At 45.5% G+C, this 144,179-nt stretch overlaps 1 protein-coding gene across 1 annotated transcript; it reads left to right on the top strand.

Moving 5' to 3' along the window:
• Positions 1 to 53,407: 53,407 nt before the first annotated feature.
• Positions 53,408 to 108,764, top strand: PRR15L (proline rich 15 like). Its single transcript, XM_085609441.1, is given in 4 exon segments — positions 53,408 to 54,021; positions 106,050 to 106,205; positions 106,208 to 106,309; positions 106,312 to 108,764. Coding segments are annotated over 3 exon segments (312 nt in total). The 5' UTR covers positions 53,408 to 54,021; positions 106,050 to 106,099; the 3' UTR covers positions 106,416 to 108,764.
• The last annotated feature ends 35,415 nt before the right edge of the window (positions 108,765 to 144,179 follow it).

Raw genomic sequence — 144,179 nt, 5'->3', positions numbered from 1 at the left:
CCAAAATGAATTTGTTCTTGTGTGATGTAACCAATGCTCATGTAAAGCACTCCAATACCTGACAAGTCTGCACTATATAACACTGCAAAAACACAAAATAATAAGTGTTTTGCACACTTCTGTCATTGGGCTATATTTGGGCTACATCTGGTTGATTTTGGGCTACATTTGGGCTCTTTTGTCTCCGGTGGCCATCTTGGGAGATTTATTTGTTATGAAGTTTCCTAATTTCCTCATGTACTGCAGTCTCCTCAGTAGGAAATGCTTTCAGTTTTTTACTTTGATTCCATCATGAAGGTATTCAGATATGTCACACATTTGCCATAAATTCTGAATGTTAGCACTCTAGTTGCTCATTAGATCACTGTAGTAAAACTACTCCACCATGGAAGTCTGCTCCTGGTATTAAAAGTGCATGTTTCAGTCTGCATGTCAGAATTTTTTAATGAAATAGAAGAGGATTTGAGAAGTCACTCAAAATGTGCCCTCATTTTCTTTCTTCAGTATTAATCATAATTTCTATGGCAAAATGAACCTCCTCATTGTGTTCCTTTTTAAATTAAATGTTTTAAGTGTTACCAGTTTATTCCAATCAAGATGGCTTCAGGTGTGCCATACTTTTGTCATAATGAAGACAGTAAGCGCTCTAGTTGTTTTTAAGAACATTCTGGGACATTCTGTCATTGGGCTATACTTGGGCTACATCTGGGTGATATTTGGGCTACATTTGGGCTCTTTTGTCTCTGGTGGCCATCTTGGGAGACTTATTTGTTATGAAGTTTCCTAATTTCCTCATTTACTGCAGTCTCCTCAGTAGGAAATACTTTCAGTTTTTTACTTTGATTCCATCAAGAAGGCATTCAGATGTGTCACACATTTGCCATAAATTCAGAATGTTAGCACTCTTTTTGCTCATTAGATCACTGTAGTAAAGCTACTGCTCACCAGGGAAAACTGCTGCTGGTATTGAAAGTGCATGTTTCAGTCTGCATATCAGAATTTTTTAATGAAATAGAAGAGGATTTGTGAAGTCACTCAAAATGTGCCCTAATTTTTCTTTCTGCAGCACTAATCATACTTTTTATGGAAAAATGAACCCCCTCATTTTGTTCCTTTTTAAATTAAATGTTTTAAGAGTTACCACTTTAATCCAAGCAAGATGGCTTCAGGTGTGCCATACGTTTATCATAAGTAGGACTGTTAGCGCTCTAGTAGTTCTTTGGAACACTCTGGGAAGCTGCAGTAGAACACAAAGGAATCAACTGACAGTCTCTGCCCTTGTTGGATGTACATGTTTTACTGAGAATATCAGACTTCATTCTCACATGACTGAGAAAGATAATGTGAATTTACAGAAAATAAGCTCTCAGTTTAGCCTATAGATCACCTTCCAAACCTCTGTGGTAAAAGCATGAGAAAATATTTTTCTCTCAATCATGATATCCCAGAAGAAGGCTTTTTCACATGGTGAAATCACCTTAGAACATACCACAATTCCTAAAATGAGTATGGTACCATCAACAAATGATTTATAATGTAACTAAAGTCTTAAAACCTTCTATTAACTGCAATGCTTTTTAATGAGGTGCTATCATGTATATTTGTCCCAAGATGGCTGCCAACACTTCTTGGATGAAGTGCTGACAGCCAATCAGATCTCAGGATGAGATGTGTGGTTAGGCTCCGCCCACATATATATATGCTTTTAAATGCTATTTACTCAGGAAATACTGAACAGATTTACACCAGACCTACAAAAGGCACTTCCTTGACCTTATGGCTACCTCTCTGCCAAATTTCTAGTAATTCTGTTCAGCCGTTCGGGCTGTAGCTCGTTCTAAAGGTCCTATGGTAAAATGCATGGGAAAAACGCGTTTTGGGACCCCCCTTTTATCTCAGCCCCCGCTTGACGAATCCCCCCGAGACTTTCAGGGTAGGAGCGGAGCGTAGCGCCCCACCTATTTTGAGAAATTCGCGAGGATTCATCGACCGGCGCCAAAGTTATTCAAAATAGAATGTTGCGGATTTCCTATGGAAAAGGGGTCCTAACTATAACTACCTACTGGCGACCGCCAGTAGGTAATATATACACACATACACATATATAAATGCATATTCATATATATATGTGCATATGTGTGCGTGTAGAGAGAGGTAGAGAGAGGTGTAGAGGTAGAGAGGGAGAGGTAGAGAGGTAGAGGTAGAGAGAGGTAGAGAGTGAATAATAGAGAGTAGGGAGTGAGTAGTAGAGAGTGGTAGAGAGAGTGGTAGAGAGAGTAGTAGAGAGAGTGGTAGAGAGAGTGGTAGAGAGAGTGGTAGAGAGAGTGGTAGAGAGAGAGTGGTAGTGAGTGAGTAGTATAGTAGTAGAGAGTGAGTAGAAGAGAGTGAGTAGAAGAGAGTGAGTAGTAGAGAGTGAGTAGTAGAGAGTGAGTAGTAGAGAGTGAGTAGTAGAGTAGTAGAGAGTAGTAGAGAGTGAGTAGTAGAGAGTGAGTAGTAGAGTAGTAGAGAGTAGTCAATCAGTGTCAGTCAGTGTCAGTTAATCAGTGTCAATCAGTGTCAGTCAGTCAGTCAGTGTCAGTCAGTTAGTGTCAGTCAGTGTCAGTCAGTCAGTGTCAGTCAGTTAGTGTCAGCTAGAGCAGCTCTGCTGACCAGGTTCTCTGGCTCTAAAGCAGCTCTGCGGAACTGGTTCTCTGGCTCTACAGCAGGTCTGCTGACCTGGTTTCTCTGGCTCTAGAGCAGCTCTGCTGACCTAGTTCTTAGTCTACAGAGCAGCTCTGCTGACCTGGTTCTCTGGCTCTAAAGCAGCTCTGCTGACCCGGTTCTATGGCTCTAAAGCAGTTCTGCTGACATGGTTCTCTGGCTCTAGAGCAGCTCTGCTGACATGGTTCTCTCCCTCTAGAGCAGCTCTGCTGACCTGGTTCTCCCCCTCTAGAGCAGCTCTGCTGACCTGGTTCTCTCCCTCTAAAGCAGATCTACTGACCTGGTTTCTCTGGCTCTACAGCAGCTTTGATGACCTGGTTCTCTGGCTCTAGAGCAGCTCTGCTGATCTGGTCCTTAGGCTCTTGAGCAGCTCTGCTGTCCTGGTTCTCTGGCTCTAAAGCAGCTCTGCTGGCCTGGTTCTCTCCCTCTAAAGCAGCTCTGCTGACCTGGTTCTCTGGCTCTAAAGCAGCTCTGCTGACCTGGTTCTATGGCTCTAGAGCAGCTCTGCTGACCTGGTTCTATGGCTCTAGAGCAGCTCTGCTGACCTGGTTCTCTGGCTCTAGAGCAACTCTGCTGACCTGGTTCTCTCCCTCTAAAGAGCTCTGCTGACCTGGTTCTCTGGCTCTAAAGCAGTTCTGCTGACCTGGTTTTCTGCCTCTAGAGCAGCTCTGCTGACCTGGTTCTCTCCCTCTAAAGCACCTCTGCTGACCTGGTTTCTCTGGCTCTACAGCAGATCTGCTGACCTGGTTCTCGGCCTCTAGAGCAGCTCTGCTGACCTGGGTCTCTGGCTCTAGAGCAGCTCTGCTGACCTGCTTCTTAGGCTCTAGAGCAGCTCTGGAGACCTGGTTCTCTGGCTCTACAACGGCTCTACTGACCTGGTTCTCTGCGCTCACGATGCACGCACCCGACTTCACGAAAATATATTTAAAAATAATATAAGTTTATTATAAGTACAAATATATTATTTTTATGAATATCTTAGATAATCTCTTGCCCTAATATGTATATTAAAAGACACATACATATCATTTTGGAACAATTTTTTTTTGCCGGTGTCGCTCCCCCAGCGCGCCCCAGCACGTATATGAGGTCACGCGGGACCCGCCACTGCGCAAGCATCTCGTACCGTAATGCGCATGTGTCGCGAATGCGCGGGAGCAGGAGTCGCGGACTGGTCGCATACCAATCGCGCACATCACGTAATATTAAATGTATATGATGTAACTGAAAAACAACCGTACGCGGATCCTTCACGACCTTTCTAAAATGGCGGCTAGAATCCGCGCACCCACCTTGATGTGTACGCTTTGAGTGCGCGACTCCGAAAAAAATGTGGATTTTTTTAAAAGAAAATATAAATATATTAAAATAAAAGATGAAAACAAAAAAAATCATCAATATTTCAGTTTGCATATTCTTTACATTTTTTTTGTGCATTTTTCTGAAAAATATATGTTATTTAATAAATAAAATATTTATCAATAAACAGTTAAAAAACTGTAGAAAATCAGCACAAAAAAATAGGTATAACTACTATCACACTTAAAAATTGGCATTTAAAAAACCTTTGAAATTCACTGAAAAAAAACATAGGTTTCAGAGACGTTATAGTTAGAAATTAGCTTTTAAAAAAGCTTTGAAATTCACTGAAAAAAAACATAGGTTTCAGGGGTGTTATAGTTAGCTGGCCATTTCACTTGTACAAAACCATAGAAATCCCTCCGTTATAGTTAGTTCTGCTAACTATAACTCGCGTGCCCGCTAAGCACTGCTGATGATATCACATATTGCATCATTCATGACATGGTCAGTGACATCACTCATGACATCTCAAATGACATCACTGATGACATAACTATAACATAATTTTTGGCTCTTGGTTTGGTTTAAACCGACCACAACACTGAGCCGTAATATCATCAAGGGCTGTATAAAGCGTGATGATTTTTTAAAAATCCCATGGTTTATTTAAGAAACATTTGTTCAGACTTGGGGAGGTCTAATATGTTTACACACCCATGGACTATACAATGTAAGGCTAAGACCTGGGTAAAGAAGGAACCTGAATTGTGCTATTTGTCGAATAGAGGATATCAGGAGTTTACTAAATCCTCACGGTAGTCTTACTTGCTGTTAAAAACAAGATCCTAATGCAAGAGTTTGGCAGACGGGTTGCTCCATCATAATATGAAGGATATCTTGTCCGCCTTATTATAAATTCAAAAGGCTATAATCCACACGAAATAAGACGGATGGGATCTGTCATGTTTGTGACAGAGTAACTTATTCTCCAAACTCTAAATCAGGACTAAAACTTGGATTGGAGCCCTCGTTGACAACATTTTCTACTTCCTACGATCGATTACTGTTAACCAAGTTGAGAGTGGGCTCCATAGAATTCTTGCTGTCATATGCTACAGTTTGGAAACAAATTAATAATACCAATGAAAATATCGGTCCAAAAAATGCATTTCCTATTTCTTTGTACATTTTACAAATTTATTTGAGTAAAATATGTGGATCCTTAATAAAAAATCATGTGTTTACAAGGTGTAGATCAGTGTTTTTACCTCACAACAACTAGAACATCACTTTGTTATGTTGTGAGCTGCTTTTTAGCTGTTGCTTTTGTTACATTCCAAAAGAAGTCCAGAGGTAGCCATGAAGTAGGTTGTAGGTAAAAGGTTTATTAAGCTTAGTAACAGGATGGTAAGTAGGATAATAGGTTGAGCAGTTTAGCCCCACCAGGAGGAGCATCCTTGCTGCCCAGCCCACACACTCCAACTGTCTCTCTCTCAACCTCACCAGGCACCACAGCATTCCACTCCCTCATCAGACACTCTAACATTCACACACATCACATTCATACTGGCTGAGCAGCGGGGAACAGGTAGCTAAGGGAAATGATGCAAAGCAACAATACACGTTACAACAGCTTTTAAGCAAAAGAAGTTAATGTCTGCAAAGTGTGGCTATTTGTAATGTTTGTAGTTTATCCAGTTTTTTTTATTTGTTTTATAGTTATTTTTAACCAAATAAACGTATTTCTGATTGAGTAACTGCTGTTATTGGTTTGATTGAGCTCTGAGTCTCCACCCTGAGTCACCTGCCGGTGTAAGCCTGGGACACCTCTACCTTGCTACCCTAAGGGACATGTGCTACCGGATTGTACTTACTGCTCTGTTTGGGGCCAAAAGCATTGTTAGCCCGAGGACACAAGAAGTAAAAAAGGCTTTTCCTGTTCCGATTTGAAACCAGTAACTCCATAAAGTTCCCACATGGGGCATTTCTAAAATCACTCTTAGCAAGGAATGGTGTCACCCTTTTCAAGTGTGTAAATTTCATTGAAAGGAAGACGTTTATTTTTTCTCTCCACACTAATGGTTGAATAACAGTAAATGTATTGTTTTATTATACGTTTCTAAACGTTATTGTAGGCTTATATTTCACTGAGCAGTATTTGTCAGGAACCACCAAAAATTAAAATTGTACAGATTTATCTCTGCTTTAAAAATCGTTTAGTCTGTATTGTCTCCAGCTGGCCGGATATAGGGGCATATCAACAACAACCGGCGATAATTATCGTTAGGCGCACTTAGCGCTAGGATAATTATCGCCGGCTAGCGTGGATTTTTATCGCTGAGATAGCGTGCTATTAGCAACGCTCATCTCAAAAGCGATAAAAATCCTAGCGCTAACTGCCTAACGTGAGATTATCGCTGGAAACCCAGCGATAATCTCACGAAATGTGGCGTTAGCTTGTTGATAGGGACTCACAAACTTAGCCATGATATCCTCCTTCCATAGGATATCATGGCTAAGTCAGTCCTGGAGCAGGTGTAAGGAAAGTAGTGATTACAGGGGTTATCGCTACTTTTCATGCCGCTATGCTTCATAGCGTGGGGCTTGATGATAGGAGAAATGTCGCTTAGCGACATTTCTCCTGTCATGTCAGGTCAGGAACGCCCACTTTGCATCTCATTAGAGATGCAACGCTGGTGCCTACAGGGGAACAAGTAGCCGAGCTGGGGGACATCTCTGAGCTGACCCATTGGCAGCAAGAAGGGGGTCCCACCAGGGAGGAATTCTGCAAGGAGCAGAAAGAGTGCCCTACTCTGGAGGGTCTGCGGTGGCAGGCTGCAGACCAGGCAGCTGGTGATCAGTCCTGGTCACATCTGATCTACTGGGAGAATGGTCTCCTGTATAGTGAGCCTAAGGTTGCTGAGCCTGGGTCAGCCCATGTGCTGGTGGTACCCCAGCGCTTCAGGACCTTCCTATAGGGTCTGGCTCATCACATGCCTTTGGCAGGACATTTGGGGCGGGACAAGACCTTTGACAGGCTTGTCACCCACTTCTTCTGGCCTCAAATGCGAAGGCAATCAGATGGACACTGCAGGTCTTGCCAAACTTGCCAGGCAAGTGGCAAGAGTGGGAGGAAGGTCAAAGCTCCTCTCCAACCTTTTCCAGTTGTTGGAACACCCTTTGAAAGGGTAGGGATGGACATTGTGGGGCCACTGGATCCCAAGACAGCCATGGGCAACAGGTACATCCTGGTCTTGGTGGACCATGCCACCTGATACCCTGAGGCAATCCCCCTCAGGACAACGATAGCGCCAGTGGAGGGCCAGGCGTTAATGAGGATCTTTTCCAGTGTGGGGTTCCCAGAGAGGTGGTTTCTGACAGGGAGACCAATTTCATATCCAAGTATATGACATCCCTGTGGAAGGAGTGTGGTGTAACCTACAAGTTCACCTCTCATTATCACCCACAAGGTAACGGTCTGGTGGAGAGATTCCACAAGACCTTGAAGGGCATGATTAAGGGTCTAACAGAACTCATGAGGCGTAAGAGGGACGTCCTCTTGCCATGCCTTCTCTTTGCATACAAGGAGGTGCATCAGAAGTCTCTTGGGTTCAGTCCCTTTGAGCTCCTGTATGGCCACCCTGTCAGAGGACCTCTGAGTTTGGTGAAGGAAGGCTGGGAGGTAGCTCCCAGGAAAACTCCCCATGTTGTGTTTAATTACATGCTGGCCTTCAGAAACCAAACTGCCCGCTTCAGGAAACTCGCTCAGGCGAACCTAGAAGCAAGCCAGGAAGAAATGAAGAAGTGGTATGACCAGAATGCCACTCTGGTCAAATTTCAACCTGGGCAAAAAGTGTGGGTAATGGCCCTAGTGGGACCTTGTGCCTTGCAGGACAAGTGGACTGGTCCATTTGAGGTGGTGGAGCACAAAAGTGACGTCACCTATCTGGTGGATTTGCGGACTCCAAGGAACCCTTTGAGGGTCCTCCATGTGAATCGCCTTAAGCCCCACTTCGAGAGGTCCGAAGTAAGCATGCTCTTGGCGACTGACTGAAGTATTTGTAGAGCGCACGAATGCCGCGGCGTCTTGGCGCTAACAGATCCATAAAAGAGAGAGGCAGAGGAGCAGGTTGATCTAGACAAAGAGCCAGGTTTTTAGATCTTTTCTGAAGCGCGTTTTAGATTTTTGGGCACGAAGAGCTGGGGGTAGCGAGTTCCAGATTTTTGCCGCTTGGTATGAGAAGGACTTTCCCCCCCACCGGGCTTTATTTATTCTGGGTTGGCAGACGAGGTCAATGGTGGATGACCTCAGTACGCTCGGGGGGATGTATCGGGGCAGTAGGTTATTGAAGTCGTCGGGTCCCTTGCCGTGGAGAGATCTGTGGACCAGGCAGAGAGCTTTGAAATGGATGCAGCGCCTGACTGGGAGCCAGTGTAGCTCTCGAATAGCCTTGGATGTGGGGTGGCGTCTGGGAATGTTTAGTAGGGCTCTGGCTGCCGCGTTTTGGATTGCCTGAAGTTTAGACAGCTGTTTTTCTCCTGCTCCCAAATAGAGGGAGTTACAGTAGTCAATGCGGGATAAGACCAGGGCTCCCATTACCGTTTTCCTAAGGGTGTCTGGGATGTAGGGAAGAACTTTCCTGATCAGCTTGATGTTATGAAAGCAAGCTGAGGTCACCTGGTTCACCTGGGCTTTGCAGGAGAGTTCTTTGTCAAATAAGAAGCCAAGGTTTCTGACCTTGTCTACGGGAAGAGGGCAAGTTCCTGCTTCGGGGGGCCACCATAGGTCGTTCCAGATGGAAGTTTTATGGCCGAACTCGATGACTTCGGTTTTATCCGTATTCAGTCTTAGGAAGTTGTTGCACATCCAGTTCTTAACCTGAGAGAGGCAGTTCCTGAATCGTTCTGCAGTGGCGTCGATAGATTGGGAGATGGACACTATGATTTGTGTGTCGTCGGCGTAAGACACCAATTGTAGGCCGTGGGATCTGATCAGGGCAGCTAGGGGAGTCACGTAAAGGTTAAAAAGGGTTGGAGACAGTGCTGAGCCTTGGGGGACTCCGCCCGGAAGAGAGAATTCAGCGGATTGCAATCCATTCCAGATCAGTTGATTAGTACGATTGGTTAGGAAGGAGGCAATAAGGGCCAGTGCGGAACCGGTGAAGCCGAGTGACGTGTGTCTTTTTAATAGGACGGCGTGATTCACAGTGTCGAAGGCCGCTGTGAGGTCTAAAAGTATCAGGGCCGATCGCCCACCTTCATCCATGGTTTTGCGAATTTTTTCAGTGGCCATAATGAGGGCTGATTCTGTGGAGTGTAGGGGTCTGAAGCCGTGTTGAGACGGATCAAGTCGCTTTTTTTCCTCCACATGACGCATTATTTCCTGATTTATAGCTTTTTCCAAGATTTTTGAAGGTAGGGGCAGGCAGGAAATGGGCCGGTAGTGTTTGGGTTCAAAAGGATCAAGGGATTCTTTCTTGAGGATAGGTCTAATGCAGGCCATTTTCCAGTTTTTTGGAAATTCTCCTTGGGAGATGATTTTATTGAGCAGGGGAGTCAGGGTGTTTGCGATGGTCTCGGGAATTTGATGAAGCACATAGGGGGGCATGGATCTGGGGTGGAAGAGGAGATTGAGCCTCTCCACAACCTGTCTACCAAGGAGCACGATGGGTCAGTGGAAGGTGTGGTCCTCTCCCCTACACTGACCCCAGAGCAGCAGGGGGACTGTCTCCAGTTGTTCTCTCTGACCCCAGGTATTACTCACTGGTGTACCCATGACGTGGACACTGGTGACAGCCCTCCTGTGAAGCACAAAATTTACAGGTTAACTGACGGGGTCAGGGCCAGCATCAAGGAGGTCTCTAAGATGTTGGCGTTAGGGGTGATTGAGTCCTCCAACAGTCCTTGGGCCAGACCAGTGGTCTTGGTCCCAAAGGCTGCTGCACCCGGTGCTACTCCAGAACTACGGTTTTGTGTGGACTACTGTGGGCTCAATGCTATCACCAGGACTGACGCGCACCCCATCCCCAGAGTTGATGAGCTCATTGATTGTTTGGGAGCTGCCCGGTTCTTCAGCACATTTGATTTAACCTCTGAGTACTAGCAGATTGCCTTAACCGATGGGGCCAAGGAGAGGTCAGCATTCTCAACCCCAGAAGGTCATTACCAGTTCCGGGTGATGCCCTTTGGGTTGAAGAATGCTCCTGCCACCTTTCAGAGGTTGGTCAACCAGGTGTTGGCTGGACTGGAGGATTTTAGTGCCGCCTACCTGGACGACATTGCTGTGTTTAGTTCCAGCTGGGAAGAACACTTCCAGCACCTCGGTAAAGTATTGAGGGCTCTGCAAGGGGCAGGCTTCACGATCAAGGCCAGTAAGTGCCAGATCGGGCAGAGTTCTGTGGTGTACTTGGGACACCAGGTAGGAAGAGGCCAGGTGGCGCCACTACAACCCAAGATTGACACCATTCTGGCTTGGGAGCCCCCCAAGACCCAAATAGAGGTGAGGGCCTTTGTAGGAAGGTGGAATCTGACTACATGGTTGCCCCCACGTTTTCTCTAGTGTTTTGATGGTTTTTGACTAGTCTGGCTGGGATCTTGCTATCCAGGACCCCAGCCTATCTGCTTACTCCCTTAAACGATATGGTGTGCACATTAGGTGCACTAGTGATTGGATACTGTGGTCCCTTGTGAGCCCCTAGTATATGGTACCTTAGGTACCAATGGCATAGGTACTTCACAGGCCTACCAGGGGCTGAAGCATGTATTATGCCACCCCTGGAAGCAGACTAAATCTGACACCACAGGCCTGCTACTGCAGCCTGGGTGAGGTAGTGTTAGCACTCCTCACTGAGATATAGGTTCACTATATCTCTCCCTACACACACATTTTTTTCTTTTTTTTGTTGCATATGTATATAGCGCGAACTCGACCCGAAGGTACTGGAGAGCTTTACATAGCACCGTATTTACATTACACATTCAGGCACGGGGAGATTAAGTGATTTGCCCAGAATCACAGGATATGGACGTGACCTCGAGGCTCGAACTCTGGTTTCCAGCACCAAAGTCGGCAGCGTAGCCGACGTACCACATCCTCTCCCCAATTTAAACCTATCAGTCACCCTTAAGGCAGGAGCTATCAATCCTGAGGGCAGGGTGCTTGGTTTCCATGTGAGGGGGTGCCTCTGCCTGAGCAGGGCCCCTCTGCAGCTCTCAGAGTCTATTCCCTGTGGCTGTTTGTGAATGCGGTCAAACCATATACTCTTAAGTGCATTATAACCTAGCGGTAAATGCTAACTCTGGAATGGCTGCATCAAAGCATGTTGTGTTTGGTGTCAAATGCTTTGGAATCATACCCCCACACCAGTAACTGCTGTGGGAGTATGATCCCACCCTTCTAGAGGGGACGACATGAACCCACTGTGGAAACACGGTAGAATCCTGAAGAGCCCTGGCATCACAAAATGGATGCCACCAGTCACAGCCACTGGGCTGCCCTCCTGCTGATGACCGAAACTCGCAGTGGAGGAGGGCCCAACAATAGGCATCCTGTCACAGGGAGGTGTGGTCACCTCCCAGGCAGGGTTTAGTGTATTGGGGCTGAGTGGGTGCACTCCTAGAGTGCTTTGAAGTCCTGCACTGGGGGAGCAGTAGGCTCCTCTGTGCATATGCCATCTCAAACCGGTGTAGGGGCTACCAGCCCCTGCTCTGGTGCGAAACTGGACAAAGGGAAGTGGGTGTAGCCACCCACTTCCCTGACCCTCCCATAGGTGGGGGTCATAGAGCTAGTCCCTCCCTTCCTTCTAGTATAAGTTAGGGAACCCTTGCCATTGCAAACTAGATATCCCTGGACGACGCTCTGAAGAAGAATCCCGGACCTTCGACGTTCCACTATCTCTGGAAGACTGAAGAATCTCCCTTGGAGTCGAGGAGTGACTCCCCTGCTTGGAAGGCACCAAACTTTGCAATCAACGGTCGCAAACTTTCCCGCTCCCACCGGAGTTCGAAGTCCCTGCATCCTAGGAAGAGGATTTCCTGACTTCTCCAAGGCCATTGTGAGTCCCCAGCGACGCTGAGGCAAGTAGACCCCACGAGTGACGAGGAACCGCAATCCCTGGGTACCGTGCACTATTTTCGAGTGCAACCCCTTCACAATGTTCTACGAACTTGTGCATTGGACCACGTGTGGTCCAGGCCTCCAGCAGGATTTCCACCGAAGACCGTGGGCCCCTGTTGAGTGAATCCTCCCGAGACGTCTTCGCAATCCCTTGCCGGTTGGCTTGTGGGTCCCCAGAAGACTTTTCTACAAAACCAAAGGGCTCCCCTGGTTGCTCCAGGCCTGCCCTGACTTACCCTCGCTGGGTGAGTCCCTCAGACCTTGCTGGTCTGCACCGCTGACTTTTTACACTTTCCACAAGACTTGCTGTTGCCAAGGCTTGTTGGCTCCAATCTGGTCACCGACACCGCAGTAAGCTGCAGACTTCGTGGAACACATCGAATCCAGCTCCTGGTCATTGTCAACGCCTCCTGGACCTCGTGGCTGAAGAGTCAAGACACCTGTGGATCACCTGAAATCACCCAGCTGTGGGCATCCATCTTCCTTGCCCCGGGTCACTGCCAAGTGACTTTGAACACTATCTTCTCTGCTTTCAGGTCTTCCTTCTTCTGAATCCAGGCTTGGATTCCACCGGACACTTCTCCTGTCTTCACAAGCAGCAAGTCTTCTTTGGCTCCCATTGAAAACGATGCCGCGACCCGACACCAAAAGACACCTATGCACCCGGCTTCCCTGGGTGAGGTAACTCCAGCACTACGGTGCTCCTGTAGGTGTGGGCTCTAGAACTACTTACCCTGTAAGTGACTTGCTTGTAGACTCTCCCGAAGTATCCTAAAACTCTAAATTTCCAATCGCAACTTGCTCCATTGAAGTCAATTGGGATCCGCGGCTGTGTTCTCACACCGCATGCATCTCCCGTGGGTCCTTTACTTACCTGCCTTGGGTGGATTAGTGAGGCCCCAGCACTTCTGAAAGCCCTAGGCCTTGTCCCCTTGCAAGTCGTTATCCCCAAGTCTCTTTTTTAGTATATGGTCTGGTACATCCCTAGGGCCCCAGCCATATTTGTGCTTAACTTGTTGTGAAATGTTGAATTGTGCATATGTCCTTGACTTCTAATCTCATAAAGAGATTAGTAGAGTGTGTCTAGTAATAAATACATATATATTTTACATATATACACCTGTGTGGTGTCCTTTAATTTAGTAATTCAAGAGATTATAAGGTAAAACAAGCTGCTTTACATTCCTCTAAAGAGTTAGCCTGAAGGCTGCTCTCCACAGCTACCACTAGGATAGCTTTCTTTAAAAGGTTGTCTTAAACCTACTACCATAAGAGTCGAATTGTTCTGGTGCAAGGTGTCCACTTTAACTAGTGAACAGCATACACCAGGCCAACTTCTCACAGCCTTCTTAGGTCTCACCGGGTATTATAGGAGGTTTGTTAAGGGCTACGGCACTATGGTTGCCCCCTTAACAGAGCCGACTTCCAGGAAGCAGCCCAACAAGGTGATCTGGACTGAGTCCTGCCACCAAGCTTTTGATGTCCTGAAGGCAACTATGTGCATGGCACCCATGCTCAAGGCACTCGACTTCTCCAAGGAATTTGTCGTGCAGACTAACGCTTCAGAGCATGGTGTGGGAGCGGTGCTCTCACAACTGAACGAAGAGGGCCTAGACCAGCCCGTAGTCTTGCTTAGCAGGAGACTACTCCCCAGGGAACAGAGGTGGAGTGCTATAGAAAGGGAAGCTTTTGCTGTGGTCTGGGCGCTGAAGAAGCAGAGACTATACCTGTTTGGGATTCAACTCCGGGTTCAGACAGAACACAGGCCCCTCAGATGGTTGATGCAAATGAGGGGTGAGAATCCAAAACTGCTGAGGTGGTCCATCTCCCTACTGGGAATGGACTTTACAGTGGAACACCGCCCTGGCACAGAACACGCCAACGCAGATAGTCTGTCCAGGTTCTTCAGCCTTAGTGAAGAGAACTCCCAGGAGGGTGGGTAGTTCTCCCTACTTTCAGCTGGAGGGGACATGTGTTAGACTTGGCATCTTTTGGTGTGTTTCCCCTGAGTTTTTGCTTTCTGACCTCCCGGTTTTGACTCTGTTTTTGCTGGTGGAATGATTCTGCGCACTTTCCTCACTGCTGATCAGTGGTAAAGTGCAAGTGCTCCTGTGGTAAAATGTGTTATGGATTGGCGTTTCCATGATTGGCCTATTTGATTTATGTGTCAGTAGTAAATTGCACTGCGAGTGCCAGGGCCCATAAATCAAATGCTGTTGGTGGGCTGCAGCACTGGATTGTGCCACCAACACAAAAAGCCCATAAAGTGTAACTGTGGCCTGCCATTGCAGAGCCTGTGTGCAGCCTGAGGCTTCCATGTCGACTTGGCAAGTACACCCACTTGCCAGTCCCTAAACCTTCCCTTTTCTACAGGTTAGTCACCCCTAAGGTAGGCCCAAGGTACCCCTGTGGGCAGGGGTCATTGTATGTGAAATGTAGGACATGTCCTGGTGTGTGTGTGGCATGTCCTGATGGTGAATTACAGCCTACTTCGGTTTTCACTATTGCAAGGCTACCTGTTCCACATATGCCAGAATGAGCAGTATGATTATAACATCCTATAATCCTAACTGACCCAGGGAACATGGTAGAAATTCGAGTTTAGTATGCCTGAACTCAGAATGATAAAATACATCCTTTAGTGAAGATGGTTTTACCATTCTGTGTTTGAAAATACCACTTTTAGAAAGTAGGTATTTTCTTACCTAACCATCCAGCTTGCCTCTGGTAGCTTTTGTATGGTCTGTCTGGTTTGTGACAGGGGCTGGAGGAGAATCCAGGAGACAGGGTGAGTCAGCACAGGGCTGAATAGACCTATCTGCATGTAGATGGGTGGGAGGAGTAGCACCTGGGTCTGAATAGGGCTGTGCCTGCCTTCCATAATGCTGGCTCCACCTCCTGTGGTGCGTCTGAGGACCCTGGACCACACTGACAAAGGAAGAAGGTGCACCCTGGCAGAATGCACCCCAAACTGGTTTGAACTAGGTACAGGACTCTCTGCCTTCAGAGGACAGAGGATTTGCTAGTATAAATATTGGGTCCCAGACCCCAAGATTTCAGAACTTTGTTGGATCAAGAAGACAGCCAAGAAGAAGAACTGGAGAAGCAGTGAGGAGGAACTACCACATTTCTGCATGCTTTGCTGTGTTGGCCTGCAGTGGCTTCTTCTGTCTTGGGGAGTGAAAGGACTGAACTGAACTTTCTGCAATCTACTTTTGTGAGTTTCTCCAAGGGCTTCAGGTAGAGCTTGCCCCCTGTTCAAGAAGTCTCAGTGACAGCAAAGACTTTAAGCTTGACGCCGTCTACGACGCCGCTGCCGACTCCGTGTCCTGAAGGCACCGCAGAGGGCACCGCCGCGACGCTGCACCGCGACCCTGGTCTCACTGACGATACCTGCTAACGCCACCACCGAGCCGCTGCTCGCACCACAGCCTCGCTTCACGACGACACCTTGGTATCCCCGACGCCACCGCTCCACGCCGCCGGAATCGACTCCGCTGCTTGCACCGTGGTTCGAGGGCACCGCTTGTAAATTTACATGTCGCACCGCCCTCATGCCGCACCGCCGCCTTGGCCTATCGGCGCCGGTGCCATCGACTCCAGTTCGTCAGCCGACGACAGAGCTTCAGCAACGACGCCGCTGCTTGCACCGTGACCTGCCAGCACTGTGATGAGCGCTGCCTTCATCTCACACCGCGACCCTGGTCTCACCGACGACACCGTCACCGAGCCGCTGCTCGCACCACGACCTGAGGGCACCACACGCCGCACTTTGCACCGCAGCACCAGACGCCTGCTGACGCAAGCTCTCCTGACTTCAGCAAAGAGGAGTTTGATCTGCAACGCGTGTGACTTCAAGGGCCCCGGACGACTCCTGCACCGACCTCCGGAACCGACGCCTGCAGACGCCGTGTGTTCGGAAGCTCAACGAGAGTTTATCGACTGCCTGCATTTCTGAAAGGTACTGTTTGCGGGTCTGCCCGACACCCAAGCTGGCCCGCGACGCCGCGGTCAGCCAGAACTGTTTGGGATTTGTTTGCTCACGACAGCGTGATAGCCCCGGACAGAGCTATCGACATCAAGGAACTGTTTTACAAGGTTATTTTGATAACTGAAGATTTTTATGTACTGTATTGTGGATTTTTATCGTTTTGGTCTTGTCTAAAGTAAATAAAAATATTGGATATTTTTTTAAACTGTTGTGGTGGACGTTTGTAGTGCTTACACTGTATTACTGTTGGTTATGTGCAAATGCTTTACACACTGCCTCTAAGATGAGCCTGACTGCTTGTGCCAAGCTACCAATGGGGTGAGCAGGGGATATTTTAGGAGTGTAACTCCCTTACCCTGACTAGGAAGAAGAGTCCCTATTTGGACAAAGGTGCAAGCCCTTGCCAACTAGAGACCCCCATTTCTAACAATTACCATTTTATTTTTCGCTGTATGGCAGCAAATGGAGTGCGAGGGCAGGGCAGGGCCAGTGCGTCACGGCTGCCAATGATTTACAGCAATGAGGAGTGGCCACTTAAGTTTGCATTGCACATGTTGGCTTGGCTGGCTACCTTCCTATGGCCAAACCGACATGTGCAATTGAAGCCTCTCCAACCCGGCAGAGTTGGAGAGCAGGCACAGATCTACAGTGCCCTTAGAAGCATAGAGCATTCCCGCTCCAGCCAATCAGGACACTTCACTTGTGCTGCTTAACAGCATGAGAACAGGGTCTTGATTGGATGAGAGAGCTGGCTGTGGACTTCGCTCCAAGGACGTGCTGCAGAACAACAAGGACCTGCTGCAGAACATCGAGCAGCAGTGTAAGGTAAGGTATTTTTTTGTGTATATTTATATTATGTGTATTTTGTTATGTGTTTTGTGCTTCTCCGATGTGATTTGCCACCAACCGCCACTGTCTAATAGGTCTAGTAGTAACAGTGGTAGTGAAGCCACATCATTATTGTTAGCAGTATGTTGAAGGCGTCCCATATAGATAGGACATCTGATTCTGTGCCTGTGCCTGCTCTGAATCCACACTGCTGATCCCACAAGAGTCTCATTTGTTTACCTCCATCTAAGTGCTGCCATTTTGGAGTGTAAGGTGCCTATGTAAGGTGTGTACTTAGCTGCCAGACTGCTCTACAGACGCCTATATTTGGTGCTATGGCTCACTTTGATACAAAAGGCACTCCACTGCTATGGGAAATCCTATTAAAAAATACATCAGCAAGTAATTATTGTGTCTTGCATACGAATGCAGGAACGGCATTTCGCCATCAGAAAACTAGTCTACTTTGTGATAAGTGTGTTCCACTTTTATTCTGTGCATACCAGTTATGCTTTTAAATGTATTTTCAATGTTAGGTTTACACTATTTTCACAAATTAGGGCCTCTGAAAGCCTCAATTTCCTTCACGAAGACTTCCTTCAGAAGAGCATTCCAACTTACATATTTTTATTCCCTGCTGCTTTGACAACCGTGTCTGTGAAATACCTGCTGCTTTGAGAACAGGGTTAGTGATGTAAACATGAATTTGCATAAATAGTGAAACAAAACTTTTTCATGCAAAGAGGGAATAATTTATTCCAAACTGTTTCAGATACTTTTAAGAAAGGGTTTTGTTTCCCGTTCCAGCAGCAGACCGATATCATACGGCCAGACTATCACAAGGATGTTAACCCCATCTGGGCAAAACTGTCTGCTCTTTCAATCAATCAATCAATCAATAATTTGTAAAGCGCACTACATACCCGTTAGGGTTTCAAGGCGCTGGGGGTGGGGGGCAGGGGGGATGCTGCTGCTATTGGTCGAAGACTCAGGTCTTGAGTTGTCTCCTGAGGGACAGCAAGTCTTTGGATTGTCACAGGTAGATGGGGAGGGTGTTCCAGGTCCTGGCAGCTTGGTGGGAGAAGGATCTGCCTCCGGACGTAGTTCTCCGGATGCGTGGGACCTTGGCCAGGACATGGTCAGCGGAGCGGAGTTTCCTGTTAGGTACGTAGAAGGAGAGCCGACTGTTGAGATAGGCTGGGCCGGTATTGTGGAGTGCCTTCTGTGCGTGGATCAGGAGCTTGAAGGAGATTCTTTTGTCGACTGGGAGCCAGTGCAGGTTCCTCAGGTGGGGGGTGATGTGGTTGCGGCGCGGGACGTCGAGGATCAGGCGTGCAGAGGCGTTCTGTATTCTCTGTAGTCTGTTGATGAGCTTGGACGAGGAAGAATCTTTGAATCCTAAAATCAGCAGCCAGCTACTCAGATGTGACCATCTAACACTTGTGAAGTGTCTGATGAATTATTGTACAGCATGCATCATTCTCGATGATCCAAGTAACCTAGAAAAAGTTTTTTGTTAAAGTTTGAAAATTATGCAGGACATGGTGGGTTATGTGGGAGATGTGGAAGATCCGATACATGCAGAAAACTCCTTTGTCAAAGAATCAGAGTGTCGTGGACTACAGGGGACTAAGACACAATAGAAGACAAAAGCACAATAGAGCAGCAAGCGACTACCAGGACAAGAGACACTGTAGGGGAATGAGACACAGAGTAAAGGTACACTATATTTAAAATAGACAGCACCAGGACAGAGTAGAGAATGTGACACTGTAGAAAAAAGAAGCACAATGGAGAAATAGATAAAAGAAACTCTGGGGCATATGTACAAACCCCTATCATTACCACAACGTCACCTATAATTCTCAGTTGACAAGTAGCGGTAAGAACAAGCATTGGCATAGCCAATAGGTCTCGCTTTTGGGACCTTATAAGTGTTTAGCCATGCAACAGTTGCATAACTAAATACTTATAAGTTACTAAAAGCGAGACCTATTGGCTATGCCAATGCTTGTTTCTGTTTATTACTGCTCTGTAGTAGTGGCGGCGCACGGGTGCCACCATTACTACATAGAAGTAATAAACAGGAGAAAAAAAACCTGGCTCACGGAGAACATCAAAGCGAATGTGATCGCAATCGTGATCAAACATCAAAGCGGCCGTGCGGCCGCGAAAGTGAGGCGCGCGCGCCCGCGCACATGCACTGTAGCTCTATGCTACAGTGGTAGCACTTTTTTGATCCCTCACAATAAGTCTCGCAAGACCAGCGCATGCGCTGGGTCAGGCGAGACCTAAAAACTGCTGCGCTTTAACTCGGATGAAGGTTACTTAGTCTCTTAGCGCAGCAATGAAACCTGAATTAAACTACAAATCACATTGTTAAAGTTCTTGTTCTAGACCATGATCGAACTAAATGTTTGCCTTACACATCCATTGCTTCAGATGTTATGCCCTATGCCGTCCAGCATTAACAACGGGGAGAAGACCAATACCAGGCAGAACTCAAGCACTGTTTTTCTTACAACACATCTATTCAGAGATCCGGAAATATTGATTTGTACTTCACACTCTCAAATCCTGTAAATACAGACGATATACCCGTCTTTCTGCCTCTTCTTTGAAGTTCCAACCACGTATTCGGGAAAATGTGTCCTTCTATCTAAGTTCTTCCTTACGCTCTCTAGGAGCGTAGCTGTGATAATTTTAAGACTAGCATCACCATAAACAGTGTACAGTTACTGTAGACCAACGTATATAATATGTATGTTTATTCTGTTTTTATGGTCTTTGCTCTTCTTTTTCAAGTTTTATGCACAACTGACCCAAAACAATCTAGCGTATCAAATTGATAAGAAGGGTAAGTGCAAACGCTTCCCCCTGCATGTCACGCAACAGTGACTTGCCACCTTGGTCCTGAAGAAAGCCCCCCGACCCTGCAGGCACTGAAGGGGCTGAAACATGTCTACCACCTGACCAATCACCTTATTGATACAGGTGCTATAGAACAGTAGCCCTTCTATTCACGCACCACTTTCGTTTTTAAGCTTGCCCTATCCCTGAAAGAATAAATTCGAAACAGAGGATTGGAGGTAATTTTAATTCACATCACTCTCACCCTCACAATTTCTGATCACTTCTACGAATAACCAGGTGGTCTCCCTCCTGGTGGAGGAAACTAAAGCACAACTAAAGACCCAATGATGATGCTGTACACGTAACAGATCGAAGTGGACAACCAAGATATACCTCTCCCACAACTATCACGTGAATGAGGGTTTTTTAACACGGCCAGAACCCAAGACCCTGGTAATAACAGGACAAGTGATCCATTCCCCTCTGATTATTTGTACATAGGAGGCAGTGCCAAAATTAAGACCAGGTAAAAACTGGTCTTAAGATGACGAAACCAGGAGAATTGCATTATTTCTCCTCGTTTTTGCATTTTCCATGTGTGCTGCCTTGTGTAGCACACATGGAAAAAGCAAAATGTCATGGTTTGTTTATGTACAGGAAGGTGTCCCTAACTTTAAAAAATGCAATTTTGTCACTTTCATATGTGCTGCATGAAGCGGCACACATGAAAGTGACAGAATGGCATTTCCCCAGAAGCCGCAGCAACTGAATGAGGCAGTCCAAAGAGAGCAGAACACTGGGGCCTTATATATGTGAGGGTTAAATACTCAGCATAAAAGAAAGGGGCAGTCCTGGCTCATGCAAGCATGCAAAATGCCAATATGGACATACAAGATCTGCCAAATATTAGCCAATAGGAAAACATTCAAAACAAGGCATCATGTAACCAGAACGTCCCCCTTGAGTCGTGTTTTTGCCCAACCCCATAAGTCAATCAATGACAGCACCTATAGGTCAATCAGTAACGGCAGGACATGTTTGTGTGCTTCAAAGGACAACTTGCAAAATAGGATAATGCGGAGAAAGAATACTGAAGGCCAACAAATAGTTGGGAAAGGATTAGTCAGTATAGGCAGGGATATAGTCAGTCTGGCTAGTTCCTGGAATTGGCTTCACAACAAGGAAGGAAAGGGTATTTAACATGTGGCAGTACAAAGGGCAAAAACACTTGGTTTACCAAGCTGCCTGAGTGAGGGCAACAAAATGGCGACAGAATACAGAATGGAGTTAAAACTGAATTACCTCAGACCCTCCTTTTGCCATTACTCAGGCAAATCCTAATGCATTGCTAGGTGAGCATTTTCCATTCTACACATTTCATTTAAGCAGGTATATGTAAGCTATCAACAGGGATACAAAGAGAACAAAGCATCGAGTCATAATTAACATTCAGATAGCAGAAGAAAGTAATGACCATTATTACAAACAGGATTATCATTTTTTCACAACCCTAGGCAAAAGCAAATCCTAAAATTATTTAGCGAACCTTTTCAGGGCTCTTGTGCATTTCAGTGACTATTGTATACTCAGGTGAAACAGTGGCGATCCTTATCAATGCTCTCAGGTGAAATGGGGATACTCTTCAACAGAGGATAGACCTCATTCTGCTTTTACTAAACAGAATACTACTCTAAAACAATGCCAGCAAAACAATAAGAATTAGTCTCCTAACACCCATTCTATGCAATTGCATGGGAACCGCTTGTGCAACCATAACTATGCCAAAGTCCGTTCTAAGCCTCTCTGGTAGGCTTCTATCGTCCATCAAATCTGCTTCTGTTGTTTTCTTCCGCATTGGGCCTCTTCATTCAGGCCTTCCATGAAAATAGTGCTTCTCAGTATCCGTTGGAGTGCCCTCCTGGCAAACACTCACAGCTTACTCGAAAGTCTCAATGTCTCAAGGCAGTGCACCAATATATTTCCTCTGCAGCAGGCACTACAGATATTGTGCTCTTCGTTGGTCATGGGCACAGATCATCTCGTGCAGACCCAAGTACTATTAATCGGAAAGAGCAACAGACTTTCACGCTCAGCAACACTTTCAGGCTCCAACACTCGCTATTCAGTGTCAGAGGATGTTTGGGCTGCTCTTTCATTTAATTTTCCTTTCATCATGTAGTGCCTTAGATCCTCCGGTGCACTGCCCTTCCGTTGGAGCAAAGAAAAGAGAGGGGGCGGGGTGGCCAAAACTCAGGCCAAGGGGCTCAAGGGACTGCACACTGTCAGAGGTTACCAGCACATGACAGGTAGAAAACTGAAGCCTCAAACCAGCTCTGCCATCAACAACAGGGATCCTTCTCTTTCGCTCTTTTACACTGAAACTCTGGTTTTGTGATGTCCAACGCCGTCTGATGGAGCAAGTACGATGCTTTGGAGATACCATTGATGGCGCGCTGGCGATCGCTGTCCAGCCTTGCTACTTTCTGGGTGCTGGGACTGTAGGGCCAAGACGTCCGTCTTTCATCTGTAGCTGTCACTGATGGGAATTAGGCTTAAATCAGTGTTCTGCAGGTTATCATAACTTAATTCCTGCAGAATCTAGTGACGTAGGAAATGTGACACAGTTGTTAGTTTCCCTCAGTTTAGTATAAAAACAGTTCATTGCACCCTTGGGGGTGCCCAGGAGTGGACGCCTCACAGGGAAAGCCAGGATGGGTTCCACAGCGGTATTCGTACAAGCGCCTTGAGACCCTTGCGGGTGAGTAGTGCGCTATACAAGTATCAAGTATCAATTTACATTGTATTTAACAATGGGACTGCAGCAGGTGGCCTACAATCTGCAAGGCAGTGACCATACGCCATAGGACAACTCTGGTCTAGAATACACTGTCATTCTCAAAGGCAGTACTTCTAGTCTCTTCAATTTGGGTACCCTTCATTATCGTCTGCCATCTGAGGGTAGATAATTACATGGGAATTCTATCACATGGTGGCATTGCCTAATGGGGTAAACATTTCTTTTTTTTTTTTTTTCAATGATTACGTCTAGGTGTTCCTAAATTCCTTATCTAGAACACCTCGAAAGAGAAATCACATGATACAGATTATCAGGGACATGTAGATACCTCCCTTTAATAACTGTGCATCAGGTGCACTATGCAATACACAGGCTAATAATCAAATGTGGAAACAAAAGACAAGAACTAGAGAGTCCTGGTATTTCCATGATTTAGAACACATCTGATCCCACCGAAAATTAAAGAAGCAGGAACAAAAGGGTAAAAAACCAAATTAAAATAGTCATTGAAAATTTGTCATGTTCAAAAAAATAAATGTAAGGTATCTCCTATTGAGGTGGAAAACTTGTCTTACTATAGTATTGAGTCAGTTAACCAGTCCATCACTACCCTGACAGTCAGACTGGAAAACGTCGAAGTAGGCCTAAAGAAAATTTTTAATTCTTAAAAACCAGTCTGGTCATACAAAAAGGTAATTATACATAATATGGGGGTCCCTGGTACATTACTACAGTCTGGAAATGTGAACCTGAACAATACATCAATAATAATAAAAGGGCTGACTGGTGAAAGGAATTCGAAAAAGAGAAATGGGACTAGGACATAGCTAAAATCCCCAATAACTAGGCACAATGCAACATCAATCAGGGGAGAAGCGGCAAAAGAAAAATCTATAGGAAGAACGAAAAATTACTCGGGTGATAGTCAAGTTTGTGACACAATACCAAGAGTATGGGTGATACACAAAAGTCAAAATAGTACACAAATTTTAACTCTACCGCTGGCCCCTACACCATATACGGTAATCTCAGCTAATGTTCCAGTTCCTCACAACACCATGTCATTTACTTTATGCACTATGAACCTGCAGCCAAAAACCCAATATTCGGGCCTGCTTAATTTGTCAGGCTTAAAATGAAAATTACACTTTTTTACTTTCCTAACCCTCCGTTTGACAGCTGGTCACCAGTTAGTGGTGACCGGCTGTCAAATATAACTTACTGTGTCGCTTCTGACACACAGGACCAGCAGGAACAATTCATAGAAGGACAAAATGCAAAAACATGGAAAACACACAAACATTTTGTTTTATTTTCAAAGAAGTCATACAAAAAAAAAATCATCTTGTTTCAACCTACTGCTGATACTTCGCATAACACACAAAATATCAATTGTAACCAACCATCTTAAATTAAGGCAACTACATGGACAGTATTTTCAAAAGCAAAAATATGAATGTATCACCCCCTTTGAGGCCCTGCTTTGAGCGAGGCCGTGCAGGAATGCACTTCTCGACCTTGCACAGTCCTCCAAGAGCTAAGAATAACACCTAAGCAGAACTTTCTGGGCTGCCATCCAGCCTCTGCCAGCATTCCTGGTCCCCGCCACTTTTCAAGGTTCCTATAGTGTGCAAGCATTAATGTCTTCTTGTCAGAGAAATTTTTTCAAGCAATGGTTTCTCCATCTGTTTACACTCACTCCTAACTCCCACCTTACTGACCTCAAGGTCAAAATCTGCCTCGCGTTCTAAGCTCCTCAGCCCTGTCTTTCTCCTCACCCTGAAGCTTGTCACAGACAAAAAAACCTTCCTAACTCTTCCTAACCTGCAATAATTAACCCTTTTTAAAAACACATGTTATATATATTACTTCTTTAGGGGCTACAATTTATTTCTATTCTTAAATTATTAAAACATTTACTGTGAATAACTCACAGAACATAATAACATAACATACTAGCTTTAGAACAAATGTTTGTTACTACCCTATGCAACAGTACTTAGTTCATCAACCGTAAAAGGATGAAGGTCTCAGTAGGTCTAGCTAGAGTTAGAACCTTCAATCTTGATATTAAACCCAAACCTCTGCACTGGGCACATTGGCTCACTGAGACATTAAAAGCAACCCCAAATGGGAACAACCTGCAAATTTGTATTATACCTAAATATATGCATTTACTGAAGCCTAAGGCACTTTAAAGCTATTGCAAAGGGCAAGAATGCTGTTAAATAGTCTATTTTACCCAATTTCGACTTTGATATTTGGGGCATTTAAAAATAAATATCCTATAATTGTGCCACATATTAATCATCCTCAGAATGTTCTTTACAGATTGCAGATATTGGACATTAGACATATCTCTTGCAAATCCTTTAGAAAAATGAGTTTTTTTCTTCGCCACTTTTTTTTTTTTAACAGAACAATTATTTTAACATTAGAACCAAAAATATTCTTATAAAAATGCTTAAAGAGAGGAGACCCTTAATTGAAATGTCTTCCTGTAATACAAAATAATGAACCGTAGTTTTGGAACCTTTTTAAAACAACATTTTGAAATGCAAAGTTTCACCCGTGTTCAACTGAGGGCGAAGTCCTGGCTGAGTAAACATTCCTGTCTATTAGAGCTGCTTGCTTAGCGACAATAAAAGCTTGTCTCTCAGTGTTGTAACATGAGCACGGTGCCAGTCTTTTTCAAACTAAGACATTTCAATGCGTGTTGCGTTTGAGTTCAGCAAAAATTTACTTCAGCTGAAGTGTTTGCCTGTTAATATCTAATACAATGTATGTAAGTAAAAAATACTATAAGTGTTGCCGATACCACCAGTATGAACACCCAGCTCAATCCACAGGAGCGACGAGAAATCCCCACACTCCCAAAGCCCTTCTATGGGTGAGCCCGATGCAATGGAACACACACCCACAGGAGAACCCCCGGAGATGTGGGGCTGAAATGTGAAGGCAGCTACACTTCGGAACCCCCAGTTGGTTGTTTTCAGAAGGAACAGGATGGGCACAACCTACAGAGGAAATAAGGAAGAGAACGTTAGTTATCTCTGTCCCCCTCCCCTATTTAGTAGACACCCACACACCCAGTCAAATTACTAAATGCTGGCGTTATGTATGACACACAAACACAATGTCCTTTACCAACTGAACATCTCCTCAAGTCCTACGATGATCTGAATGACACAGCAGTGGAGCAAAGACTTGTGGACAGCAATATCTGGGGGACCAGGCCACAGCAAGTAAGGCCTTTAATTGTGTAACCAACGGAACAACCAGCGTATAACTGAACTCTAAGGTTACACTGACACAAGGTCTAAACCAAAGTATACCTCAGAACTAACTTGCTACCACATACAGCAGTGCATGAAGGACATGATACCCCTAATAAAGTCAGAGGAAATTGTTGCTGCTAACTACACACCAAAGGGGAAATAAGGGTATGAATTCGAACGACACTCTTGCAAGTCTGTAGGGCACGGGGGACTCGCTACAATGTTTCTCTCGCAGCGGATAAAGGAAACGGGGAACTCGCTACAATGTTTCTCTCGCAGCGGATAAAGGAAATGCGACCGCGTTTGAAGGAGTAGGATTAGGTCGCCGTTTCTCATCTAACCAAATACAATGAAAGCACACCGCTGCGCTACACAATTTGGGTCAGGGAGCGGGGGATGATGAAAGCCGAGGCACGGCCATGAGACAGGGAACACGGGTTACAGAAAAGCGGGGCAGCTGTCACAAGCGGTACTCAGGAATCACCAACCGCTACTGCACTGCTATCGCCGTAAACACTCGAAGCATCAAAACAACCAGGGAAAGCCTCACCGGCCTACTGCGAGCCTATACCAACGGGACCAAAAGAGTTAGGAGGTAGCACCAGGACAAACAACGCGTGTCGACCTCCGTCTTCTTCACGAAACCAGGAACACAAAACTTCACAGGAAGCAAAGGGGCGTGGACAAGGGTCGGAAATCCGAAAGCCAAGCACCGGCTTCTAGTCCAATCAGGGTTTATATGGAGGGAACGAATGAACTCCGCCTCCTTAAGGGACCGTCTTAAAATTGTGTATCATCACAAGGCCAGCAGCAGAATCTCTATTTCGCAGTCGACCCCCATGTAACAACTGCACAAGAGACCCTATCCCTAACAGTTCTCCCACCCAAAGGCCGATTGACAGGGCGAGGTTTAGTGGGGTGAAGGGCATGAAATCTCCGGACCAAGACAGGGGCGCGTACATTCTCAGCTGGTTCCCAAGAGCGGTCTTCAGGTGAATAGCCTACCCAGTCAGTCAGTCAGTCAGTGATAACTTTATTTCGGCCGTGAGACCATAAAAGTGCACATAGGTACATCAACAAACACAATAAGACAATAAATAAGCATAACAATTTTAAAAAGGAATTAAACAACAAGTTATCATGAAAGAGGAATAGGTACGAAAATTAATTTAAAAAAGTTTGTCTCCTTCGCCACATGCCATGCAAGTAGCGAGATACTGAAAAAACAATAGGGGGGTGAGTGTCGTATATTAAAGACCTAGCAGCCTGATTAAAATGACGAAATCCCAAATTCCTACAAATGGGAATCAGCCAACATTTTCTAATTACAGAGTAGGCAGGGCAGAAGAACAGCACGTGTGAAACAGTTTCCATTTTATAGTTACATGCAGGGCAAGTTTCCTGATTCTGCGTCTGCCACTTAGCTGAAAAGGATCTAACCGGTAGGGTACCGTGTCTTAACTGAATGTATAATTTTCGTGCAAGCGGGGGTTCAATTTGATCCATGAATTTCTCAAATTTTGAATCAGATTTAACTGAGAGGAACTCCGAAGTCAACCTGCCCTCTGTTGTGGAGCTCAAAAGTGTTTGAGAGTTCCTTGTACATATCAGTGAAGAAAGTTCTTTCTTAGTTAGCCTGGCACAGAGAAATTTTCTGGGGTTACCCAAAGTTCCGGGAGTCTTAGAGAGACACTAGCTGCTTTAATATGTTGGAGCCAAGGGATCTTTTTAGATTTGAGGAGAGGCCAGATTTCGACAAATTCAGCTCTATATGAGGCCAGTTCAGGAACCGACCACAACCTTTTCCAATAGAGGATTGGTCTGGCACTTACAATCTCCTCAATTGAGACTAAACCAAGATCAAGTCTCAGGGGAATCAAAGGCGTGCTAGAGGGGAGCCCCACGAGTATTCTTAAAAACGACTGCTCAACCTTAGTGAGGGTCTCTAATTGCTTATGTCCCCACAAATCTGCCCCATAAATTACAGCTGCTCTGGCCTGCCGACAAAAAATCTCCAAAGCAGGAGATACTGGTTTATAGCTCGATCTTTTAAAAACTTTATTTAGGCCCCCCGCCAACTGGGAAAGCTTAAGCGTCGACTTGGCTATCTGCTTATTCCAGATAAAATTCTCAGTTAGGATAAGGCCCAGGTAAACAAAAGTTTTAACCCTTTCAAGGGGGGTGCCAAATAAAGCTGGATTTGGGCGTACCCGTTTAGGGGGGTTGAAAATCATAAATTTTGTTTTCCCCAAATTGATTTCCAATCCCCGCTGCTCGCAAAAATTAACAAAGCCATCAAGTGTTTTTTGAATGCCCGATGATGTTCTAGACAACAACAAAGTGTCGTCCGCAAACATCAGAGCGGGCACTCGACCTGTTACCAATTTTGGAGCATCATTGTTTGCCACGCAATTCAGATTTTCCACAAGACCATTAATATAAAGACTGAAAAGTGTGGGAGCCAACACGCACCCTTGGCGAACACCTTTGTGGACAGGAAAACGATCAGTGAGATCACCATACTTGCCATATCTCACCTGGGCAAAATTGTTTTCATGAAGCCTACGTAGGACGGCTAGTAGATAATGTGGAAGACCCAAGTCTGCTAGGACCTGCCACAATTTGGCTCTTGGGACTAAATCAAAAGCTGCCCGCAGGTCCACAAACACAAGGTAGAGGCTGCCACCCTCGACCTTGGCTGTTTTCCAGTACAAGACCTGCAGGCGAAAAATCTGATCGACAGTAGAAATACCAGCCCTAAAGCCTGCCTGAAAAGTAGACAAAATTCCTTTCTCTTCAATCCACCCCAAGACCCTGTCCAACAGAATCCTCCCCATAAGTTTTTGAGAGGTATCAATTAGACTAATGGGCCTATAATTAGAGGGAGTCAAAGGGCAGCCCTTTTTTAGGATAGGCACAATTTTGGCTCCAAGCCAAGTTAGGGGCACATTGTCCCCCTGTAAGATACAGTTAAATAAAGTAACCAAATAGGGGGCCCATATCTTTGGTTGTGCCCTGAACAAATCACTGGGCAGTTTATCAAGGCCGGGAGCCTTGTTAGGGAGCATTTTTCCTATCGCTTTTTCTACCTCAATCAGAGTAAAAAGATCAGAAGGAGCACAGCATCCAAATGGTGGCAAAGGTTCAGGGGAGCCATCGATTAAGCCATCATGATCAGGCATACCATATAAGTCACCAAAGTGATTTTCCCAGATTGAGGAGGCAATATTAGGTACAGGAGCAAGGTGTTGCCCACCAACTCCAGTTGCTACAATGGACCAAAATGATTTGGCATCATTGTGACTAAGTGCAAACCCCAGCTCTTCCCACACTGCAGCCTCCCTTTCCTTCTTCTCATCGCTAATTGCTTTTTTGTACAGGGAGCGGTTTACTCTAATGACTTCTCTGTCGTTGGTTTTTATGGCCAGTAACAAAGCCTTTTTCGCCATGCGACAGGACATATTAAACCACCGTACAATTGTGGTCCGAGACTGGGTTACCTTTTTGGACGGAAACAAAATGTCCTTTAGGGCCATAACCAGTTGGCCGTGTATATCAGATGAGCTGTCCCTAGGGCCAATTCTCCCCATTTCTATAAGAAATGGTATGATAATTTTATAAAGTTCCGCAAGTTTGCTATCAGACATTATTAGTTGAGGCCATTTGACCCTCCTTCTACAATTTGTGAGAATCAATGGGCTAGTTACTTTGTTTATATCCGAGGAAGGATTTTCTAGGCCAAAGCTCCCCGGTTTAAGGGTCAGGACTAGAGCATTGTGGTCACTATCAAACCTCTCAATGACCACAAATTCATAAAGCCTGTCCCAATGCCTAGCTTCAATGAAGATATAATCAATAATTGAAGTATGGTTAGGTCTGTTAAATGTTGCCTTCCCCGGTCTGTCTGGTTTCACCCTGCCATTGCAGGCTCGTAGGGATACTGTTAGAGCAAGCGACTGCAATTGCAAAACAAAAGGGGTCCAGGCTTTGACCAACGGCGTCAGCGGGTCTGGAATATTCCAATATAGATCCACTTCATCTGCATCTCCTACATTTGGGTCCCAAAGAGGTTCAAAGTGGCAATTGAAGTCTCCACCCAGTATTATCACAGTGGACGGGTCAAGTGGCTGTATGAGTTTGGACAAGTCGGCAATGGTCTCAGATTCAAGGCCCCGCTTGTTTGGTCTTACATAGACATTTATCAAGGCAATATTTGGGCCATTTACTGGATCCAACAGGACGAGTTGTACATCCCGAGAATTTGTTTGGATTTCCATTGCCTTCACACCTAGACATGTACCAACCCAAATAGACAGGCCACCCGAGGGTCTGCCCCTGTCAATTAAGTACTGTAATTTACCCCTGTGTCTACGGGAATCTAGGACTCGTTTCACTTCATATTCTGTGTCCCCACCCACTGAGATAGGAGGCGGAGGCGGTTCAGGATTCAGAGAGGGTTTGCATTCTTTGAGTAAGGAGGTGTGGAAGATGGGATGAATCTGCATTTCTTCTGGTAATTCAAGTTTAAGTGACACAGGAGTGATAACTTTCATGATCTTATACGGACCCACATAACAAGGTTGTAATTTCTTTGGCCCGCTAATCTTAAATTCTTGGTGGACAACCAAACCTGATCGCCTTCTTGATAATCGGGAGCAGGTCTACGATGTTTGTCAGATTGAGTCTTCATGGCTTCCTTGGTCTTTTTTAATTCTCGGGTGGCTGTTTCCCATATCTCTAACAGGGTGGCATGATGTTGTTGGACAGCAGAAATATTGTCTAGGTGACTGGGCGCTGGGAAAGGAAGGAATCTAGGATGATGTGCATGAACAAAAAAGAAGGGAGATATCCCCGTAGAGGAATGTGTCGAATTGTTGTACGCAAATTCAGCTAAGGACAGAGCCTGTACCCAATTCAACGTGATAGAGGACAATAAACATCTAAGGAATTGTTCAAGGGACTGATTAGTCCTTTCGGTTTGTCCATCAGTCTGGGGATGATAGGCTGTCTACAATCTGTGATCTATTCCCAAAGTTGCACATAACCCTTGCCAGAAACGGGAAATGAATTGTACACCTCTATCCGTAATGATCACAGATGGAATGCCATGCAACTTAACTATGTGGTCGATAAACACTTGTGCTAATTCCTTAGATGATGGCAATTTCTTTAAAGGAATAAAGTGTGCCATTTTCGTGAACAAGTCTACCACCACTAAAATAGTGTTATAACCCTGCACGGGAGGCAAATCAGTAATGAAATCCATACTAAGAGTATGCCAGGGGACTGAAGGAATGTGTGTAGGATGTAACAATCCTGCAGGAGCAGTGAGCAACGATTTTTGTCTGGCACAAACAGGACAAGAGGAAACATAAGCCAGTACATCTTGATTTAAACCTTTCCACCAAAACCATCTCTGACACAGTTGTATGGTCTTTTCACCCCCCGGATGCCCTGTTAAGGAGTTATCATGACACCATTTGATGATTTGTTGTTGCAGATCTGTTAAAGGTACATATATCTTCCTATCATGAAGATACAAGCCATCTCTTATCGTGTGTTGTGGATCTTTCATCCATTCTATTGGTGATATGTCTTCATACGCTGTCATTAATTTATTTAAGAAGCAGGTGGTTGACGAATCCCTATCACTGACTCCCACAATCTTATGGCAAGGAATGAGAGGGGGAGGTTCGCAGTTTACAGTTCCTTTGTCAGCTCCCAAGGGAGACAGTGCATCCGCTTTTCCTTGTTGAGGTCCAGGACGATAGGTAATCACAAAATCATACTTACTAAAGAATAAAACCCATCTCATTTGTCTTGGTGTTAATGCCTTAGCGGATTTAAAGAATTGTAAGTTACGATGGTCTGTGTAGATTGTCACTGTAAATGGAGACCCCAATAAATAATGCCTCCACTCTTGAAAAGCAAGCTTTATGGCCAGGAGTTCCCTTTCTCCTATGGTATAATTCTGTTCTGCAGGGAGAAGGGTTTTAGAAAAATAGGCCACAGGATGTAATCTACCAGTTGTTGGATTTCTTTGTGATAAGACACCACCCACTGTATATTGAGACGCATCAGCCTCCACATAATATGGTTGTGTATTGTCAGCATGACTAATGATAGGCGCAGTAGTGAATCTATTCCTGAGCTGAGAAAAGGCTTTTTCTGCCTCAGCTGACCAATGAAAGGTAGCACCCTTGCGCAACAATCTAGTAATGGAAGCAATCAAATCCGAAAAATGATCGATAAAGCGTCTATAAAAGTTCGCAAATCCGATAAAGGATTGGACCTCCTTTACCGTAGAAGGACTAGGCCAATTGACTAACGCTTCTATCTTTTTTGGATCCATATGGATTCCTTCAGGGGAAATGACAAATCCTAGAAATTCTACTTTCTCTGTGTGGAAGGTGCTTTTGTCCAACTTCGCGAATAAATGATTCTCCTTCAATTTTAGCAATATCTTCTTCACATGTTCCACGTGTTCTTGTTCTGAATTGGAAAAAATCAGGATATCATCTATGTACACGATCACAAAGAGATCAAGATATTCACGCAATATGTCATTTATAAAAAATTGAAAGGCCGCGGGGGCATTGCAAAGACCAAATGGCATGACGCAGTATTCGAATAGACCGAATTTTGTACGAAAGGCGGTCTTCCATTCGTCCCCCTCCTTGACTCGTATCAAATGATACGCCCCTCTAAGATCGAGTTTGGTGAATATTTTGGCCCCTCGTACTTGATCCAGTAGGACCGAAATGAGTGGTAAAGGATATTTATTTTTTATGGTCACTTTGTTTAAGGCGCGATAATCCAGGCACGCCCGTAACCCTCCTTCACGTTTTGGAATGAAGAAGAGAGGGGAGGACACAGGAGAGGTGGAGTGTCTGATAAACCCCTTCTCTAACATCTCCGAGATGTATTGTTGGAGATATTCCGTCTCAGGTTCAGTCAATGCATATACTCGACTCACTGGCAAGTCAGCCCCAGGAATTAAATCAATCCTGCAATCATAACTCCTATGAGGAGGTAGGGCAGAAGCCTTTTCTACGTCAAAAACTTCACGGAATTCATGATACATGGTAGGGAGGGCCCTTTCAGCTGTTTCTATTGCACAACATAAAGGGGTTTCCCACTCCTGTGCTTCTTGATAACAATGTAGCATGCAATATGCTGATTTTAAGGTGATTTTCCTTGCATTCCAATCAATCTGTGGATTATGAGCCTGCAACCAAGGCACCCCAAGGATAGCCCCAAAATTGGGTGTATCGATTAAATCGAACATTATGTCCTCTGAATGCCCGTTGCTACAGACCATAGTCAAGGCAGGAGTATGGTAAGTTATTAACCCGGAGGACAACTCGGTTCCATCCACTGCTCGAATGGGTTCAGGTTTGGTCTTGGGAATAAAAGGTATTTTTAGTGTCTGGGCCAATTGTATGTCGAGAAAATTACCCGTCGCTCCTGAGTCTAGCAGAATGGGTAACGTCTTGCGACTCTGTACAGAGACTATCAGCGTAACGGATATGGTAAAATGTCGGGCTACAGGAGCATTAACACTGGCAACTTCCAAGGAGACCTTTGGTTGTGAACAACTTGAAGAAACGGTCTCTGTATTCTTCAAGTTCACTAGTTTCCCTTAGGGTACTCAGAGTCTTGACAGATTGCTGCCACCTTATTACTAGGGCTGGTTTTGGCAGGACAACTTCTGGCATAGTGGCCACCTTTGCCACAATATAAACAAAGGTTCTGCTTTCGTCGCCTCTCTTTTTTTTCAATAGTCAATGGGTTTCTCATACCACCGATTTGCATCGGTTCACTCGTATCTTTCTGATCTTTACCTTCCTTTTTCTCTCCTCTCACCACCCAAAAACGCGCTAGGGTTCCACGGGATCTTTCTCCTTTACGTTCTGATACCCTGTGATTAAGCTTAACCACTAAATCTATAAAAGCGTTACATTCTTCAGGGGGATCCACAATGTGAGAAAGAAGATCTTTTAAATCGTCATTTAACCCTCTATAGAATAAGGACGTACGTTTTTCTTCTGGCCATTGTGTTTCAATTATTAGTCTATTAAACTCTGTTACATAAGTGATAAGGTCTTTATTTCCTTGTTTCAAGCTAAGTAACTCGCTGTCGCTGGCTTGTACATAGGCATGACGAGCGAATAACCCTTTCAACTTATCTTTAAACAACGTAAAATTATACAAAAGGGGGTCATTGCTTTCCACTAAAGGGACGGCCCAATTTGCCGCATTACCTCCTAAATATGAAATTACAAAGGCCACTTTAGCAGCATCATCTGGGAAAGCAGAAGCCTTACAAAGAAAGTGGAGTTGGCATTGATTGAGGAAAACGCTAAATTTTGTGCTATCCCCATAAAACCTTTCAGGGACAGCTAATGGGACAGGATTCTGTGTCTGTACGGACACCTGAATAGCTTGTGGATTAATTGTACTCGTCAAGGGATTTTCTACCGAGGAAGAAGGAAGCGTAAAGCGAGCAGGTTGTATATATGTGCGCTTCTGTCTTGGTGGTGTTTCTCCTACCACAGAACTATCGCCTTGCCGATACCTTTCTAACTCTGTGTGGAGATGGAGATTCTCGCCTCTAAGTCTCCCTACTTCTCTTTGGAGATCTATAAGAGCTGCCCCCAATTCTTCTCCCGGGGGACTATGCAAAGGAGTCTCTGCTAAGGAAGCAGCACCTTCGAGATTCATCGTCGCTCGGGTGGACCTAATTCGTGGGCTTGGCTTTCTGTTGCCGATACCACCAGTATGAACACCCAGCTCAATCCACAGGAGCGACGAGAAATCCCCACACTCCCAAAGCCCTTCTATGGGTGAGCCCGATGCAATGGAACACACACCCACAGGAGAACCCCCGGAGATGTGGGGCTGAAATGTGAAGGCAGCTACACTTCGGAACCCCCAGTTGGTTGTTTTCAGAAGGAACAGGATGGGCACAACCTACAGAGGAAATAAGGAAGAGAACGTTAGTTATCTCTGTCCCCCTCCCCTATTTAGTAGACACCCACACACCCAGTCAAATTACTAAATGCTGGCGTTATGTATGACACACAATGTCCCTTACCAACTGAACATCTCCTCAAGTCCTACGACGATCTGAATGACACAGCAGTGGAGCAAAGACTTGTGGACAGCAATATCTGGGGGACCAGGCCACAGCAAGTAAGGCCTTTAATTGTGTAACCAACGGAACAACCAGCGTATAACTGAACTTTAAGGTTACACTGACACAAGGTCTAAACCAAAGTATACCTCAGAACTAACTTGCTACCACATACAGCAGTGCATGAAGGACATGATACCCCTAATAAAGTCAGAGGAAATTGTTGCTGCTAACTACACACCAAAGGGGAAATAAGGGTGTGAATTCTAACGACACTCTTGCGAGTCTGTAGGGCACGGGGGACTCGCTACAATGTTTCTCTCACAGCGGATAAAGGAAACGGGGAACTCGCTACAATGTTTCTCTCGCAGCGGATAAAGGAAATGCGACCGCGTTTGAAGGAGAAGGATTAGGTCGCCGTTTCTCATCTAACCAAATACAATGAAAGCACACCGCTGCGCTACACAATTTGGGTCAGGGAGCGGGGCATGATGAACGCCAAGGCACGGCCATGAGATAGGGAACACGGGTTACAGAAAGGCAGGGCAGCTGTCACAAGTGGTACTCAGGAATCACCAACCGCTACTGCACTGCTATCGCCGTAAACACCCGCAGCCTCAAAACAAACAGGGAAAGCCTCACCGGCCTACTGCGAGCCTATACCAACGGGACCAAAAGAGTTAGGAGGTAGCACCAGGACAAACAACGCGTGTCGACCTCCGTCTTCTTCACGAAACCAGGAACACAAAACTTCACAGGAAGCAAAGGGGCGTGGACAAGGGTCGGAAATCCGAAAGCCAAGCACCGGCTTCTAGTCCAATCAGGGTTTATATGGAGGGAACGAATGAACTCCGCCTCCTTAAGGGACCGTCTTAAAATTGTGTATCATCACAAGGCCAGCAGCAGAATCTCTATTTCGCAGTCGACCCCCATGTAACAACTGCACAAGAGACCCTACCCCTAACAATAAGTTTATTTTTCTACAAAACACACAATTTCGTTTTTGAGGCCATTGTATTCCTTGTGAATGTAAATTTTAATTTTATTTTTTTAAGCATTTAACAGTTTGTACATGTGCATAATTGCTTACTCTATAAATTAGATAGCAACATATAGCTATTTAGCATATCACATGGTTAATTTCTGGATTTTTATTTAATTTCTACTTAATATTAATTAACTGACATTTTGCTTAACAGACTGAACACATCAAGAAAAACCACAAACACACATTGAGCTCATTTCAGACATAAACAGAAAGGGGTCAAACACTTAGGACACATATATTTAACCCACAGAAACACACATTTAACCCACAGATCAACACTTAGGACAGAAACAAAGGACAGCCCACAGACTGTACTTAAACCAAACCATTTGTAAATACTAGTTGGAAGTCATATTTACAAGAAACGCTTCTTAATAGTGTTCCAAAAGACTGCAAAAAAAACAGCCCAACAGACTGCTATATGTCCAAGAAGCCAAAATACACTCCATTCATAAGATTGCGCAGAACAAAGGATCCTTGTATGTATTATGTCCATATTTTAATTCCCTGGGGATACAGAATCACCAAGGAAGAAATATGTTTTTATACCTAAACCTATTTAGGTATTCCCTCATGGGAGCCGGCTAATTTAATTCACATCTCACTAAGAAACAAAAAAGCAACACATTCTTCGATGTGAACTTGAAACAGGCATGCCAAAAAAATACTGCAGAATATGCAAGTATTTATAATCAAAGTAGTGCTTATGGTACTCTCCGTACGTTGCACCGTTCAAATTTTATACAAAGTAGAGAAAAATCTCCTCATGACCTGCCTACGCAAATTGCAATTTGCATATCAATCCAATACAAATCCAAAGTTGGCCAACACAAATTCATAACGACTCTTACCAATAAAAAGGTTGTCCAAATTCTAACTGCCAAGTTCTGAATGACCTAACGGTCTTTTTTTTAGAATACTCACGCCCCAAAAAAAGTTCTCAGTCAGGAGTGATATCATGTGGAGGATCAAAATCAGGAATATCAGAAATATACTGGGATGCAGATACAAAGAATCCCCAGAATCTCCGTGCACAGAGTACCTCCTTAGTAGAGTCCTGTCCTGTCCTTCTCAGTAGATTTCAGTCTCCTGACAAGATCGCTCCCTCAGATAACCACTCCTGATGATCCTCAGAGAGGGCACCAATTGAAGAAATTCAAAACTCCTTCTCAGGGTTAAACTAACAAAAAAAAGAAGTTGACACAGAAACTGAAATATAAAAGAACATCTTTATTAAACTCAAAATGAGTGTGACTACGTCACCCAGAAGCTGCAGCAACTGAATGAGGCAGTCCAAAGAGAGCAGAACACTGGGGCCTTATATATGTGAGGGTTACATACTCAGCATAAAAGAAAGGGGCAGTCCTGGCTCATGCAAGCATGCAAAATGCCAATATGACCATACAAGATCTGCCAAATATTAGCCAATAGGAAAACATTCAAAACAAGGCATCATGTAACCAGAATGTCCCCCTTGAGTCGTGTTTTTGCCCAACCCCATAAGTCAATCAATGACAGCACCTATAGGTCATACAGTAATGGCAGGACATGTTTGTGTGCTTCAAAGGACAACTTGCAAAATAGGATAATGCGGAGAAAGAATACTGAAGGCCAACAAATAGTTGGGACAAGGATTAGTCAGTATAGGCAGGGATTTAGTCAGTCTGGCTAGTTCCTGGAATTGGCTTCACAACAAGGAAGGGAAAGTTATTTGACACGTGGCAGTACAAAGGGCAAAAACACTCGGTTTACCAAGCTGCCTGAGTGATGGCAACAAAATGGCGACAGAATACAGAATGGAGTTAAAACTGAATTACCTCATTCCTACACATAAACAATCCTCCCCTGCACGCAGACACCCTTGCACTATTGTGCAAGGCTGCCTGCGTTGGCGCTAAGTTGCTAAACTTAGCGCAATCACAGGGGGAAATGCAAGGCTGCACCACATTCTTGTAAATATGGTGCAGCCTTGTGTTTCAAAAGTGGCGGAGAGAGGCGTTAAGCTAGGACAGCTAACGCCTCTCTCCTCCACTTCCTTGTACATATCCCCCTCTATGTCCTTCATTAAGAGAGACCTGGTAATTTCAGATATTATGGTAACACCTATTACTGCACATATCAGAATTATGAGTTTTGCGTTTTTTATCGCACCCAGTACTGACCGGGTACAATACAAACCATATCCCAGTTAAATTTCGGTAGGACAAATATGCCAACATTTTAAAACTTTGCACAGGGTGTATCATGACAAAGACAGACTGCATACAAAGGGTACAGAAGAGACCCCAATGTGTCTTCGGTACAAGAACGCCAAGGACTTCTTATATACAATATGGGGATGCCCCAATATCCAGGCATATTGGAAGGAAATTGTTGATGAACTTAGCGCAGTTCTGGAGGGGTCACTCCCAGTCGATCCAAAATTTGTCCTCTTGGGTCTCCCGAATTATGTGATCCCAAATCCTATTTAGTGCCCTAGGGCAAGTGGTTGCCAAACATGATGTGGCCAGGCGATGGGGAGTGGTAGACGCTCCCACTATTCAAGAAGGGAAAATAGGGATGACCCCAATATGGCTGCAGAAAATGTCACCTACGATAGTGGGGGCTGCCCTCGGAAGTTCCGCAAGGTTTGGGGTAATTACAAGAGGTATTAAGGGTTCCATCTTTTGGAGGACACCCTGGGCCCCCTCTCGGCGGCTGATTTAGGCCCTGGCACATCCTCTGGCCGTGATGTCCATCAGTATGTGTATGACTCATTGCTGCTATTGTGCCACTGACTGATATACGGGGAAGTGCAGAGATGTTTCTTTCTATTTGTATTATCTGTCCCATGTGGACTTACTGCTGTTTATATAGCGTTGTATTCTGTGACTGCTCTTCATGCAACCGTTGTTGTTGTTGCACTGACACTGTGTTTGTTATGATAACACAAAATAATGAAAAAACAAACAAAAAAAAACCCTACCAAGATTTAAAGGGAAAAAAAGGCCTGGAAAATACCAGAACATGTGGAAATTGGTGGGGAAAGCACCCAAGTCTGCATGCTATGCCCCATTTCGTGGGCAAAACGTCTAACAGGCTCTAATTATTGCAACCAATACATTCAGAACATCTTGGCATCGGGTTTGATCAATGCAGTATTTACCACATCAAAAACTGGGTCAATTGTAATGAATGACACTAGAGAAAAGAAAACTCTAATCTGTGTCCACGAATAAGAATATAGTGAAATTCCAGGCCGAGCTTTAAGGCAGACGGAATTACCGTGATCTGCATTGATTTACTGACATTACTAATAAACCCCTTGGAATTGAGAATAATTGTGCAAACCCGGAATCACAGGGTCGAATTTGGTGGGGTATTCCCTATTCTAGGCAGTTCAATCAATCAATGAATCAGGGGTTTGTAAAGCGCAACCAATCACCCATGAGGGTCTCAAGGTGGGAGGGGGGTGGCGGCAGCTCCTTAGGGTGCTGCGGTCATCTGGAAAGCCAGGTCTTGAGGTCCTTCCTGAACTGGGGCAGTTTAGGGCTTTGCCGGAGGTGGAGGGGGAGATCATTCCAGGTCTTGGCTACGAGGTAGGAGAGGAACTTTCCACTCATTCTGGTCTTGTAGATGCATGGGATGGTAGCCAGAGAGAGGTTGGCTGATTGGAGGTTTCTCTTGGGTGCGTAGAAGGAGAGGCGGTTATTTAGGTATGTGGAGGTCCTTGTATGCGTGTGTGAGGTGCTTGAAGGTTATTTTTTTTTCGATGGGGAGCCAGTGGATATCGCAGAGGTGTTGGGTGATGTGGTTGTGACAGGGATGACTAGGATCAGTCTGGCTGTGGCGTTCTGGAGCTTGCGAAGGAGTTTTTTGTTGATTCCGGCTTAGAGGGCATTGCCATAGTCCAGTCTGCTAGTGATGTGGGTGTGCGTCACCATTTTCCTGGATTCGGAGGGGATCCATGTCAACGTTTTTGGGAGTATGCGGAGGGTGTTGAAGCAGGCCGAGGATACAGCTTTGATCTGGTACTTCATAGTGAGTGATGAAATCAGTATGATGCCGAGGTTTTGTGCATGGTCTGTCGGTGAGGGGGGTTCCGAGGGCGTGGGACCACCAGGTGTCGAGCCATGCTGAGGGGGTGGAGCACAGGATGAGGACTTTTGTTTTCTCTGAGTTGAGGTTCAGGCAGCTCTTCTTCATCCAGGTGGTGACGGCTTTCATCCCTTCTTGGAAGTTGTGCCTGGTGATGTTGGGTTCCTTGGTGAGAGAGAGGATGAGCTGGGTGTCATCAGCGTAGGAGACGATGTTGAGCCGGTGGTTTCTGACGTGGTTTCTGAAGAGGGTGGGGCTGAGGGAGGATCCATGGGGTACTCCACATCTGGTCTCTGTCAGTTCTGAGAGGTACTTGGGAGTCTAATCGCTGAATTCTGCCTGTGAGAACTGAGCGTGTCCATTCGAGGGCTTTTACTCAGATGCCGGCGTCGTGGTGTCTGGTGGCTAGTGTTCGGTGGGAGACGGTGTCGAAGGCAGCTGAGAGGTCCAGGAGAATGAGGGCTGCCATTTGGCCCTGGTCGAGGAGGGCGTGGATGTCGTCGGTGGCGGTGAGTAGGGCGGTCTCGGTTCTGTGGTTGCTGCGGAATCCAGATTGGGAGATGTCCAGGACGTTGTTGGCTTCAATGAAGTTTGCTAGCTGGGTGTTGATGGCCTTTTAGGTGACCTTGGCTGCAAAAAGAAGCAGCGAGATGGACCTGAAGTTATTGAAGTCCGTCGTGTCTACGAAGGGTTTATTCAGGTGGGGGTTGACTTCGGCGTGTTTCCAGTCTCAAGGGAGCAGTTGAATGCACCAATCAAAGTGGTGTGCATCTTGCACAGCCCACCAAGTGGGGATGTCGCAGTTTTTGCCCCATCACAGCTGACAAGATCGTGCTTCACAACAAGCATTGGTAATGCCAATATGTCTCACCTATGCCAGAGCTATTGGCAATGTGTTTTAGCCAATATGTACATCAGTGTGGCTGCTGTTCAGTATGGCTAAAATGTTAGTGGCGTGGGGCAGATTGGAGAAGAGTGGAATGGGGTAGATTGGGGTAGAGTTGAATGGGGTAGTTCGGGTAGAATGGCAAAGAGTGGGGAAGATTGGGGTAGACCGGAGTGGGGTTGAGTTGGATAGACTGAATTAAAAAAAAAAAAAACTTTATTTTGATTTTTCAAGAGAAAACAACATGGTCACAAATGCATTCTTCTGGTATCAAAAGAAATGTCCACTCATTACATTTAAAGCATAATATACATTTGCGAATAACATCAAAGTTATAGAATGATGGAAGCATCGCGCCACCTCATCCGGAGCTCAACTTTACAGTGGTAGACTATTATTATTATTAAAAAATTTTATAGAGCGCGTAGTCACCCTGAGGTATCCCAGCGCTGGGGAACCCTACCTCTGTGGGTTGGGCGGCTGAGAGGGGGGGACGGCAGGAATCAGAAGGAGGAAAATTAAAATTGAGGGAACAGGTGAGCTTTGAGCCGTTTCCTGAAACGTAAGTAGTTGGGTTCTTTTCTCAGGTCTCGGGGGAGAGCGTTCCAGAGGCGAGCGGTGTGGACCGAGAAGCGTCTTCCACCCGAGCGGGCTTTCTTGAATCTAGGCATGATGATAAGGGACTCCTTATCCGATCGAAGGGATCTTGGTGCTTTGTAAGATTTTATAAATTTTCTAAGAATCGGAGGGCCTTGATTCTGCAGTAGCTTATGCGCCAGGCATAGGACTTTGAAAATCACTCGTTCCCTCACTGGGAGCCAGTGAAGGAGCTTCAGGGCAGGTTTAGCTGAAGCTCTGGCCGGGGTATTAGTGAGGATCCGGGCCGCCGCATTTTGGATTTTCTGAAGTTTATTAAGAGTTGCTTCAGGTGTGCCCAGGTAGATTGCATTACTATAGTCAAGCCTGGAAAGTATGAGGCCTTGGATGAGAAGTCGTTGGGAAGTGGGTGGAAGTAGGGGCAGGATCTTTCTCATAGATTTCAGTAGTCCGAAGCAGGTACCGGCTACTTTTTTGGCCTGCGTGGTGAACGAGAGATCAGCTTCGATCCATACTCCCAGGCTTTTTACTTCCTGTTTTGGGTCTGGGGGGGGACCCAGACAGGGTGGCCAGATATTCAAGGGAAAGGTAAGACCCTTCGGACCCAGAAGGAGAATGTCCGTCTTTGATCCATTCAGCTTTAAAGCTGAGTTGTTCATCCACCCTTGTATCTGCGTCAAGCAGTTGAATAAGTCTGCAGGTTGTTGACTGGGGTGGGATAGGGAGACGACTAATTGTGTGTCGTCCGCATAGCTGACGATGCTCACTCCGAACGGGGTGACAACCTCCTCCAATGGGGCCATGTATATGTTAAACAGTGTGGGGCTCAGGGATGAGCCCTGAGGCACCCCACATTGGAGGGGAATTTCGGAGGAGCGGGAGTTATTCTCCCAGATCTGAAAGGAACGTTGGGCCAGAAAGGAGGAAAGCCAGGATAGAGCAGTACCTTCTACTCCAACCTTCTTGAGCCGTTTGATCAGGAGTTGGTGGTTGACGGTGTCGAAGGCCGCGCTCAGGTCAAGGAGGATCACTGCCACTGATCCTCCTTCGTCTAAGAGTGCTCTGGCCTCCTCCACCGCCGCCAGGAGGGCGATGTCAGTGCCCTGTCCTGGACGAAAACCTGTCTGCGAGTTTTTTAGCAGATTATTAGATTCAAGAAACTGGGAAAGTTTCTTATTCACCAGTTTCTCGGCGATCTTGCTAGTCCCAGGGAGGAGAGATATTGGTCTATAATTAGCCAATTCCGCTGGATCCAAGGAGGGTTTCTTTAAGAGCGCTTTAACAACTGCCGCTTTCCAACTAAGGGGGACGGGTCCCTGTTGAAAAGACGCGTTAATCAGATGGGTGAGGGGGGGGATAATGATGGGAGCTACTTCCTTGAGGATCCGTAGCGGTGCGGGGTCCCTAGGAGATCCGCTTTTGATAGTTTTTAGCGTGTTCTCGACTTCTTCGATGGTTATTTGCCCCCAGGAAGTTAGGTTAGGGGAGATCGGAGTGTCGAGGGGATCGCCAAAGTCGCTCGGAATGGAGGGAGGGATGGAATTAAGGATTTTTTGAATTTTTTCATGGAAGAAGCTGGCTAGCTGATGCCATTTTTCCTGGTCCGCTTTGGGGTCTGGGGGGTTTCTCGGGACTGGATCGGGAACATTGAGAAGTTCTTTCAGGATGGTATAAGTTTCTTTACTAGAGCAGGCGGCTTTTTCAATTCTTTCCTGAAAGAATAGACTTTTTGTCTTACCAATATAAGATTTGTATACTGATAGGGAGGTGAGATAGGCATCCTTATTAGTGTTGGATTTCTCCATCCTCCAGGAGCGTTCAGCTCTTTTACAGTCCTGCCGAAGCGACTTGAGCTCAGGAGTATACCACGGGGCCGAAGGTATTCGTTTGGTATGTCTGAGGGTGGTGGTTTTAGGGAGAAGTATATCCAACGAGGATGTGATCCAGGAGCTAAATTGTTTGTCGGCCGTGATAGCATCGGGGGAAAGCGATGGAATAGAGTTAGAGAGAACGGAGGACCATTCAGATGGTACGAGTTTGTGCCAACGTCTGTTGGTGACTTTGATTTTCGCGGACTGGGTGGTAACAGTAGGAAACTCCCAGGAAATGGGGATTAACAAATGATCGGTCCATGGCAGTGGCAAAGAGGGACTCGTGGTGATATTGGCGTCATTAGTAAGGACGGGATCTAAGAGGTGTCCCTTGTCGTGGGTGGGCTCGTTATTCACTAAACGAATGTTGAGTGACAGGAGGTCTACTAGAGGGTCAGAGGCAGACCGGTCAGCGGGATCAGTAAAATGGAGGTTAAGATCACCTACAATAAGGAAGTTGGAAACAGAGGCGGCCAATTGAGAGGTCATTTCGGTGACTGCGTTAAGAAATTTCCCAAGGGTACCCGGGGGCCGGTAGATGAGCAGTCCCGAAAGGGAGTGCGTCCGGGAGGTTTGGAGGGAAAAGTGGCAGCTTTCGGCGTCATCAATATTGGCGTCATTGATTCTACAGCTGAGGTGATCGCGGTAGATTATAGCCAGCCCGCCTCCTCTTCCTCTGGGTCTATGGCGGGTTTGGATGAGGTAGCCTGGGGGAAGGGCGGTGACGATGTCCGCATCATTGCTGTCAGAAAGCCAAGTTTCTGTTAAAAACAATGTGTCTAGGCCTTGGTCTTGAATCAGCCCATTGATTTTGAGTGCGTGCCGGGGAGGGAGCGACAGTTGAGGAGACCAAGCTGTAGCCTGGAATTGGCTGGGGTCTGCGTGGCTGTGTAGCAGCGCGCGCAGTTTGTGAAGGGTTTACCTGCTTCGTGAATGTAGCGACAACCTTGGTTTTTTTCAGGTCGGAGGTCCAGAAGCATGTCTGCTGAATACATCAGGCGACTGGGGGATGGATCTGGCAGCATCCCTGGGCCTGGGTCCGTCCGGGCCAGGACGGGCCCAGACGGGCGTGCCTTAAGCGCGCCTTTGGCGCGCAAACGGCGCTCCCGCTGCGCTCTTCCGCTGCGCTTGCGTAGAAGGCACATCCGCTGCGCTTGCGTAGAAGGCACATTTTATAGGCGGGGGGTGTGGGCGTGGCCTGTCAGGTGGGCGTGGCCTCGCGTCTGCTGCGATGGCGGCCGTGAACAACAATGAGCCAAAACAGCGCTAGTTCCGCTGAGATGTGTTGAGCCTGCTTGGCGCTTTTGCCCAGAAAAGAGCTCAGGTGAGAATACAAGTTTAAAAATATGTGAACACAAATATCGACAGTTTTTAAAAAGGCGAGTATCTCCTCCGGCTTCCGCCTCAGAGGTTAGGGTTCCACTGGTCGCGCTAGTAATCAGCGCTGTATTTATAGGCGGGGGGTGTGGGCGTGGCCTGTCAGGTGGGCGTGGCCTCGCGTCTGCTGCGATGGCGACTATACATTTGCGTCCTATGTCCAGCTAATGTGTTCCATATTTCTGGAATATTTACTATTTCCACACAATCTATTGCACATCTTTTGAGTAGGACAACATCATCCCCCTCTGCACTATGCAAAACACAACAACAACAAAGCTGGCTGCACAAACCATTAGGATTCTACACATGCAGCACGTGCAATATTTGCAGCCTAGGGTGCAACAAGACCACCACCTTCAGATACAACACAGGCACACAACACAAGATACGTCAGTTCATTAATTGTCTTACCAGTTTTGTGATTTACATACTAATTTGTGGTTGCGGAAAGATATATGTTGGAAGCGCTGTAAGACAACTCAAAACACACATCCAAAAACACCGCAGAGCAGTCTTGAATTGGGACACTTCATATGCTCTAGTCTCACATGATTGCAAGAGTGGGGTTGATAGAACAACATTTTGCTTCCATGGCATTGATTTTGTGATGCTTAACAAAAGAGGTGGTGACAGGGAACTGACCCTCATACAACTTGAAGCCAGATGGATTTGCACCCTACGCTCTTCCACATTGGGTCTCAACAGTGATAATGAAATGCACTACTTCTTGTAAAGTTGTCACCATTACACTACACTGAGATCCCTATGACAGTGCTCTGCTCGGCACCCCTGTGACTAATGACGCATAGATGGAGAACTAACCAAGGATTAGTTAGGGGTCATTACTAGGGGTCTGGATCATCCAGATGTATTCTCAATGCTTTGTGAATAGTTTGCATGTCAGCACAGTCTATGAGACTGTTAGTACTGGGCTTTTTCTGATTATCGGGAATGCTCCCTAGCACCAGTATGTTACGTCACTTTACTTGTGGATTATATACCACCTTGTGTTCCTGGGATCTATCCCCGCTTTCAAGCTGAAATACACATCACTCAATCCACTCCTGCAAGATACTAGACACACTAAGTTGACATCCCTTTTACTGTGTTGCAATCTGGTTACTGATGTATTTTCTCATAAAGCTTTGTCTAGTATAACTGATCAAGTTACTACGGATTTACCGCATTGTCTGAATCGCAGATCCTCCGAAACTTGCATGTTCCGCCTTAGTTTCCCTTTTGTTTGGGACCACATGATGACTGTTTTTAAATTTGTACCGGTATAAACTCCTAACCTCCCTATTCTTGCTTTCTCTGCTCACCAGTAATGTATTGAATATGATGCACCACTAGATGGTCAACCAGTTTTCTTATCTCTGCTTACAAATAATGTATTTTACATGATTTACCACAAATGTATTTCATGTGATCGAGCACAAACCGGAAAACTACATACATGTGCTTCTTGTATCATGAGCTTATCTGCCGTATCATTGCGGATGCTCTGTCTCGTTCACAATGGGAGAGGTTCCATGGGCTGGCTATGGAGGCAGACGAGGTCAAGACACCAATGCCGACTAATATGTGGACCACAGGTAAAAAAGGGTGCTCCAGTTGGTGGTAGGGTCATTGGTGGAATCTATCAAGAGGTCATATGCACAGGCGTGGGAGGCATTCATAACCAGTGGTGCATGGCGGAGTTCTGAGGTTTGGAGCAGGAAAGACGACGTTGTTCGGTTCATATTAGCAATGATTGAGAAGGGTCTCTCTAGAGTCACGATAACGGGGAAGCTGACGGGGATTGCTTTTATGGGCAAGCGCCTTTGTTGGTATGTGCCATCAACCAGGGAGGTGCAAAAGAGGATGGTGGACAAAGAAAGGGGTCACAGATCCAAGGTGAGGAAGCACTTCAGGAGACACCTTTATTGCAATGTATTGGAGGCACTGCCCCCAATCTGCCATGGGGTGGAGGAGAAGCTTTTGTTTTCAGCCTTAATGAAACAGATGTTTTTCTGGACTTTCTGAGTGTCAGTAGAAAAGGGGTTTGTGGGTTGTACTGGATGGCCGTGGTGATTATGGGTAGCAGGTTAGACCTGGGCCTACGCCAATCCAAGATGGCCCAAAGAGCCATGGGAAGAAAGTGGTGTTTCAGGAATTCCCGGTGCAAGGTCAATGTCCGGTGAGTTGAGGCAAAAAACTGAAGGCTATTAATGGGGATGCACAGGGTGTGGTCTTTCGGCATGCTAGTGGGGCACGGGTGCATTTTTTCATCTGCTTTGTGTGTTGTGCAAGGTGTTAGCAAGTTTGGAGGAAACCCCAGTTGAATATGGCACACATTACTTCATGCAGCAAAATGAGGTTGTGGGAGGGATAGGATCATGCAACTGGGTAGGTAGTCTTTGAGTACTTTCGTTGGTATGTGTGATTGGGAGGGGGGCATTTATGACGTTAAGTGATATTTTGTTGTGTCCTACATATGTTGTTCTTTCAGGTTCAGTTGCTGGCCCGGAGGCAGTCGAGCTGTCTATTTGGATCGTAGGACATTCCTTTATTAAGTGGACGGACAGGCACGAGCTCCAAAAAGGTCAAGGTGCTAACCTCGGGTTCAACAAAAGTCTGTTTAGAGTTACCTGGCATGGGGGAGGGGTGAGATGGCTAGACCTATTCCATTGTTTGAACACACTGATGTCCCCGATGTTTTAGTGATTCACTTAGGCGAAAATGGCATGGTGGTATGCAGGTGTCTGGCGTTGTTAAAGGAGATGAAGAAGGATATGATGGAAATCAAGCAGCAATGGGCAGGATGTTTTATATTGGGGACGGAATTCGTTCCTAGGAGAGAGCAGAGGGGAGCAAAGAGGCCCTCCACTATTGATAAGACCAGACGTAAAATTAACAGGGGCATGCATTTTTTGGGGACAAAGGTTTTGGTAGGGCGGATCACCCTGATTTGAAATATGATTCAGTTGAATTCTTAAGGTGGGACGGGGTGCTCTTATCTCGCTACAGGATGGAGCTATGCTTGCTGAAATTGAAGGAGGTGCTGGCTAGAACATTGAACGTTCACAGATTAGGCAGCAGGTCATGGGAGGGGTCAGAAAAATCAGAGGATGCCTTTACTGAGTGGCGGTTGACAGATTAGTTGTCATGGTTCTAGATTAGGATTATTGTTGTGAACATAGGTGAATTAGAAAAATGGAGAGGTGAAGAAAATTGCACCTGAATGAAGCAAGAAAAAAAAGTTAAGATTTAGGATATTTAGATGTTAGTAGATGTAGTTGAAGTGAAAAGGGAGTTTAAGGTCACCATTTCAATACCAGGGTAGGAGTTTGACATTTGCAAGATAAACATGTAAAAGGGGGCGGAAATCCTAGGGGTGGGGAGTAACTGACTGTAGGTGACTTGTAGTATAGTGAGGTTTAGTTTTGTAAAGAGAAGGCCACTGGTTATTGTTGTGAAGTGAAGCGAGAGACGCGCCAAAAAGCTCTCTGGCAGTCCTGTTCTCATGTGTGTCCTGGTAAAGCAGTGCTTGATTATCTGTCCCTGATGTAAAATTGTTACTGTTTTAATTTGCTGAAAGTTATTCTCGTGTTTTTAAATTTAAAATGAATCCCTCACTTCCTGTTGGTTCCTGCTCGAATCACTGACCTGAACCACCACTTCCGCTTTGAACGTGGTCTAGTGCTGGGAGGGAGGGAGATGGCAGCTGCTGCACAGCAGAGCTGATTGGTTGGGGGGCGGTAGGGGACGACATTTCAGCGCGCTGGAGCCGACGCGCGCAGCGGACGCGCCGCGGGCGCGCCGAAGGCGCGCCTAAGGCAAGCCCGTCTGCGCCCGTCCGCGCCCTGCCAGGACCAGGGGCCATAAACCCTGGCCCAATGTTAATGTATTCATCTAATGAGCTGTTGTCCTTCGCCACACATATTTACCCTCTCAAACCCTCCACCCTTTCAATATTGGAAGCTGAAAACCTCCTTAGGACTCCCGCTGTAGCCCCAGTCCACTCTGTTGCTCCCTCAGACCATCCGTCACCCAGACTAGTGAAGTCTCCGGGCCCGACAGTGGCCCTCCTGAACACAAGATCCTTGCACAAACATCGCCTCGAAATCTTTACCCTTCTTCAGGATGGCGATATTGACATTCTGTCATTGACAGAAACATGGATGGGGGATGCATCAGTCCCTGACCTCATCTCATCCCTGCCAGGGAACTTTGATGCCTTCTGGCACAATAGGCAAGATAATAGAAGAGGAGGGGGGGTGGCGACTTTTTTTAAATCTAGTCTCAAGGCCACTATGATACTATCAGAAAGCTGTGACAACTCTGAGATCCTAGGAGTCAAGTTTATTTTTGACTCCTCTTGCTTTGTACTTTTGACAGTCTATCGCCCCCCGGACGCCTCCTCTGGTTTTTGCGATTACTTCAGCGAAACTATATCGGACCTTAGTACACGCTATCAAAAGCTTATGGGGGTGGGAGACTTTAACTTCCACTGGGATAGTAGTCCCCGAGAGTCTCAGGCCAGTCAATTTGACATGACTATGTCTAACTTAGGATTCCATCAGTTGGTAAATGGCCCCACTCACCTTAAGGGACACACCCTTGATCTGGTTTGGTAATCTAGCCAGCAAGATAGACTTTTAAATTGTCTCCCATGTGTCTGGTCGGATCATTTCCTAATCTCATGCTGGGTTCCCTTGGACTGTCCTTCCACCCGTTCACCTCCAGAATGGAGGAGAGTGCGAAGCTGGCATAAGATCCAGTCGGATAATCTTACCGATTTTCTTCAGAGACTACCTCCATACAGGCCAGAGGAGGGTTATACCAATATCGACTTAGCTAGTCAATCTCTTAGTGATACTCTCCAATCGGCCATTGATCACCTGGCTCCAGAACGTAGGGAAAGAATAAAGTCCAAAAATAAAGGGGCCTCCTGGTTCAATGAGGCCTTACGGATACACAGACAGAGCCTGCGTAAAGTTGAGAGACAGTGGAGGAGAGCATATAACGCCTCCGACCTGATCCTCTATAAAGCTGCTCTGGCCCTCTATAAGAAAGCTATCACTTCCAGGAAAGCAGAATATTATGAGGCTCGGATTATTGATGCCCCTAACAAACAAAAGGAAACCTTCAAGATCCTAAAGGAACTTAGCAGAAAGGTCGATGTCAAGTCAACTTTAATACCTTTCGACGTCGACACCTTGCAGTCCTTCTTCCTGCAGAAAGTGATAGATATTCTGCATGAGATTAATAGATCTCCTGCTGCCGCTGCCCTGAGCAGCCAGGGACTGGCGTCACCTCCCACTTTACCAGCTCAATTTCTTGCCCATTTTCCTCCCCTGGATTCAGAAGCTATGGCCTTCTTGATAAATAAAATCAAATCCGGCTCACCGGCTGATCCCTGTCCACCTAGGATCTTTCAGCTGGCTCGCCCAGTCTTGGAATGTCAGATCCTCTCGCTTCTCAAAAACTCCCTGGCCACTGGCCAGGTGCCATCTAACTTGAAGGAGGCTAGAGTTATCCCCTTACTGAAAAAGCCAGGAGCTGACAAGGCTGAACTGAAAAACTATAGCCCTATTTCACAACTCCCCTTCTTGGCTAAAGTTATGGAGCAGCATGTCTTAAAAAGCCTATCCGACTTCCTTGACAAATTCGAGCTTCTACACCCACGTCAGGCTGGCTTCAGAGCCCACCATAGCACAGAGCTAGTCATGTTGTCTGTCCTTGATGATCTTAGATTGAATGCTGACAAGAGAGAGCAGAGTGCACTTGTGCTCTTGGATCTCTCTGCAGCATTCGATACGGTCAGCCACTCCATCTTACTGACCCGACTGATGGATCTGGGACTCAGGGGCTCGGCCTATGACTGGCTAAAATCCTTTCTTTCTGGTTGCTCGCAAAGGGTTCATCTTGGTGATTGTTCCTCTAAGAGAGGTGACATCCCATGCGGCGTACCCCAGGGCTCTGCGCTGTCCCCTTTGCTCTTTAATATTTATCTGCAACCCTTAGTGACTGCACTGTCCAATTTGGACTGTCGTGTCTTTAATTATGCTAACGACACTCAGCTTATTCTGAGGATTGACAATTCAGCCCATGCCCAGGAGACGGTTCAAAATATTTTAAGATTCACCACTAACTGGATGACAGTTAATTCTTTAAAAATCAACCCCGACAAAACGGAGGTTCTCGTCATCCCAACAATTAATAACTCCTGGAGTGGCCTGTTCTGGCTCAAAGAACTTGGGGCTCCTCCTTGCCAATCCCCAGTCGTGAAAAGCTTGGGAATCAAGATTGATGCAGAACTCTCGCTAAGTCATCAAGTCTCCTCAGTGGTGGGCACCTGCACTGGTATCTTGAGACAACTGAGGAAGCTGGTTCCCCTTCTATCAACTTCCTCCATGAAATCCATAGTCTCGGCTACTATTTTATCACGCCTTGACTATGGGAATGCGCTGTACCTAGGCCTTCCTCTGAAACTCACTAACCGGCTCCAAGTTGTACAGAATGACGCTGCTAGGCTGGTTTTCGGCCTTCCTAGGAGGTCCCATGCCTCACCCCTGCTTCTTAAGCTACACTGGTTGCCCGTTAGACAACGCGCAAAATTCAAGGGCCTATGTATCGCTCATAAATCCCTTTATGGTCACGCCCCCAGCTACATTAGGGATCGCCTGGTTAAGTATGTTCCAGGACGCTTACTCCGATCCACAGATGCTTTCCAGCTAGTCTGCCCTCGAAGCAATCTGGCTACCAAGGGTGGGCGAGCTATCTCTGTTATCTTGCCACGTCTTTGGAACCAACTGCTAGATGCTTTACGGAAAGAACCAGGCTTGTTCCCTTTTCGAAAGCTACTGAAAACGCTGCTTTTTAGAGACACATTTTAAGATCCCCGTTACCAGGACTGTCTTTGCCGGGCCAATTTGCAAATCTCCTTCTGTCAGCGCTAAGAGACCTGCCGGTATACATGCGCTATATAAATTCCCCTACAAATACCTGTTTTAAATAAAGCAGCCTTTTTTACACTATAAAGTGAGTATGTGATCTGTGCTGCTCCCCTTTGGTTTTGGGGAGCGGCCTGCCACAGGGAGGTGAGCTCCTGGTGATATTGGGTGAATGGATCAGCCCAGGCTACTTATGGGTTATATTTGGGCTATAAGCATTTTGGCAGGCAGCACAACATAAATATGGCCATTTTAGATGCACCGTCACCATTATGGAAAGGTGACATGGTGGCCAGAGCACTAGCTCATTCAAGTTCTCCCCCCCCCGCCCCCTATAAACAAAAAATTCTGGGGTATCTCGTTCATGTTTTTCTGATTTATAGGGTTTTTTGTTGATTACAAGTGCGGCGGATGGTCAGCAGCACTCGGATGTTTTTCGGCCCAACCCGTTCCTCTGTGGCAGAATCAAGCCTTGAAGGGGCTGCCCGACATGAAGCCTAGATGGTGGCTGGCAGTGCTCACCTTGCTGGTCAGGGGCAAGGCTTTGGACCAGCTGCTGACCGAAGATGCGGCTCCTTCGTCTGGCTGCTTTATTGCCTGTGGAGACTGAGGCAGGCAGTTTTCCTCCCGGCTGGAGAGGCAAAGAGCCATGGGTCCGCTGCCAAAGAAAGGGGCCTTCTCACCTGGGACCTTGAAGATTTGCAGGGGGACAAAACATGGCCTATTTTTCCTTGATGCGCAGAAGCGTCCTGGCTCTGGGTAGTGAAAAAGAAAAACCTGAAACAACCCCTGAGCCACTTCGTGAGTGACTCCATTTAGGTGGTGAGTGAAAATATGGTGGCTGGGGGGAGGTGTACTCAAGGAAGGAGGCACTCAAGACAAGGAAGAGAGGCATTCCCAGACATAGCAAACTATTATTTTCTGTCTATTTGGATGGTGCACTAATCACACGTGATTCATCCGAGGCTGAGAAAGGTTGCCGCCGAGGGGGCTGTCCTCCACGACAATTCCTGCGAATGGTCCTCCAGACTCTGAGGTCACAAGTTTGGAGAATAGGACCACTGGGGGGTGGGCTACCTGCAGGGCTGGCTCTAGGGCAGTGCGATTGGTGCCACCACACTGGGCACTTTGTGGGGCGGAGGTGGGGGGAGGGTGCCATGTTGTCAAGAACAATATGGTTTTAAAAGCACCTTCTGCCGCGTTCCTTGCCTCCAGCAATTGTATGGCAAGACAGGAAGCTAGCATTATGCACTCAACTTTTGTTTTCCACTTCTGAGCAGCATCTTTAAATGTTCGATATGTAGAACACAACTACATCACAAACAAACAAAACTCTCGCATTCATATAAAAGCTCAAGACTTCTATGATCGTCCTCTATTGTTTGCTGCATCTGAGCAGATAAGTATTACTGTTGCTGTGTCTATTTTTCTAAAATTATCAGGATTGCTCCGAGCCCAACCTCGTATGCGGGCAGGGTGGCGCAAGTCAACAATAAAGCTGACAGGCAGGATGGAAAGAGCGCACCCGTGCTTGTCTATCGTCCTTGCCCTTTGAACTCACCTGATCACTTCCTGTTCCCGTCAGCAGTCGCTTTTGGCATTTTTCGGCTTCAGGCTGATCCACGTCGGGTTCCCCTGATCCTGCTGAATCCTCCACTTTGCAGTCGGCCTCATTCTTCACGTGTCGTCACCATCCTAAAAATACAAAAGGCCCAACGATGAGTTTTAAATGGGCCGCTACTGTCCGGTATGGACTACCGGCACTTTTTAATTTTGGGAGGGAGAGTACTTGCACATCTCAAGAGTGACGTAATACTTTTAATTGGAGAGTATCGGTACTTCTCAGAAACAAGCAGATACTCTGGAACAGAGTGCCTGCACTTCTATTTTCCAATTTCAAGCACTGACAACATATTTAAAGACCTCGCAGTTACAACAGAGTTGGTAATATGCGATGCTATTTCATATCTCAAGCTATACTTATCTGGTATATCTCCATGGCGTTTGGATTTTAGAAAATATTTACACACATAAAAATATTCCTGAACTTTACAGGAACTATTTACTGTTTATATCAGCCCTGCCTTTTTTCAGTATTTTCGACTTGTTTTCCCTGTTAATCTTGTCCAATCTATCCTGTTTGGAAATATGTTTTTTGGTTTTTCCATTTGGACTGATTATTATCTGGAGCTTTGGCTGATGCTTGGATACATCAATACAGAGGTTAGTGCATCGTATATTTCCTCACACAATATTTGCCAAAATAATTTGTTATTTAAAGTGCCTAATACTTATATTCTTTTATATATGATGAAAGGGTGTTTATTTCTGCTTTCACTGCCTATGACCTTAGCGGAAGAGGGGAAATTCACAGGTAGTTATGTAATAGGAATAATACAGGGCTCTGCAGTGGGAAAACTGGGATTGTTTCTATGTATTAGTTCTGTGTAGTTATACACATTAATCTTGTCTTTCATGCAGGCATTTTCTGTGATTCTGAAGATTCCTATTCCACCCTGAATATCCTGTACATGTGTCTTCCTGTTCCCTTGTTTTCCCCTCTTCCCTGTTTCACCACTGTTGGTTTTGAGTTGTTTGGGCTTCTGTGGTGATTAGGGGACGTTGGGACCTTACTTCTGGCTTCCATCTTGCCCCTGCGGATAATACCAAAAGTGAGAATTACAATAATATTACAGTGACTTATATGTGATTATATACTTCAATATTAAAACAGGTGCTATTTAATAATTTAGTATAGTTTATTGATAAACTCAATTTATGGGTATGGGACATTTAATTTTATAGGATTAACGTTACTCTTATTTAATAGTTCTTTCATCTAGAATAAGATAAGGGGTTAAAAACAGCCTAAAACTTACTTCGTTCCTTAAAACCACATCCTTATTAACATCTGCTGAGCCGCCTCGGCCATCTTGGGCCTACAGCAGTCAACGCTCAGCGACAGAAAAAACTAGAATGCTTTACGGCGATCCATGGCCATTTTACTTGAGGCTGACGCATCGCGTGTATAGCCTCTCTGCATGACTCAGCGCATAGCGAGTCACTCTTGTTTCTAAAGATGATTGGCCTTGCAAAACCGCTGATGGCTGATCGTGCATCCTATACTCAGCTGTTGGTTGTTAAGCAACGCGCATTGCCAGCGGTTTGTTTAGACACAGCAATGAGTGCCAGACACTGCGCACAACGAAACTCGAGCCTATGAATATTCACCTCTTATGAGGATGGTGCCAGAGGGCAATATGCTTCTTAGGTAATGCAAATGCCAGTATGCCAGCTGAGAGGAGGAAAAACATCCTCATGCGCATCAACCTGAAACTGGCAGATTTCTGAGTAAAAGAGTCCAGCGATGAGGCAAAGGGTCTATTATTGGGAGACGGTATGGTGAAGAACACCGCCAAGTATGATCAAACCTTTACAAGCCTTGACAAGGCACATTACTCCATGAAAAGAATATTCTCTGGGAACATTTTTTATGGACGGGCTGGGAGGAGAGGGCAACCTCTCAGCTGAGGATTCTTTAAGACCCAGTATCCAGGATACCAAAACAGTGGATACCAAGGAGGGATCTATTACAGGAAGCCCTCTGGTTTCTATCCTCGGAGAGGAAGAAATAGTTGAGCAAGAGCATCAAGTGCCCGAGGTCAAGGCCAGAGCTCGTTAACAGGTCAAGGTGAGTATGAGGACAAATTCTGGTTCTACCCAATAAAAGGTTGGGGGAAATTTGAAATTATTTCCAGAGCAATGGGAACAAATAGCAGACGACCCCTGTGTAATTTCTATGGTAAAGGGTTATTTAATAGAGTTAAATACAGAAGGAAAAAGACCCGAGAGAACTGCATTTTCAGAAACAAATTGAGGATATTTTAACACAAGAGGTGTTTCAAATGTTATTAAAAAAAGTGCAATAGTGGAAGTGGAAGAAGACAGAATGGGTTATATCAGTAACCTTTTTCTGGTAGAAAAAAAGGACGAGGGGTGGAGACCTGTTTTAAATTTGAGAGGTTTAAACCAATTCGTGACATACAGACATTTCAAGAAGGTGTGTATCCATCTGTTGAGGGCTGTGTTGTTGGAAAGGTACTGGATGGTCAAATTAGACCTCAGAGACGCATACACCACTATCCCAATTCATGTAAAGTCAGAAGCTGTTACGTTTCAGATGGAAGGGTCAGTTGTACCAATTTTAGTAATTTCCTTTCGGGCCATCATCAGCCCCATTGTGTTTTACGAAAATATGAAGACCAGTAGTCGGTTACCTGAGAGAGAGGGATGTGAGATTAATAACCTATCTAGACAATATTCTGATTACGAATAAGAATCCAGAGGAGATGAAGGAACATCTTACAATGGCAAAAGATCTCCTGGTGTCGTTAGGATTCAGGAAGATTCACTAAACTTTCGGAATCAGCTACAGCAGTGGTTCCCAAACTTTTGACTCCTGAGGACCCTCATTGAGTCACCACTGGAAGCCGGGGACCCCCAATCAATTTGTAGGATTTAAATTTCAAACATTAAAACAGTAATTTGAAAAAAATAAACACACATGTGCACACAAAAGAAATACTCAAATTACTAAGGATTTTAGGGGCATATTTACAAGCCCCTATCGCCATGGGAACGCCACTTTTTCCGACGTTCCCGTGGCGATAGGGGCTTTGCCTTATTTACAAGGCAGCGTTAAGCCACGTAATGTGGCTTAACACTGCCTTGTAAATAAGGCCCCCTTTCGCGCAATGCTTGGCGTGAAAGGGGTGGGTAGTGATTTGATTTTGACGCTGCCCCCTAATTACAAGGGCAGCATAAATAGGAGGTAGGGCCAAAATTAAGACCAGGGAAAACCTGGTCTTAACTTGGCAAAACGAGGAGAAATGGTTTCTCTCTCCTCGTTTTTGCTTTTTCCGTGTGTGCTGCCTTGTGCAGCACACATGGAAAAAGCAAAACGCCTTGGATTGTTTGTTAAGGAAGGTGATCCTTACTGCACATAAACAATCTTAAAAAAAAAGAAAATGTTTAACTTCCATGTGTGCTGCATTAAGCAGCAGACATAGAAGTTACAAAACTGCATTTCAAGATTTCAAGGGGGACCTTCCTGCACATAAAAAATCTTCCCCTGCGCGCAGACACCCTTGCACTATGGCGCAAGGGTGCCTGCCTTGGTACTACACTGCTAAGTGTAGCGCAATGGAAAACGCAGGACTGTACCATATTCATGTAAATATGGTGCAGCCCTGCATTTCTGAAGTGGCGGAGCGTGTCGTTAAGCCAAGGAGGCTAACGACATGCTTCGCCACTTCTGTTGTAAGTATCCCCCTTAGTATTTTATATTGAAAGAATTTGCAAAAAACTACAAATTGTAATGGGAAGGTTGATGCTGCATCTCGTGACTAACTTTTAAATGGTTGGTTTTATTTCGCTCTACGAGGCTCCTGCCAAGGCCAGACTGGAAACCCAAAGCAGCCATGGCAAATATTTTCAGACCAGTCCCTATGCGGTGCACACCAAGTGCAGTGAGTGAGCCAGACCACTACAAAGGGGGCTTTGGGACGCTGTCCTTCCCACAAAAAATTAGGATACAATAGTGCAGTCTACAACACATTTATCGCTATATATTTAATTGTATCAGCTTTGAAAGAATAGTAAATGAAGACCTTACTATGCACCAGGATACAACAGTCTTTGTTGGGGTTCTTCAATGATTCCCTTACTAGCTCCTCCAACAGTGCATCTCATCTCTCCATAGCCTCTCTCATACCATTGTAGGAAGTCAGAGCACTTTACATCACACGCATATAGACAATGACTCATATGTGTAAATCAGTGTATAGAAAATGTTACATATGGTAAAGGGGACTACAAGGTGCAGGATTCACATGTCATTCATACTGATAGGTATTTTTAAGGAGTGCTTGGTCTGGAAAAGCACAAACTCAAGATTCAGAACATAACACAGTGGTTAGCATGGACTTTACCAATAAAAACATATTTTCACCCAAATAAACCTTTTTAGCAACATCAGGATAATGAAAGACTGGGGAAAAAACATAAGTTACTAACTTGTACCATGCAGTTTGCAAACAGCTCTTTGATGCCAATTTATAGGTCACTGTGTTAGATTACGATTGTCACTTATGAACTGCACAGTAACAAAAGAATCTCTGTGACAAAAGCAGTAACCCACTGACCTATGCACATAAAATACTGTTTTTTTAAATTGCATGGTACACCTTCTTTGCAGTAGGCATATTAACCCTCTTTGCTACATTAGATAAGTCAACGCTGCTACTGGACAAAACTCATCTCTCTCCAGCAGATACATTAATCACTGGCGTTATCTTGACCCTTTTATTGGTGCTCAAACTGCTAATTATACAAGGAACTTTGTAGTGCTTTTTAAACTGCTGCCTGCAGACCCCCTGGGAATGTGTCACGGATCCCTGGGGGTCCCCGGACCACAGTTTAGGAAACACTGAGCTACAGGATTACTCAATGAGTTTTGGACACCATGAACTAGGAAAAGATAGAAAAGCGCATGGGGAGTTTGGTTAGTTCCTGGTGCCCTAGACTCATTGAATAATCCTGTAGCTGATTTCGAAGGTTTCGTGAATCTTCCTGATCCCCAGAAACTTTCCAAACCTGAAGGTTGAGCAAACCCAGTAAGACTAAAGGATGTTCTCTTCCTTCCAAACCTTTTAGCAAACCTACTTTGGACCTTATTAAAAGGGGGGTCTCCATATCTAATTCCAATACACTTGGGAACCATCCCTAAGTTCTCCAAAAGTGTGTCACTAAGACAATCCAACACTTCTGTCTCCTGCACCATAATAGGACCCTCTGTATCATTGAGAAAGGGGGGAATGCATAAACTGTCATCCCGACCAGTCCTGCATAAATGCCTCCACTCCCATCGCCCCGGGAACCGGTCTCCAACTGACATAGCATGGTATTTGGAAGATCAACCTGGATGCAGAAGACCCACATCCAGAGGACTCAACAAATTCTGTATTTTCCTGAAATAACTAACCTCTAGTTTCCAATCGCTATAATCTATAAGGTGCTTGAATTCCAATCCACCAATATATTGTGCATGCCAGAAAAATATTCCGCCCTCAATGCAATATTGTGATCCAAACAAAAATCCCACATTTCAGTTGCTAAGTCTGACAATTTCTTCGATCTGCTCTCCCATAACTTGTTGCCATATTTCACTGCTGTTATATTGTCCATTTTTAATAAAACTGATCTGGCTCATAACTGTTTGAAGCTGTGAAGGGCAAATAAGCCTGCTCTCAACTGTAGACAATTGATATGTTCCATCCTTTTCTAATGTATCCCAAATGCCACCTGTCTCCTGATCTGAGCAAGTTGCCGACCCATCCTGACATACTGGCATCCATCTCCCGAACGAAATCTGGTCTTGTTCCAAATATTGCACGTCCATTCCATGCTTCCAAATTCTCCATCCACCATCCTAGTTCTAACCTTGCTTCCATATTTAATATTACTCTGTCCCCATACCATAAGCCTTTTGCCAAGGCGCTGTCAAACATCTGTAGAGCCCTGTTATGTAAGGGAGCAGGGAACCCTGCTCGAATCGATGACAGTAGCCCAATCACATGCGCTAAATCTCTTAAATTCCAATTCTCTTTTTTTATCACCACCTTTATTTTCTTTAACTTTCTTATAGGAATCTGCAATTGATTTTCTAAAGTGTCTTCAATAAAACCTAAAACCTCTAATGAATGACTTGGTATAAAAACAGACTTTTCTATGTTGATTATGAATCCTAACGACACCAGAAGATCTTTTACCATCGTAAGAGGCTCTTTCAACTCCTCTGGATTCTGATTCCTTATCAGAATATCATCTAGATCCGTGGTACTCATAGCACGGCCCGTGGGCCGCCAGCGGCCCGGCAGGCCTTCTTTGGCGGCCCACGGACCTTGCCTTGCACTTTCTACGTTTCAAGTGAGGCCGGCAGTAAACACAGCAGATGACCCCAGGAGCATACGTAGTGAATACGTATTAAATAGGTATTCAGTACGTATGCTCCTGCGGCCATCCTCTATCTTTAATGCCGGCCTTTGACACATCACGGCACCATCGGAAAGCTTCCCAAAAGGCCTTTTAAAAGTCAGCTGTAAGCGCTTTCACAGTTGACTTTTAAAGGGCCTTTGGGGAAGCTTTCTATTTGGACAGAGACAGAGGCAGAGAAAGATAAAGACAGATAGAGACAGATAGGGCCAGAAACAGATAGAGACAGATAGAGATAGAGACTGAGACAGACAGACAGACACAGACAGCCAGACAGAGAGAGACAGACAGACATAGAATTAGAGACAGAGACAGATAGAGACAACAGATAGAGACAACAGATGGAGACGGAGACAAATAGAGACAGAGACAGATAGTGACAGAGATAGATACAGAGAGAGAGACAGAGACAGATAGAGACAGATAGAGATATATAGAGACAGATAGACACAAAGACAGATAGAGACAGAGACAGACAGAGATGGATAGAGACAAATACAGATAGATACTGATAGAGATGGAGATAGAGATAGAGACAGAGAGAGACAGAGACAGATAGAGACAAATACAGATAGAGATAGAGACAGAGCTAGAGACAGAGACAGGGACAGACAAAGACAGATAGACAGAGATAGAGACAGACAGAGAGAGAGCTAGTGAGAGAGCTAGAGAGAGAGAGATAGATAGAGAGAGAGAGAGATAGATAGAGAATGAGCTAGCGAAATAGAGCGATAGAGAGAGAGAGAGATAGAGATAGAGAGAGATAGAGATAGATAGAGAGTGATAGAGAGAGCGAGATAGATAGATTGATAGAGAAAGATTGATAGATAGATGTGTGTATGCCGGGTCTAGTGGCTCAGTGAACTAATGCGTCCGCTGCAAGGGCCTGTGTTCAACCTCATGGTCACAGTTTTTTTTTGTGCTCTAGCCCCGCCCCCCACTGACCCCGCCCCCACCAGTGTGGCCCTCGGCACCAAACCACACTGTAAATTTGGCCCCCGAGAGAATGGTTGTGAGTACCCATGACCTAGATAGATTACTAATCTCACACCCCTCTCTCTCAGGTAACCGACTACTGGTCTTGATATTTTCGTAAAACATCATGGAGCTGATGATAGGCTGAAAGGTAAACAATGCAATTGGTGCAACTGACCCTTCCATGTGAAATGTAACAGCTTCTGACTTTTTACATGAATTGGGATAATGAAGTATACGTCTTTGAGGTCTAACTTGACCATCTAGTCCCTTTCAACGACATATCCCTCAACAGGTGGATACAGGTCTCTATTTAACTTTATTAAATAACCCTTTACTTTACAAATCACCCATGGGTCGTCTGTTAACCGTTCCCATTGCTCTGCGAATCATTGCAGCTTTCCCCAACGTTTATTTGGGTAGAACCAGAATTGGTCCTCATACTCACCTTGACCTTTTGAGATTTGACGTTGGCCTCTTGAAGCTCTTGCTCTATTATTTCTTCCTCTCTGAGGATAAAAATCAGAGGACGACCTGTAATAGGTCCCTACTTGGTATCTGCTGTTTTGGTATCCTGGATACTGGGTCTAAAAGCATCCTTGGCTGGGAAGTAGCCCACTCCTCCCAGCCCTTCCATTAAAACTGTTCCCAGCGAATACTATACTCTCTTCATGGAGTAATGCACCTTGTTAAGGCTCATAAAGGTTTGAATATTCTTGGTGGTATTCTTCACCATACCGTCTCCGAATAATAGACCCTTTGCCTCATCGCTGGACTCTTTTAAGCAGAAATCTGCCAGTTTAGATTTGATGCGCATGAGGATGGTTTTCCTCCTCTCAGCTGGCAAACTACCATTTGTATTACCTAAGAAGCATATTGCCTTTTGGTACCATCCTCGTAAGAGGTGACTTTTCACCCATGTTCTTTTATCGTATGCTTCCTCAATTTGATCAAATATCTTTGCTAGGGGGCCAAGGATTTCAAGAACCTTGTCCTGACAAGAGTTTAGGGATTTTTCCAAGCCCATTCTCGGATCCCTTTCCATTTTAAATCGGTAGGTGATCATTTCCGGATCAATATTGGGGTCACGGTAACTTCTTCATCAATTATAGGTCTTGAGCATTCTGCTCTTAATACGTTTCTTTCTTCTTTTTCCAAAGGCTTCCTCAGCCATAGCTTAATATAGTCAGCTACGTGATTGAAGGGCCACCACTCTTCCCTTCTAGTGTGTTTTTTCTCCCTTGGATCGAATACTGTTTCATCTATGGGGTCTAAAACCATGTTTTTTCCCTTTTCTTTTCGGGTTCTCAACAAACCCATCATCCAAATCTTTATAATCCAAGTCCAATACTTATTAATCAAAGCCATGACGGTCATCAAATTCCTCAAACTCATATTGTTTGTCCCCATCCATTGCAGTGCTCGACTGCCTATCATGTTCGTCATGCCGGATATTCCTTTTTTTTTAGCCGCTAGGGGCTCTTTTCTCCACTTTACTTAATAAGTATTTCCTCTTAGATATACATTTGCCCTCTGGGCCTCTGAGGTTTTGTTCCTCTTCATCTGAAATTAAATAGTGTTCCTCAATCTCTGGGGTTTCACCCAATTTCTTAGATCTTAGGACTTCCCTGACTGTGGCATTAACTGCCTGTTGCAGTTCTTGAGAAACAATTTTCCTAGATTAGCTGAGAGCAATATTTTCCCCGCAACATCTAATGAGTCCTGCACATACACTCAATCTTGATGTAGCCGGGCACCCCAATTCCTATCTTGCATCTCAATATTATCTTGCTGTATATCAATCAACATTTGATACAATACTCCTATTTTATCTCCCCTATTAACTGCATCAACAAGGGGGCAGATTTTCATCCCCTTCAACCCCTTTTGTTTAAAAAAATAATCACGAATTTGCAGATACTTAAAAAACTCATTCTTATGCAATCCAAATCACCTAATTGCCTAATCACAACACTTAAAAAAATTATTTCATTTGTATCATACACCGTTGAAGATGATGAAATGGGGAGGCACAAATGATGGCAGATGTTTTCGTTGTGCAACGGAGAGGGCTTAATTACACATATTTTTTTTGGGGTGTGTGAAGCTAAATTTATGGAAGAGTCATATTGAACATTTTTTAACAGAGATTACGGGGGTTAATGTACAGATAACGATGGACATAATGTTGACAGGAATAGGGGAATCCCTTAAAGTTGGGAAAAGGTGTCATCCATTTAGATACCTAATATTCATAGCAGTGGGGGTAGCTAGGATTTGTGTAGCGTCACTGTGGCTCCAACAGGAAGCTCCCTCTTTTGAAATGTGGTGGGCAAAATTCTAAAACATTTTTAATTTGGAGTATACTCTATATTCTTTGAAATCAATGAAAAAACGCAAATTGGGTATTCAGATATGGGGGCCGATGATAGAACATATGAAATAAGCAGGCTCTGTGAGGGGTATATCATGTACGTTTATGTCTGGTTTTTAATTTTGTATCATTTAGTGTGTTCTTGATGTGTGCACATGGTATGGCGAATTGATAGTTTATGTATTTTTGTATATGATCTTGATTGTATTACTCATGGATTGAATAAAAATATTCAAAAAAAAAAGAAACAATTTTCCTTATGGTTTCTTCCTGAGAAATCTGTTCCCCATGTTCTGTCATCTACTTTTTTTTTGTTTAACTATTATTAAGAAATAGGTAAAAGAGTATTTCACACCCAAGTTATATAAAGTTATATATAAAGATAGGCTTGAGTCTCGTTGTTTGTAGTGTCTGGCACTTTTTGGATTTGAGAGTTCTGTTTTACTTTGTGATGTATTGTGTTCTACTTCTGGAACTTTTAAAAATGCTGCTCAGAAGTAGAAAATAAAAGTTGCATGCATAATGCTAGCCTCCTGCCTTGCCATAAAATTGCTGGAGGCAAGGAACGCGGCAGAAGGTGCTTTTAAAACCATACTGTACTTGATCTTTATACAGTAAACCTTTAATAATCAACATTTTCGGGCAACCATAAAAATATCAAGTCACTCTGATGATTGATGCGCCTGCTGCAGAGAGATCAGAGGTTTGACTCATCATAAAGTAGCGCAGGAGGGTAAATGCCTGCTGCAAAGCACGTCTGCCATGCAGATCGCAAAGTGCATACAATGTAAATAGGTCAGTGCGTCACTGCTTCTGTCAGAGAGTCTATTTTGTTACTTGCAGTTTATAAATTTAAATCCTAATATAGAACAGCGAGCTATTAACTATCACCAAAGAGCTGCACGCACATTGCAAGGTATACATTATTTTCTTGTTGAGTTTTTATATAGCTCGAACTAGACCCGAAGGTATCAAGGCGCTTTACATGATTACCAGTTGCGTTACAGATGGACACATTCATTTTTTTATCAGGCACGGGGAGATGAAGTGATATGCCCAGAATTACAGGATGTTGAGCGTCCCTGCCAAGACTCAAACCCAGTTCCCCAGCTTCACGGTCGACCGCCCGAGTTGTCAGGCCACATCCTCTACATTAAAGCGTTATGATTTTTCCCCCAGTCTTTCATTATCCTAATTTTGCATAAAGGGTTCTCTTCGGTAGAAATCAATTTTGATTAGTAAAGCGAACCGCCAACCATGGTGTTACGTTTTAAATTCTGTTTGTGTTTCTCCAGACCAGGCACTCTTAAACTATACTGTCTACCAGTAGGGATGACTTGTGACTCCTACACCTTGTAGTCCTCTGTCTGATGTAACATTTCCTATACACTGATAAAAAAAGCATTTCCTATACACTGATTTACACACTGATTCCTTGTCTCTGTGTAATGTATATGTCATGTGAAGTGCTCTGACACCTTACCATGGTATGAGTGGCGCTATAAAACAAAAGAAATGCATGAGAGAGAGAGAGTGGTTATGGAGATTTGAGGGGCACTGTTAAAGGGTGGTAGTGAGGGAATCAGTGGAGAAGAAGGTCATTGGGGGGCTCCAACAAACATTGTCGCACCGGGAGTCACCAGCGGTAAAGCTGGCCCTGGCTACCTCCCCCGAACTAATAGAAGTTATACAGCGCCTCGCGGAGGCATATGTGGCAGGAACACCCTCCTTCTATTGAGTGGCTAACAACAGGCAATCCTTTCTCTCTTCTACAAGGCCCTTAACCCAACAACTACAGGTTTGTTCTGAATGATGTTCAACAGGATAACAGATACTCGTGGGATTGATGTACTGGGCGGGTGGTTTTTGGATGGTAGGGGGTATGCAAGTTAAATGCTTTTTTTTACTAATGTTCTGTTTTGAAATTACGCTAACACAGCACTTCCTTGCTCAGAGGCACATGTACCAATGGTTTCACCATTCAGGTTCCATCGCACTGTGCCAACTGCAAGTCATCTCCACACTCTGTGCCGGTGCCGCTCGATCCGCCTCTCTTGCCACCCCATGGCCACCTTTAGTGTGATGTATTGGAATGTTAACGGCCTTAAGGATCGGATCAAGATGGGCGCCGTCCTGCGCTTTGCGAAGTGCCACTCCTCATTGGTGTTGCTTCAAGAGACTCAGTTGCTTGGCTCGAAATGTTCCTTCTTGGGGGGGTTAGGGTATGACAGGGTATTTCATGCCAATGACTCTAGAGGCTCCTGGGGCTCCACCATCCTACTACACAGCTCCTTCCACTGTCTGTCCTCCAAGTCCATCTGACCCACAGGGCTGTTGGATGCCGGTGGTGGGCGGGCTGGATGGGAGACAATATCCCTTTGTCAGCATCTACATTCCATTGCCAAGTATGCTCATGACGACCTTAAAATAGAGCGGACCAGCACCGCAGGGCTTGACTGTGGTCATGGGGGACTTCAGCATGGTCATGAATGGGGAATTAGACATGCCTTTCTTGGGAGCAACGGGTGCCCAGAGGGGCCCCGCCCTCGCAGACCGGACTGCTTCCCCAGGCCTGTGAGATATGTTGCTAACAAGTACATTCACATCTCGGCCGCTCCCAAAACTGTGTCCAGAACGGACTACTTCCTGATGGTCACAGATCTCCAGCAGACGACGGGAGTATATATATATATATGCATCCAGTCCAAGTATTCTGATACCCGATCTTTCTCACTCACTGGGATCTTGAAGTTAAGAGACGTTTAGCAGAGTAAACAGATCAAGACATTTCAGGCTTCACCATAAAATGCAATAACACAAATATCTTCAACTCTGCCACCCACTAGCTTTTCCTCGGACGACTTTGGTTGAACTCCCCAGAATATAATCCACTGGAGGCCAAAGTGGTTCTTGGTCCAGTGAGGAAGTGGGGGTCTCACATTTCTACAAGTCCCGTTTTATTAATTCCCCGGACTTATCTGTTGGCCTTAAACAAAGATGGCGCGGCCCTTGGAGGAATGTGAGTGAAGACGTGGAAAAATGGCTTAGTGTGAAATTGTCATCCCCTCCCGATTAAAGATCATTAAAGATAAATTATCTACTTCGATTTTCCATTCAATTCAATTCAAGTAATCTGTATTTGTCCTGGATAATCACCATAAAAGCACACACAGAATAAAATAAAAAAATACAACAGACCCACCATTAATAGCAGCAAGAAATACAGTCATTGGATACAGCAATTCAAAATTTCAGTGACTATTTTTGTTTGTTTTTGTTTGGTATTTCCATAAAACTGGCATGCTGGCAGGATCGTGTCACCTCTCTGCTTCCACTGTGGCTCTACTGTTGGCACCGTTTTTGATGTAGTATGGGACTGCCCTGCCCTGTGATCAGCTAACACTGGACTCCAATGCTCACCACTCCGATGGGCATCATACACAAACTCACCTGTGGGGGGAGGGGCTTGTCCTGGTAAGTATTAGTACCGTGAAAGCTGAAGGGGCATCACCACGCATTGCACCCACTGCACCACTGACACTGGGCTGGAAGGAGGCCACAGACAACTGGACACTTTATTGAAAGCCGAGGACCGCCCACACAAGTACCGAAAGATATGGGGTCAGCGGTGGGATTGCCTACTTTGAAAGTCTCTGCAGATTGTATTACCTGGAAGATATTGTTTCACATGTTTGTACAATTTGCTATTTTATTATTTACAGTTCTAAAACAAATGTGCATTTGGGCTTCTAAAGGCAGTAGTCGGGTGTCTCCACCACTGGGGTGGAGCTTTAGAATATCAGCCAGAGAAGGGATTCAAAATAATATTCATTTGCACAGTGCTATAACACAATATTGTGAGGACACGTAGTGTATGCAGGCCAGAGCTGGTGGATGAAGGTGTAGGCAATAGTGATGACAATGAAGTACCATTGGAAAACTACATGTAAGGCAGAAATTCAAATGCTATCACAAACAGCATCATTCAAAATAATTTTTAAATTATATATATATAATATATATTTTTTTTTTATTTAAGTGGTACAACAGTCAAGATAAGTAATATAATACATGAAAAAAACTAATAATAATTATCTCCCAATAATACAGTCAAAACCCCAAAAAGGTTTTCTATTTGCAATCTAGCCGGGCAATGACTGGGACTGAAGGTCATAAATAAGCACGTTGATGCTCTTGCCATATATGTTCATACAAAGCTAATGGGCTGCTTTTTTCAAAAGGCCCACAAAAGGGATCAATCCATGTGCAAGCATGTAGCTAAAAACATGACGTGCTATCGCAAATAGTGCAAAAAAGTCAATGAAGTGCAAAAATCCCTATGCAACAAAAGATGGACACCTAGAAGTTTTCCAACATTGCACAATGAGTGATCTTGCTATTGAAACAGCGGAAAGAAAATGTTCACTTCTCCAAAACGTCGCATTGCTGCAGAGCAGCCCAAAAAGAACTACTAATAAATCTGGTTGCGCTTTTTTTTTTTAGAATTGCTGGGTTACAATGCAAAATATCTGGTCCCAAAGGGCTGCAGGGAACTGGGCAAGTATAAAAAGCATGGGCCCAATTGCCTTGCCCCATTGTAATACATCTAAAACATTTATTAAGGACATTAGGAAAACATTTATTTAACAATTAGGGCATATAATAAACTGTCCATGTAGCTAAGAATTCCATTCTTTTAAAATGTGCTGCTCTGAACAGTTTACACCCAAAAGAAGAGATATCTAGTCACTTTTGCAGAGTAATCACATACCTCGCACTGATGCTACCTTATGAACAAGTTGTGGGATAATTTCTTCCTGAATTTTCTGATGTAGCACCCTATACCAACTACCAAGACCTACCATGCTGATCTTAAAGAATAGTTTCAAAAAGTAGAAAGCAAAATGCCCTAGTTTAGGGGTATAGTCCTTCAAGAAGCTTGATATTTGTGCTCTTTCAGCTACAGAGTCTGGGTTTGGAAAGAACACTGGTAACTCCACTGACTGGTTAAGATGAAAAGGAGATATGTCTTTTGGAAGGAATTTTGGATTTGTCCTAAGAACCACTTTGTTACGATGTAATTGTAAGAATGGTTCTTGTATGGTTAAAGCCTGGATCTCACTCACTCTTCTGAGAGATGTGATTGCAATAAGGAAAGCTACTTTCCATGTAAGGAACTGCAGTTCGCATTTATGTAGAGATTCAAATGGGGGTCCCATGAGCCTAGTAAGAACAATGTTTAGATTCCACACCGGAGAGGGTGGTAATCTGGGAGGAATAATTCTTTTAAGTCCTTCCATGAAGGCTTTGATTGCAGGGACTCTGAAAAGTGACAAGTGTTGACGATTTTGTAAGTAAGCTGCGAGTGCTGCTAGATGCAGACGTATGGATGAGTATGCTAAGTTACATATTTGCAAATGTAGTAAGTAGCAAATGATGTTCTGGATGGAAGCATCCTGTGGGTGTATATTATTGTTAGTGCAGTAAATGGCAAATCTTTTCCATTTTGCAGCATAGCAAGCTCTAGTAGTAGGTCTTCTGGCTTCTTTGAAAATGTTCATGCAGTCCGGTGGAAGGTTAAGGTAACCGAACTCTAAGACTTCAGGAGCCAGATCGTCAGATTCAGTTGACCTGGATCTGGATGTCTGATCTCTTCATGGTTCTGGGTTATTAAGGACGGGGAGAGACGTAGTTTTTGGTGTGGAACTAGTGAGAGTTCTAGTAGTGTTGTGAACCATGGTTGGCGTGCCCATGTAGGAGCTACTAGTATCAGTTTGAGAGATTGTTGCCTGAGATTGCATACCACTAGTGGAATGAGTGGGAGAGGTGGAAAAGCGTACGCAAATCTGCCTGACCAGTTCATCCATATCGCATTGCCTTTTGACTCTGGGTGTGGAAACCTGGCGGCGAAGGTTGGGCATTTTGCGTTTTCTTGTGTGGCAAACAGATCTATGTCTGGTTGGCCCCACATTTGGAAAAAGGGTAATAGAACTTGGGGATGTAGTTCCCACTCGTGAATCTGTTGTGTCTGTCGACTTAACAGATCCGCAATCTGATTGTGAACTCCTGGAAGGTGTATATGTTCTGAGGAATGGCCCATCTCCAAATGTTCTATGCGAGCTGGGACAGCTGCAGAGAATGTGTGACTCCTTGTTTTTGTATGTAATACATGGCTGTCATGTTGTCCGTCTGGATGAGGACAGCCTTGTTCTGTACAAGTAGTTGGAAGGATTTTAGTGCTAGGAATACTGCCAGCAGTTCTAGGTGATTGATATGGAGCACTTTTTGTTGAGTGCTCTATTTGCCCTGAGTTGTGTGTCCGAGGAGATGGGCTACCCATCCTGTGAGTGATGCGCCTGTCGTCGGCACTATCTGTGGAAGAGGCTCGAGGAACGGCCGCCCGTTGGACAAGTTTATGTTCCACCACTGTAGAGAGCAATGTGTGCGGCTGTCCACCAACACCAGATCTGTAAGTTGTCCTTGAGCCTGGTTCCACTGACGCGCTAGACATTCCTGTAAGGGATGCATTTGAAGTCTCGCATAAGGCACAATGAAGATGCAAGATGCCATCATGCCTATGAGTTGCATGAACACTCTGGCTGGAAGAGTGTGTTGGTCTTGAAATTTTCTGATAAGAGTTTGTATACTGGCTATCCTGGCTGGACTGGGATATGCTAGCGCTGTGGTGGTGTTCATTGTGGCTCCTAGATATTGGTGTATATGAGAGGGCTGGAGATGCGACTTGGTGTAGTTTATCGTGAACCCCAAGTTGTGTAACATTTGGATGGTTTGGTGAGTGTGTAGAACACATTGCAGGGGTGTGGAATTTAATAAAATATCTACTTGTCCGTGGGACAGGTAGCTTCATAAATCTACTTGTCCTGTACAATAGCCACTTGTCCCTTTGGTGCTATGTAGTAAACCGTCAAATAATGACAGCACTCATTATAGAAGAGCTCGGATAATAGCCTCTCTGGTTATGTCAGGCTCATAGTATAGAAGTATTTGAATACTAGCGATTTCCTTTTTTGCAGATCTACCCATTCATCCTTTTCCTTTCATTCACCCACTGATATGTAGCATTTCCCCTTTACATTGGCTTCCATTCATTCTTTCATCAGCCTTTCACCATTCTGTTTGTCAATCCATCCATCCACCCATCCATATCCAAATCTACCCATCCATCCCCAAACCTATCCATCCATTTATCCATCTCAGCCATCTGTCCATCCTTTCGCTCACCCATTCTTCCACTCATCCATCAATTTACCCTTTCACTCATCCATCCTTCCGCTTACTGATCCATCCACTCTGCAACCCATCTATCTTTTCACCCTTTCCTTCATCAACACATCCATCGTCCATCCACCATCCCTGTCACTCATCCATCCTTTCACTCATTCATCCATCTAACAAGCCACACATATATTCAAACACTCACTCATCTATCCACCCTTTCACCCACACATCCATCAATTCACTCACTCACCCTTACACGTTAATTATGGGCCTTTGTCTGCCGAGCTGCAGAGAGAAGAGGCTCATCAAGAGTTCCACCCCCGCTGTAGCTGCTAAAGCGAGTGGTTCACGACCCCCCTGGCCAAGCTTATCCTTCCAGCTCCAAATCTATCATTCGAACTCATCCATCCTTCCTCCCTTCCACTCATCCATCCATACGTCCTTTCGCTCATCCATCCACTTTCACCCCCTCCATCCACCCTTTCACTCATATCCATCCACTCTTTCACTCATCCCTCCATCCAGCCATCCTTTTGCTCTTCCATCTTTCACCCCTCCATCCTCCTTTCCACTCCTATCCATCCACCCTTTCACTCATCCATCCATCCATCTTCTCTTCCTTCTTTCTCCCCATCCATCCTCCTTTTCATTCATATCCATAAACCCTTTCACTCATCCCTCCATCCACCCTTTCACTCAACTATCCACCCATCAATCTATCATCCTTCCACCCATCAATCTATCCATCCTTCCACCCATCAATCTATCAATCCTTCTACCCACCCAGCCATCCATCCATCCACTCCATCTGCCATTCATCCACTCTTTCTCTCATTCATCAATCCACCCTTTTCATTCAACCATCCATCCTTTCACTCATCCATCCACTTTCACTCCATCCATTCATTCAACCCCTCGCTCATCCATCCTTACATCCACCCTTTCACTCCTCCATCCACTTTCACCCCATCCATCCATTCACCCTTGCACTCATCCACCCATTCTTTCACTCATCCATCCTTACATCCACCCTTTCACTCATTCATCCATGTATATATCCATCCACCCTTTCATGTCAATTATGAACCTTTGTCTGAACATGCAGAAAGAAGAGGCCCATTAAGAACTCCACAGCTGCTGTAGCTGCTACAGCGGGTGTTCAGATGCCCCTGGTGCATGCACAAAGTGAGAGGAGAGGCCCAGTGCAAGGAGAGAAATGAGGGTGTACCTGAGGATTGCATGAATTCCCCATGGGGAAACTAATGAGCTTTAATGTAAGCCCTGGATGAGATAAGATATAGGAGGCCAAGGGGGGACGGGTCAGGGCAGTCAGAGGGGGCAGCAGAGGGGAGTGGGGTGGGGTTAACAAGTACAGGCACCAGGTGAAACATAAGGTGTAAAGGAAAAGCAAAGGAGGGTTGTGCAGGGGCATAATGAGAAGGGAAAGCATGGGCTTTACTGCAGACCCACGGAGGCCATGGGTGAGGAGGGATCTTGGGGCCGATTTGAAGCTCAAGAGTGAAGCACAGAATAAAAGGCAGGGGGGGTCACAAGGTTAAAGTCAAGAGGCCCTTAAGACAGCCACTTACATTCCAGTGATTTGAGTGTTCTGGAGCTGCAGAAGCTCCATGTTCGTCTCGTGCTAAAAGAAACTGAAAGGACCACAGGAGGGCCTGGAAGCCACACAAGAGCCTCGGGGAGAAAGCAAAAAGACTCTTACTGAAATTAAAGTGCAGGCCCCAGCTTTTGCATTGACCCTTTCACTGCCAATAAACTGCTCAGAGCTCCTTTTTAACTAGCTGAGACCAAAAGGGTTGAACAGGCTTCAGATGTATCGAATTACTGTAAGACTGTCTACTTGTCCTTTGGACAAGTTAGAAATTAAAACTTCTTGCCCTTGTAAGGTATCTAGATGTCTCGGGCGTCGGGAGATAGGAATTCCCCACCCCTGCATTGGTCGAATGATTTGGTTTTTAATAGCCAGTCGTCTAGATATGGAAAGAAATGAATTTTTTGTCTTCTGAGATATGCTGCTACTACCGCAAGACATTTCGTGAATACTCTGGGTGCGGAGGTCACTCCGAATGAAAGGACTGTGAACTGGTAGTGTTGACCATCCACTACAAATCTTAGGTACTTCCTGTGAGCAGGATGTATGGGAATGTGGAAGTAGGCGTCCTTGAGATCTAGTGTGGCAAGGAAATCGCCTTGTTGCAGCAGCGGGAGCACTTGTTGAAGAGTGATCATATGTAAATGATCTTAGTGTATATACAGATTTAGGGGTCTGAGGTCGAGTATTGGTCTCAGAGTCCCGTCCTTTTTGGGTATTAGGAAGTACAGTGAGTAGACCCCTGATCCTTGATGCTCTAAGGGAACTGGCTCTATTGCGTGCTTTTGAAGCAGTGAGAGAACCTCTTGTTTGAGGAGCATAAGATGGTCTGCGGACATTGGACGCTGTTTGGGTGGTATGTGTGTGTGGGGGGGGGGTAGCTGTAAGATCCAGGCAGTAATCATACTGAATAATTTGTCTTACCCACCTGTCTGTTGTGATGGAATTCCTTACAAGTAGGAACTGTGTGTAACGCCCTGAACGTCTCAGGATCGTTTAACAGACACGACAATGAGGACGCAACCACTAGTGAAGGGTTAGTTGTTTTAATGAAGGCAAATATAATACAAAGAATAAACAAAAGTTATAGTCACTGGAATCCTCCAGGCTAAGTACGTTACCAGCCCACAGCACGGATGGTCCTAACCGTCCTCTGCATATACGCCGGTCCCGGCGTATGCCAACAGAGGGCAGAAATGAAATGGCCGACAATGCCAATCGGTAGGCTGTGAGGGGCACGAAGAGTGTTGGGGAGAATCGAGGAGTCAGGGAAACACCCAGCCGGGGTCTCTACCTGAAGGGAGCAGCCGCTCAACCTCTTCCTCAGACTGCACCGGGACGCGGAGTCACCTCCTGGTGATGCGTCACCGATACCCCAATCACAAGCAAGAAGACTGAACCGAGAGCAGCCGCTCGATCGATCCTGTGGACTTCCGAGTCTGTAACGCGGCAAACACCTCCTGGTGTGCGTTACAGCTGGCAGTCCCTGTGTCTCTGGTCGGGCTGGGAGTTACGACTCCAACCAGCAAAAGCGCCACTGCGCTTGGACTCAGCCGAGTCAAAAAGCGAAGCTCAATGGTTGACCGGTAGAGCTTCCGGGTCCTTCACAGGTGACGATGGGGCAAGACACGGCCCAGGGAGTAACGACTCGACCTACCTCCGTTCTTGCCTTACTGGAGCACCACTCCGGAACACTGCTCTTCACGAAGCAGGTACGTCGGTGTGAACACAATATCCGACAGCGTTGTACCTCCCGGTTCCTCCCTTTATAGGGCGTGTTTTCCTTGAGTTATGTAACAGCTCTCCTGTTTACATAAGGGCGTGTTTCCTTGAGTTATGTAACAGCTCTCCTGTTTACATAAGGGCGTGTTTCCCTTGAGTTATGTAACAGCTCTCCTGTTTACATAAGGGCGTGTTTTCCTTGAGTTATGTAACAGCTCTCCTGTTTACATAAGGGCGTGTTTCCCTTGTATGACAGGAATTCTTGACAGTACATCCTCCCTCTCAGCGGCTCCCCACGGGTCCAGCGCTGGCAGGAAAACGCCGATGGAACAAGGAGACCAAGCGCGGAGCATGAACCCCTTCAGCCGGTTCCCATGAATGCTCCTCCGGGCCATAGCCTTTCCACGCAACCAGGTACCACAGCTTCCCCCTGCGCCATTTGGACGCCCGTATGCCCGACACTTCATACTCCACCTCCGACTCCACGCATACCGGCCGAGGTGTCCCAGACGGCTTGGAGGGTGCTGGTTTGAGCAATGATACATGAAAGACAGGGTGTATCCGCAATGACTGGGGCAAGCACACCTTCACGTTCACGGGGCCCATACACTTGGTAATTCGATAGGGGCCCATGTACTTGGGATGGAACACACTGTTCTTTCGAAACCTCATGTTTCTTGTGGATATCCAGACGTAGTCTCCAGTGCGGTACAGTGGCCCGGGCCTTCTCTTCCTATCTGCCGCAGCCTTGTATCTTCTCTTGGCCTCTATTAGGACAGCCCTTGAGCGCATCAATGTGTCTTTTATGTGTGCCACCCTGTCCGCTGTGGCGGGAATCCTGTCCTCTCTGAACGGATGTAGAAATGGCAAGAACCTGGGATGTTGGCCATAGTTGCTATAGAACGGAGATGACTGTGTGGAGCTGTGAGTGGCGTTGTTATAGGCTATCTCTGCAACCCATAGCAAGTCGACCCATTCTTCCCTGCCCTGGTCCACAAAACATCGCAGATACTGTTTGAGCGTTTGGTTCAGGCGCTCGGTTTGGCCGTCCGTTTGAGGGTGGTAGCTGGTGGACAGGGCGGTCTTAACATGCAGCGCAGTGCACCAAGTCTTCCAGAATTGCGCAGTAAACTGCGACCCCCGGTCCGACACGATCACCCCAGGTAATCCATGCAGTCGTACCACATTCTTTAGGAGTAGTGACGCCAATTCCCCGGCCGTAGGGACTCTCTTGCAGGGGATGAAGTGCCCCATTTTCGTCAAGTAATCCACCACCACCAGTATTGCCGTCATCCCCTGGTCTACCGGTAGGCCCACCACGAAGTCCAGTGATATGCTATCCCATGGTCTATCCGGGGTTGGAAGTGGATGTAAGAGCCCTTGGGTTCGGCCATGGTCGGCCTTCATGGTAGCACACGTAGGACACTCCTGTCCCCACCTCCTGACATCCACTCTCATGGTTGGCCACCAGAAATGCCGTCCCATGCTAGCCACCGTTTTTTCAAAGCCCAAATGACCTGCGCATGGAGAGTCATGGCACCAGATGAATGCTTGTTTCCTTAGCCTAGGCGTGGGTATCAATAGGCACCTGCCCTTCAGGGGTATCCCGTCCTTCAGCTGCCATTCTCTGTGACTGAGGAGCCACCTCCGCCATGCGAATGACCTGATCCCTCTCTTTATTCCCCTCAGGAAAGTATCCGGTTGGATAACCCCCAATACCATCCTCGGGGAAATGATGGAACGCTCGGTCGCAGGCAATGGTTCCTTAACTGCAGATTGACGGGACAGGGCGTCCGCCTTTCGGTTTTCCGTCCCCGGCCGATATGTGATGCGGAAGTTGAACCCCGCAAAGAAGATCATCCACCGCAGCTGCCTGGGAGAAAGGTGTCTAGTGGCCGTCATGAACTGTAGGTTCCGATGGTCCGTGTACACCGATACCACATGTCTTGCCCCCATCAACCAATGCCTTCATTCGGTGAAGGCGTCCTTGATTGCGAGAAGCTCCTTCTCCGCAATATGGTAGTTGCGTTCGGCGTCGTTGAGTTTGCGGGACATGTACGCAACGGGATGAAGCACCCCTGTGTCGTGGTTGCGTTGGGACAAGATAGCCCCCAGCGCCACATCCGACGCGTCCGCTTCCACCACGTAGGGGAGATCCGGCTCGGGGTGAGCCAACACCGGCGCCTTACCAAAGGCGCTTTTCAGGGCCTCAAAGGCTTTGTTCGCTTCAGGGGACCAGACAAACTCCTTGGACTTCCTCAGTAGCTGTGTGATTGGGGCCACCACTCCTGAAAATCCATCTATGAACCGCCTGTAAAAGTTGGCGAAGCCAATGAAACTTTGGACGTCCTTCACGCTTTGGGGCACCGGCCATTCTTTCACCGCCTTGATCTTTCGTTCTGCCATCTCCTGTCCCTCTGGACTCAGCATCACTCCGAGGAATTCCACGGATGTGACGTGGAAGTCACACTTGCTGAGTTTACAAAACAGCATGTTTTCCCTCAGCTTTTGGAGCACAGCTTTGACGTGGTGTACGTGCTCCTCCACACTGGACGAATAGATGAGGATGTCGTCGATATATACGACCACGTAGATATCCAACTCCTCTCTGAATACCTCATTCAAAAAGTACTGAAAGGCTGCCGGGGCGTTGCACAGACCGAACGGCATGACGAGGTACTCAAAAAAGCCGAACCTGGTCTTAAAGGCGGTCTTCCACTCGTCTCCGTCCCTCATGCGCACCAGATGGTTTGCCCCTTTCAAATCCAACTTGGTGTAGATACGAGCTTTCTTGACCTGTTCCAGAAGTACACTGATGAGAGGCAAGGGGTACCGATTTTTTATGGTTATCGCATTCAATGTATTTAAACAAAAAGGTAACAGTTCCTAAGGGTGGCAGTACCAATGAGGTATCTTGCCTGAAGGGTGGAGAGGGAGCAAAAGAGAAGGTTCGTGGTGGTGTCTATGGTGTAGGCCAGATACTCCTGGGCGGTGTTCAAGGTGCCCTCACACACCCTTGCGGGTGCAAAGCATCATCATCGGGCGTTGCTCCTCGTGGGGGTGGCGCTGCAGTCCCTCACGGGCCCTTCAAGAGGGCTCTCTGTCGGAGATCTTTTGTTGGAGTAGCCGTAGTTGTGCGTGCGGGTGTGTGGGTATAGTGGGTGAGGTGGTGAAACTAAAAAGACCCTAAGGTACCCCAAACGGTTTATTAGTGAGTCCGTAGGGTCTGGATAAAATCTAACGGGGAGTGGTGCCAAATTAGCACTCCAAAGAGTAAGGGAAAGGATAGATAATCCTACTGCTCTCAACCCGTGTGTGAATTGTTAGAGTGAGAGTGAGGACGTGGAGTGGGTGGTCAACATGTTTCGCGCTACCCTTGGTCCCTAACGGATCCTTAGCGCTTCGTCAGGACCTAAAGTGAAGGATAGTTGAAAAATGGGGAAAGAGGGAGTATACTATAATCCCATCTTGAAGGGGAGCACGTATTATTCGTGTCCCTGACAGCGAACCTGAGGGGAGGGGGGGAGACAAAAGAGGCAAAAAATGAGAAGGTCAACGTTATATCCAAGGTAAGGTACAAGTCACTAGAGTGGAGTGCGGACAGGTTCGTCAGCATGCTCAAGTGAAGGTGTCAGTGCACAGGGGTGGAACAGCCCTGCCCTTGTGAGAGCAAGGGCGAGTATGACTCATAGCTCTATGGAATGCAATGGAAAAGTGATCATGCACGTCTGTGCAAGGCACGTCGAAAGCACGGAGTGCGGGGCTTAACGGTGCTATGATCAATATAGTGGGTGGTGACCACTGGCAGGAAGGTCTCCTGACGTCGTGGGATGAGGTGGAAATGGCAATGAAGAGGTAGAGAGAGCTATCTAGCGAAGTGGGGTAAGTGAGGGGTATAAAGTGCCGTCAAGGTGGTGATGCACATATCAATGATGGAAAGCGAGGTACGTAGGTGGCAGGAGCTGCGAGGCTAAGAATGCAAAGATAATGTATCGAGGCCAGCGGCACATAAGTCTTAGCCGATTGACTGTGCAGGACAGTCATGCGGAATCCTGTGCTGCGTGAAAGAACATAATCATGCTGCAGGGACGTGAAGGTGACAATCATAAAATACTACTAAACACGTAGACTAGGTAGAGGACCGAAGGGACCTACCCGCATTTGTCTGGGTCCAAGCTGTGCCGGGTGAAGATCAACTGGGACAAGGGCTACAGCTGGGAGGAGATACCATGCAAAAGGGCGATGTTAATGTCAGCATTGAAAACCAATGAGGAAAACAAGTCTAGAGCAGACAGCTGACAACTAAAAGGCGGTCCGTGAATATGGTATCTCAAACTTAAAGCAAATCTAAGTTCTAAGGTGCAGACAGAAAAAGTTAGCGAGTCAGATACCTTAAGTCAATTGCAAAAATACTGAACAGACCATAGCGGTAAAAATCCCGCCGATACTTACACGAGCCCCAGGTAAACTGTTCTGAAAACCTACGGTGCCTCCAGGATCGCCGGTAAATGGGATGGGGTGGAGGCTCAGTATTTAACTGGAGTTGATTGGATGTTCGCAATGACGAGATGTGAGTCAGGTGTAGGTGTAGTGGAAACTAAGGAGGGTCTAAACGCTGGGGTCACTGATGGTAGCGGCCATGATGGAAAGGTCTGTCTCATAGTAGAGACTCACAAGGTTCTGAAGAGTCGAGTATACGTGTGTATGACTCAAAAAAACACATATGCCTTCAGGGGACAACACAGGTGAATGTTGTAGCAGAGGCTGTGTGTCGGAGACAAAATTAGCGATACTCGGTAGTTATCCTGAAATATGCATCCTCGAACCCCAGGTGGGCTGGACAATGGTAGGCGGCAGCCATGTTGGAACGGTTCAGTGTTCATGATAAAGTGAGTGTAGAGATGCAATTACTTCGTAATAGGATGAAAAGGCACCAAATCTTAAAGAAACCTCTGGCAGCATGATGTCATAATCAGTCTCCATACATATGTAACTGTAGGTAAGTAAAAAGAGTGGGGAAATAAAGACATGTGTAGCCTACATATGTCTATAGTGGGCTGTGACAAGTTCCTAAGAGGTTGGTACCAGATACGTGATACGTCCCTGGTACTGTCTGGAAGGGTGTTGATGTACTGAGACCTCGTGTATGGGATAGGCTGGACAGCAGCAACAGTGTGCCATAAGGTAGTGTGATTATATCATCCAAAGTATCTTAATATACAATACATACATATGCTTGAGGACCAACAGGTATAGTCATATTCCCTTCAGATATCAACCAGCACTTATTGGAAGGAAACCCAAAGGGCAGGCCCTGAGAATAGGGAGAGTAGTGGTCCTAATCCTATGGGGGTTCAATGTCAAGCCTATGTCAAAAGGTATCAGGTGGATGTTCTACAGTGGGATCATTGGGTAAGGGAGCTCCATGGGATGTCGTCGTTAAGACCGGTGACATTCAATCGGAGTCTGAAAACCCAACGTTGTTCAGTTTTTAGCAGTGTTGCTGGTGACCATGAGGGGTTGTGATCGATCACAGTCCAACTGAAACTGTCTGGCGGGTGGTTAAGTTCCAGGAAGTGATTCTGCAGACTGGTCTGGGTTTTTTTGCACCGTATCGTACTCTTATGTTCTCCGATGCGGATTTTGACAGGTCTAGTTGTCATGCCTATATATCGGAGTCCGCAAGGGCAGGTGAGTAGATAAATACAATTTTTAGAGTTACAGTTAGTGTGACGTTTGAGCTGCCATGGTGTGGGTAGTCCCAGGTCCAGCTCTTTAATGGGTTTAGTTTGAGAACAGGCGGTACACGAGCCGCATGGAAAGTGTCCTACGACTGGGGGTAGGGCCCATAGGGTCCCTGATGGTTTGGTGTTCTTTCTAGGCCGGGTATGTACTAGGATGTCTCTCAGGTTTTGGGTGCGTTTCAATGCAAATAGAGGAGGAGGACCTGGATCAAAGGAACCCGTTTTCAATATTTTCCAGTGTCTTCTCACTATCCTCTGGATGTTGTTAGAGAGAGGGGTGAACGAAGTCACGCACGTCAGGGTTGTGTTCTCTGGTTTGATTTTAGTTTCCAGCAGTGCATCACGATGGTTGTTCCTAGCCCTTTTGTGTGCTGTTTTGATGATGTTGGTAGGGTATTTTCTAGCAATCAGGTTCTTTTTGAGGGTGGCTGCTTGAGCCTCAAATTCAGTGAGGGTATTACAATTCCTTCTCAGTCTAAGGAACTGACCCACAGGGAGGTTGTCCCTCAGTGCTTTAGGATGGTGACTCTGATAGAGTAGGAGACTGTTCCTGTCGGTTGGTTTTCTGTAGTTCGTTGTAAATAAACAGCCATCTTTGAGGGATATGGAGAGGTCCAGAAAAGGAATCGACTCGAGAGATTGGGTCCCTGTGAATTTGAGGAAGGGATTAATCGTGTTCATCCAGGAAAAGAACGCAGCACACTCATCTGCACTCCCCCTCCAGAAGATAAGGATGTCGTCGATGTATCGGCGCCACAAGAGGATGTTCTCTTGGAAAGGGTTAGATGGATTCTGGATTTTCTCTTCCTCCAACTTGGCCATGTAGAGACATGCCAGGCTCGGCGCAAATGTGCTCCCCATGCACGTGCCCTGAGTTTGATGGTATAATTTGTTGTTAAACTCAAAGAAATTTTCTTTGAGTGCAAGATGGGCACATTCGCAAATGAAAGGTATGGGAGTAGCAAATGGCCATGGGTCTAGACTGTGTAGAGCATCTTCCAGGACCTTCAGGGTAGCGTCCTGGGGTATGTTGGTATATAATGCTTCTACATCAAGGGTGACGAGAAGATCAATTGTGTCAGGGGAATCAAACTCTTGAATAAGATTGAGAACCTCCATGGTGTCTCTCAAGTAAGTAGGTGTCTTAGTCACAAGTGGTCGTAGGAAGAAGTCACAGAATTTGCTTAGTGGTTCCAATACAGAGTTGATCCCTGATACGATGGGGCGGCCCGGGGGAGGGTTGATACCTTTATGGATTTTGGGGAGGCAGTAGAAAAAAGGTGTAACCGGGTTGGTCTGGTTCAAGAATGCTGCTTCATCATGTGAAATCCAGTCTTCTACTTCGGCTTCGGTGGTCATATTCTGTATCTTGATCACCAGGCGTTTCGTTGGGTCTACGTTGATAGGTTGGTAATATCGCCTATCCGAAAGTTGGCGTTCGCATTCTGCTTCGTAAATACCTCTATCCAAGATGACAATGGCTCCACCCTTGTCGGCCGGTTTGAGAATGATGGTCTGATCGTCTGTGAATTTGGTCAGGATAATTCGTTCCCCTTTGGAAAGGTTATCAAAGCGGTGGTTAGGGGTCGTATTGGCGACATCTTTCAAGACCGCCTGTTCGAAGGTAAGGACTTCGTTCGGTGTCATAGCCGAGGTTGGGGTGAACTTCGATTTGTTCTTGAGGCCAGTACCCACCGTAGGTATTTCGGGTTTCCCTTCGAAGAATGCTTTCAGGCGGACCTTTCTGAAGAATTGATGGAGTTCTTGGTGAAGTCTGAAATTGTCTTCTCTGGGGGTGGGGACGAAACCAAGGCCTTTATTCAGGAGTCTCTGTTCGTCCACAGTCAGAACTTTGGTGGAAAGGTTGACTACGAGGGTTTGGATGTTTTGCTCCTCAGTATCATCTGTTCTGGGTCTTGCCACTGTACATTTTTTGGTCCCGTTCTTCTTCTGCCTCTTCCTCTGCCCCTCCCTCTGTTTAGAAAAGGTGGGGTCTGGTATTGGTGGTATTGAGGCAACGGTGGGTTAGGTCCTAAATGGGGGTTCCACAGGGGTTGTGGGCCCATCCAGGGTCCCTGATACATGGGTGGTTGGTATGGAAGACCCGGAAAACCTTGAATTAAAGGAGGAGGTTGGGATTGGTGTCTGTAACCTCCACGGTACCTTGGTTTTCTGTTCTCGTAGCTCGTATTACTATTGGTGGAATTTGATCCGGATGAATGATTACTACTGGCATCGTCCGATGTTTCAGTAGTTTGAAAGACATAGTCTTCCTTGGTATAAGGGTATATCTTCTCTTTATCAAATCGTTTTACATCCTTCTGAAGTTGGTTGATTTTTTGTTTGGTAAGATATTCCTTATGTTCATTCATCTCTTGGTTGATCTCGGACAAGCGGGACTTGAATGTCGTGATCGAAATACCTGTTTTTAGTCTGTTTTCAGAGAGAGTAATCTGAATCAGAAGTTCGTCAGATAGTCGCTTGGCTGTATTGATAATAAGTACCAGCCAGTCTCTGGTACATTTCCAGGAGATGCGTGACCATTCTCGCCTGAAGGTGAGGTCTTCCAGGAATATTCTTGGTGCCAGAGCGACAAGGAGACCATTCGGAGCGATGTTAGCTCTAAGGTATTCAGTCATGATTATACCGTGCAGGGCGGTTTTAATCTGTAATCTTCTCAAGGTTTGGAGAGATTTCCAATCATCGTCTCTACTTCCTGATGGGAGGTTGCCATCCTCTGAAAGTAAGGAGGGTGCCCTCAGTATCTCTGCTACTGTTTCGTCATCGAAACATAGACCGGGATCTTCCATGATAGAGATCGAGGAGCTGAGTCAAACTTGTGTGGGAGAAGGGAGGGAGGGAGCGAAAGAATAAAAGAGAATGTCCCACGGCAAACTGCCGTACTAAATAGTAAACACACTGAGGGGGGGACCAGGAGCAAGGGTTAAAGAGTAGGTCCTGTACCAACGCTCCTAAGTTAACTACTTAAACAAAAAGGTAACAGTTCCTAAGGGTGGCAGTACCAATGAGGTATCTTGCCTGAAGGGTGGAGAGGGAGCAAAAGAGAAGGTTCGTGGTGGTGTCTATGGTGTAGGCCAGATACTCCTGGGCGGTGTTCAAGGTGCCCTCACACACCCTTGCGGGTGCAAAGCATCATCATCGGGCGTTGCTCCTCGTGGGGGTGGCGCTGCAGTCCCTCACGGGCCCTTCAAGAGGGCTCTCTGTCGGAGATCTTTTGTTGGAGTAGCCGTAGTTGTGCGTGCGGGTGTGTGGGTATAGTGGGTGAGGTGGTGAAACTAAAAAGACCCTAAGGTACCCCAAACGGTTTATTAGTGAGTCCGTAGGGTCTGGATAAAATCTAACGGGGAGTGGTGCCAAATTAGCACTCCAAAGAGTAAGGGAAAGGATAGATAATCCTACTGCTCTCAACCCGTGTGTGAATTGTTAGAGTGAGAGTGAGGACGTGGAGTGGGTGGTCAACATGTTTCGCGCTACCCTTGGTCCCTAACGGATCCTTAGCGCTTCGTCAGGACCTAAAGTGAAGGATAGTTGAAAAATGGGGAAAGAGGGAGTATACTATAATCCCATCTTGAAGGGGAGCACGTATTATTCGTGTCCCTGACAGCGAACCTGAGGGGAGGGGGGGAGACAAAAGAGGCAAAAAATGAGAAGGTCAACGTTATATCCAAGGTAAGGTACAAGTCACTAGAGTGGAGTGCGGACAGGTTCGTCAGCATGCTCAAGTGAAGGTGTCAGTGCACAGGGGTGGAACAGCCCTGCCCTTGTGAGAGCAAGGGCGAGTATGACTCATAGCTCTATGGAATGCAATGGAAAAGTGATCATGCACGTCTGTGCAAGGCACGTCGAAAGCACGGAGTGCGGGGCTTAACGGTGCTATGATCAATATAGTGGGTGGTGACCACTGGCAGGAAGGTCTCCTGACGTCGTGGGATGAGGTGGAAATGGCAATGAAGAGGTAGAGAGAGCTATCTAGCGAAGTGGGGTAAGTGAGGGGTATAAAGTGCCGTCAAGGTGGTGATGCACATATCAATGATGGAAAGCGAGGTACGTAGGTGGCAGGAGCTGCGAGGCTAAGAATGCAAAGATAATGTATCGAGGCCAGCGGCACATAAGTCTTAGCCGATTGACTGTGCAGGACAGTCATGCGGAATCCTGTGCTGCGTGAAAGAACATAATCATGCTGCAGGGACGTGAAGGTGACAATCATAAAATACTACTAAACACGTAGACTAGGTAGAGGACCGAAGGGACCTACCCGCATTTGTCTGGGTCCAAGCTGTGCCGGGTGAAGATCAACTGGGACAAGGGCTACAGCTGGGAGGAGATACCATGCAAAAGGGCGATGTTAATGTCAGCATTGAAAACCAATGAGGAAAACAAGTCTAGAGCAGACAGCTGACAACTAAAAGGCGGTCCGTGAATATGGTATCTCAAACTTAAAGCAAATCTAAGTTCTAAGGTGCAGACAGAAAAAGTTAGCGAGTCAGATACCTTAAGTCAATTGCAAAAATACTGAACAGACCATAGCGGTAAAAATCCCGCCGATACTTACACGAGCCCCAGGTAAACTGTTCTGAAAACCTACGGTGCCTCCAGGATCGCCGGTAAATGGGATGGGGTGGAGGCTCAGTATTTAACTGGAGTTGATTGGATGTTCGCAATGACGAGATGTGAGTCAGGTGTAGGTGTAGTGGAAACTAAGGAGGGTCTAAACGCTGGGGTCACTGATGGTAGCGGCCATGATGGAAAGGTCTGTCTCATAGTAGAGACTCACAAGGTTCTGAAGAGTCGAGTATACGTGTGTATGACTCAAAAAAACACATATGCCTTCAGGGGACAACACAGGTGAATGTTGTAGCAGAGGCTGTGTGTCGGAGACAAAATTAGCGATACTCGGTAGTTATCCTGAAATATGCATCCTCGAACCCCAGGTGGGCTGGACAATGGTAGGCGGCAGCCATGTTGGAACGGTTCAGTGTTCATGATAAAGTGAGTGTAGAGATGCAATTACTTCGTAATAGGATGAAAAGGCACCAAATCTTAAAGAAACCTCTGGCAGCATGATGTCATAATCAGTCTCCATACATATGTAACTGTAGGTAAGTAAAAAGAGTGGGGAAATAAAGACATGTGTAGCCTACATATGTCTATAGTGGGCTGTGACAAGTTCCTAAGAGGTTGGTACCAGATACGTGATACGTCCCTGGTACTGTCTGGAAGGGTGTTGATGTACTGAGACCTCGTGTATGGGATAGGCTGGACAGCAGCAACAGTGTGCCATAAGGTAGTGTGATTATATCATCCAAAGTATCTTAATATACAATACATACATATGCTTGAGGACCAACAGGTATAGTCATATTCCCTTCAGATATCAACCAGCACTTATTGGAAGGAAACCCAAAGGGCAGGCCCTGAGAATAGGGAGAGTAGTGGTCCTAATCCTATGGGGGTTCAATGTCAAGCCTATGTCAAAAGGTATCAGGTGGATGTTCTACAGTGGGATCATTGGGTAAGGGAGCTCCATGGGATGTCGTCGTTAAGACCGGTGACATTCAATCGGAGTCTGAAAACCCAACGTTGTTCAGTTTTTAGCAGTGTTGCTGGTGACCATGAGGGGTTGTGATCGATCACAGTCCAACTGAAACTGTCTGGCGGGTGGTTAAGTTCCAGGAAGTGATTCTGCAGACTGGTCTGGGTTTTTTTGCACCGTATCGTACTCTTATGTTCTCCGATGCGGATTTTGACAGGTCTAGTTGTCATGCCTATATATCGGAGTCCGCAAGGGCAGGTGAGTAGATAAATACAATTTTTAGAGTTACAGTTAGTGTGACGTTTGAGCTGCCATGGTGTGGGTAGTCCCAGGTCCAGCTCTTTAATGGGTTTAGTTTGAGAACAGGCGGTACACGAGCCGCATGGAAAGTGTCCTACGACTGGGGGTAGGGCCCATAGGGTCCCTGATGGTTTGGTGTTCTTTCTAGGCCGGGTATGTACTAGGATGTCTCTCAGGTTTTGGGTGCGTTTCAATGCAAATAGAGGAGGAGGACCTGGATCAAAGGAACCCGTTTTCAATATTTTCGCATTCAATGCCCTAAAGTCCACACAGGCTCTCAGCTCCCCATTAGCCTTCGGGATGAAGAAGAGTGGCGAGGCGGCCGGAGACTTGGACGGGCGGATGAATCCTAGCTTGAGGAGTTTATCCAGGTACCCCCGGAGATGCACGTTTTCAGGCTCCGTCAGGGCATACAGCCTGCCGCTGGGAACGCTGGCCCCTGGCACCAGGTCGATCTGGCAGTCAAACTGTCTATGTGGTGGTAGCACTTCCGCCTTCACCTCATCAAATACATCCTCAAAACTGTGATACGTCTGGGGGAGAGCCACATCTTTTTCTGCCGCTGTAGCCACCGTCTGACTCCCGCTCTCATCTGCGTCAAGGGATTCCGTTCTTATTCCACAATGCAGGATGCAATACGGTGACGTCATTTCGATGCGATGTGTTGGCCAATCCACAAAGGGGTTGTGTTTCTGTAGCCACGGCAATCCCAATATGACGCCATATTGGGGCGCTCGGATGATGTTAAAATCGATTTGTTCCAAATGGTTCCACCCATATCTCATCGGAAGGACCCCCGTGTGCTGCCCGATGGGCCCCGTCACCAATCGCCTTCCGTCTACAGCATAGACGTCTTCGGGTACAGCTTTGGGAAGAAGCACTAGCCCTAGCCTGCATGCCTCGTTGTGGTCCATAAACATGCCAGTGGCCCCTGAATCCACCATGGCCACAACGGGTATCCACTGGTCATGCACTCCCACGTGCACCGTGATAAACAGGTGTCGTTGTCCCTTAGTGACCGAGTTGGAAAGTGAAGGGATGGATGAGTGACTCCGAGATGCCCCTTCTCTGGTCTTGGAGTGCTCTAGTTTTCCGCCGGTATGTCCACCACGGCTGTTACCGACCGGTTGGCCCGATAACGTGACGTCTTCGGTTTGGCAGGGCATTCACGTACGTAGTGGCCTTTTTTGCCACAATATAGGCACAATCCTTGTTTACGGCGTGACTCTTTCTCCGTGGCTGTGAGGCTCGCTCGTAATGCGCCGATGTCCATGGGTTCTCCCTTGGATGCGGTGGAAGTTTCAGGACTTCCCACCGTCACATAGGATGGAAGGGATTTTCCTTTTCTCCCATGATCCCCCTTTCTTTCACTTAGCCTATGTTCCAGCCGTAATACCAGGTTGATAAGGCCCTCACATGTCTTGGGTTGAGGGTCAATATGAGCCACGGCGTCCTTGAGCTCATCGCACAGCCCTTGATGGAAGAGCGCCGTCTGTTTAGCAACAGGCCACTTGGTTTCCGCAACCAGCCTTCGGAACGCGTTGAGATACTGCACCAGGTCGTTGGATCCCTGTCTCAACTCAAGCATTTCACGGTCCGCCGTGTACGAGTCAGCCCTTCTGTCGAATACCTTCAGGAATTCCTCGCGAAAAGCACCCCAATCACATAAGAGGGGGTCGTCCCTGCTCACCAGAGGTACGGCCCATTGTGCCGCGTTTCCAGCCAAATAGGATATAAGGAAAGCCACACGAGCCTGACTCGTGGGGAACGCCTTTGGTTTGCACGATAAATGTAGCGCCACTTGTGTGAGGAATACCTGCACTGTGTTAGGATCCCCACTGTACCTCTCTGGTGTCGCCAAGGGGATGGCTACCGGCATTTCCACTACTACCACAGGGGTCTGATTCGTGAGGGAGGTGCTGGGCGTGAGCGGGTCCAATTGGATAGCATCCAGTCTGGCTTTTACATCGGCTGTTTCTTGCCTAGAGGCAGCCACTTCAACTTGCATGGCCGCTAAAGCAGCCAGCACATCATCAAGTGTTGCCATGTCTGTTATCGACCGGGAGACAGTTAGTGTTATTAAGGTCGGATATTTTGTAACGCCCTGAACGTCTCAGGATCGTTTAACAGACACGACAATGAGGACGCAACCACTAGTGAAGGGTTAGTTGTTTTAATGAAGGCAAATATAATACAAAGAATAAACAAAAGTTATAGTCACTGGAATCCTCCAGGCTAAGTACGTTACCAGCCCACAGCACGGATGGTCCTAACCGTCCTCTGCATATACGCCGGTCCCGGCGTATGCCAACAGAGGGCAGAAATGAAATGGCCGACAATGCCAATCGGTAGGCTGTGAGGGGCACGAAGAGTGTTGGGGAGAATCAAGGAGTCAGGGAAACACCCAGCCGGGGTCTCTACCTGAAGGGAGCAGCCGCTCAACCTCTTCCTCAGACTGCACCGGGACGCGGAGTCACCTCCTGGTGATGCGTCACCGATACCCCAATCACAAGCAAGAAGACTGAAGCGAGAGCAGCCGCTCGATCGATCCTGTGGACTTCCGAGTCTGTAACGCGGCAAACACCTCCTGGTGTGCGTTACAGCTGGCAGTCCCTGTGTCTCTGGTCGGGCTGGGAGTTACGACTCCAACCAGCAAAAGCGCCACTGCGCTTGGACTCAGCCGAGTCAAAAAGCGAAGCTCAATGGTTGACCGGTAGAGCTTCCGGGTCCTTCACAGGTGACGATGGGGCAAGACACGGCCCAGGGAGTAACGACTCGACCTACCTCCGTTCTTGCCTTACTGGAGCACCACTCCGGAACACTGCTCTTCACGAAGCAGGTACGTCGGTGTGAACACAATATCCGACAGCGTTGTACCTCCCGGTTCCTCCCTTTATAGGGCGTGTTTTCCTTGAGTTATGTAACAGCTCTCCTGTTTACATAAGGGCGTGTTTCCTTGAGTTATGTAACAGCTCTCCTGTTTACATAAGGGCGTGTTTCCCTTGAGTTATGTAACAGCTCTCCTGTTTACATAAGGGCGTGTTTTCCTTGAGTTATGTAACAGCTCTCCTGTTTACATAAGGGCGTGTTTCCCTTGTATGACAGGAATTCTTGACACTGTGTTAATCTGCCCCCGACCGGAGTGGAATGGTCTGGGGGGAGCAGAGGAACGTCAATGTTTTGTGGCGGGGGAGGTGCGAGTGTTGTTATTACCTCGACCTCTTCCTTTATTGTTGTTTCCTCTGCATCTGCCTCTAAAATATCCTCTACTGGGAGATGTTTGTGTAGTGGCTTTAAATGAAGATGAGGTGTCTGCGCCCATGTTTTTGGAGGCTCCTCTATAGAAGGAGCGATGAAAGGAGCCACGCGTTTGTGGAGACTGTAAATCTCCCTTGGACTTAGCAGTGTCAGCGTCCTTTTTCATTTTTTCAAGTGCAGTGTCCACAGCCAGGCCAAAAAGCTGTTCTTGGTTGAACAGCTTGTGGTAAATAAAATCTTCTTTACCGGACTGAATTTCATACGGAATCTTAAAATAAAGTAAAATAGCTCAAAATAACAAGAGGCAGAATCCGTGGTATAAGAGGTTTTCTAAATGGGCTTTATTCCATCAAAAAATGGCCGACTCGAGTCGCGGCCTTCAGGTTCCGTCACCACGAGGGTTCAGGAAGTGAAGTACAATACTTTATTGACAGACATGCATTTTTATAATAAGTACATTACAATGAAACGAATGTAGAAGGCGTAACATTTGATAAGAAAAGTGACAAAACAGGTACGTAATCGAAACTAGGCGTAATAAGGAATAAAAGAAACATGATTGGTTAGGATTATCAGACATAGGTGGATCTATAAGATAATACTTGGCATAGATGCGCGCGCAGCAGCATGACGTGTGAGTGACGTGCAACTAGGGGGTGAAGGGACTTGACATTTAGCTCTACATGTGGAGACGAGAAGTCTGGGGGGTCAAGTCAACCTAATCCCAAATCATATCTAACATCCTATGTTTAGAGAACTATGTTATCCACAAGGAAGGACTCTCGGACAGAATCTATTCTATACTAACTGTGTGTGCATGTACAAGCGTCTAAGTGTCTATATGAGATGCGAGGGGCAGAAAACTTTCCATGGCAACAGGGCTATGAATCACTTGCAGGAGGACAGAAAGGCTGAGTCCTTTGCTTGTGAGCTAAAGGAAATGTTTACCTAAATCACTAGACAGGAATGCATCGGCTGAAGAGCAAAATAGATAATTCGAAGGTGAAATACAGCCTCTTGGCAGGCAGGCGAAAACTGGCCGAGGCAGGCACCGTTAGCTGCACAGGGAGTAGGACAAAGTTCATGGATACAGATGCGAGCTCAAGCTGAAGCTGTCAGAGACAGAGAGCAGGGAAAGGCTTTGAGGACAGAATCGGGCCTACTTGCCTGAACTGTAAAAATGGAGTAACTTAGCCATATAAAGTCGGTGGCCTTTCATACTTAGGAATCGAATATCCAGCCCATCGATGGCGGATCTGACAGAGAACATGTCGACGGTAGACACACATATGTTTGCGTCTTAGAAACTGGAACTGGAGGGAACATACATGTACTTGTAACATGCATATAGAACCGTTGGGGTCCAAGATAGGGGACATAACTGATCAGGAAAATCCACATTTCCACATTCCCTCCTTGTCCCCTACTTGCCCTTCAAGAGATATCAATCTTCATCATTCCATCGATTTGCTCATGGAGCATCATTTCTTCTTCCTTCTTCTTCCGGTATTTTGAACGAGAACTGTGATATGGAATGCATGATGTGGCACACAGACCACAAATCGCTGGTCCACATTGCAGGCATAAACAACAACTGAAGAGCATAAGAAGGCCAATACCTAGGAAGGATAGAACTCTCCATCCCCAGGCTGATATCACACTCCAAAACCACCCGGACCACGTCCAAGTGCCTGGATTCTCGTGTATCTGGCTTACAATCTTATGAAGGCGTGTTATAGCTTTATATACAGATGGCGAATTTTCTGGTATGAATATGCAGCAGCTGGATCCGATGACCCTGCAAGCTCCGCCCCTATCGGCCAGGATGACGTCAAGGACAAGACGATTCTGGAGAACAACAATTCTCATCACTGATTGTTCTTCTGTCAGATTGCCTAGGGCGGCTATAGTCTCGTTTACTACAGCTTCAAGAGTCTTGGTGAGTCTGCGTATCAGCTTACTATTTGATATGGTACCTATATAGGGAAAGATACCTTTATTGAAATCTACATACTTGTCCCATGCCGTCTCAGTATAATCGACAACTGGGAGATCTCTACGCTCTCTATTGTGTACTAAATGAACATTTCGATAATAATCAGGGGGAGCTAGAAAAACAGGTGGCAGAAGGAATGCTATGTAACAGGTACCATCCCAATCTAGAGGCAGACGCATATATGCAGTCTGACCACATATAAAGTATGAATGGCGAGAAGCTCTAAATGAAGATTTACCTTGATCACTATATTCTACTGTAGTAACGCATTGGCTATGGCCCATGTGTATGGAACCAACTTTTCTTACACATAATTCACCCTTAACTGGAAATACTGACATAGTGGGCAGAATTAGTTCAACTTCGGATTTGACATTCAAAATCATAAGATTAGGCGTAAAATTACCTAATTTATACACTTCATTTTCTAAATCAGTTCCTGTTCTACTGGGGTGACCCTCCTTATTGGGGTGACAGACTTTGAATAAAACTAGATTCAGATTTCCCCATATCCAATGTTGTTGATAAACTGCTGTGTCTGGGTCTATGGAATTTAATAAACTAAACCATGCTCCACAGGAGCCATTATGTGTGAACGGATGTGGAAAGAAAGGCAGAACTCCTTTGTTATTCTGATAGGGAGGGAGTCGGCCACACACCCAACAATTGGTGGCATTACTAGTCTGATGGGAATGATGTAACATACTAATGAAGGTGTTGTTGCGCAGCGCAAGTCTATAGGACAACTCATGTGGGGGTAATTCACTAAAAGAATGTTCATCAGTTATATTGAAAACACGTTTAGAAACAGGATAATACATATGCAACAATATGCTTGCAGTAACTATTAAAAAACTCAAGAAAAACAAAATTAATAAAGTCACAATACAGTGGCTACGCAGTAATTTACAATAAGCATGTCGTTTCATTATGATTCTGGACTCTACATCATTCAGACCTAAGGGATACATGTCGGGACAGATTCAACCGCTTCACCTTGGAGAGGACTTAAACAATCAAATCGTCCGACAGTTTGGATCTGGACCTGAGTTTCTGCTTATAGAGTTCGGTGCTACTGGCCTCAGCCAAAGGTAGCTTTGAGTCAATGGGGGAAGACACACGGGGAGTACTGTTTGTGTCAGGAGGAAGTCCATGAAATTTCTTGATATGGCTGGAATGCACCCAGCCTTTTCTCCCTTCGATCTTCACAGCTGTTCTGGTCGTCAGCAGGACCAACTTAGGAAGCCTCCACCTTGGCTCCAGTTGGGTTTTCCGATCAAAATTCCTGACGAGAACATAATCGCCGGGAATTACATCATGAGGTTTCACCTCGGTGTTGTCGGGAAAAGCTGCGACTACCTGTGAACGACAAGATTGTAGTGCAGACATCAAGGAAGCCAGGTAATCTGTCAGCATATTACAGTCAACATCAGTTATTTTACGGGGTATAGGCGTCCCCCACATATTCGGTGGTCTACCAAAGATCACCTCATAAGGGGATAGCCCTGTTCGAGAGTGTGCTACCATCCTCATGTAAAATAGCGCAACTGGTAAAGCTACTATCCAGTCCACACCTTTTTCCTGACATATTTTAGACAGTCTGATTTTTAAAAGTTGATTATGTCGTTCCACGAGACCTGCTGCCTCGGGGTGTCGGACACAGTGGAATTTCCACTGATATCCCAACAAAAGTGAGACATGTTTCATTAATTCGGATGAGAAAGGCTGACCGTTATCTGAATATACAACACGTGGTAAACCGTACCGTGGGAAGAATTCTCGAACTAGCTGCTTGGCAGTAGTCGGGGCAGTGTAATCTGATACGGGATACGCCTCTGTCCAACGGGAGAGAGCGCAGACAACTACGAGAACATATTTGAATCCTCGACAACGTTCCATCTGAATATAATCCATCTGGAGGACTTCAAAAGGATGGTCAGGAGGCTGAAATCCACCCTGCTCTACGGGAACACTCTTTCCTGGATTAAACTGACAACATATCATACAGGTACGAACTTTTTGTTTAGCTGCTGCTCGTAAATGTTTGTTGAACCAAATGTGCTGAATGCTGTCTAGCATAGCCTTCTCTCCTAAATGTGCTGGACTGTGAACTGTAGCTATAATGGCTTGAACCATGGAATCAGGGAGAAACCATACAGATTTCTCCTTCGTCATCCATCCTTGATCTGTCTGGATCCCTCCTAGTTCAGTCCACTTCTTTATTTCTTCTGCTGTGGCATGTGTCTGTATGTCAATTACGTCAAGTGCGGGATCCTTAATTGTCATACACTGTGTTGGTGTCTGAACTATTGGCTTTGTCATGTCTAATGTGCGATTCTGAGCAGTCTGTTTAGCTGTTCTGTCAGCTAAATCATTGCCTTGAGAAATGGTATCAGTAACCTTCGTGTGTGCTTTACATTTCATAATCGATATAGCAGTGGGTAGATGTATTGCGTCTAATAAAGCATGAATGAGGGGTCCGTGCTGAATGTGGGCACCATGGGAAGTTAAATAACCTCTCTCTCGCCACAGCACGCCGAAGTCGTGTACAACTCCGAATGCATAACGTGAGTCAGTGTATACATTAACTTTCTTATTTGTGGCTTGAATACAGGCTTGTGTTAGAGCGATAAGTTCTGCTGCTTGGGCTGACAAAGTATCTATACAATTTGTCTCAATAACTTTAGTGTCTGTTGTGACTGCATACGCGGCCACTAAATCTCCTGTACTTGTTCTCATGCACGATCCGTCTACATACAACGTCAGGTCTGGATCTAACAATGGAACGTCTGTCAAATCTTGTCTAGGTTTCGTCTTTATTTCAATGATTTCAACACAATCATGAGCTAGTGGGTCTGTTCCAATTACAGGTAATAGTGTAGCAGGATTCAATGTATTACACCGTCGGATCTCTATGTGTGGTTGAAACAATGTCAGTTCATAACCGGTAAGTCTTGCTATGGTCAAGTGTTGTGTTTGTGTTCGGTTCACAAGAACCTCTACTGCATGTGGTACTTGTACTGTCAATGGATGTCCTAACACTATGGCATCGCTTTGTCTGATTGCTAAAGCTGTCGCTGCCACTGATTTCAGGCATGCAGGCAAAGCCTGAGCTACGGGATCTAATGTACTGGAAAAATAAGCACATGGCTTGCGTGATCCTGCTTGATCCTGAGTGAGTACTGACAAGGCAGTACCTTCGCGTTCTGTAACAAAGAGTGTAAAATGTTTGCTATAACATGGTGTTGCTAAAACCGGTGCTTGACATAAAGCTTTCTTTAAGCTTTCAAAAGCTTGTGTATGTTCCTGAGTCCAAGGGAGAACAGTCGATGTGGCTGCCTCCTGTGTGGTTAACTGAATGAGTGGTTTTGCTAGAAATGCGTACTGAGGGATCCACTGCCTACAATATGAAGTGAGGCCTATGAAAGCCCGCACCTCCTTTTGTGTCTGGGGTATTGACATGTTAGCAATTAACTGGATGCGATCTGGTGTAAGCTGCCTTCCCTCCTTGGACAGCGAGTGACCAAGATAAATAACTCGCTGGACACAGAATTGCAGCTTAGAAGGAGACACCTTGTGCCCCTTGTCGGCTAGAAAATGTAAAACTGTCAGAGAAGCTTTTTCACATTCTGGCTCGCTTCTCGCTGTGATCAGCAGATCATCGACATATTGAAGCAGTGCAGTATTGACTGGCATGTGGATACTGTCAAGTTCTCGTTTCAGTGCTTGGCTGTAAATGCTGGGGCTTTCTGTGAATCCTTGGGGAGCGCGTGAGAATTTAAAGCTGCGCCCATTTAAACTGAATCCGAACAAGTATTGGCTTTCCGGATCTATTGGGACGCTGAAAAAGGCATTCTTGAGATCGATTACAGTAAAGAATGTTGCTTCGGAATCAATTGCTGTCAACAATGATGATATATCAGGGACCACAGGGAATTGTGGTACAATGCACTTGTTTAGTTCACGCAGATCAATAACCAATCGGTACACTGGTGGGGCAGTAGGATCAGTTCGTTTAAGAATCGGAATTATCGGTGAATTACATACATTGGAGTCTGTTTCTACAACTACTCCCTGGACAATCAGCTCATCAATGATTTTCAGCAAAGCCACTACAGCATCATGCGGTAACTTGTATTGTCGCATTCGTGGTAGTACCACTCCTGCTTTCAGTGTGACTCGATAGGGTGTAATGTTCATGCAGCCAACATCCGTAGGGCCTTGTGCCCATAGATGTACTGGTAAAGTCTGTAGTCGGGGATCCATGTCTCTAGACACATAGTGACCTTTAAAATCACGTAAAAACAACCTTACTCCTTCCGGAGAACAACATATTATGGCTCCTAGTGCTTTCAGAGTTTTAATTCCTAACAGATTTTCTGGGCATGATTTAGTAAGCAATAAATCTGTAGTTCGTGTCAAAGGTCCTATCGTAAGTGGTAGAGGCTGTGATACTTCATTAACAATAGGTTTTCCTGAAAAACCAAGGGAAACATTTTGAGAGCCTGAGAGGGGTGCCCCTGGAACTTCACTACGTTTTATAGTTGTTCGACTTGCCCCTGTATCGAGTAAGAATTTTCTATCTTGACCTAATAATTCACTATGTACATAAGGTCCTTCTTGATCAACAGGAATCTCGATAAGCGGTAAGTCAACTTCCCTCTCTAGGCTTGTTCATGCGTAACGCTGATACTCAGGATATTCATACTGTGCAGTCTGATACATTTGTCGTGTTGTGGTTTGTGTGGCAGTAGCAGGCAACGGTGGTGCAGCTGGCACAAACTGTATGGGTTGCTGTGAGGCTGGCATGGACTGTTGCTGAACTGGCATGGACTGTCCATGCTGCATAGCTCCTTGTTCATTCTGATCTTGTCTAACTAATCGTGGTCTCTCCTTTGCAATACCTGTAGCTATATTACGTTTCAGGACTGGACAATCGTGTACATAATGGCCTAGTTGTTTACAGTAATTGCAGGTTCCTTTTACAGGAACTGCAGAATCACCAGAATGTGTCACACCCTTTTTGTGACCATCTGCTGGTACTGTCTGAGAAACTAGCATTTTCATTTTTGTATCCTTCATGCGTCTATGCTCGTGTTCTTGTTCATCCCTAATTCTATTGTGATGATACTGTAACATTTGTAGCATTTGCGACGGAGTGTTACTTTGCCAGGTACTCTCGAATTTCAATATTCTATTCTTTACTGGAGGCAATGCATTTTCCACTAATTTTGTCACAAATAAATGTGGATATGAGTCACTACTTGCTTTTATACCACTATTTATACCAAAACATTTTTCAAATCGAGCATAATAATCGCTTGTGTCTTCATCTTGCTTTTGTTTGCAGGCTGTGATTGCACCCCAATCTTCCTTTTTTGTAGTTAATAAACGTGGCAGTACCTGTACTAGTAAACCTGGTAACAGTTTAACTTTATCCCCGAGCCCTGAACCTGCAGTTCGGCCCCTTTCTTCCTCTGCTAATGCTGTCCAGTCTATCTTTTGGTCTCCCACTTCCCACTCTTTTTCTTTCAATTTTTCATAAATGCCAGCAGGCAAAAGCACCTTTAATATCGTCATAATATCAGGAAAGGTGTACTCTCCCATTAGTAACATGTCTTTAATTTCTCGGTGGAAACCCGCTGGGTCTTTATCATGACTAGGTACTACTTTCTTCATTTCTAATAATTCCATTTTTGATATGGGTGTGTAAACAAATACACGGTGAAACTCATTGTCTTCGCCTTTTATTGGGTGCACTTCTCGTAAGGGATTTTGTCTATCCATATAGTACGGCGCTCTTTCCCTGCGGGGCAGCGAGAGAGTATCCGGACTTACAAAAAGGACATACTGCTTACGTGACACTAATATCTCTTTAATTAGCTTGTTACTAGAACCTCTCCATCTGTTTGTGAGTAGTTCCGTTAATATATCAGGTAAAGGACCAGGGTCAGCATGTTGGCTCTTATATAATATGAGGAGCTGCTGAATCATATAGATTCCAGCTAAACGTTGTTCATCTGTACTGAGATTAAAAAAACGTGTGTGCTACGGTCTCATCACCGTATTTTTCAGGACTGTCAATCCAGTGAACGGCTGATCTGGCTAATTCTTGCTCATCCATGGAATCGAGGAGGTGGTAACCCCTTCGTTCTCGTAGTAGTTTATCTGCGGCTTGAAACGAATGTTCAGGAGACTTCAGATTTATTACAGGCGTCGGATACGTTCTGCTATTATTTGGACATACAGAGTGTATGGGATCAGAAAAACATCTAGTGTTTTCACAGGATCTTCCTCTGCCTACATAGGCTATGGTCTCTGACTGTCTTGCGGAATTCCCTGATTCGGACACTTCATCTTGCTCAAACTCGTCTGTTCCCAATCTCTCTTCATGAATACGCTCTATTTCTTTACGGATTTTTCGGCACATGGCTATTATACAATTTTGCTTATCGTGTCTCCCTTCTGATATATTCTGACTCCATTTTGTAAGAATAAGCATTGCATTCGGGTCTACCCCCGGGCGGTCTTGATTTCTGATCACACAGTTTATGAGGAAACGTAACAGTTCCCCCTGTATCTCTACTTTCTGGAATTCTATAGCTCTGTTAATACATCCTGGATCTCGTCCTGTTTGAACAAAAATGATATATGTTATCTAGATGCGTAATCATCCCTGGTAGCCTCGCTAAATACTCTGCGGCTCGCCTGATACGTAATGATGCCAGGACCATTTCATCCTCTTTACCAACCACCGGGTCATATCTACAATTTACAAGGAGTTCTTTAAGCGTACGTTCACTTATGAATTTAGGTGTACGTGAATGTGCTGACTCTTGAAAGACAAGTTTATTTATTCTGGGTGGTGTAAAGGTACTGCTAGCACCTCCCGTGGCCCCACCTGGGGCGTCGGGTGTGAATGGGTTCGTTGAACGTGACACAGCAACTATGGGTGTCGATACCTCTGTAGAGTCGACTGCGGAGACAGATGCGGAAACAGATGTGCTTGCCGAAGCTTGTGTCGGGACTTGCTGTTGCACGGGGACAGATACCTGATCATGACGTTGAACCCCTACACCAGACGGTCTATGTGGTGCGGCGTTAGCATACTCGGGAGCTGCGTCGTCTAGATATGAGGAAAGAAAAACATCTTCTGCGGTTCTGGGATGCCCTTTTGGATGTACCTTAATTGGAAATAATGGGGGTGGCAAGTCTTTTGGCATCTCTGGAGCAGCCTTAGGTAGTCCTTCGGCTAGAAGGGGATACATACCATTCATAAGAGCATTTCTTTGTCTATTTACTTGTTCTGATTTCACTCGGATACCTTCCTCAATTAATAGATTTTCTTGAGCTTTATTTGAACTTTCTTTACTCCTCTCTTCTTGTCTACGTGCTTTTTCTGTTCGTCTATGAGATTCTTTACGCCATAACTCAACAGCGTCTTTCTGTGACTGTCTGACCTTTCTTTTCCATAACTCTTCCTCCACTTTCATGATGCACTCTGCATCCCAGGTTCCCGCTACGGGCCACCTTTGACTTTCCGGCAATCCCTTGGTATAATCTACCCATAGATCAAGAAACAATATGGCATCTAAGCCATGCTTATGGTACATGAAATGCCCTGGAGTGTCCCTAGGAGGAATAGGAACCGCTTCTTCAAGCACCCCTTTTCTGGTAGTAATCTGTCTTAACTTCGAGAAAAGCGGCATATTGACAACTGATCTGATACTTACTCTTGAATTTACTTAATACGAAAAACACAATAATGAACAGTGAACAATGAACAATCATTCATACCACAATATGCAAGACATTTAAACACTTTAAATATTGAACATTAAATATTTTAACAATGACCGACAATGATGACAGTCTGCCTAACTAATCACCACGCTGAATTCTTGACAATAACTGCATACTTCGGAATACTTGATATACTGCTAAACAGTACATATACACTGCTAAACAGTGCAGACCGGATTTGTGTACCCAAATCCGTCTTGACCGGCACAACCTATGTGCGCGTCAACACGCCTCCCCGGCGATGGTACTCACCGAGTAGCTCCTTGAAACGGAAGGCCTCAGAGAATGGACAGGACTCGATGACTGCGGACAGCGGACCCTCTGGACATCGGGATTACGAGAAACCTGGTGGGCCTCTGTATACCTCGGATCTTGCTCTCTCAGCTAGGCTCTGGTCGGGATACTTCGCACTTCTCACCGCCTCGTCTGGGTTGATCGCAGCCTCAGTCGCCCCCGCTTGACCGGAGGGAGCTTACAGGAAATCCTGCTGGTACGCGTTTATGGTCCGTCCAGCTGTGGCAGGAGACCGGGCCTGCAACGCACCGCCGGCGCGTGAGATGAGAAAGTGTCCCTGTTCGGGCGCCATTATGTGGTAAATAAAATCTTCTTTACCGGACTGAATTTCATACGGAATCTTAAAATAAAGTAAAATAGCTCAAAATAACAAGAGGCAGAATCCGTGGTATAAGAGGTTTTCTAAATGGGCTTTATTCCATCAAAAAATGGCCGACTCGAGTCGCGGCCTTCAGGTTCCGTCACCACGAGGGTTCAGGAAGTGAAGTACAATACTTTATTGACAGACATGCATTTTTATAATAAGTACATTACAATGAAACGAATGTAGAAGGCGTAACATTTGATAAGAAAAGTGACAAAACAGGTACGTAATCGAAACTAGGCGTAATAAGGAATAAAAGAAACATGATTGGTTAGGATTATCAGACATAGGTGGATCTATAAGATAATACTTGGCATAGATGCGCGCGCAGCAGCATGACGTGTGAGTGACGTGCAACTAGGGGGTGAAGGGACTTGACATTTAGCTCTACATGTGGAGACGAGAAGTCTGGGGGGTCAAGTCAACCTAATCCCAAATCATATCTAACATCCTATGTTTAGAGAACTATGTTATCCACAAGGAAGGACTCTCGGACAGAATCTATTCTATACTAACTGTGTGTGCATGTACAAGCGTCTAAGTGTCTATATGAGATGCGAGGGGCAGAAAACTTTCCATGGCAACAGGGCTATGAATCACTTGCAGGAGGACAGAAAGGCTGAGTCCTTTGCTTGTGAGCTAAAGGAAATGTTTACCTAAATCACTAGACAGGAATGCATCGGCTGAAGAGCAAAATAGATAATTCGAAGGTGAAATACAGCCTCTTGGCAGGCAGGCGAAAACTGGCCGAGGCAGGCACCGTTAGCTGCACAGGGAGTAGGACAAAGTTCATGGATACAGATGCGAGCTCAAGCTGAAGCTGTCAGAGACAGAGAGCAGGGAAAGGCTTTGAGGACAGAATCGGGCCTACTTGCCTGAACTGTAAAAATGGAGTAACTTAGCCATATAAAGTCGGTGGCCTTTCATACTTAGGAATCGAATATCCAGCCCATCGATGGCGGATCTGACAGAGAACATGTCGACGGTAGACACACATATGTTTGCGTCTTAGAAACTGGAACTGGAGGGAACATACATGTACTTGTAACATGCATATAGAACCGTTGGGGTCCAAGATAGGGGACATAACTGATCAGGAAAATCCACATTTCCACAAGCTGACTGAGTATGGTAGTCTGGACCTCCTGCTTAAAGCCTGAAATGCGTAGCCAGCATGTCGTCTCAGGAGCACACTGGTATTGATTGATCTAGAGGCAGTGTCTGCTGCGTCAAGTGCACATTTAATTGACGCATTTGAAATTAGCTTACCCTCTTGCATAAGGTCATTTGCCTGGGTTTTATACTGGTCAGGCAGATGCTGCAATAGGTTTTCCAGCTGGTCATAATGTGCCCTGTCATATCGTGCCAGCAGTGCTTGTGTGTTGGCAATGCGCCAGTGATTGGCTGTATGTGCCGCTACCCTTTTGCCAGAAGCTTCCAGCAATTTGGATTGTTTATCAGGGGGTGGTGCATCCCCGGAGGTCTGGGAGTTGGTGCGCTTTCTAGCATTGGAAACGACGAGAGAATCCAAAGGCAACTGTCCTTTGATGTAAGTAGGATCTTCAGGGGCAGGCCTATATTTCTTATCTATTCTAGGGTTAAGGATCCTGGCACGTACGGGATCTTTAAATACTTCAGGGTCATACTTAATGACTCCTTTGATCATTGGTAATATTTGCACTGACTTTTGGGATTGTTCAAATGTATCTAATAGGAAGTCTTCCTCTGGTGCGTCTGAGTGCATTGTGACACCATGATAAACTGCAGCCCTATTTAATAATTGTCCAAACCCAAGGTGATCATCTGGGGGAGATGGTTTTGAGGGATATGGCTGTGGGTCTGGGAGGTCTGGTAGATCTGTTGGGATAGGGTATGCCCAATCATCTTGTGGTGAGGTATCTGGATCCGTGAACGGGTCATTCGGATCATTCCCCCCCCCCCCAGGTCATCATCATCATCATCTGGAGGTGGTGTATGTGGTGGAGAAGTTAGAGGTAAGGGTGATTTAGGCAGAGGAGGTGGGTTAGAAGGATGTTTTCGGTCTCGACTGGGGCCAACAGGCGAAGTCTTGACCACTGCCTTCGGTTTTGGAGGGGTTGGGGTAGGGGCAGTAGTACTCACTCGTTGCCCAGGAGTGATGGGGTCGTCTGAGTCTTCTGCCTCTGACACGATTTCGAGAGCTTCGGAATCTTCTTCCGGGACATCGGGGCCTTCATCAAAGATGTCCTCTGGTTCCGGAGCTGGTCTCTGCGCCATGATGTTTCGTCGAGCCCTTCGATCCCGAATAGTCTTCTTTGATCGAAAGGTTGCGCAGGCTGGACAGCTGGACTCGTCGTGTTCAGGTGATAGGCACAGATTGCAGACCTTGTGATGGTCACTGTGCGGGAACTTTGCTCCACACTGGTGGCATTTCTTAAATGGCGTCCTTTCCATGAGCCGTAGGCCTTACGGCGTGGATAGGCCCAGCGGCCCGCGTCGACGACCGGAATGGAGCTGATGAAGTCGGGTCTAAGATGAAAGTGAATCCGATGATTTTTGGACGTTTTGCGCTTCGAAAAAGTTTGAAATTGAGATTTCGACCCGGAGCGGAAAAGTCTCATCCAAACCCAATGGTGGAAAAAAACAATCTAAGGATGGAGTTGATGCCCATGTGCACTATCGTCCAAGGGAGGAGTCACCTATCTCGTGACTACAAAGACTTCTTCCAAGACAACAAGGTGCAAGCATCCGAGCCCAACACCAGATGGCGATCTACTATGCTAGTGTGTGATCTGCAGCTCATATGCCTCAAACATGCATTATTTTAGGGAAGCATTTACCATCTCAAGCCAGAGAGGAGAGTATGCCTCTACATGCTGCCATGATGGTGCCCGGGGAGTTTTAAGCAAGCGCCTAATGCCGATGGAAGCGTGCTGGGATACCACCGACCTCCGTTTCAACAAGCCATCAACACCCCCCTTTCTCGGTCCTCACCTTGATTGTGCCGGCTGACTCCACAGGGGTGATTCCGCTGCCCTGTACTATCTTGCTCTGCGTACAAGGTACGGTTGCGGCTGGAGAGGGAGGGGCAAACGAGCGCGACCTGCAGCTGCTCCCTGAGGTACGCAACGGACACACTTCAAAGGCGGTGAGTGGGGGAGAGGTAAACTGCCACATGCGACCCCAATGTGGTTTCAGAGGTCCTGCTGGCGCCTAAACGAATCCCCTATAAAACTCAGCAAATACTGTTAATTCGAAAATCGACGAGCCTGACCCCAAAAAGGCGCCCTCCAAGGTAGCCCTACCGGAAAGGGAAGATGTCCCATTAGACAAGGGGATCCCGATGTTCTACTAGGAAAATTGGCTCAGCTGAGTATTCAAACATACGAACTAGAGACAATCCCAGCTACAGAGTAATGGTGATCAATAGAATGACTTGCCGGACCATAAGATGGCAGCCAAGCTACACACCCTTGCCTATCCTGCCACTCTTGCCACCTTCACTCGACCGTCACTGGACTTAGGACCTTCGGTCTCTTCCTGATCCTCACTCCTATCCAGGGGGAGTCCGAACCGCATGACCAACTCCCGGTGGAGCAGCTCCGACAGCTATAGGGGAGACTGGCTCTGGCACACCGCTACGGCCGTCACCTACCCACCCGGACTTCGGACATATGTCTTGTCTCATTCCTCGCCGCTGTCTCCTTCCCAACCCTCCCTAGCCTTTTGGATCCTGTTTTTCATGTTTGCTAATAATTCCTGTATTGAATGTGTAATCACTCTGTAATTAATGTGAATGTTTTTGCAAATTTTAACTCGCTGTTCCCTTATGTAAAGCGCTCTGATACCTCCGGGTCTAGCCAGCGTTATTTAAAACTCAAGTAAATAAAAATAAAAAAATGCTGCTCTAGAAGAGAGGGTTGAAAAGGGTCAGAGCAGAAGGCAAAAGGTTCGGCGTACTCTAAGGCCAGTACAAACAAAGATAAAATCTATGTAAACAATATACAATAAAATCATCATCTTAACTAGTTGTATTCATGTGCACTATAACTTGACTCTTCGTTTAAAAGACTTTAAATTCCTAACCCAAGAACACCATTAGATAACTTGACATCGACTAAACCTAGTTTTAGAAAAAAACTCTCCTCATTTTCATTTTCCAATCGCAGAAGAATTTTACAATGTATTTAGAAACATTTAGATGTAAAGAAAGGACACAAAAGCATGCATTCATGTACAAGTGCTTTTAAGTTATTAATTCAAAATTAGAGAATACATTTCTGCTCTAGGAAAGTGCATTACTTTTCAAAAATAAATATAAGTTGTACTAAAAATATACAATTAAAAACACTATCTTCATAGATATAGATATGGAAGAACACCTTCACCCTCGTAAAACTAGTACAGGATGTACTACACACATTTGAAAGAAAGTAACTGACATGTTTCATTTGGTATGTTGTCAAGAAAGTGGCCTTCTTGAGACCATGAAAGGCAGTGTTGCTCAGTATATATTTAAAGGATTGAAACAAATAACTTTAACGACAGTCAGTCATCGCAAACAGGTGTATTGGTGATAATGCCTCCATGTCAAAATAAATACCTATTATGCATTTATTTTTTTCTAGATTGTTTTCAGTAGCTGGGAAATCTCCTAAGCAACAAGGAAGTGACATCAGGCTATATATAACACGTGTTTTCACTGCAGCCTTTTCAATGGAGTTGCCAAAGCCACATCGAAGGGATTATCATAAACCTTGAAGCTTACTTGTACTCTGTCTGTCTTACAACAAACTGACTTATATCATGATTTTCAATATAGTAACCGAAACATGTCAATTTGGTTTTTCCCTATAAAGGTGTTGGGAAGCACACTGTATGGTTTTCCTCAGCCAAATGGATGTGCTAGGAAAGTGGTTTCAATTGTCTGCATTTAGTAATTTAGGTCCATATGTACTAACATTAGTGTTTGAGATTACAAAATAGCGAATTTTTGTGAATCACTATTTGGTAATCGCAATCACTAATGTGCTATGGTGTGTTTAACACTATTTGCGATTCCCAGTGGGTCGCGAATAGACCTACCTCATGAATATTAATGAGGTAGGTTGCAGTTTGCGACCCATTGGGAATCGCAAAAATCAGAGGAATGGTGGCCTGCTGGGGTAAGCAGACCCTGTCTGTGACTGCTTTGAAATGAAGTTTTTTTTTTTTTTAACCAACCCATTTTCCTTAAAGGAAAACAGACGCGCTGGTAAAATAAAAATGTTTTGCAACCGCAATTTAGTCGCAAACTATTTGTACATATCAATGTGAATCGGTATTAGGAAGGGACGCCCTAAACATGCCCCTTCCAAATTCCGAATCACAATCCCTGTTACCGAATCGCATTTTGGGCATGGTACATACAAAAATGCCTTTTGCATTCGCCAATGGCCCGATTTTGCGAATCAGCCCATTTGCGACCACAAAAAGGCTTTGTACATGTGGCCATAGCACATTAATAAGAAATTGCTTAAGTAGGCGGCTTACTCCCACAGTTTCAACAGTTTGAAATTTTGTAAATGTGCGCTACTGCTGGCAAAATAGGAATCCAGTCAGGATTCAAACTTGGGATCTGCAGGTCAAACAAGATGTCGGAGGAGCGCACTGAAAGCACGGAGCCAGCTTGGCGACTTGTATACTAGTTACTACTGAGGGAAGATGTCCCTCTATCTATGCAATGCGTCTGCACATTTAATCTCTAGGTTACAGAATTTTAACATGTGAAAACCATGAAGATAAACATTTTCCTAAACATGTTATCTCTATGAATATTGCACCTTGTAGCCCCTTTTAAGTAAGAACAAATCCCAAGTGCAAAACAAAAGATGACTTAACACATTCATGGAATTACTAATGACTTGGCAGAGGCATATCCATTCTCATATACAAAGACTGGGTGTAGAGAATTCATGTAAATTGAGTTAGTTTTAAAAATAATTCAAAGAAGTTCTTATTGATATTTGAAGCTGACATAGCATTTTCCTTCCTTCTTCCAAGGTTTCATTTTTTATATTGTGTGTTTTATAAAAGAAAGTTCATTGAAAACACATAAAAATGATTACACAATCCTTTTACATTTTATGTTTTGTTGTACATTTTATCTGCTTCTGGCCAGGCTTTTTTTATTATTCACTTTACGTAAAAACAATTTTCGCAAAGGTAGGGTGACCCTGCTGTAGCAGCAATTAGGTGATTCTGCCACCTGCAAAAGGGTTGGAGTTTTTTTTTAAAGTGTTCTTTTTACTCGCAAAGCCATGTTGTTTTAAACTTAATTCAAGTTGTAAGTAACTTTTTATGATGAATGTTCTTATTATACTTAATTTATCTTTATTCATGTGCATGAATACATTTTGTTGTCTGTGTATCTTAATTATTTATCTTGTCTACTTTTATGATCTTCCATTGTGTGATTGAATAAAGTTTTCTTTGACTTTGATTACAAAATCCACAGAGTCTCAATTTTTCTGAGAAGGGACATGGTTTGCCCAAGAGAGGCAGTCTGTATTGACCACTACATTTACTAGGAAGGCTGCACTCCCTCTATTGAGGTATTGGTGGACTGCATTTGTATGGTATAAATGGTACCCTTGGTGGCAAATGAGCATATAGTTCCAGTAAAAGGAGAGGTTTACTTAAGGAAAGTAATAGGTTTAGTTTGAAAATGTAATATATAAATAAAACACTGAGGTGTAGGAGTTTATAAGAAACATCAAACTTTAAAACAATCTACCACACACAGAAGGCAGAGAGATTGTGGAAAGCCAGAGTTTAATCAGTGACTAAGTAGGGTTGTGATGTCCAGCAAACAGTGTGGAAAACAGTCGTAGAGTTGCCTGTCTCTGGAAGCCAGGTTTCTGCGCTGCTTTCAACTGCTTCTTTAGTTAATCTATTTGGTAGTGTGACCATCAAAAGGCTTACATATTTTCTCTTTCCTTCCATACAGCGGCTGGGCGTTTCTCCTTTACCCCCTACCCTTGCTTGTCTGAAATTGTCATGGCCGACAACTCCTACAGCTGGTGGAAGTGGACCTTCCTGCGCAAGAAGAAGTCCACACCCAAAGTGCTATACGAAATCCCAGCCGACTACTCAAGCAATGACAAGCAGAGACGGCACAAACTGCAGTGGCTATGCGGCCAGAAGCTCGTACCGATAGCCAGTTCAACGCTAGTCTGGAAAAAAATGTGGACAATAACACCAAAGGGAAGCTTTCAAGGTGTCAAACTCAGGACGTTTCAAGGAGAAAAAGAAGGTCCGGGCCACACTGGCCGAGAACCCAACACATGACCGATGGAGAGCAGAATGGCATTGACTGCGAATCCTGGCTCCTAGTGGCGCCTGTCCGACAAGTAATGCCCAAACCAAGCCAAGGAAAGCCTGGGCAATGTTTCTGCAGACTATAACCTGGCCATTACTTGAGGGTGGGATTGGGGAAGAACAGCAAAAAAGAGCTTTATTTTGTAGAGTGAATTGTATTTAAGTGATCTTAGAACACGGGTGGATTAGCGGGAGGCCGACAGATCACATCTTGGATTTTATGGGTCAGACAAGACGCCTACTGTATTTACTTTTCAATGCTGCTTAATCATGACATGCATCAGGGGGCAGAGAGGACACATTTTGCCTGATGAAATTATATGAAAGGTGGGGCTGCTTAGGATAGAACTTTATTTAAGAAGTTTTATATAGCGCTTGCCTGACCCGAGGGTATCGGAGCGCTTTACAACAGGTAAATTGCAGAGAATCACAACAATTAGCAGTGCAGGTTGGTGGTGGGGACAGGGGTCGAAGCAGTGCGTTGCGTCTGCTATCTCGCTCCGACTGCTCCTATCGGTTCCCTAGGGAGCGGTCTAGGGGTTTAGAGTTGGCTTTTGAATTTTACAAAAGAGGGAATAGTTCTGATGTGGGGGGGATTAGAGTTCCAGATTTTGGGTGCGCTCCCGGCGAAGGATCGTGTCGCAGTTTTTTGTTTTCGAGTTTTTAGCGGGATGAGTAGGAGGGAGTTTGAGCTTCTGAGGTTCCTGGCCTGACAGGCTTTTTTGAGTTTGGCCGCCAAATACTCGAGTTTGCCGGTGTGCAAGGCTTTGTGTGTAAGGCAGGCTGTTCTGAAGCTAACCCACATTTCGACTGGGACTACTTAAGTTCTCTGAGTGCAGGAGAAATATGATCGAAATTCTTGATTGCGGTGACCATTCTGGCTGCCGCATTGAGAGTTGTTTTGAGGGGAGCCAGATGTGATTTTGCTATTCCTGAGAGGACAGAGTTCCCATAGTCCAGTCTTGACAACACCAATGTTTGGGTGGCCTGTTTGAGATCACTGGGCTGAATGAAAGGTTTTATTATGTTCAGTAGCTTTAGCTTAATAAAAGCGCTCTTAGCTGAGTTTTTGATGTGTGTGGGAATGTCCAGTTTCGGGTCAAGCATGATGCGTAGAGATTTGACCGATTCGGCCAGGGTGAGGTTCCCGTTGAGCACATACACGGCTTTTAGCCATTCCGCAATTTGGGGGTTCTCCTCTTTGTTCGACACTGTGGAAGAGAAGGGATAGCTCTAAACATAGTGACATCTGATAAAGACCACGAATGCCACCAAATTTACCCATCTCTCTGCACACCACAATACCATAGGATCGTCCAGCTGTTAGTTCGGTCAATAGTGAATGCACTGTTGCAGGAGTAGAGAAGAGAAGTTAGATGAAGGATAATCCCCAATTTGTCATAGGACAGAAAATCCAGACCTCTAGTGAGGGCAAGAATCCAACATTCTCCAGTCATGAAAGGACACTGGCGGGAGACATTGACTATCAGGTGGTCCACATGGAAATCTCAGGGTGAGGGAAACTGAGGTAGATCCAGGCCAGGTCTGAGACAACACACTATATTGCCACTGCTCACCCCTCCACACCTTCTTATCTGGAAAAGTCAGGCCCTATCCTTATGTCTGACTCAAGGGATCCTCTTGTATAATAATGCCCCATCTTAGATAAAAAGGTGATTCAGAGCCATCCAGATGGAATGGCAACAAGTGTGGAAGACAAACACCCGCCGATTAAGACAGCATAAATCTGTGTAATTCGCCAGTGGTTTATGGAGACACCAGAATAGGAGCGGGACGTCCACGCTCATTAACTCACCAGTTTCACCATAGACCTCTGCACACCATTATGTTTTCACTCCTCCTTTCCCAGTGTGGGGAACTAAGACGCTATAAGGTGCGTTGGATATTAGGGCTTTAATTGGAACCTCATTACAGAGATTCCCCTCTTCTCCTCCCCCACCCACACAAATTCTCATTCTAGTGCATCCGGTTTCTCCAGGGCTTAATACCGGACAAAATAATTGTGCTGCTTGAATGTTCTGCGTCTACACTAAAATTTGGGTGCAATATTCGGTCCAAAGGGAGTGGACCACCTCTTCTACAGCATATGTGCAACACGCAACAACCTTCTGGGAGTAGATGAAGACAGAGGGGTGACTTGTTGATGAAATGCCTTCGCACACAGAGGGGTCCACTCCTCCCTCAGATTTTCACAGGTATCCTTTCTAATTTCCTGGAAAGAAGATCTATTTTTTAGCAAGTTTGTTAATGTTCTCATTGTAAATAAACAAAATCAAAAATGTTGGACTTCCATTTGTCACTGGCCATAAAAAGTTAATTTGTTGAGCCTGTTATTGGTATAGTTATTGACGTCTATATTTTGACTTCAGTACTGACAACATATCTGGCATGGTTATTGCGGTTGTTGTCACCATTAATGTTGGCTTTACAGACACCATTAAGATCATTATTGACATCATTACTCCAACCTTAAGTTGATTTCAGTGTTTTTACTGGCATGATTTTCTGCATTATTACTGGTGTGATTGTTGTTTCAACATTTAAGTTCTCATTGTTGGTGTCAATGTCTGCATTGTTATTGGAGTCATCATTAATGTGATTATTGGTTTCATTATTGACACAAAAGTTAGGATCTATGTTTGCACCGTCACTGGAGCTACTATCAGAGTAGCTGATGCGTCTATTACTGATCCCACAGTTGGTGTTGTGTGTGTCCTTGTTATATTCAGCAGTTTACCTTCTCTGAGATTAGCACCTAGACACCTCCGGGTATGAGTGCGCTCTATAAATCCTATCTTTATTTCATTTCAGTATTCATTACATACATTGTTCAAGTCATTATCAATGCCATTTTTGGTCTCCTTATTGGCATTATGAGGTTATTAGCAATATGAGTGACGTCATTTTTGCTACCAGCAGTAATGGCATTTTTATTGGCACCAATAAATGTAGTCAAGATCCAATTACGGTTACTATTGGAGTTGGCATTACTCTCAGCATCCTTAGCACGACCAGTGACATCATGGACTCTGTATCGACGTTACTCATGTAGTTATAAAGGATGGCTTCTGAAAGTTTATTTGTCAGTACTTAATTTGTAAAAAATAATATAAAATAAATAAGTGCCAGGGCCCTCACCAGGAGGCCACTGCAGCGTGCCCCATTCCATTGCTACTGCCAGCGTTGCCAACGACAATACCAACTCAACTACTTACCATCACACTCCAACAAATGTGACAGTTCAGACTATTCCAGGCCCCCACAACTAGAAGACTGGCTTGGGTGGCAGTTATAAGTAGGGCTCACAGTTTTCAGTTTTTACTGATTTTTACAGATAAATGCAGACCGAAACTTATTTATTTTACTGTCTGTATTTATTTTTAAATACAGAGAAATACGGAAAATTGGCCTACTTTGGATATTTTTTTCTACTGTCAATCATGAGGTCAGTAGGTGTACAGATTGAGCAGTAGATGAGATTACAAAAGACAATAGATTCCCTAATTGAGCTCAATTAAGTGCAGATCTACAGTTATTTATGCTGTTCTACAATGCAAGTGTTTTCAGATAACACTTTTGCACTGTATACTGCTGAAACCTTTCGGACATTGAAATACGAGTATACATTTATTAGTTAAAGAAATGTGGAAAAATACCAATCGCAGCTTGATTTATACAGAAAACACAAAATAAAAATGGATAAATACAGAAAAAATTAGCAAAATATAAATATGGATAAATACAGATGGAAATGTCGAAAAAATAAATACCATAACACCGGGAGTCCTAGTTATAAGTCATTGTTAATGTATATTCAATTAATAAACAGTTGTTGTTGTGCTCATTCCTAATTAGGCAGACAGCTTAGGATGTGGCAGACTGTCATGAGAGCCAATGCTGACATTTAACTGCTGGCGCCAAGCACCGGAACCCACCGGCCCAAATTTAGCACTGCCCGAACTACTGTAACTCTTCCTATTTTTAAAGACTATACTACATAGCCGCCTCTTCTGTCTCACTTATAGTCTCTTTGTGGAATAATATATCCCATCCCATAAAATGAATCCTCATTTGCAGGTTCCCGTTATGTTCGACCATTCACAAGTCCATAATGGAGAAGACATGTACACAGAGAAATGAAGGAGTAGTGAAAGTCATCTTCCTATATTACACCCTTGACCTTGGCGATGAGCCTAGAATATTAGACATTTAAAGGGGCCAACTACAAGTAATGCGGAATTCTGGGTGGCGATTCCAGGCAACCGTAATGTCTGATATTGACCAGAACCTGTGCAAACAGTTTCTACAATTACAACCCTCGAAATGGGGAATAACAGAATTTTGCTACAAAGTCACGATTATGGGTGGAGGAGGGGTGGTTTGGTAAATGTATGCAGAGGCTCCTGTGCCGAGCGCAGACATGAGTGGAGGGGACATCTCCATGAAAATTGGAGAGCGTTATACACTACCACTGTGCTTTGGCAGGGGCTCAGGCCTGGGCCAGGGTAAAGTGATTTTACAGTTTAGACTTTCCAGTGTGTAAAATCAGGTCAGGGATAATTGTGCAGAGCAAAATTCCACTCAGGAGTTTTGCCTCATACAACTTGTAATGGGTCAAAGTGTAATTCTGCCGCTCCCCTGGAGTGTTGCTAGTACCCATATACCCTTAACTTGAGCAAAGGTATGCACAACCATCAAATTACAGCTCGGCATGGATAGCACTGTGCTTAACCCATGCTTAAAGTCTTTGCTGCAGAAATGGCAAAAGACTATGTCCCTTTCTATCTCAGCGTGGATTGCACTGTCTAATCCTATGCTTAAAAACTTTGACAGAAAAGGAGACATTTGAGGTGAGCACATTTAGAGTGTCGCTGGTGTTGAGAGTGCTCTATAAAGGAGCTGCTTTCCACCTAAACTTGAGAATTACCCAGAGTTCTCTGCTTCTTTCTTGCATAATTTATGTCACTCTATGCCTGAAAGGGTTTTGTGTATCTATATATATATATATTCACTTAAAAAACCATAGGTTTCACACATGTTATAGTTAGCTGGACATTTCACTCGTGAAAAACCATTGAAATTCCCCCGTTATAGTTAGTGCAGGCAACTATAACTCACGCGACCGCAATCCTCTGCTGATGACGTCAGATATTACTTCACTGTATTTAGACACTTATTTACCCATGTCTTCTTCCATTAATTTTTAGCGATACATATATTACAAATATTTTTTTTTCAGAAAGACACATATGTCATCAGTGATGTAATATCTGACGTCATCAGCAGCTACAAACGGCCTATTGCATGGAACCAGCTTCCACCCACGTGCTCTGAAAAAAAGTATACCATATGGAGAGCTATTGAGGATGCGTAGAAACTGCACGGATGATAAGGTCTACAAGGAGAAGGTGGAAGAGACTGTGAAAAAATTCAAACAAAGAGGATACAGATTGAAGGATATTGAGGAAGGCAGTAAAAGAACTGAAAATCTCACACAACAGGAAACATTAACAAACATCAACAGCAAGAGGAGAAATGAGGAATCAGAACAGAAAATAAGATTCATTATGACGTACAATAAAGAGCATAACCAAATCCAAAGGAAAAATATGAACAAATATTGGAGCATCATAAAGAAAGATCCAGATATTGGCAACACGTTGAGTGAGAACATAGAGATCTCCTTCATAAAGGCACCATCCTTGAAAGATAAACTAACTCGGCGTCATTTCAACAGAATACAAAGAGAAACATGGCTCACAGACCGCCAGAAAGGATTCACTAAGTGTGATAGATGTAAAGCCTGTAAAATAGGGAAACACATCAATTGCCTCATGGATAGTAAACAACAAACGTTCACCATCAAACATAGGATCCCCGTGAAACGAACGATGTGGTCTACATGATCACATGTGACAGTGGTAAAAAATACATCGGAAGCACGATATGTCCCTTGAGGAAAAGAATCCTTGAACATATGAGGGCGATCGTGAACGGAGATACAAACTATGCCATGACTAAACACTTTGAGAAACATGAGGACTACACATGGACAAACATGAAGTACAGTGGGATAGCCCATGTTCCAGTGCATGAGAGAGGTGGATAAAGGACATTAAAATTAAGACAACTGGAATCAAAACTAATAATAAAATTCAAAACCAAACAACCGATGGGCCTTAACGCAGAAGAAAACCTACAAGTCCATTTGTAAGAAATCTGAGGAGTTGTTGAACAATGGACTGTCAGTAATGAATACTCACATTATTGGGGGACACAAAAGCTACTGAGACGGTAAAACAGCATTAAAATTGATGAAGGAGTCACTAAGGCGTCAGAGAGAAGAGGATCTCCTTGGGACTTCAACATAAGATATTGTATGAAGAAAAAGACATAGTATGCAGTATACAAATACTCTGCTATGGCACGAAAACAAAACAGTATTAAGTCACTAAGACCATATGGAAAAGGACATACTAATGTATACCAACAAAAAACCTTGACTCTAATAACATCAATCACCCCCAGTAAAAAGAGAACAATGACACCAGTAAATCTGTGAAATGATAACATTGTAAATATATGTACAATTGTAAATATGTGTTGTAATACTTTAAATCAGGACTACATATCCCAGAATGCCTCATGGTGGGCAGATGGGATCAGTGATATAAAGTAGAAATAATGAACAGACTTCCCTAACCATGAGCAAGCCTTTATGGTGAAACGTGTTGGTGGTGGTGGCGGCAAATAAAAACCTCTGATATAAGGCTAATGGAGTGCGACATCTACTTGTTATTCAAACACACACACATACGCACACACACACACACACACACACACACTCACATATACACTGCAAGGCCCAGCAGCTGGCCCTTACAACACGGTTGGTTACATGTCCTCCATCTAGGGGTAAAAGCTAGGATGACCTGGTATCCCGGTTTTTTCAACAGCTGTCTCAGCAGATTTCGGCATATTTGGCTCATGTCTTTAGTTTTACAGAGGGTCAACTGAAAACAGTTAGAGGTAGTTTATTAGGTATGCCAAAGCAGGACTAGTTAGCAGATGTTATAAGTAAGCACTTTTATTAACTGGTATGATGCTGGTTTTAAAAATGACATTTTATTTATTTGCTTAGTACCTCTTCTGCGTTTCTATGTTGATGAGGGTTCTTCTTCTTTGTTACTCCGTTGATGTAAACTTGTAGTCCTTCCTCTATGTTTGTGAAATGTCCCCGTTTTTGGGTCACTAGTTCTGGTCCCCCTAGTTCAGTGCTTTAAATGGGCTGGTACTCACCGGTACTGAGTACCGGCACTTCTTAGATTTATCACTCTGAGTACCGGCACTTCTCTACTGCCGTGGAGAGTATCGGAACTCATGAAAGGTAGGATCATTGCCTGTGCTGGTGAGCAGGAGTGGAACGTGTCTCTGGCAGCCAAGGCGCCACTTCTGCAGCCCCCGATCGGAGCCCCAGCTGAGCTATTCAGCAGGGCTCATTTGAATAATGTCCGGGTGCTCACCATCACGCTGTGCTTGACCGAGCAGGCTCCGTTCAGGCCCTATGCTGTCAATCACATTCACACTATTGTGTGCATTTCTGCAATCACAGGAATCATGTCAGTCAGTGCCCAGGCAGTGGCAATCAGGCTACGGCCCAGGCCCGGACTGGCGATTCCGGGCACCGGGCAATCCCCCGGTAGGCTGGACGGGTTGGGGGCCGGTTTGGTGACAGGGGGCCGGTTTGGTTGCTGGGGCCGATTTGGTCCCTGAGGCGTGACCGAGCAAACAAGCACAATCTGCATAAAATGCACCTGCTACTGGTGCTGCACGCACCGTCCGGGACAGTGTTCTTGATGTCACCCGATTTTACTTTATTCATTAAATTTCTACCTGTGACCTCTGACCTGGGTTGGGTGGGTGCCGCACCGTGATGCGCGCAGTGACGTCTACTCTGTCAGAGCGCCGCCGTTAAGTCATTCACCCTTAGGGTGGAGTCTGGAGACAGCGCAAGCGCATTGGGGGTCGGCGGGTTGGGGGGAAAAAATAGTGCGCGTTGCAGAGACGACTGAAAGGCAGGCTGGCATGGATGGTGTGGAGCCTGCCCCCGTGTCTGCCGCCCGGCGCCCGCAGCTAAAGGTGAGTGACAGGCCATCCCCTGCGTGAGTTTCATGGCCAGGCTGGGAGGGGGGTGAGGAGCAGCACGATCGGGCCCGGGCCGCAATTAAAAGAAAAAGCCATTAGGCCCCGGCCTACCCATGATAATCGGCAATGAGGCTCCTGCGACAGCACGTGATTATTAATCACCAAAACACAGAGCCTGCCTGGAGTTCGCTGGAACTGGCATCGCAGCCGTGAAAGGGGTTCTTTGTATTAAGCCAGATGACCGTGGGGCGCAGTTGTTAACATACATTACGGATTGTTCTGGAGAACTTGAGCAGGTAGACTCAGACACACAACCAGATAAAGATACAGAGAGAGGAACAATAGAGCAGAGGGACACCAGTAGAGCAGAAAGATACAGGCACACAACTGAACACAGATGCAGAGACAGGAACAGAGGTAAATGAACAGACAGAGACAGGTACACAATCCGACTAAGAGGAAGAGAGGGCGACACTAGAACTTAGAGACAATTATAGATTCACAAACACACAACCAGACAAATAGAAAGACAAAACACTAGAACACAGGGACATGAGCAGAGGGACACAGACACACAACCAGATAAGGATATGGTGAGAGGACCACTAGAACAGAGGGACAAAAACACACAACCAGATAAAGATATAGAGACAGGAACGATAGAGAGGAGAAGAGGGATAACAGTAGAACAGAAAGATTCAGGCACACAACTGAACAAAGTTGCAGAGAGGGGAACAGAGGTAAATGAACAGAGAGACACAAGTACACAACCCGACAAAGAGGATGAGGGGGGGGGAAACTAGAACTTAAGAGACATGAGCAGAAATATGCACAGAACCAGACAAAGAGAGAATCCATAGAAGCCATGGACATGAGGAGAGAGACACAAACACACAACTAGACAAAGATACAACATAGAGAGGAATGCTACAACCCAGAGGCACTAAGTGTAGGGCTGCATGGGTGCTGCTGCAACCCCAAAATAACCACCATGAAGTTTAGAAGTCAATGAGCAATACAACGCCTTAACTTGTGTTTTTATTTTGTCACATTTACTGTGAGTTCATAGACAGAGGTCAAACGCCAGGCCATTCCTTTAGACAAATCGATGCTTATTCTTTTGACCTGGAGATTGGTGTTTTCTTTACTTTAGCCGTCAGCTGTTAGGGAACCAGAAAAAAAGCACTTTTTGTAATTTAGAAGTGTGAAGGAAACAACGATTTTACTAGGATCAAAACAAAGTCACAAGACCTTACATGGTGATGCACAAATATTTGCTGAAAACAGATTTCCACAAATATTATTGTTTGTGCTGTAGGTAGTTTCACAAGTAAAACTGGATACCTGTGCACATGTAATGCCCATATCGATGGAAAAGGTGCTGTCTGTAAATGACTGTGCTACTACACAGTCCTTTAGTAGTATATTTGTGAGTGTGCGCCCTAATACATATCTGGCTACACACCACACCCTCACCCCTCTCCTACTGAAGGGGCGTGGCTCATTTGTAACACTTGCTCTTTGTGTGATGTTTGGATGTTTCACAACTCCTGTGACTTCAGTGCAGTTACCTTGATGGCAGCACCCCCAATATGAAAACTGAACCAGCACCATTGCTAGAACAGAGGGACACCAGCAGGAAAGAAAGGATAAGGCACACAACTAAACAAAGAGAAAGAGAACACTAGAACATAGAGATGCAATCAGAGAGACACAGGTACACAACCAGACACAGGCACAAAGAGAGCATCACTTCAACGCAGGGACACTAGCAGAGAGGTACAGGCACACAACCAGAAGTGAGAATAGCTCAGCAGGTGGGGACACTTCTTGCTTGATCTGGCTGGAGCCCCGTGAGCATCAGCCATGAAGCAAAGGACGTGCATGCTTCAGAATATTGCCTATCAGTACATAAATCAGAATACCCACGCAGTGTATCCTCTTCTTTTTATGTTTGTGTTCTTCTTCTGTTTCTCCAAATTATCCGGAAGCGCTTTGTGTATTCAGTCGCTACTTGTAAAATGATGCCATTGAACACAGTGCCCCATGCCTTCCAGTGGGAGATGCAGGGACATCCACCTTCATGAGCCTCCTTGCAAATAGATGCGTGTGAAATAGCAGCACGTTGGTTGTGCAGTGCAATAAATACTGCCTTACTTCCCCGGTAGATTCCATCATCTCTGGGACTCTCACAGACTTCCTTGCCAGACTAATAGTTATCGCCCAGCTGTGGAACAAACTCATTTAAAAACAGGAACAGCCAATGCCAATTGATTGGGCTTTTGTATAGTGGATAATGTTAGTCAGCATCAATGCTCCACGGAAGGGGTAGCACAAGGGCAGCAATGGGAGGCGTTTGCTTTCACACACTCAGTCTCGTTCTGCTGAGGAACAGGGCTTTAAGTGGGCCGGGTCCTGCAGGTGTAGTTCTAAAAAGCATGCACTGAGATGGGTCCCTATCGGGCTCTCCATTTTTGCCCTCACCCTCAGGGTGAAAAAAACTCTCAACTCTGCAGCAGTGCCAACCGTCGCTGACTTTATTGCAACTTCAAAGAGCCTCGTTATCGTTCTTTCACAGTCTCATCATTTCAGAACTCAAGCATTTTCAATATTATATACTACGAAGCCATAGTTGTCGCTTATTTATCGTGTGCAACTAACATCCATCGACAAAGCCAATAGTGCTGGCTTGTTGTAGGTATAATGTTACTTGCTGTATTAAGTATCTGGATGCAATGACAGATGCATCAAAATACCAGTCGGGCGGACACACTCTGCTAAGCACAGGCTATTAGCTTAGGTATTTTAAGCCACCGCCTCAATGACATCGACCATGCCTCTTTGAGAGCCCTCCCCCACCCCAACCCAGTTTTTTTATCCCACTTAAAGCCCTGCTGAAGAACATTTTAAACCTGTCGCCATGATCATGTTAAACAATCCTGGGCCTCGGCCTCCGACCTAATTTGAGGCCCCGGCATTTGAACCTATACAAATTATAAAGACACAGGCCAAACCGGAATGTCACCCCACACACAAGATTAGAAAAAGAAATAGTTTGACGATTTATTTTATTAATTTTTGTCCACCTAGGGATTTTATTCAGGGGACTCAGAATTATGTAGTTCTAAGCCAGGAGAGAGATTTTCCCGGTTACAGATGACTAGTTCCAGGCAACTGACAACAAAGCTATCTCTTAGGGGTGAAATAATTCCCACAGGCTCGTCCTGGAGAGCTCTTCCTCGGGTTACAGGGTCTTCAGGCAACCCCATAGTCTTCAAGATGAAGCCCAAAACTTTGTCTCTTCTGACCACATTCTGCGAGACCCCTAGAGGCCTGAGGGCTGCCCCAGTCACATGACACAATGATGAGGGCTCAGCGCGGATCTGAGTAGGAGGCTGCAGAACAACTTATTGTTAGGTCAGGCGGATTCAGTTCGGGAACCCCCCAGAAGCTCTACATAGTAAGCGAAGCATTTGGAGCAGGATGCACTGGTACTGTCTTCATAATCGCGGATGTGATCTGTGGACCTCTTTAAGGCATTAGCTACTCAACTTCATTGGAATAAATGCAAGTGTTGAGCCTTCAAAATGTAAGTCATATAACCAGGAAACTCTGCTAGAGAATAACTATAATCACCACAAAAAAATGAGTAAATTAGATGATTTCTAATTGAATACAATGTCCTTCCTATATTTTGTTTTACACTACCTGTACATGTTGTAGTGCTTTCTCCTTTCTGTATATATAATGTGGTAACAAACAACGCACACATTGAGTTAAGGTGTTTCGGCAGGTGTGGCGGAGCTATACTTTCATTTTGGGTCCTATTCTTCAGCCTTAAATCTGCCCTGTGTCTTCACCAAGTCTCTGAGCTCATTCATGGGACTTCTCCACAAGCTGGTGATCTCTGTCCATTCATGCCTGAAAGACTGGATGATTCATAAATGATCATGCAGAATGTCACTTCTCGGGTATGCAAGGTGCTCTGTCATCTTGGATTCTTTGTAAACTTGTCCAAACCCCCTCTCATTCCAAAGTGGGCACACCCATTTATCGGCTCCTTCTCCGGGACAGATCTGTATGCTGTATTTATACCTGATTCTCTGGCTCGCCTTCAACTCAAGCATTATTAAAATAATTTTGAATGTTGCCCTATTGTCACTAACAGTAACAGCAGCCTGGTGGCTCTTGCAACATCAGAGGCTCGCGTCTCGTCGGTGATAGTGAGGCCCGTGCTGTCTCTAGATGCTGCTCTGCACTCTGCCACGGACTCCGAAACTCGTATTTGCATAAGCTGATCTCTCCTTTAAACATAGTAAAATTGGCTTACACCGAATTGGAAAATTAAATTTACTTGTAAGTCCCAAGAAATGTGGTTCTACATGGCCCCAAGGACTGTAAATTAAAGGCTGCCAGTGGGCCTGCAACACTTATTGTGCCACCCACGTAAGTAGCCTATTTAAACATGTGCCAAGGCCAGGGCCTGTCATTGCAGTCTGCCTGTGCAGTTGTAAAACTGCCATTTTGACCTGGCAAAAGGAACCTTTTGCAAGGCCTAAAAATATTCCCTTTTACTACATATGTCACCAGGATGTCACCACTAGCGCAAGCCCTTTCCATAAGGCAGGATGCAGTATGCAGAGTGCAGTGTATTTAAATGGTTTGGCATATACTTTTAAGTTGTATATGTCCCGGAATAGGCAAGGCTGAATTGCTACCCTTGTTCTTTGTGTGATTCTTGAATTTTTCACAATCCCATGACTTCAGTGATGTACAGGCAACATTGATGGCAGCACCCACACTCTGAAAGATGTTCCAGTGCCACTGGCCTGGGTGCCTTTGTGTAAATTTGTCATGCTTTCTAGCTAGGGTGCCATGTGAGACATTTCCATGCCTTCTGGCAGCCTGGGTGCTTATGTGTGACGTTTCCTAGTTTCTGGCCTCAGTGACCTGGAGGCTCATCTGTGACATTTCAATGCTTACTGGCCTGGGTGCTTATGCGTGAAGTTTCCATAGCTTCTGGCCTCAGTGACCTGGAGGCTCATTTGTGACATTTCAATGCTTACTGGCCTGGGTGCTTATGCGTGAAGTTTCCATAGCTTCTGGCCTCAGTGACCTGGAGGCTCATTTGTGACCTTTCAATGCTTTCTGGCCTGGGTGCTTATGCGTGAAGTTTCCATAGCTTCTGGCCTCAGTGACTTGGAGGCTCATTTGTGACATTTCAATGCTTACTGGCCTGGGTGCTTATGCGTGAAGTTTCCATAGCTTCTGGCCTCAGTGAACTGGAGGCTCATTTGTGACCTTTCAATGCTTTCTGGCCTGGGTGCTTATGCGTGAAGTTTCCATCGCTTCTGGCCTCAGTGACCTGGAGGCTCATTTGTGACATTTCAATGCTTACTGGCCTGGGTGCTTATGCGTGAAGTTTCCATCGCTTCTGGCCTCAGTGACCTGGAGGCTCATTTGTGACCTTTCAATGCTTTCTGGCCTGGGTGCTTATGCGTGAAGTTTCCATCGCTTCTAGCCTCAGTGACCTGGAGGCTCATTTGTGACATTTCAATGCTTACTGGCCTGGGTGCTTATGCGTGAAGTTTCCATAGCTTCTGGCCTCAGTGACCTGGAGGCTCATTTGTGACCTTTCAATGCTTACTGGCCTGGGTGCTTATGTGTGAAGTTTCCATTGCTTCTGGCCTCAGTAACCTGGAGGCTCATTTGTGACCTTTCAATGCTTTCTGGCCTGGGTGCTTATGCGTGAAGTAGCTTCTGGCCTCAGTGACCTGGAGGCTCATTTGTGACATTTCAATGCTTGCTGACCTGGGTGCTTATGCGTGAAGTTTCCATAGCTTCTGACCTCAGTGACCTAAAGGCTCATTTGTGACATTTCAATGCTTACTGGCCTGGGGGCTTATGCGTGAAGTTTCCATAGCTTCTGGCCTCAGTGACCTGGAGGCTCATTTGTGACATTTCAATGCTTACTGGCCTGGGTGCTTATGTGTGACGTTTCCGTGCTTTCTGGCCTGTTGTGATCAGGCCTGGGTCAGTGCCTAGGTGCTTATGTGTGAATTTCCAGTTTCAGGCCTCATTTTACATAAGATGCTTCATTTGAGCACTGTTTACAAAACTCAGGATATAAAAATCATTTAATGTTTGCACATTGTCTTGTACACTTTTTACTCTGAACCTTTGCATAATTGTTTGAGGTTAAGTGCGTTTTTAAATGTCTTAAAGCTATTTTATATGATGAATAAATTGTCTATATTTAAATTCATGTTTTGTGCTAGACATTTCAATTTTTAGTGTTCTCTGTAGGAATGTCTGTGATTTATGACTGGGTATCCTGGTGCTCCATAAGGTAATCATTTACTATGCTTCAAAAGTTAATACAACCTAATATGTAATGAGAAATGTGTTGAAAAATGCTTTGTTTTGGCCTTTCTGTCTCCAAAATTTTCTTGGGGGGATGACCCCCCAAACTCCCCCTAGTAGTGGTTGCTTACTGCGCTTGCTCGCTACACACCATGTGGCGGCTGGTCTCACTTTTACTTTGTTCTCTCTGATTCACTATTTGTGTCTATTTTTGGTGCTCTCTGAAAGAATGTCTATGGGTACATATGACTAGGTGGGTAACCTGGTGCTCTTTAAGGTCATCTACTATTTACTGTGCTTTGAAAGTTGATACAATTGAATATGTAATGAAAAAGGTGCTGTAAAATTCACCATTTTGGTCTGTCTTTTTCCAAAATTTTCATGGGGGGAGAACCCCCCCAAACCCCCCTAGTAGCAGTCGGGCTCGCTCGCTGCGCTCGCTCGCTACACGCCGGGCGGGGGCTGGTCTGCCAAAATTTGCCAGGGCTGCTTTCAGTTCCCAGTCCGGCCCTGCTACGGCCAGTACAGCCCTGGTGGAAAATAAAAAAGCCATGGTAGGTGAAGAGAAAATATGGCTTTCATCTACCTTAGTCTTTTGTGTGTCTGCTATGTTTGTGTGTATGCCTATTTTTCTAGGAAAAAAAGTGAGAGCGAATCCAGACACTCTCTGTAGGTATTTTAAAGAAAATGGGTGGCACTTTGTTTGTACATGTCTACTCGGCGACAAAGATTCATAAATAACGCAAAAGGGAGGGTGGGTGAGTGAGTGGATGGATGGATGAGTGAGCAAGTGTGGATGGATGGATGGATGGATGAATAGATGGAAGGATGAGTGAAAGCATGTATGGGGAAAGAGGGTGGATTAGTGAAAGATTGGATGGAAGGATGAATGAAAGGTAGGGAGGATGGATGAAAGGGTGGATGATGGATGAGTTAAAGGAGCGATTGAGTGAAAGGGTGGATGGAATAAAGGAGTGAAAGGGTTGATGGCTGGATGAGCGAAAGGATTGATGGATGAGGGAAAGGGTGGATAAAGAGATGGATGAGTGAAAGGATGAATGGATAGGTTTGGAGATGGATGGATAGGTTTGGATATGAAGGGTGGATAAAAGGAATGGTGAAAACTGAATGATGGATGAAAGACTGAATAGACAATAGGATGCAAAGGTTAAATGGTGGACATCAGCAGGTAAATGCTTGGATGAAAGGATGAATGGATAGATCGATGGAAGAGACAAGAGATATCTTCTGGGGACGGTCATGAGTTGCTTCATTTGCTTGGTGCCATAAGAGCTTTGGTTCGACGTGGGGGTATTTTCAGTTTCTTCCTGCTCCCGTGCTCAAAAATATATAATATTGTGCCAAACAGCAATTAACAGTATGACATTAAGGTGCAACTATTGGAAAAAAAGGAAATGTTAACATATTATCCCGTTTCTCTTTCATTTTGTGTAATGAGTTAACCTGCTTTGTTTATATAAACACATTTCGCATGTGTTTTGGTATGTGCTGCAACTAATATAGAAGTTGTTAAGTATCATCATGTCTTGCCCTTAGCCCTGCCCCCTCACTACACCTCTAGCTCATCATTATAATGAGTACCTGCACTTATTTTTTCCCATTTAAAGCACTGCCCTAGTTAAAGCTGGTGCTCCTTTCGTTGCTGGTACCCTGGCCGGCTTTGTGTTGTTCTGTTCCAGGCCCGGCATGGATGGTCATGAGCGCTGGAGGCCTGGGAAGGCGATGCACCTGTGCACAGGCTGCTCAAACCAAGCCTTTCACCATATCCCTGCGCTGGCGGAAGTAGGCTACGTACGACAGGGAGGGCGGTCCTGCCCGGACATCAAAGGGAGCGCGAGCCTGCTGTGCAGGAGCGCGCTTGGGACAAGAAAGGCCACATTGTAGAGTCCGTAGTTGTCTACACAGACATCTAGGTTCGCAGCTCCAGACAATTGGGAATTGGGACAATCAGTCTCTGTGGTTCCTGGAACACACCTGTAGTGGGGAAGAGGGGTGGGGAGCAAACAACCTGCACCTCCCCCCAAACTGCATCTTTATCAATGGTTCCCAACACACCAAAGGCATCCACATACAGGTACTATACAGACCATTATAGAGCAAGCTTCCCTCAGACAGAGCTCAAGACTTGCTAGCAGAGAGCACAGCATTGTAAGCTTCCCTCAGACAGAGCTAAAGACTCGCTAGCAGAGAGTGCAGCATTGTAAGCTTCCCTCAGACAGAGCTCAAGAATCGCTAGCAGAGAGCACAGCATTGTAAGCTTCCCTCAGACAGAGCTCAAGAATCGCTAGCAGAGAGCGCAGCATTGCAAGCTTCCCTCAGACAGAGCTCAAGACTCGCTAGCAGAGAGCGAAGCATTGTAAGCTTCCCTCAGACAGAGCTCAACATACACTACCAGAGAACGAAGCATTGCAAGCTTCCCTCAGACAGAGCTCAAGACTCGTTAACAGAGAGCGCAGCATTGCAAGCTTCCCTCAGACAGAGCTCAAGTATCGTACGCAGGGAACAGCATTGTAAGCTTCCCTCAGGCAGACCAAGTATGGCACAGACCGCAGTTGTGCAAGCTTCCAACACACAGCGATCCGGTACCACAGGGAGTGAGCTTCTCTCACTTACAATGCGGGTGGCAGAGGGGCAAGCTTCTCTCACACATGACATAGATATAGTATTGAGAGTAGCAGTGCAAAACCAAAGGGGGTGATGGACGGAGTGTTGAACAATGCAAGCACTCACCCCCAGTCAACTGATCTGGGTTTAATCCATCATTCTTTAGCTCACTCTGCCACCCCAGTTTGGACATGGCCATATGCAAATCAGTCTTACCCTGTGCCTCATGGGAACAGTCCAGCCCGAACTGCCAAACCATGTCTTCCCTGGACCGGAAACAAGCCACCTGGGACCGGTTTCTGGCTAATCAGCCGTCATCAGCCAGGCTAGCTTGAATCTAGTGGCAAAGTGAGCAAGGGACCCACGTCTGGACATACCCTGCCAACTTAGGGCGAACAAAGCAAAACCAAAGGAAATGATGGACGGAGTGTTGAACAATGCAAGCACTCACCCCCAGTCAACTGATCTGGGTTTAATCCATCACCGTTCTTTAGCTCACTCCGCCACCCCAGTTCAGACATGGCCATATGCAAATCAGTCTTACCCTGTGCCTCATGGGAACAGTCCAGCCCGAACTGCCAAGCCATGCCTCCCCTGGACCGGAAACAAGCCTCCTGGAACCGGTTTCTGGCTAATCAGCTGTCATCAGCCAGGCTAGCTTGAATCCAGTGGCAAAGTGAGCAAGGGAGCCACGTCTCTCACACATAAAACAGGTACAACATGGGAGGAAGCAGTGCAGGCAGGATTGCCTCGCAGCAAAAGTGCAAGCATCCCTCACACACAGACGTTATGGGATGGGCAGTAGCAGTGCAAGCTTGCTCACAAACAGGCAACAGGACAGCACAGGCAGCAGCAGTTTCCTCTTCCTTCATTCTCAATGCAAGTACAGAAGGCCCCCCTCCCCCTTGCAGGCATCTCTGTGCCACACAAATCTACCAAGGTAATAAGCTTCTCGTAACCCACCATTGCTTCTCATTAAACTGCCCCTGCTTCTCTCTGACCCACCCTTACTTCTCACTAACATAACCTTGCTTTTCGCTAGCCAACCCTTGCTTCTCGCTAACATACACTTGCTTCTCGCTAACCCACCCCTGCTTCTTGCTAACCAACACTTTCTTGTTGCTAACCCACTCTTCTCACTAACCCACCCTTTCTTCTTGCTAACCCACCTATTCTTTTTGATAACACACCCTTGATTCTCGCTAACATACACTTGCTTATCGCTAGCCCACCTCTGCTTTTTACTAACCCACCCCTGCTTCTCGTTAACCCACCCTTTCTTCTCGCTAACCCACCCTTTCTTCTCGCTAACCCACCCTTGCTTCTCGCAAGCATACCCTTGCTTCTCGTTTACCCTTACATAGCTCACTCATCATAATTGTTATTTATTAAGTGCACATTCACTGAGGCATCTTGGTGCTAGGACCACAAGTGAAATCAATAAAAGAGTCCCTCGCGCATTCAAGGCCCTGGTCATGAGAGGATGCTCATCTGCCTGCTCTCCCCAGATCTAGAGATCCCATTCCATGGAAGCCTCCCACACACGGTGTGCCATCACCTGTTGGCAGAGCATAGATGAGGGTGTGATGTTGATTTGCAAGCTGATCACAGGCCATGGACTTCTTCCTGGCACTGCCAGGGTGGGTGGAGCCTTATCTGGGGCCCCGCCAGGTCTTCAAGCACTTCGTGAAGGAGAACTTACCTCGTGGCCTTGAAGGTGGATAGGTAGGCCGTGCCAGAAAGAAGTGCCAGTGCTGGAAGGTTCAGTGGGCAATGTCTTCGGGGAATCTTCAGCAGAAGGGCACTGGAGGCTTGGATGGCTCGAGGGTAGAGGGAACACTGGTGCTTTTGTTGTGGGAATAACAATCACTTACTTTTCACCCAGCGCTTCCTACGGCACTGCTACTGTTTCTAAGACGTGTACCTAACAGGTCCTACTGGTACCCAAGGTAATGGCACTGCATTCCTAGGCTCCTATAGATGGCAGGCTACGTCAGCAGAGTCCAAACCTGTGACCTGCAGGCGATGACATCTCAGCGGCCGGCGTTTGACTCACTGAGCTATCCTGAATAAATCAATGGCCTCTTCCATCCATCCAAATTGCCTTCCAAGATCTGCATTTCTAGCAACAGGTTATGGTCATTAACTACAGCCACATACATCAGCCATGCAGCATCTGTCCTACAACTAAGATAAGATAAAAAGTATCATCCCCTCAATAACAACATCACAGTCCCCAGCTCTTACGGCTCAAGATGCAGTTTCATCTCTTCCTCTTTTGTAGGCAGTCTCAAATCTTTGCCTATTCTCTGATTCCTTGAAAAGAGCTCTTGTGAGTTTTGCAATGTCCAAAAAAACACGCACACCCCAGATACTCTCAATTACTTCACTTCAGACCACAACGACCTACTCCAAACAGTTGGGGGGCAGCATCAGTACCGATAACCTCCTGTTCTTTAATCTCACAAAAGGATAGCTATTAGTCTGCTGATGGCCAAGACCATGTGATTTCACAAAAGATGTATATAATATACTATAGGGGCTTCCAGCTACTCCTCTTCAGCTATTGGTCTGTTACCAAGTCACTCATTTTTCTTCCGCCCAATACAACATGCAGCATGGGGAAATGGGTCAGCCCAATTCCGCCACTGGATATCCTCACTGTGAGTGACACAATTCTGCCCCTTCATGGAAGCGCATCCACGCACAAAGTAGTTCCCTTCACTGCCAAGGAGTGGTACAGCATTCAGAGCTTTGGGACCCAAACATATTTCTGCTTTCAAGTCAATGTGTTTTTAGATCGATAAAGCTTCACAAAAGCACAAGAAAAGAAGCGTTTGCAAAGCCCAAAGGCTAGCCGTCAGATCTCTTGGCTTTGCAAATGCTTGTTTTTCCCCACAGTGAATGTCCCAAAGAGGCCACTCTGTTTCCGGCGCATCAAAGAAAGTAATGCCTTGTCACATGGCAAAGTGTAGGTCGTACAGAGAGCAGACGTCTGTTTAAAATAAATAAATAAAACTAGCGTTATTCCTAACCACACCAAACTATAGCCTGCAGGTAAAACTGTGCTGAAAATATAAAGAAACAGCAGAGGATGAGACAAAGCTCTTGTACCTCAGGAACATTGCCAAAATCTCTGGAGTTGATTTGAGGGGTTCTGGTCTGAATGGTAAATTAAGACAGAAACTGACAAATTGGCTCACAATTGTCAGTCTTGGAACTGATTGAAAACCAAGGGCCGGGTTTCAGAGTGCTATAGACGGGTTTCTCCCTCACATCCATGAGGGGTTCCCATCTGCCTTATTACAAGTGCATTATACCCTGCAGCACTTACAACAACGAGGACCGCGTATCCGTCTTATTTGTGAAAGTGCAATCTAGCTGCCAAACTTTAAATCGAGCCCTAAATGTGACTGCTAAAATGAACCATAGACTTTCCTGCTACTCAGTCCGGCATCCACTCTCGACGGTAATCACTTTATTTGATCCTGCGGTTATGCCCTTAACCTGATCTTCAATCTGGTAAAACGGCTACGTGAACCAAACGTTCACTCGTAGAGCAGCAGGTCACTGATACCCAGTGTTTAATTTGTAAAAAAATAAATGCCAGGGCTCTCCTCAGGAAGCCCACTGCAGCTTGCACCACGCATTGCCCTGCTATGCAGCCAATCATAGTAACAACACAACTACTAACCATCACGCTCCTACAAGTGTGACCGTTCAGACTATTTCAGGCCCCCAAAGATATAAGAGTGGCTTGGGCGGCAGGTAATATTAAATGTTACAGTATACTGAATTAAAAACTAACTGGTGTTGTGGTCATCTTTAAATTAAACAGACAGTGCCACCCTGTAGTAGACTTTCAAACTGTGGTGTTGACAATTAAGTGCCGGCTCAAATTAAGCATTGCTGATACCATTTCAACGCCAATATTTTAAGTAATATTGAGTTGGATGGTAAAAATAATTGTTGTATAAGCAACTTAAAGACAATTTGATTTGTGGTGTGGAATATAAAAACAAGCCCTGGCAAAGTCAACAAGTGTTGCTTATGTGAGAGCCATTGGCTATGCCAGTGTCTTTAAGCCATGTTTTAAATCAGCTTGGCTGCTGTTAAGCATGGCTAAAAGTTATTGGCGTGGCATAGAGGAGAGTGGAGTGGTGTAGAGTGGAAGAGTGTAGGGCAGAATGGAGTGGCCTGGATTGGTGTAGGGTTGGTTTGCATAGGGTAAAGTGGCATAGATTAGAATGATGTAGAGTAGCGTAGAGTGACGTAGAGTGTAGAGGGGTAGAGTAGAATGGAATAGAGCAGTGTACAGTGACGTAGAGTGGCATAATGTGGAGTGGTGTATAGTAGAGTGGCGTAAGGTGGAGTGGTTTGGGGTGGATTGGCATAGAGTAGAGTGGCGCATAATAGAGTTGCGCAGAGCAGAGTGCCATGCAGTGGAGTGGCGTAGAGCACAGCAGAGTGACATTGTGTTGAATGGCGCAGAGTGGCCTGCAGTGGAGTGGCATAGGGTGGAGTGGCATAGGGTAGAGTGGCCTATGGTAGATTAGAGTACAAAAGAGTTGAGTGGGGTAGAGTAGATTGGTGTGGAGTGGTGTAGAGGGGAGGGGCATACAATAGGGTGGCATAGAGTAGTGGCATATAACAGAGTGGTATACAGCAGAGTAGAGTAGAGTAGATTGGCATAGAGTAGAGTGGCATAGACTGGCATAGAGTAGAGTGGGATAGAGTGGGGTAGAGTTGAGTGGAGTGGCCTAGAATGGACTACAGTGGAGTTTTGCAGAGTAGAGTGGCGCAGAATCGAGCGGCAAAAAGTGGTGTGGAGTGGCGTGGAGTAGAGCGGCTTGCCGGAGAATGGTATGGAGTGGCACAGAGTAGAGTGGAGTGGCGTAGAGTAAAGTGGAGTAGTGTACAATGGTATAAAGTAGAGTAGCATAGAGTGGAGTGACAGGGAGTCGAGTGGCGTGGAGTAGATGACATGGAGTTGTGTAGAGTGGCCTAAAGTAGAGTAGTGTACAGTGAAATGAGTAGCATAGAGAGTAGAATGAGTGCTGTGGCATGGAGTAGAGTGAAGTGGCATAGAGTAGAGTGGCTTGGGGTGGCGTAGAGTGGCATACAGTAGATTGGCGTAGAGTGGAGTGAAGTAGCACAGAGTGACATACAGTAGTATAGTTGTGGGTGTAAGTAACTAAAGCGTCAATAGAGACAGCATATAGGGTGAAAGCAACATAAAGAAGAAGCCATATGCCTGTGTTAAAAAGTAGGAATTCAATTGCACGTCCAGGATTAATACTGAAACGCTTATAGCGCTTCACAAAACAATGAAGAACAAAGATGAGGAAGAACACGTACTTGGTCCATGCTCCAGGAAGGAGCTAATATAAGAAAGGAAGGGAAGCCTACAGGAGCTCAGCACCTGAAAGATTGCAAATGAGTGACAATGAAAACAACTAATGTTATCCTGTGGGTGTGGTGGAAGCCCACTGAATTGTAAACAAGACATCTCCCAGCGCACCGCATGCACTATTTTGGTGAGATGTAATGATCTGTACTATTTTCTCCATCCCTGTGTCGGCTTGACATTTATCTACTCATAAAATGGCTGTGTTTTTTGTGAGAGAGAGAGACAGTAGTAACAAGAGAAGCTTCAGGAGGTAACAATAGTTAAAGATCAATCGCGCTTCTTTGTCGGTAGGAAACACTGTCTTCAGGCATCAAACCTCCTTCTCAGGTAAAACAGGAAAAACCAAGTCTATATAATACTGTGCATAAAAATAAAGCTGCAATTCAAGCAACGCCTGCCAGAACACAGGGAGGGGATATCATTGTGGCTGCTGTTAAAATGATAGACGTGCCAAAGAGGGATGCCGAGCAGTGCTCCTCATGTGACGCAACGCATAGGAAGTTCCCTTTTAACACAGGAGATGTAATATTGCTTTGTTTAGTGCTGTAGGTGAAATGATTTCTGTAATGTTTGCTGTGCTCTCAATGTTTTGTGCATTCACTCTACTCAATAGTAGCACTTTGTTTCTGCAGTGTGGCTCTTTGAGCAGAGAGCCCTCCCCACTTGTGTTTCATACCCTGGTGTCAGGCATGCGCGCCCTTTCTCTTTCCACCACTCTGACCTGTCTCCTATTGTCATTGAGACCTGGCCTGTCAGTGGAGACGGTAAAGCCAAAGTGAGAGGGGTTTTCCATTGGAAATGCAGAGCTGTGACTCGCCCAATCTTGTATCACTATTGATGGCCCTTCGAATAGGTCATCTACTTCCGGTCCCTTCCCAAAGACTTGGAGACACAGTTGGTGGATCTCAGCCTTCAATACCTGGGCCTGGTTGTATGTCACAATATGGACGTTCAGATATATCATGGCCATCAAGTCAACTAACACAATGTTCATGAGGTAAGGGGACTTTTACTATTAGTATTAAGCCCACTGAGGTGATATTTTGGGAGTTGATAATATGGTCACAATAATATGCATGGATCGATATTTCGACTGCGACACTGTGGCGCAGCACCCAAGGACCCCCAGTGGGCGAGTTCATGGCATTGATGCAGAGAGGATCTGGCCAATAGGAATTTCACCTCAATGGCACGGTCCTAGGGGCCGCTACATGTCCAGAATAGAGCACTAGAAAAGGAATGCACAAGATCAGGCGAGGGAGTGGGAAATGGTGGCAATAGGGTGGAAATCGACGGAAGTCAAGGAAGGGACAGAAGTCTGCTTACAATACGAGGAAAGCAGGGCAAAAGTTACAGAAGTTTGCTTACAATATGAGGATGCTGAATAAATCATAAATTCACCGCCAGTCAAGAGATCTGGGTTAAATCCATCGTTCTTTTGCTCACCAAGCCACCCCAGTATAGACCCAGCCATATGCATATCAGTCTTGGCCTTGTGCCTCATGGGAACAGTGCAGCCCAAACTGACAAGCCATGTCTTCACTGGACCAGAATCAAGCATCCTAGGACCGGTTTCTGGGTATTACCCTCATCAGCCAGGCTACCTTGAATCCAGTGGCACAGTGAGCAAGGGACCCACGCCTGGGCATACCCATCCCCCTTTGGGTGAAAAGTGCTAGCAAACAAATGATGGACGGAATGCTGAATAAACCATACATTCACCCCTAGTCAAGAGATCTGAGTTAAATCCATCGTTATTTTGCTCACCAAGCCACCCCAGTTTAGACCTGGTCATATGCAAATCAGTCTTGACCCTGTGCCTCATGGGAACAGTCCAGGCAACTGCCAAGCCAGGCAAGAAGTTACAGCACCCCAGCGAATGGGACCAACACAGAGATATGGAAACTGCAACAGACCATGAGGAAATGGACACAAGATGCACACAAATTTGGTGTCAGAGGGTCAGGGAATTTAAACTGGAAGAGCCATGGAAAAGCAGGTAGGGTGGGTGGAGGAGGGAATAGGAGAGATCCAGACGCCGTTTCACAAATGCTACAGGCGCATCACATACACTACTCTATAGCCTCGAGCAGCCTGGAGACACCTACGACCAATCCATCATCACACCCCCGCACACCCAAGACTCTCCAGTGACAAGAGATAGGCGGCACTGCTGACAATCGCAGAATGACACTGGCATGAGCGGATTAGATGCCGGCGAGTGTTGGGTGACAAACAGTGCCGTGGGTAGTGCGCCGCCAGGGTGCGGCTCTCAGACAAGCAACGAAATCTAGTTCAGTGGGTCAATCGGTGTGCAACAGGTGCAGGGGCGAGGAGACTGTGTGAGGGGGCTGTTAGGTAATAACACAACCAAAATACTTCAAATGATTTGCTAGCCTACACGGGGTACTATTTTTACATGAAGGCAGATATTATCATCAATGTATGTTACTTCATTTCTTGTTTGTGCTGTAGGCTCTGTCGCGCAGCACGGCCGCTAGGTTTTTAAGGGTTTGTCGCAGGCACAACAAAAGAACATGAACACGTTTTACCAGGCCTTTGAAGTGATAAAATCCGATCTAATCCAATAAGGCGGACATTTAAATGCATCACAACGACACAACAAATAAGCGTCCTACTGCGTAAGTCTTGCACCGAGGCAAGAGAAATGAAATTGCCCAAAAAATGAAAATATAGCACATTTGCTGGAGGGTCTCTCGAATTCGATCCAGTGATCCCCTAAAATGGCGAGAGTCTCGTTGGCGCCACACTGAGGCCTGGTCCCTGCCCGTGCTCACTGAGGGCGCGGCGGCCCGCGAGTCATTTGACATTTCATCCGGATATTTTTACGCAGTTTCTATAGCTCTGGTAAGCCGCAAGTCACTGGGGCAGGCAGCCGATCACACACCCTAAGAACCAGGCCAGGGCCGGACTGGCCATAGCGGGCACCGGGCAATCCCCCGGTAGGCCGCACGGGTGGGGGCTGGTTTTGGGCCCCTGGGGGCCGTTTTTGTTACAGGGCCGTTTTTGCAGCATAGCAAATCGGCCGAAAACCGGCCCTGGCAAAGAGCTCGGTGGCACCCCCAACCCACTGGGGGGGGATGAGGGGGCTGCCGAGCACTTTGCCAGGGCCGGTTTTGGTTCCCAGTCCGGCCCTGAACCAGGCCGTGCCAGAGGGAACGCACCAACACCAGCTACTGCGTGACATAGGAGAGGGAACAGGCCCTAAACTCTCTAAATAAAAGTGAAGACACCTGGCCACCCGGTCTGTTTGTTTGGTCTTTTCATGTTCATAATTCTAGGAGTTATAGACTTCTGAAACAAGAAAAGTGCATTTGAGGTACTGCAATTACCTGCCCCCGAAAAATGTTGAGTGGATTATCAATCAGTCAAGCACCTATGGTAAAAATCGGTTTTTTTCAGTTTTATATAGTGCGAACTCGGCCCGATGGTATCAGAGCGCTTTATTACGTGACCACCTGTTGCATTACAGAGAGACACGTTATGTTTTTTTAGGCACGGAGAGATTAAGTGATTTGTCCATAATCACAGGATGTTGGGGCTCCTGCCAGACTCGCACCTGATTCCCCAGTTTAAAAGTCGGCCGCTCTAACCGTTAAGCCACATTGCAAGCCACAGCTTCTAGTTCCAGTTACGGAAAGGCAGCTCATGGGGATCCAGGGGGTGTCGATGTCTGCTAAGAGATCTGTGGGTAGTCACTGATTCACTAGCCGTAGATTCCAGTAACACAACCCGGGGAGTTTCTGTGTGCTGCAAAGATATGTATGTAAACTGTAGGCCATATATGCCAATCCCATTTAAATTAGCTAATTGGGTTTGTGCATCTTCTGCACACCTATCTGTGTAACCTGCAGGCAGACGGATCAATCCGCAGTGAAATAGCTCCTGGTGATGGGGGAAGGGTCATTGGTAGAGACGTGTCTGAGGCTACATATTCCACTCAGGAAGGGGTCTGGGTCAGCTCAATAGAATATGTCTGCACCCCGCAGCCCACAGTTTCCAAACCCATGCGGATGATAACGTCTGTTGCAGAAATCTGTGTGTAGCATCCAGGTCACAGGTTTCAATCCTATTAAAACAGAATGTGGTTCAACTGCAACCTGTAGGTCTGAGGGCACTTCAGGCTTTCATTACACCGGGCGTCAATAAAACGAGCACGACTAGGCCAAACAGTTGACTCTAAAATGCACCAAAGCGCCCAAAATAATTTATCCTGTGTCTAGATCACATACAATCACAGTATTAATTCTGGGCATGTAATTATGTTTTATGAGGGAAAAATATTTGAATTCAGCATTTCAGACTTCGTGGTGGAGCACGAGATATATATATATATCTATATATCTATATATATATATATATATATATATATACTTAAAAAACCATAGGTTTCACACATTTTATAGTTAGGTGGATATTTCACTCGTAAAAAACCAATGAAATTCCCCCGTTATAGTTAGTTCAGATAACTATAACTCGCGCGCCCGCAATCCTCTGCTCATGACGTCACATATTACATCACTCATGACATGGTCAGTGACATCACTCTTGACATCACTGATGACATCATCCTTGTGATAGAGTGGCGGTCGCGCGAGTTATAGTTATCTGAAGTAACTATAACGGGGGAATTTCATTGGTTTTTTACGAGTGAAATATCCACCTAACTATAACATGTGTGAAACCTATGGTTTTTTAAAGTGAATTTGCAATGTTTTTTAAATGCTAATTCCTAACTATAACGTGTATGAAACCTATGGTTTTTTCAGTGAATTTGTATGGTTTTTTAAATGCTAAGTTATGTATGTATTTTTTTTTTTATATATTTATTTTTCAATAAACTACGTATTAAAATTATTGTTATTTTTTTTAATGGTTTTTCACCATGCGTGCACGGTGCGCGCACCCTCGCGATTTAAAAAACAAAAATGTTTTAATTTTTTTTTCTGCCTTCGGGGTCCTTCAGGGACCCCCTGACAAAGGCTAGTGGGTCAGGAACTCTCTACCCTGCCCCCTTTTCACGTTCGCCACCTTCCTTTTCCACTTTCGCACTGAAAACAAACAAAATGGCGGCCGACACTTCCTGATTTCGACCGATTCGAACGTTGACTGACATGTAACAACCAATCAGAATTACGCTCGAGCACGTTAGGGTGCGCGGCTATAGATATGTATGTGCTTTTAAATGCAATTTTCTATGGAAATACTGAACAGATTGACTCCATATATGCAAAAGGCACTTCCCTGACCTGAGGACTACCTCTCTGCCAAATTTCAAGTAATTCTGTTCAGCCGTTCGGGCTGTACCTTCGACTAAAGGTCCTATGGGAAAATGCATGGGGAAAACACGTTTTGGAACCCCCCTTTTTTCTCAGCCCCCGCTTGACGAATCACCCCGAGACTTTCAGGGAAGGAGCTGAGCGGAGCGCCCCATTAGTTTTGAAAATTTCGCGAAGATTCGTCAACCGGCGCCAAAGTTATTCAAAATAGAATTTTGAGATTTCCTATGGAAACACGGTCCTAACTATAACTATCTACTGGCGACCGCCAGTAGATAATATATATATATATATGTATATTCACTGAAAAAACCATAGGTTTCAGGGGTGTTATAGTTAGCTGGACATTTCCCTCGTACAAAACCCTAGAAATTCCCCTGTTATAGTTAGTTCAGCTAACTATAACTCGCGCCACCGCAATGCACTGCTGATGACGTCACATATTACATCACTCATGACATGGTCAGTGACATCACTGATGACATCACTGATGACATCACTGATGACATCTCAAATGACATCACTCATGACATCACTGACTGATGACATCATCCATTGAGTATGTGTTTCTGAACAGTTTTATTATGTTCAATATATATAGGGAAAGGTCTGTTAAAAAATAAGTGGGTTTACAAGTGTGTGAATGGATGATTTTCTAGGTGCGTAACTGAGTCTATAAGTGATTCATTAAATGTATCTTACTGCAGACTAGTGACTAAACTGTGTGAATGTCTGTATGTGTCTGTGTGTTGGTGTATAAGTGGCTGCATGGTTTTGTGAATAGCTATAGGAGTGTCTATATGGGTTATTGATTGGTTGTCTGAGTATCTGTACGGGTGCCTGAGTGTTTGTGTGGGTAGGGTGTGTGTGACTCTGTGACTAGATGTGTGAGTGGGTGATTCAGTGGGTGCATGTTTTTAAAAGTGCATCTGTGATGAACTGTATGGTTGGGTGAGTGTATGTATGGGTGTGTTAGCGATTGAATGTATATCTCAGTTGTACATGTGTCAGTAACTACATATGTGAAACGCAGTGTATATGTGTGTAAGAGTATATAATTATCTATATGTGAGAGTGTGTGATTTTGGGAGTGGCTGTATCCGCCATAGTGCAAGGATATCTGTGTCATGTGCTGTTTGTTTGTCTGCAGGAAGACACAGAATTTGTTAGTATTTTTATGAGTAAGTGAACTTGAGTTTTTTTAACTGTATAGGTGAGTAAATTTTACTGTGATTAATTATTTGCATGACTGACTAGATGTATCAGAACCTCAATGGATGATTGGCGGTGTGTGAGTGTCTATATAGGTGTATAAATGCACAGTGACTGTAAGTATGAGCGACTGTACAGGTGAGTGTGTGGAGATGTATGTAGACCTAAAAGTCAATGAGTGGGTGAGTAGTTATTGGTATTGGAGTACCTATGGTTGTCAAAATGGCCGTCTGAAATTTTGAGTCGGTGTATCAAAGGTTATATTAGGGTGTGAGAAGATGCACTAATTTATCACATGGATGACGTAATCAGTGATGTCATTTGAGATGTCATCAGTGATGTCACTGACCATGTCATGAGTGATGTAATATGTGACGTCATCAGCAGTGCATTGCGGGGGCGCGAGTTATAGTTAGCTGAACTAACTATAACAGGGGAATTTCTAGGGTTTTGTACGAGGGAAATGTCCAGCTAACTATAACACCCCTGAAACCTATGTTTTTTTCAGTGAATATATATATATATATATATATATATATATTATCTACTGGCGGTCGCCAGTAGATAGTTATAGTTAGGACCGTGTTTCCATAGGAAATCTCAAAATTCTATTTTGAATAACTTTGGCGCCGGTTGACGAATCTTCGTGAAATTTTCAAAACTAATGGGGTTTTTTAAATGCCAATTCCTAACTACAACGCCCCTGAAATCTTTGTTTTTTTTAGTGAATTTCAAAGGTTTTTTAAATGCCAATTCCTAACTATAACGTGCATGAAACCTATGGTTTTTTCAGTGAATTTCAAAGGTTTTTTAAATGCTAATTCCTATCTATAACTTATCTCTGAAGATATCATGAAAAGCATTCTTTTTTAAAAGTAGGGTGCACATTAGTTTTGTGGAAAAGCATCTTTGTGATTGGTTAAGAAAAAGCAGTTTCAACGTGGAGTACATATCATAGGATAAAATTTGCTCAGCTCAACCACACCTGCTACTTGCATTTGGAAAGCGTTACAACAAACAAATGATGGACGGAATGCTGACAATGCAAACATTCTCCCCCAGTCAAGAGATCTGGGTTAAATCCATCGTTCTTTTGCCCACTACACCACCCCAGTTTAGACATGGCCATATGCAAATCAGTCTTGACCCTGTGCCTCATGGGAACAGTCCAGCCCGAACTGCCAAGCCATGTCTTCCCTGGACCGGAATCAAGCATCCTAGGACCGGTTTCTGGCTATCAGCCGTCATCAGCCAGGATAGCTTGACTCCAGTGGCGTAGAGAGCACGGGTCCCACGTCTGGGAATACCCATCCCACTTAGGGCGAAAAGCGTTACAACAAACAAATGATGGACGGAATGCTGACAATGCAAACATTCTCCCCCAGTCAAGAGATCTGGGTTAAATCCATCGTTCTTTTGCCCACTACACCACCCCAGTTTAGACATGGCCATATGCAAATCAGTCTTGACCCTGTGCCTCATGGGAACAGTCCAGCCCGAACTGCCAAGCCATGTCTTCCCTGGACCGGAATCAAGCATCCTAGGACCGGTTTCTGGCTATCAGCCGTCATCAGCCAGGATAGCTTGACTCCAGTGGCGTAGAGAGCACGGGTCCCACGTCTGGGAATACCCATCCCACTTAGGGCGAAAAGCGTTACAACAAACAAATGATGGACGGAATGCTGACAATGCAAACATTCTCCCCCAGTCAAGAGATCTGGGTTAAATCCATCGTTCTTTTGCCCACTACACCACCCCAGTTTAGACATGGCCATATGCAAATCAGTCTTGACCCTGTGCCTCATGGGAACAGTCCAGCCCGAACTGCCAAGCCATGTCTTCCCTGGACCGGAATCAAGCATCCTAGGACCGGTTTCTGGCTATCAGCCGTCATCAGCCAGGATAGCTTGACTCCAGTGGCGTAGAGAGCACGGGTCCCACGTCTGGGAATACCCATCCCACTTAGGGCGAAAAGCGTTACAACAAACAAATGATGGACGGAATGCTGACAATGCAAACATTCTCCCCCAGTCAAGAGATCTGGGTTAAATCCATCGTTCTTTTGCCCACTACACCACCCCAGTTTAGACATGGCCATATGCAAATCAGTCTTGACCCTGTGCCTCATGGAAACAGTCCAGCCCGAACTGCCAAGCCATGTCTTCCCTGGACCGGAATCAAGCATCCTAGGACCGGTTTCTGGCTATCAGCCGTCATAAGCCAGGATAGCTTGACTCCAGTGGCATAGAGAGCACGGGTCCCACGTCTGGGAATACCCATCCCACTTAGGGCGAAAAGCGTTACAACAAACAAATGATGGACGGAATGCTGACAATGCAAACATTCTCCCCCAGTCAAGAGATCTGGGTTAAATCCATCGTTCTTTTGCCCACTACACCACCCCAGTTTAGACATGGCCATATGCAAATCAGTCTTGACCCTGTGCCTCATGGGAACAGTCCAGCCCGAACTGCCAAGCCATGTCTTCCCTGGACCGGAATCAAGCATCCTAGGACCGGTTTCTGGCTATCAGCCGTCATCAGCCAGGATAGCTTGACTCCAGTGGCGTAGAGAGCACGGGTCCCACGTCTGGGAATACCCATCCCACTTAGGGCGAAAAGCGTTACAACAAACAAATGATGGACGGAATGCTGACAATGCAAACATTCTCCCCCAGTCAAGAGATCTGGGTTAAATCGATCGTTCTTTTGCCCACTACACCACCCCAGTTTAGACATGGCCATATGCAAATCAGTCTTGACCCTGTGCCTCGTGGGAACAGTCCAGCCCGAACTGCCAAGCCATGTCTTCCCTGGACCGGAATCAAGCATCCTAGGACCGGTTTCTGGCTATCAGCCGTCATCAGCCAGGATAGCTTGACTCCAGTGGCGTAGAGAGCACGGGTCCCACGTCTGGGAATACCCATCCCACTTAGGGCGAAAAGCGTTACAACAAACAAATGATGGACGGAATGCTGACAATGCAAACATTCTCCCCCAGTCAAGAGATCTGGGTTAAATCCATCGTTCTTTTGCCCACTACACCACCCCAGTTTAGACATGGCCATATGCAAATCAGTCTCGACCCTGTGCCTCATGGGAACAGTCCAGCCCGAACTGCCAAGCCATGTCTTCCCTGGACCGGAATCAAGCATCCTAGGACCGGTTTCTGGCTATCAGCCGTCATCAGCCAGGATAGCTTGACTCCAGTGGCGTAGAGAGCACGGGTCCCACGTCTGGGAATACCCATCCCACTTAGGGCGAAAAGCGTTACAACAAACAAATGATGGACGGAATGCTGACAATGCAAACATTCTCCCCCAGTCAAGAGATCTGGGTTAAATCCATCGTTCTTTTGCCCACTACACCACCCCAGTTTAGACATGGCCATATGCAAATCAGTCTTGACCCTGTGCCTCATGGGAACAGTCCAGCCCGAACTGCCAAGCCATGTCTTCCCTGGACCGGAATCAAGCATCCTAGGACAGGTTTCTGGCTATCAGCCGTCATCAGCCAGGATAGCTTGACTCCAGTGGCGTAGAGAGCACGGGTCCCACGTCTGGGAATACCCATCCCACTTAGGGCGAAAAGCGTTACAACAAACAAATGATGGACGGAATGCTGACAATGCAAACATTCTCCCCCAGTCAAGAGATCTGGGTTAAATCCATCGTTCTTTTGCCCACTACACCACCCCAGTTTAGACATGGCCATATGCAAATCAGTCTTGACCCTGTGCCTCATGGGAACAGTCCAGCCCGAACTGCCAAGCCATGTCTTCCCTGGACCGGAATCAAGCATCCTAGGACAGGTTTCTGGCTATCAGCCGTCATCAGCCAGGATAGCTTGACTCCAGTGGCGTAGAGAGCACGGGTCCCACGTCTGGGAATACCCATCCCACTTAGGGCGAAAAGCGTTACAACAAACAAATGATGGACGGAATGCTGACAATGCAAACATTCTCCCCCAGTCAAGAGATCTGGGTTAAATCCATCGTTCTTTTGCCCACTACACCACCCCAGTTTAGACATGGCCATATGCAAATCAGTCTTGACCCTGTGCCTCATGGGAACAGTCCAGCCCGAACTGCCAAGCCATGTCTTCCCTGGACCGGAATCAAGCATCCTAGGACCGGTTTCTGGCTATCAGCCGTCATCAGCCAGGATAGCTTGACTCCAGTGGCGTAGAAAGCACGGGTCCCACGTCTGGGAATACCCATCCCACTTAGGGCGAAAAGCGTTACAACAAACAAATGATGGACGGAATGCTGACAATGCAAACATTCTCCCCCAGTCAAGAGATCTGGGTTAAATCCATCGTTCTTTTGCCCACTACACCACCCCAGTTTAGACATGGCCATATGCAAATCAGTCTTGACCCTGTGCCTCATGGGAACAGTCCAGCCCGAACTGCCAAGCCATGTCTTCCCTGGACCGGAATCAAGCATCCTAGGACCGGTTTCTGGCTATCAGCCGTCATCAGCCAGGATAGCTTGACTCCAGTGGCGTAGAGAGCACGGGTCCCACGTCTGGGAATACCCATCCCACTTAGGGCGAAAAGCGTTACAACAAACAAATGATGGACGGAATGCTGACAATGCAAACATTCTCCCCCAGTCAAGAGATCTGGGTTAAATCCATCGTTTTTCGCCCTAAGTGGGATGGGTATTCCCAGACGTGGGACCCGTGCTCACTACGCCACTGGAGTCAAGCTATCCTGGCTGATGACGGCTGATAGCCAGAAACCGGTCCTAGGATGCTTGATTCCGGTACAGGGAAGACATGGCTTGGCAGTTCGGGCTGGACTGTTCCCATGAGGCACAGGGTCAAGACTGATTTGCATATGGCCATGTCTAAACTGGGGTGGTGTAGTGGGCAAAAGAACGATGGATTTAACCCAGATCTCTTGACTGGGGGAGAATGTATGCATTGTCAGCATTCCGTCCATCATTTGTTTGTTGTAACGCTTTTTGCCCTAAGTGGGATGGGTATTCCCAGACGTGGGACCCGTGCTCACTACGCCACTGGAGTCAAGCTATCCTGGCTGATGACGGCTGATAGCCAGAAACCGGTCCTAGGATGCTTGATTCCGGTCCAGGGAAGACATGGCTTGGCAGTTCGGGCTGGACTGTTCCCATGAGGCACAGGGTCAAGACTGATTTGCATATGGCCATGTCTAAACTGGGGTGGTGTAGTGGGCAAAAGAACGATGGATTTAACCCAGATCTCTTGACTGGGGGAGAATGTATGCATTGTCAGCATTCCGTCCATCATTTGTTTGTTGTAACGCTTTTCGCCCTAAGTGGGATGGGTATTCCCAGACGTGGGACCCGTGCTCACTACGCCACTGGAGTCAAGCTATCCTGGCTGATGACGGCTGATAGCCAGAAACCGGTCCTAGGATGCTTGATTCCGGTCCAGGGAAGACATGGCTTGGCAGTTCGGGCTGGACTGTTCCCATGAGGCACAGGGTCAAGACTGATTTGCATATGGCCATGTCTAAACTGGGGTGGTGTAGTGGGCAAAAGAACGATGGATTTAACCCAGATCTCTTGACTGGGGGAGAATGTATGCATTGTCAGCATTCCGTCCATCATTTGTTTGTTGTAACGCTTTTCGCCCTAAGTGGGATGGGTATTCCCAGACGTGGGACCCGTGCTCACTACGCCACTGGAGTCAAGCTATCCTGGCTGATGACGGCTGATAGCCAGAAACCGGTCCTAGGATGCTTGATTCCGGTCCAGGGAAGACATGGCTTGGCAGTTCGGGCTGGACTGTTCCCATGAGGCACAGGGTCAAGACTGATTTGCATATGGCCATGTCTAAACTGGGGTGGTGTAGTGGGCAAAAGAACGATGGATTTAACCCAGATCTCTTGACTGGGGGAGAATGTATGCATTGTCAGCATTCCGTCCATCATTTGTTTGTTGTCACGCTTTTTGCCCTAAGTGGGATGGGTATTCCCAGACGTGGGACCCGTGCTCACTACGCCACTGGAGTCAAGCTATCCTGGCTGATGACGGCTGATAGCCAGAAACCGGTCCTAGGATGCTTGATTCCGGTCCAGGGAAGACATGGCTTGGCAGTTCGGGCTGGACTGTTCCCATGAGGCACAGGGTCAAGACTGATTTGCATATGGCCATGTCTAAACTGGGGTGGTGTAGTGGGCAAAAGAACGATGGATTTAACCCAGATCTCTTGACTGGGGGAGAATGTATGCATTGTCAGCATTCCGTCCATCATTTGTTTGTTGTAACACTTGCATTTGGAAGGCACTGTTCAAACTTAAAACAATCGTCAAATTTTAACCTGCACGCGTCATTAAATGTTCAAGAAAATGTTACAAAAAAAATCGTAAAGTTTTAAAAAATTGATGAACTTTTAACCTGCATGTGTTGTAGAATGTTCTAGAAAGTGTGTTGATAGAATAAGTTGCACTTCTGACTTCTATGTGTTGTTGAATATTAAAAAAATTGTTTATATGGAAAATTAAAAAGAAACCAATAGAGAAGTTTTGAAACCTAAAAGAATCAAGGAACTATTCTAATTTATTCTTTACATGTATTTATGTGTGCAGCAACAAAATTATAGACACAACAGCAGCAGTTAGAGGAAGAAGCAGGGAGTGGGGGGATGAGGGGAGATAGGCACATGTACAATTAAGTACAGCACAAGTATAGACAAACAATGGCCAAAATGAAACACACCAACAAGGAGCACAAGTCACACAACCCGCCAACATCACACCACTGAACGAGCATAGAAGTGAAAACCACGCAGCATTCATACAGGATGTGTACAAAGGCCAGTCGTTGGTGTTGTGGGATGTCTGCGACCGTGGTCATCATGGATGAGATGCCCAGCATGTGGCACATGGTCGAGTTCACTGTGTGTTATGTTGCCAAATGGCTGCTCCTCCCTCCCACGAGCCCCCCCCACTTTTGTACGGTGAGCTGTTGTATCTCGTGCACTCGTACGGCACGCCATTGTAATGCCTATTTGCGCATGTCCTGCTACATTCCAACAACAACATCACAGTGCCGTTTGGAGGTGGTACATGCCACTTTACAACATCGACTGCTGCGGCTCTTGTAACAGGCCACACCAGAACACAGAGACACACTTACCGCACTTCCTGTACACGGACATGTCCGAGACACCCCGTTCCCCTTGCCGGATAGGCACACCCCTGCACTGACCTGTAAACCCCAGACCAGCACTCGCCAGTTGTGCATGCAGGAGGATGCGTACGTTGCTACACATCCAGGCTCACTGCCAATGCTGAGGTGACAGCACACTATGATGTTGCAGGGCTCGTGCCTATCATGCTAAGACAATGACCACAGGGACACACTTTCTAAGATATGGGTTTGGGGGGCATTGGCGGTCCTGGAGTTGTTGAGATGAGTCTTCTGGCCCTCATGGGTATCCCTGTATCATGCTCATTGACTCTATGGCACCTGTGGGTGTTCTGGTGTGGCTCTTGGCTGTGTTCCATTTCATGGTGCAGGTAGTTGTCCTGCTTAACACCAGCAGAAAGCAGGTGTAAAATCCCTGGTGCTAACGTGTCTTATCGCCAGAATTTGTTTCGCATTGCAATTAGTGTGAAAGTTGTGATGTGATTGTTTTCGTGTGCAGAACAATATACGAACTGAGCAGTGTATCTCGTCAAGATCCAGCACCTGACGCACTATTCCCAATCAATATAAATACAATGAGATTTCTTAATAGATTTCGTGTGTACACTGTCAGTGCAGCCAATACCTCAGTGCAATACAATACAGGATTTTAGTATTTAGATGTAATCGCAAAGGTGCACCTCATGTCTTTTTGCACGGGAATGGCTACTCTCCATTTCATTATCAGCACTTTAACGGAAGTAAAGTTGAGATAAATCTAACACACTATTCAGAACTTGGTGCAAACTGCAGATATCACTAGTATTCCAGCGATAAGTGCCCCAAAATTTAACACCATGGTGGAGTCCATCAAATAACAGTAATAAGAACAAGAAAGAGTCACACAGCAGTTAAGAGAACAACCAAAAACATTATTTTTTTTTTTTTCAAACTTTATTTTTTATAATAATTAATATATAAACGATAAACTATTTTCAAACTTTATATTTTTATTAACATAAATATAAACAATAAACTAATAAACAAAATGTAACAACAATAATACAAAACAACAAAGCAGAACACTCCTGTGGGAACCACGGATGTCGACGACAGACCTGGAAAATCAAAAAGATTGTTAAAAAAACCCCAACATGGTACTCTTAACAAAATACCACAAGAAACAAATCACAGATATATAAAATGTATACAGCTAACAACATTTTATAAGTTAAACTTACAAAAACTGTAAATGTTGCCGCTTTAAAATATTTACCGAATCTGAGGAAATTTTTTTGCAGAAGGCACCACGCCCACAACGTTTTTCATCAGTGGTGAAGACATTTTTAATTTTTTCCAAGGGGCAAACAAAGACCAATGCCACCTTCTTCATTCGCAAGATTTGCCAAAGAGTTCTGTTACGAGGGGATCCTAACAAAAAATACTCGTGCGACACAGCAAGTATGATGAAACACCTAAGGACCCTTCATCCAAACAATCTTGCATGAGAAGAGTCCAAACAGATGAGAAACACTCCTGTTCTGTATCTGTAAAAAAGAATCACAAA

Source organism: Triturus cristatus, chromosome 6 (assembly GCF_964204655.1).
Source record: "Triturus cristatus chromosome 6, aTriCri1.1, whole genome shotgun sequence".
Taxonomy (NCBI): domain Eukaryota; kingdom Metazoa; phylum Chordata; class Amphibia; order Caudata; family Salamandridae; genus Triturus; species Triturus cristatus.
This window is presented reverse-complemented; position numbering and strand designations above follow the sequence as displayed.